This window comes from Podarcis melisellensis (assembly GCF_964234715.1).
Source record: "Podarcis melisellensis genome assembly, chromosome: 10".
Taxonomy (NCBI): Eukaryota; Metazoa; Chordata; class Lepidosauria; order Squamata; family Lacertidae; genus Podarcis; species Podarcis melisellensis.
In genome coordinates, this window is record NC_138542.1 from 74,884,455 (window position 1) to 75,022,039 (window position 137,585).

The window sequence follows — 137,585 nt, forward strand, 5'->3', positions numbered from 1 at the left end:
AATACAATAATTCATCAAATATCAATACCAGCCACCCTAGAAGCAGTGTGTGTGTGTGTGTGTGTGTGTGTGCGCGCGCGTATGTGTGTGTGTTTGAAGGAAGATGGGTGATGGCAGCATCACGGCAAAACCCAAAAACTGTGCTGGTACATTGCCCACCCAAGCGCCTTTCCTGCGCCCCCCAATTCCAGGCTGGGGTCCCCAGCCAAGGAAACCAGCTGCTCTGCCTGTCCAGACCACCACCCAATTTCTAAAGAGAAAAATGGGCATGTACATGCATAGAATTATAGAATGGCAGAGTTGGAAGGGCACCCCAGGGGTCATCTAGTCCAGCCCCCCTGCAATGCAGGAATCTCAGCTAAAGATCTATTGCAGATGGTCATCCAACCTCTGCTTAAAAACCTTCCCTGGCCCCTGGCTGACCCTAAACTCGCCGGGAGAGAAATCGCCCTCTGCCCATGTGCAGAGGCACCTCCGCTTTGCCAGAGGAACAGGAGAGGGTGCGGGGTTTGGAGGGACCTGGCTGAGCGGGGCGAGGCGGGGTCTCCAGGGGGCCCTGCCTCGGAAGGGCTCCCCAGGGGCGTCCCTCGAGGCCCCCCGGAGAGCTCCTGTGTCCACGGGAGGGCGTCCTCCGCTCCTCGGCGCGCGCGTCTGCGGGCACGGCTGCTGGCACCGAGCCTCGGCCGCTTCTGCCCGGCGGGGGTGGAGGCAGCGCGGGCAGGGCAGCGGCGGCGGCAGAGGACGGGCGCGCAGGAGCCGGGAGCGCCTTGCCGGGGAGAGCCGCCCGCAAGCGCGCCGTCGAGGGCCATCCGCTCCGGGGACGCGGCTTGGACAGTGTCCGGAGCGCCGCAGCGCGCCGTGCGCCCCGTCGAGGCTGCTCGCCATGGACGGGCAGGCGGCGCTGTGCGGCGTCGAGGCGGGCGAAGAGGCGTCGGGGGCGCCCCACTACGACTACAGCCGCATCGTGGGGCCGCTGCGCGAGCCCGCAGCTTCTGGCCAGAGGACGCGGCGCCCCGGCGGGCCGGCCAACGGCTGCGCCCCCATCTACGCGGGACACGAGACGGCGGCGCAGAGGTACAACGCTCGTCTCCTGCAGGCCGGTTACGAGCCGGAGAGGTGAGCGGCGCAGGATTCCGGGAAGCCCCCGGGTGGGGGTCGGGGTGAGAGCTAGTCTCTCCTTCCCCACGGCTGGTTTCCAAAGGGTCGCTCCCCACTAACTCCGGAACAATCGCGGTGCTTCTGAACTTCGGTTCTTGGCAAAAGGATCGTTTTAGTTTGGCAGGCGGAACTCAGACGGGCTGCGCACTTGCTTATTCTGCACCTGGGCGCCAGGTGCGCGTCCACACGCGCGCTCATCCCGGTTTTACCCCGCGAGGTGGGCTCGACTGGCGAGTGGGGGCGACTGGCTCCGGGTTGCCCTTGGAGAGCACCAGCCACCCCCCCCCCGTCGCTGCGCTTGCCGTGCCAGAAGAGACGCTCCCAGCCTGGGGCTTCTCTGCTCCTCGGAGGTTCCTGACTGTCCCCACAGCCCTTGAGTGGCAGAGGTTAGGCGGGGATCGACTGGTGGACCTCTGGGTGACCCAAAGTAGATCAGCAAGGGTTTCTGACTTCCAGTGGCTCAAAACCATTTGACTGTGCCACAGGGGGTATATTTTTAGGGGCTGCACATTGGTTTTAATTGACGTTCATACTGTAATTTTGAGTTTAGCCATCCTGGGGAAGGGAGGATAAGGAACTGAATTAATAACATCAACAATAACAACAGTAGCAACAAGCTGGCTCTTCTGCCTCCCTAGTCAACCAGCTGAAATGAATATAGTTTGGCGGTGTGTGTTGAAAGGGACCCCCTTAGGTCATCTAGTCCAACCCCCTGCAATGCAGGAGTCTCAGCTAGATCATCCATGACAGATGACCACCCAACCTCCTTAAAAACCTCCAAGGAAGGAGAGCCCACAGCCTCCCGAGGGAGACCGTTCCACTGCCAAACAGCTCTTAGCATTGGAAAGTCTGTTCCATATGTTGAGTCAGAATCGCATTTCCTGTCCTTTGAATCCACTGGTTCAGATCCTTCCATCTGAAGCAGAAGAAAACAAGCTTGCTTGTGGTGTGGTGTGTGGCGGAGTCTCCTTCTTTGGAGGTCTTTAAGCAGAGGCTTGACAACCATATGTCAGGAGTGCTCTGATGGTGTTTCCTGCTTGGCAGGGGATTGGACTCGATGGCCCTTGTGGTCTCTTCCAACTCTATGATTCTATGATCCTGCGGTCTCACCTCTACACCTTCCCTTCTCCAGGCCCAACCCCAAGTGGGAGCTCCCTTCGGTCCTGACCCTCAAAACAAATCCCTGGGCTTAGAGAGCTTTCAGTGTCTTTGGTTCAAAAAGAAACAGAGTAGATGCTGCTGCAGACCTGAAATCTGCCACTGCCTCCCAAAATGTCCCTGGAATTCACCTGGAGGTCCCAAGACCTCCAGGAGGCCTTGAAGACATTTGCAACATCCCCCCTCCACCACCCAGCCAAGTCAAGAGGTGACCTGGGGGCACCCAGAACCCTGGGCAGGATCCTGAGACACCCCCCTGCCTTGCACAGAGGCAGAGCTCAGCCCACCCAGCTCAGTATTTTTGGCATCAGCCTCTCATGGTCCCTAGATGTTGCAGGACTACAAATCCCATCACCCCAGCATGGCCTGTGGTCAGGGGTGCCAGAACATCTGGGGACCCAAAGTTGAGAAAGGCTCTTCTCCACTCGCTGTCGGCAGCAGCTGTCTAGAATTTCAGGCAGGGGCCATAACCAGCCCTGCCTGGAGACAGCAGCACTATTAGGGCTTGAACCTGGGTCCATCTCAGTGCAAAGGAAAGGGACCCCTGACCTCCAGGGCCCCTGCCCAGTATCCTTATGACGGCCCCCGGTCCCTGCTTCTCGCTTGCACAGCCAGCCCTGTAGGCTCCAGACATGCCAGCTTTTGAAGGCTGCCCCATTTCTTGTCCTGTGATTAACCTGGGATGCAACTGCAGGGGGAAGTCTTCATTGTGCAAAAGTCCCGTTGAAATGACCTGGCAAGCAGCTGACCTGTGGCCTGACCCAGCAGAGCCCTTCTTGTGGACTGGCACAAGCACACAGAGCTAGCCCTGTGAGGTAAAGGTAAAGGTGAAGGGACCCCTGACCATTAGGTCCAGTTGTGGCCAACTCTAGGGTGGTGGCACTCATCTCGCTTTATTGGCCGAGGGAGCCAGCGTACAGCTTCCGGGTCATGTGGCCAGCAGGACTGAGCCGCTTCTGGAGAACCAGAGCAACACACGGAAACGCCGTTTACCTTCCCGCCGGAGCAGTACCTATAAATCTACTTGCACTTTGACAAGCTTTCGAACTGCTAGGTTGGCAGGAGCAGGGACTGAGCAATGGGAGCTCACCCCGTCGCGGGGATTTGAGCCGCCGACCTTCTGATCGGCAAGCCCTAGGCTCTCGCATCCCTAGCGCTGCGAGGTAGGCCACTGTTATTCCCAATGGAAGGTGAGCTGCCCACAGCGCTATACAGGTGTGTGTGTGTGTATGTGTCCCCTGCTGAAACAGTAATCATCATGGAAGGGAAATCTCTGCATGTGGCGTGGAGTGTGTGCTGGTCCCTGTGAGCGCATCTGGGCAATACTAATAAAAATATTGTTTATCGATATCCTGTGTTTTCCCCAGACCAGGAACAAAGGCGGCCTGCACAAATGCTGCCTAGGACCCACATACCTACAGGACCGCCTCTCCTGGTCTGCCCCGCGGAGGACCTTAATGTCCATAAATGACAACATTTTGGAGGTCCCAAGTCACAAGGCGGTTAGATTGGTCTCAGCTAGGGCCTTTTCAGTAGTGGCCCCGACATGGTGGAACACTCTGTCCCAAGAGACCAGGGCCCTGCGGGACTTGACATCTTTCTGCAGGGCCTGCAAGACAGAGCTGTTCCGCCTGGCCTTTGGTTTGGACTCAGTCTGACCCTTATGTTTCCCTCCCCTTATGGTCTTGATTTATCGGCTACTTTAAAATGAGGCTGCATTTTAAATTGCATTCTAACCTGTATTTTAAATTGGTTCCCCCCCCCCATTATGTTTTTACTATGATTTTATTGGTGTTAGCCGCTCTGAGCCCAACTCTGGCCAGGGAGGGTGGGATTTAAATAATAATAATAATTGTTATTATTATTATTAATCAAAACAACACAGATCAAATGGGGAAGACTAAAGTCATAATTTGAAATACAGTGGTATCTCGGTTTATGAACTCAATCCGTTCTGGAAGTCCGTTCTTAAACCAAAACCGTTCTTAAATCGAGGCGTGCTTTGCCTAATGAGGCCTCTCGCTGTCGGTGCCCTTCGACCGCTCGGATTCTGTTTGTAGACCGAGGTAAAGTTCTCAGACTGGGACATTACATCCGGTTTTGTGGAGTTCGTAAACCAAATCGTTCATAAACAGGACTGTTCTTAATCCGAGGTACCACTATAGATGCAATTAAACTATAATAGGATTCAAACAATAAAAAAACAGGTTGCTGACAGGAGAGAGGCCTCGTCCCGAAGAGGTCAAGAGGGCGCTTGAGGGGTAAGGTGACCTCACAGGTAAACTGGTCCCCAGCTGGGATGATGCCAAAGAGCAAATCACTGATCCAACCTGTTTACTGAAAGACCAGCTGGTCCACCAGGAGGCTAATAATAATAATAATAATAATATTTTATTTATACCCTGCCCTCCCCAGCCAAGGCTGGGCTCAGCGTGGCTAACAAGCAATAATAAAAACAAGTTGAATGAATACAACTGACAACAACTAAAAAACAAGATTAAAATACGACATTAAAACATTAAAATACAGCCTCATCACAGGAGGAGAAAGGAAAAAAGAAAGAGGGGGAGGGAATCAATTGATTCCAAGCCAAAGGCCAGGTAGAACAATTCTGTCTTACAGGCCCTGCGGAAAGAGATCAGATCCTGCAGGGATCGTTCCACCAGGCTGGAGCCATCGCTGAAAAGGCCCTGGATCTGGTTGAGGCTAATCTGACTTCCTGAGGGCCCAGGACCACTAGGGTGTTGCTATTTATGGACCTTAAGGTCCTCCGTGGGGCATACCGGGAGAGGCGGTCCCGTAGGTACGAGGGTCCTAGGCTGTGGCTTAAGAGAGCGCTGGCATAGATAGTGTGGTGGCACCAAAGGGAGAAGGCGTAGAGGCCTGGGCTGCAGGAGGAATCTGAGCACCTTTCTAGGGGTGAGGATCCCTATAGGAGGCTGGGGGCCCAAGCTCATCAGCCAGGAACTGGGAATGACCCCAACGGAGCTGGGAGCTGCTGCTCCGGAGCTTGAGGCTCCATGGCGAATCTGAAGGCTGCCTAAGCTGGGTGGGTGACGATTATTATTTAATTTTCCCGCAAGTCTCCATCTGCTCAGCAGAGACCCTGGGTGACCCCGGGGTGGGAGCTCTTTTCGGACGGCTGCTCGGGGGCTAGTTATCTGCCTTTGGCCTAAAGTGTCTGAGCTCTTACGTAATGACTTTTAAAGGCTTAATATGAATTTGGCAGGTGCTCATCTGATCTGCGCAGCATCTGCTGGTGGTGGGGAGGGGGCAGGCGTTGGCACAGGGCCATTTCACCCGGGTCTGGATGGGTTTTGCTGGCGGCACTTGTGTGCTGAATCAGAGGGGCTGAAAACCTACGCCTTGAACTCATGGAAGGCAGGGAGCCCCCTTGGGTCAAGTCCAGCTGAGCTGCCTGAATGATGGGTGCCCAGGGGCTTTCCAGAGCTCAGGAGGACCCGAAAGGGATGCCTGAGATCCAGTCTGTCCCCGTAGTGCCACTGCTGCAGAGAGTAGGGCCAGGAGAAGAGCCTGGCAGTAGCCAGCCAGATGTCTCTACTGGGAAACCTGCAATCGGAACCTGAGCAGAAAAGCACTATTCTGCCATTTCCTGTTATTCAGGATCATTGCTGCCTCTTCACTGCGGAGGCAGAGTGTGGGCGTCATGGCAAGGAGCTACCCAGAGACCCTCTCCACCCTTGAAAGAGGGGGCCTGTCTTCCAGCTGCCCTGCCTAGCCAAACCTGCTTTGCGGGGTTCCTGAGCCCCACAAAGCACAGAGAATAGCGGGGTGGGAGCAGGAGAATGGACTCCAGCCATCTATTACACTCTGAGGTCCTCAGCTATTGTCTGTTGAAAGGTAGCTGAGGAGGAAAGCAGCTCAGCTGGGCTGGCCTTGGGCTTGGCCCATCGAGGGCAGACAAGTGGATTGGGCCCCTGTGTAGGAACACAGCTAGCGCTCCAGGGCTTCAGGCAGGGGGGGTCTGCTCCTAGCCCTGCCATGCAGAACTGAACCTGGGACCTTATGCATACCTATTATTATTATTATTATTATTATTATTATTATTATTATTATTATTATTTTCATCTAAAGATCACAGGGTGGTTCAATCCTGAGATAGCCTCTAGTATACACAGCGATCCTCAGATAGCAGCCAGTGGCAAACAGCTCTTCCTCAAGTTCTTTGCAGGACTGAACTGGGGGTTTTTTTGGAGGGAAAGGTGTGGGGGGCGCTCTCCAGCAGACCCTTCTGCCTTTGACAATGGAAAACTAGGAGGGCGGCCAGGGGATGGAGTCCACCAGCACCTGCAAGGATTATGTTATCTATTCTCCATGAGGTCTGGCAACATGCCCAGCCCCATAAGCATTCTAAGCAAGAATTTCCTTGTCCCTTTTTTGGGCACTTAAGGTGCCGAATGCACAGCGCACTTCAGTAACTTTGTAAAAAGCCCGGAATTTATTTGGAGCCGCGCAAATCGGTGAGGTCCAGTTCCTCGATGTCAGACGCTGCAATGCTAACAAGGCCTGTTTCTGGGTAGATCAACAGGAGCCTATAGCTGTGTAAAGTGGGGAGGCAGAAAGAGAATATCTACTGCCCAGCGGAAGACTGTGAGGTGCACATGGACTTGCCAATGCACACAAACTCACGATTCTTCTGGCTCTGCTTTCCACACACATTAAGAGAACCAGGGCAGGGCATTGGCTTCTACGGACCCCTCCGGAAACGCTGCCTACCTTTTTCTGGCGCACCCTTGCCCCGCAAAGCTGCTCCTGGCTATTTCTGCCGCAGGATAGAGGAGTGACGTTGGAGACCTTAATCTCCCAGGCAGCAAATGCTGCTAATTGTGGCCTGGCTGTGATGGGCTGAGCAGAGACAGCAGGGAAGAGGCATATCCAGGGCGGCCCCAGTTGCTGCTCCCCTGGGCAAAGGTGGGGTGCCTCCCTCTTCCCATGCTCCCAGACCTCTGGGCTGCTTGGAGGGCTTCCGTTTCCTGCCCATAGACTGCCTGTCTTGGGCTGACTTGGGAAAGGGATCACCAATCTTGGTTATTCCAGGACACGAGAGTCAAGGCGTTTGGTCTTGCTCCAGAAGGACGTGGCAACGTCCGATTCACTCCCTTGATCTTGTGAACAAATTTCTCTCTTTTTAAGATACTGTATTGTATTGTATTGTATTGTATTGTATTGTATTGTATTGTATTGTATTGTATTGTATTGTATAACTACATTAGTATATAAATCTTAGATTTCTAAATACAGTGGTACCTCGGGTTAAGAACTTAATTTGTTCCGGAGGTCCGTTCTTAACCTGAAACTGTTTTTAACCTGAAGCACCACTTTAGCTCATGGGGCCTCCTGCTGCCGTTGCGCCGCCAGAGCATGATTTCTGTTCTCATCCTGAAGCAAAGTTCTTAACCCAAGGTACTATTTCTGGGTTAGCGGAGTCCGTAACCTGAAGCGTATGTAACCTGAAGTGTCTGTAACCCGAGGTACCACTGTAATTTCACTATATATAGGATAAGATCTATACCAGTCAAAGAACATTTATTGTAAGATTACTTTTTCTTTTCTTTTTCCATTTTCCTTTTTACATATGCTTTTTCTGTTTGTTTTTTCCTGTATGTTATTTTGCTAATAGTAATAAAAAAAGAATGGGACGCGGGTGGCACTGTGGGTTAAACCACTGAGCTTAGGGCTTGCCGAGCAGAAGGTCGGCGGTTCGAATCCCCACAACAGGGTGAGCTCCCATTGCTTGGTCCCTGCTCCTGCCAACCCAGCAGTTTGAAAGCATGTCAAAGTGCAAGTAGATAAATAGGTACCACTCTGGTGGGAAGGTAAACGGCATTTCTGTGCGCTGCTCTGGTTCGCCAGAAGCGGCTTAGTCATGCTGGCCACATGACCCGGAAGCTGTACCCCGGCTCCCTTGGCCAATAAAGCGAGATGAGCACCGCAACCCCAGAGTTGCTCACGACTGGACCTAATGGTCAGGGGTCCCTTTACATTTACCTTATTGTATAACTACATTAGTATATAAATCTTAGATTTCTAAACAATTTCGCTATATATAAGATAAGATCTATATCAGTCCAAGAACATTTATTGTAAGATTACTTTTTCTTTTCTTTTTCTATTTTCCTTTTTACATATGCGTTTTCTGTTTATTTTTTCTTTATGTTTTTTGCTAGTAGTAATAAAAAAAGAATAGGGTGGTCCTTGGAGATCAGGGAGTGTCTCGCCTCCCTTCTCCCAATCTGGACCAGACAGCTTCCAATCCCTTCAGATCCCAAGCAATTTACCCCCCAAAGTGGTCAGGACTTGGGGCCCCACGGAGATCAGGTCAAAGGAGGGAACTAGTGGGATGACCAGCCAGGTTGCCTCCATAGTAATAGGTCACCAAGAGCTTAGCTGCGGTCCCTGAATTGCAGGGGGTTGGACTAGATGACCCCTGGGGCTCCCTCTGCGATTCTGTGAGCTGTGGTGCAAAGGTTTCCAGGTAGAACAGAAGCACCTTGAAGATTAGCCCACATTTCAGATTTCTCCGTTTTGCATCTGATACCCGTCTCAGAATTTGAACAATTTGGTCCAGCTTTCGGGGAAGGCGGGTGAGCTCAGAAACTGTCAAATGCCATCAAATGCCGCTCACTGCCTGTCAGCTGTCAGTCAAAAGCAATAATCCCAAACGCCACCTAGTGTTAAATAAGAGTGTGTCCATTGCACACACATTTGGCAAATACCATATTTTTCACTCTATAAGATGCACCAGACCATAAGACGCACCTAGTTTTTAGAGGAGGAAAACAAGGAAAAAATATATTCTGAACGAAACAGTGGATGTATGATTTTTGTGGCTCATGCTGTGGCCAAAGACATGTGATCTGATGGTGAATTTGGGATGACCCAGTGCAAAAATCCTGAGGATCCATTTGGATCCATGCTTTGTAACCACGTTTTTGTGACATTGCGGCCCCATGCAACAGCAGGTGCGTGATTTTTTGGGTGCAGGATGAAGCCATGGGCATGCTATGTGATCTGATGGTGAATTCGGGGTGACCTAGTGCAAAAATCCTGAGGATCCATGGGCTTTTACCTCCCCCCTCTCAGGCAGCCTCCACTAGAGTCCCTTATCTCCCTCCCGATCCCACCGATCAGCTGCTTCCTTTCAACACTCCCTTCCCTCTTGTTTGCCTTAGTGTCTTTTCCTTAGCTGGAGCAGTTTTTTGCTCCTCCTTTTCTTCTAATTTCTCTCCTTATTGCTTTAGTCTTCCTGTTTCCCCCCTTTGCAAGTTTGCTGTCTTTACCTCCCCCCTCCCAGGCAGCCTCCTTTATCTCTAGCGTCCCTTATCTCTCTCCCTGATGGGCAAACGATCAGCGGCTTTGTTTCAACACCCACTTCCCTCTTTTTAAAAAAAGAAAAGCACAATCTGCTTTTTGCCCCCGGGCAATTCGGCTGCAGGGCCACGCATTCACTCCATAAGACGCACAGACATTTCCCCTTACTTTTTAGGAAGAAAAAAGTGTGTCTTATGGAGTGAAAAATACGGTATTTGGCAAACGAAATCAATGGAGCATCTGAGAGAGGAGGCCTTGTGGTAATGGGCACATAGAATGGCTCCCCCAGGAGGCAGCAATGATTCCCAATTGGGACGGCTATAAAACAGGATTAGGCCCATTCACGGAGGGGAGATATATCAGTGGCTTCTGGCCAGAATGGCTCTGCTCTGACCTCTGAAGTCAGAGGCAGCGGCGCTTCTGAATGCCACTTGTGGGGAACCGCAGGAGGGGAGAGTGTGGCCCTTGTGCTCAGGTCCTGCTTTTCCACCATGGGCATCAGGCTGGCCCCTAAGTGATCCAGCAGCCTCTTCTCAAGCGGGTGCCAGGGAACGAGGGCCGGCTAGCTGGCTGGCAGGCTCACCCGCCTCTGCTGCCGCCAGAGAGGCTTCCTTCCCCGGCACGAAAACAAGGCTAGCTGCCATGGGGCTGTTTTCCTGCCTGCCTCTCCTGGGGCATAATTAACTGTGCCAGGCTGCTCTGGGCACTGGGGAACTGCCTGCCTGCAGCTGTACACAAGCCTCAGCCACGGGCGCAGGCTGGCAGGGGAGCCGGAACAGGGAAACTCTCTTTCTGCTCCTGCAGTGTGAGAGGAGGACTGAAGAAGCTGATCAGGCCAAAGGACTCTCATCTAGCCCAGCACCCTGGGAAACCTGTATGCAAGATTTGAGCATAATAATAATAATAATAATAATAATAATAATAATAATAATAATTTATTTATATCCCACCCTCCCCAGCCAAAGCTGGGCTCAGAGCGGCTAACAACAGTAAAGTAATACAGCATTCTAAAATCAAATTGTTATAAAATCAGCTCAAATCAAATCAATGGCAACCATTGGGCTGGAGCTCTATGAGGATTGCCAAAGGAGGTGCCTTGGCCAAAGGCCTGGTGGAACAGCTCTGTCTTGCAGGCTATGCGGAAAGATGTCAAGTCCCGCAGGGCCCCGGTCTCTTGTGACAGAGCGTTGCACCAGATCGGGGCCTCCGCCAAAAAAGCCCTGGCTCTGGTTGAGGCCAGCCTAACCTCCCTGTGACTTGGGATCTCCAAGATGTTTTTGTTTGAAGACTGTAAGGTCCTCCGTGGGACATACCAGGAGAGGCGGTCCCATAGGTACGAGGGTCCTTGGCCGTATAGGGCTTTAAAGGTTAAAACCAGCACCTTAAACCTGAACCTGCACTCCACCAGGAGCAAGACTCTCCTCTCCTGCCATCTCTGGCATTCAGAAGCACTGCTCAGTCTGCCTGCGGAAGCAGAGCAGAGCCAACATGTCTAGGAGCCATCAACAGCCTCTCTCCTCCCTGAATTTGTACAACCCTCCTTTGAAGCCACCCAAGTTGGTGGCAGTCCCTGCCTCCGGTGGGAGGGAGTTCCACAAGTTAACTGTACATGTGGTTTGTGACATGCACAGGTCAACCCTGAACGGCACCTCATTGGTACTTTGGGAGGAAAGGCAGCCTGGAGGTGGGGGCATAGATAAGGCGTTGGCCACCTGGTCGGTGGATCCTGGCCATCACGGCTGGGCTGGGCCTCCCCAGCAGGAGGAAGCGATGTTTCTGAATGCCAGTTGCTGGAAACGACAGGGGTGTGTGAGTTAATCTTGTGCTCGAATCCTGCTTCCTGGCTTCCCATAACAGGTGCCTGACTTGCCACTGTGGGAACAGGATGCTGGACTAGATGGGCCTGATCCGGCAGGGTTTTCCTTGTGTTCTTATGGAACCTGCAGGGCCAGGGGCAGTCTATCTTGATCCCTGGAGGTATTTGGCCACTGTGATGACTGGATGGGTTGATCAAGAAGCAAACTCTTCTCCTATGTCCCAGCCAGAGGGTGGGACCTGGCCAGGTGGGCTCACCCTCTTTCCTCTGTCCTAAAAATTGCAGCCAGGGATTTGCGCCTAATAGGAAGTGGCGCCTTATGGGAAGTGGCCCATAACCAGCTTCTGCCGCCTGCAAGCCTGCACCCAGGGCCTGAGAGGCTGCCTGCCTTTCCCCCTGGCTCTCCTGGACCTTTCAAGACCCGCCTGGCAAGAGGACAGGGATCCGGTTCCCATAATTCTGAAGATTGAAGAGGTGAAGTGGCCACATGCAGGGTGAGGCGATCTCGTAGGCAAACTGGTCCCAGGGGCTTTGTATACTAATCTTGGCCCGGTAGCAAATCAGCAGCCAGCGCAGATTTCTGAGCACAGGTGTTACAGACTGACGAGACCTCGCTGCTGTCAGCAATTGGGCTGGAACATCCCAAACTGGCTGCAATGAGGTGCAAGGGCAGCCCTACACAGAGAACAAAGGAAAGAACCTCAGGCAGAGACATCATTCAGAAGACGCAGTGCGCGTCTTCTGGTGAAGCTGGATTCTGACTCCCAGGATACATTCAACGAAGGGGAGAGATGAGAGCCCAGGAAAGTTGATGCCGCAATAAACTGCGCTGTCCCAAGAGAGACGGCTTTGTTGTTCTTCCTGCCAAAGACTCTAAGACAGGCAGCATCTCTGCAAACGGAAAAGGTGCGTTTCTGTAGGCAAAGTGCTGCCCCCTGGAGCAGAGATCCCTGCCCAGCAAGCATCTTGCCAGAGAACGGATTCAACAAAAGATCCCAGGGTCCTCAGAGGAGGCTGCCTGCTCTGTCTCTGCGTGATTCACCGTTCTGGGCTGGCCTCCCCAGCCTGTCCCCCCCAGGCTGCGCTTGACGCAGATGATTCTGCTGTTTCCCTGGAGCGGGTGAAACTGGCTCATTTGGCCGATCACTCCCCATGCAGAGGCACAGCCCAGTTATCTGAAGAAGCCACGTCCAGGTCGGTTATGCACACAGAGACACAACGGGGTAATGGTGAACTCCTCTGAGAGAGAGAGAAATTCTCAATGTAGTCTTTTTGTTGGGGTGCAAGCTGGGGGGGGTGGACACACAGCTTCACTTTAAATTGGGAAACAAAAGAAGCATAAATTCAACCCTGGCTTGAGTCATTCATTCTTTCATTCCAGGATTTACCCAATCCTGTCTTTTAAATGTGTTTCAAGGCAGCTAAGAATAAGGAATTAAAACCACCTCACAGCACGATAATAAACATAAGGGAAGTAGCAGCAAGGCAGCGCCCTGGGAGGAGGGAACTGGCAGCCATGAATACAATTCTCTAGTTTAAAAGTCGGGATGAACCTCTTTAAAAGGAAATATTAGAAAAGATTTACCATGGGGGGGAGCAGCCCCCCACCACTCTGCACGCTTAAAGTGTGGGTCACAATGGAGTCACCAGCAAGAGCTTCAATAAAGGGAGGCGCCCAGAGCAAAGCTGGAGGATATAAATGAGGAAACCATTAAAAATGGCCAGCGAAGCTTGGCAAACTCTTCCCCCATCCCACTTCCCCCCTTTAAAGGAACTTTTTAGCCCAGAAAAAACAGCAGCTTGCTCTGTGGAAATCAAACAGAGAACATTTCTCCACCTTTCCATGCCCTGCTTATTTCAGGCTGCCAGCCAAGGTAAGATGGTAAAAAACCATAAAACTGTAGAGTTGGATGGGACCCCTGAGGGTCATCTAGTCCAACCCCTCGGCAATGCCGAGATCACAACCAAAGCATTCCTGGCAGATGGCTACCCAACCTCTGCTTAAAAGCCTCCAGCATCCCCTTCTGAAACAGCAGCCCTGCAGAGACAACTCTTAATCTCAGGAACTTGGGTTTGAGCCCCACTTTGGGCAAAAGATCCCTGCATTGCAGTGCGTTGGACTAATAATAATAATAATAATAATAATAATAATAATTTACACCCCACCCTCCCTGGCCAAGGCCAGATAATCCTTGGGTCCCTTCCCGCTGTATACCTGAAGGAGCATCTCCACCCCCATCGTTCTGCCCGGACACTGAGGTCCAGCTCCGAGGGCCTTCTGGTGGTTCCCTCATTGCGAGAAGCAAAGCTACAGGGAACCAGGCAGAGGGCCTTCTCGGTGGTGGCCCCCGCCCTGTGGAACGCCCCCTCATCAGATGTCAAAGAGAAAAATAACTACCAAACTTTTAGAAGACATCTGAAGGCAGCCCTGTTTAGGGAAGCTTTTAATGTTATTGTATTTTAGTGTTTTGTTGGAAGCCGCCCAGAGTGCCTGGGGAAACACAGCCAGATGGGCGGGGTATAAATAAATTATTATTATTATTATTATTATTATTATTATTATTATTATTATTATTATTATTGCAATTGCACTGGGGAAACCGGCTGGTGTAAGTGGGCCTGAGGTTCCCCGTCTGGCCACTGGAGAGCAGCAGAGGTGTCCTCTTTCGCTTGTCCAGCTACGGACTTTGGGGTGGCCCCCCCCCGGCCTGGTTGGCATTCCTGGGGCACAGCACCCCAGGAGCTGCGAGGGGCAGCTTCTTGCCTCTTCAGGTCTTCAGATGCCCGCTGCCCACTGCAGAGGCTGAAGAGCTGCTACTGAGCCAACTCCAAGGTGTTACTTACTCCTGGTGTATGAAGACCTTAACAACTCAGGACCAGTTTAGCCCCCCAGTGACCGCTGGACCATCTGCAGAACTGGCCCTGTTACAGGGGTCACACAAAACCCTGCTCCGCATTTGTAAGAGCGCAAACCTTTTGTGTAGCCTTTGGAACTCCCTGCCTATGGAAACCAGGCAGGTACTGTCAGAAGGTTCATGTATGCTGGCTACAAACCTGCTATGTTTTTAGTTTTTTTGCTGAGGACAAAAATGAGAGAAAACCCCGAGATGAAAGCCCTCTATTTGGAGCAGGAACTGTCCTGTAAATGAGGTACAGTTCAGAGGTTGCCCATTGAATAAGGAGGGGAGACATTGGAAGGAGGAAGCTGTTAATCAACATTGCAGGAGACCCTGAGCAAACTTGTCCGGAGGGGAATGTGCTGCTGTTTTTAACTCAGTGTCTGCAGAGGGACGGCCAACCTAATCATCCTGCCAGATGCAATACTTCCAGGAAAGACACGGTACCCTCCATTCTGCCCTGGTCAGACTTCACAAAGACTCCTGTATCCAGGTCTGGGCACTATGGGGGAATGCAGGAGGTCAGTTGCCCCCCATCAAGCAAATAAATAAAAAAGTACTTAACGAATTGACCAATTGCATCACAGGTAACTCGGTTCTGCCCTTACAATAAAGCCTGCCCCCCAAAAATAAACCCCGGCTATAGGTAAAAAAGGGGATGCGGGTGGTGCTGTGGGTTAAACCACAGAGCCTAGGACTTGCCGATCAGAAGGTCGGCGGTTCTAATCCCCACAACGGAATGAGCTCCCGTTGCTCGGTCCCTGCTCCTGCTAACCTAGCAGTTCAAAAGCACGTCAAAGCGCAAGTAGATAAATAGGTAAGACTCTGTCGGAAAGGTAAACGGCGTTTCCGTGTGCTGCTCTGGTTCGCCAGAAGCGACTTAGTCATGCTGGCCACGTGACCCGGAAGCTGTACGCTGGTTCCCTCGGCCAATAAAGCGAGATGAGCGCCGCAACCCCAGTCACAACTGGACCTAATGGTCAGGGATCCCTTTACCTTTATAGGTAAAAAGGCAAAGGACCCGTGGACGGTTAAGTCCAGCCAAAGGCGACTATGGGGTTGCGGCGCTCATCTTGCTTTCAGGCCGAGGGAGCTGGCGTTTGTCCACAGACAGGACTAAACTGCTTCTGGCGCAACAGAACACTGTGGCGGAAACCAGAGTGCACGGAAACGCCGTTCACCTTCCTGCCAGAGCGGTACCTATTTATCTACTTGCACGGGCGTGCTTTTGAAATGCTATGTTGGCAGGAGCTAGGACAGAGCAACAGGAGCGCACCCCGTCACAGGGATTTAAACTGCCAACCTTCTGATTTGCAAGCCCAGGAGGCTCAGTGGTTTTAACCACAGTGGCACCCGCATCCCTAGGGAAGTCATAGTCCCACTCTATTCAGACCACACTGGGAATACTGTTTCCAGTTTGGGGCTCCCCAATTTAAGGAGGATGTTGACAAGCTGGAAGGTGTACAGAGGAGGGCGACCAAGAGGATCAAGGGTCTGGACACCAAGCCTGATGAGGAACGGTTGAAGGAGTTGAGTATGTTTAGCTCGGAAAAGAGGAGTCTGATAAGTGATATGGCGGCCTTCTTCAAATATTTGTGGGGCTGCCCCACGGAAGATGGAGCAAGCTTGTTCTCTGATGCTGTGGAAGGGAGGACCCAAGCCAACAGAGAAATGAGATTCCAACCAACCCTGAGGAAGAACTTTCTGCGGGTGAGAGCTGTTTGACAGTAGAATGGACTCCCTTCGAAGGTGGTGGACACTCCTTCCTTGGAGGTTTTTAAGCAGAGGTTGGAACCTGGAGCTGAGATTCCTGCATTGCAGGGGCCTGGACTAGGTGACCCTTGGGGTATTTCATGATTCTACGATGGCAGAAAGATTTTTCTTGGCTTGCAAACAGTATTCCTGAAGGAATGTCTCCACCCCCATTGTTCAGCCCGGACACTGAGGTCCAGGGCTGAGGGCCTTCTGGCAGTTCCCTCCCTGCGAGAAGTGAGGTTACAGGGAATCAGGCAGAGGGCCTTCTTGGTGGTGGCGCCCACCCTAGGGAACACCCTCCCATCAGATATCAAGGAAATAAACAACTATCTGACTTTTAGAAACAAATAAAAAAATTGTCTTCTTCAGATACATGCACACAAAAGCTTATACCCAGAACAAACTTAGTTGGTCTCTAAGGTGCTACCAGACAATTTTTTTAATTTATTTCAACTGTGTCAGACCAACATGGCTACCTACCTGAATCTAGAATCATGACTTTTAGAAGACATCTGAAGGCAGCCCTGTTTAGGGAAGTTTTTAATGTTTGAAATTTTATTTTGTTTTTAATGTTCTGTTGGAAGCCATCCAGAGTGGCTGGGGAAACCCAGCCAGATGAGGGTATAAATAATAATAATAATAATAATAATAATAATAATAATAATAATAATAATAATAATAATAATAATAATAATAATAATAATAATAATTTCCCCCAAGCAGAGCCAGGTGTTCAAGACAGAAGTCGAGGCAAGGCCCTGGAGCAAAAGGAGCCCAAATCGCTTTCCCTCTGTATCAATTCCACTGCCGCCCTTTGGCCAGCGACTCATGAACCCCAAAATGTAGTTGGACGCGGTTCTGCTGAACTGGCGAATGGACTCCTGGTGCCTTTGCTCTTGGGGGGACGGCAGAGCACATCAGCCTTAGGCAGGGAGGCCAAATCTCACATTCCCAGCCAACAAACCCCTGAGAAAAGAGGAGTGTCTCTAGGGATTCCCTTTGACTATCAGTTCCACTCCAAAACCGGCTTTTAGCACCAGGGCTCACCCCAAGAAGGAAAGAAAGAGAACGGCCTCTTGAGGATGCGCAGAGTGCATTGGTGTCAGTGCTGAGTACACGCAGCTACGGTGCACACATTGAAAGTGTGGCTGCATTAAGAAGCAGCGCCTCCCCTTGCAGGATCAAGCCCCTTTGACAAGGGGTGCTGAGCCCAGGAGCGGCTGGTCTGAGCACCAGGTACGCAATCTGCCCGCCTCGATTTCTCCCTCGAACTCCAGACTCTCCTCGGGGGACATAAATGAAACTCCTGTTTGCATGCCAAGAAAAACCTTGTGTTTTGGACCTGACCAGCTTTTCCTGGCTGGAAAAAAAGGAAGAAGTGTGTGATGGCAGTTTGGTCGGGAAGGTCAGGGCAGCCCAGGAAGCTTCTCCCAAAAAGAACCATCGTGGTTTGCAAGAGTTTGAAATGGAAATTAAATGCAAACCACACGGGCAGAATTTGCTGGCTGGATTGATTTCACTTCCTCTGATATTTTCATACAGATGGAAAGGAGTCAGGGGAAGAGCTGGCTTGAGTCACGAGTTCAAGATCCGAGTCCCAAGGTTTTTCTCTGTCCCCCGAGGTTTCCTCTGCTCCTTGCTTTGCAGTCAGGCTCAGGGCGGTTTCCTTGACCACAGGAGCAGAGCTGCCTTCTGCTACCAGGCCATCGTGTTGGGCTGCAGTGAGTGCAGGGTGCTGCAGCAAAAGTGCTGACAGGCAAGGCCTTGCCAGCACAGAACACCTGGGCTGCTCAGATGGGCTGCCAATTTGCTGTCCCAGATGTGCCCACACGGCTGCTAGAATCGGTGGAACTGGCATTGCTACAGGTGCCCATAATCCCCTGTCCGCATTTGTAAGAACTCAGTTGCCTCCCCTTTGGAACTCCTCGCCTATTGAGATCAAGCACCGTAAGCCTTTTGGAACCTGCTGAAAGCATTCTTGTTTAGACTAGCCCGCCCAGACGTCTAGAAACTCGATGTGTGGTTTAATCTAAAAGTAAAGGTAAAGGGACCCCTGACCATTAGGTCCAGTCGTGACTGACTCTGGAGTTGCGCCGCTCATCTTGCTTTATTGGCTGAGGGAGCCAGAGTACAGCTTCCAGGTCATGTGGCCAGCATGACTAAGCCGCTTCTGGCGAACCAGAGCAGTGCATGGAAATGCCGTTTACCTTCCCGCCGGAGCGGTACCTATTTATCTACTTGCACTTTGATGTGCTTTTGAACTGCTAGGTTGGCAGGAGCAGGGACCGAGCAACCGAGCTCACCCCGTCACAGGGATTCGAACCGCCAACCTTCTGATCGGCAAGTCCTAGGCTCTGTGGTTAACCCACAGCACCACCCGCGTCCGTGGTTTAATCTACTTTTAGCCTATTATTAGTTCCACTTTTGAAAAGTTTTAAAATAACTACTGCTAACGTTTCTTACGGATACTTTTATTACTGTTTTCGGAAGCCGCTTGCGTCCCACCCCAACCCCGGCTCCACCTTAAAGACAAGAGGTGTATGTTGTTGTTGTTGTTGTTGTTTAGTCGTTTAGTCGTGTCCGACTCTTCGTGACCCCATGGACCAGAGAACGCCAGGCACCTCTGTCCTCCACTGCCTCCCGCAGTTTGGTCAAACTCATGCTGGTAGCTTCGAGAACACTATCCAACCATCTCATCCTCTGTTGTCCCCTTCTCCTTGTGCCCTCCATCTTTCCCAACATCAGGGTCTTTTCCAGGGAGTCTTCTCTTCTCATGAGGTGGCCAAAGTACTGGAGCCTCAGCTTCAGGATCTGTCCTTCCAGTGAGCTCTCAGGGCTGATTTCCTTCTGAATGGAGAGGTTTGATCTTCTTGCAGTCCATGGGACTCTCAAGAGTCTCCTCCAGCACCAGAATTCAAAATGAGTAGTAAACGAGTAATAAATTGATCCATCCAGTTCAGTAGTGCTTACTCTGACTGGCAGTGGATTTTCCAATCAGGGATTTTTCCCGAGCCCTGCCTGGAGATCCCCTGCCGCTGGAGATTTCACCTGGGGCCCTTCTGCATGCGGGGCAGGTGTCCTCTCCCTGAGCCATGGCCCTTGCAAAGGGAGGCCCGGATCCTGCTTGTGGGTCTCCCAGAATGGGCATCTGCTTGGGGACTTTGAGAACAGGATGTTGAACAAGAGGGGCCATTGGCAGGATCCAGCCCGGGGCTCTTCTGACGTCCGTAAATGAAATTAAAGGGATTCTTGAATGGCGGCAAGTTCTGAAATCATGTGAGGAAGGAATTTAGCTGCAGAGGAAGCCAGTCTGGAATAATTCAGCACCTCGTGGTCCATTAGGCCAATTTACTGCGCGGAGATCCTGGCCTCTCCACAAGCGCATGACTTGAGCGCAGGAAAGCATTACAATAATCACAAGAACCCTCATGGAACCATGAAATTGTAGAGTCAAAGGGACCCCCAAGGGTCATCCAGCCCAATCCTGGATTTAGTGGGAATCTCCTTTCTTGTAACTTGAAGCCATGGGTTCGAGTCCTACCCTCCGCAGCAGCTCCGTCCTCCACCCGATATTAGGTGATGGCTACCGTGTCGCTTGGGACGCAGATGGCGCTGTGGGTTAAACCACAGAGCCTAGGGCTTGCCGATTAGAAGGTCGGCAGTTCGAATCCCTGCAACGGGGTGAACTCCCGTTGCTCGGTCCCTGCTCCTGCCAACCTAGCAGTTCGAAAGCACGTCAAAGTGCAAGTAGATAAATAGGTACCACTGCAGTGGGAAGGTAAACGGCGTTTCTGTGCGCTGCTCTGGTTCGCCAGAAGCAGCTTAGTCCTGCTGGCCACATGACCCAGAAGCTGTATGCCGGCTTCCTCGGCCAATAAAGCAAGATGAGCGCCGCAACCCCAGAGTCGGTCACAACTGGACCTAATGGTCAGGGGTCCCTTTACCTTTACCATGTCTCTTCTCAATAATATTAAAGAGACTCTCCCGGCAGTTGTCATGGCTTCTGGGGAATGAAGGTCAACCCTATTATCAGATTGGCGGGGGTGGGTGGGGGAAGAGCCATGCAAATCCGTTGCAGCAAAACAACAAAGAGTATTTCCAGCACCCGAAACCCTTTTATCACGGCTGAAGATGCAGCCCACTTCATCAAGCTGTCCACAAAGGGGGGGGAGGGGTGATCAATTGCCCCAAAATGCAAAATGCAGCACTGCCTAACAACAGGATGTGTGTGTTTTAAATTAAAAAAGCATTTCTATTTATTTTCTCCTTAAGATTTACATCCCACTTGTTTTTAAAAAGGCCCAACAACCTCAAAGCGCTTTTCCAAATGAATAAAGCAATAAAATTATCAGCAGAAGGGTTTTTTTTAAAAAAATATAAAACCCCAACTATTTAAAACATTCCAAAGATTAAAACAAGCAAGGCAGAGTCCTAGGATATGGTTACCAGATTTTTTTCAAGGAATCCGGGGACACTTTCTTTTTCTCTTTCCTTTCCCCCCTGAATTCCATGTTTATTGTTTTAGAAAAGGGTTGCCCAAAGTTCTTGACCTATTTTTTTTTGGGGGGGGATCCCCAAAGTTGTGGAGCACACACCTCAACACAAGGCAGGCGAAGAAGCCCATCTACAAACACACAAATGCAAATTTTAAAAAAAAGGTGGCGGGTTGTGTGTGGAGAGAGATTGAATAGAGGCGCTCGCTGGTCTTGGGAAAACACGCATTGAAACACACACACAAGGCATGTTAAGTTGTGGGTGAACATATCAGACGACACAGCGATTCTTCAAACAGCTCTTGTTTATTCACAGGCCAGAACAGAACTGAACTGAAGGGTTCAGCCAGCCTGCTTATATAGAGCTCCAGTACAATGTAACTGTAACAACTTTCTGTAACTATCCAATCACTGAACGTCACTTTCGATCCCTTATTTGCATATGTGGACCTGAACTATCTACAGTATCCCCCTGCTGGCCCAGGGTGAGAACTTCAGTACATAACAAGGCAGCCGAGTGGCTCAGAGCCTGTTGGAGCGCCACAGGCTCTTCTGCTGCGGGCGGCTCTGCGCGAGTTCGGGGTGAGCGTTGATCAAGGAAGTGAGCCAGAACGAAGCCAGCGGATTGGCTGGCTGGAACTTTGATGTGGCCGGGACCTCCACTGCTACTCACTGCCATGGCGCCCACCATGTTGCCCACCGGAAGTCCCCAGGCATAAATCCGGGGACAAATTTTGTCCGGGGACAGATTGGTGAATCTGTTAACTGTCCCCAGAAACCGGGGACGTCTGGTAACCCTATCCTAGGATTCTGTAAGATTGCTCCTGGGTTTAAGTCCCACGTTGGACAAAAGACTCCTTGGACTAGATCAGGGGTTGGCAACCTAAGGCCCGGGGCCGGATCCAGCCCAATCGCCTTCTCAATCCAGCCCGCGGATGGTCCAGGAATCAGCGTGTTTTTACATGAGTAGAATGTGTCCTTATATTTAAAATGCACGTCTGGGTTATTTGTGGGGTATAGGAATTCGTTCTCTCTTTCCCCTCAAAAAATATAGTCCGGCCCCCCACAAGGTCTGAGGGACAGTGGACCGGCCCCCTGCTGAAAAAGTCTGCTGATCCCTGGACCAGATGATCCTCACTAGATGATCCCTGGACTAGATGATCCTTTAGCTAGGATTCACTGGGGAGCTGCCTGCCCATTGATCCCAGTTAAAACCAGTGTCGCTCCGACGTTCCCACCCGGGTTCTCAGACCCCTAAGTTCTTTGCTGGTTCCCCACATTTGGATGCCAAAGAGCTTTCCTTTGCTTGTCAGCCTGTCTGCTTTTGCCCAAAGAGCGGCGCCTGCCTGGCCCAAAACCTGCGCTTCCTCTTTGGGGGAGGGGGAGCACAATTGTGGCCGGAGGATGGATGGGGGGGGGGTCCTTCTGAGGCCTCCTTGGGAACCAGGAACCCCCTGCCTTCTTCCTTCCTCTTTCCTTCCTTCCTCCTTCTGCTTCCTTCGTTTCTTCCTTCCTTCCTTTCCATCTTCCTTCCTTCTCCCCCCCTCCCTTCTTTCTCCTTCTTTACTTTTCCTCCCTCCCCATCCTCCTTACTTCTTCCTTCTCCTCCCTTCTTTTTCCTCCCCCCTTTCCTTTCCTTCCCATCCTCCTTCCATCTCCTCCTTCCTCCCTTCTTTCCTCCCTCCCTTCCTCCTTCCTTTTCCCTTTCCTTTCTCCTTCCTTCCTTCCTTCCTTTTCCATCCCTCCTTCTTCCTTTTCCTCTTTCTCTCCTTCCTTTTCCTCCCTCCCTCCCTGCCTCCCTTCCCATACTCTCCTTCCTTCTCCTTCTCCTTCCCTCCCTCCTTCGCCGGAGGGAGGAGCCGCCCTCCCGGGCTGTCCTCGCCCCGCGCTCCGCCCTCCTCCTCCTCTTCCTCTCGGGCGCCGCTTGGTGGCTCCGCTGCGCGGCGGCGGCGGCGCAGAGAGCGCGGGGCGGGCGCCGAGCGCAGCCAACGGCGGACCGAGGAAGCCGCCCGCCTGCCCGCCTGCTCGCTCGCCCGCCCGCCGGACGACGACGACGAGGAAGCGGCGGCGGAGGCGAGCCCGGCCCGGCGGCTGCGGCGGCGCCATGGGCGAAGGCGAGCCGCTCAGGTAGCCGCGCCAGGGGGAGCGCACGGCCGGGGAGGAGGCGAGGCAGGAAGCGGGCCGGGCCGGGGCGGCGGCTGCTGCTGCTGCTGGTGGCATCGGCGGCCCCTGGGCGCCCCGGGTGCCCGAGCACCCACCCAACTCCCCGGGCAGGCGCCGTGCGCCCTCGTCCGTGCGCCAGGCAGGGCCAGCCCCGCCGCCTGGCCCCGCGGCTCCTGCTCCGGCCCGCGCCCGCTTGGCTGGGCAGGCGGCCCCTGAGCATGTGCAGAGCGCTGACGGTCTCTCTCCTCTCTCCCTTGCCTCCGCAGCATGGCCGACTACCTGATCAGCGGGGGTACCGGCTACGTCCCCGAAGACGGCCTGACGGCGCAGCAGCTCTTCGCCATCGCCGACGGACTCACCTACAAGTAAGGGGGGCAAGGGGGCGGGGCCTCCCCCACGTGGCTCCCAGTTGGCACCCTGCCTGAGGCCCCCCAGCAGATGGCACCCCCAGGAAAAGGGTCCCCGGCTAGGAAGGGCGTCTCCGCGCCACCTGCCCAAGAGCCAGGGGCAGATAGAGACGGCTGGCATTGCCCCATGGCAAGGAGCCCCTTCCCTGCATGGATGGCGGGGGTCCTCCTCCTGGCTCCAAGGGGACCCTCTCCACACAGTCCGTAGCATACCCCCCCCCCAGCAGTCAACCCCAACCTAGTGCCCAACCTGAATCTCCGGATCAGAATCTCTGGCCAGGCCCTTCAAAGAGCAGATGGCGCATAGCAGAAATGTCCTTCTCATTTACCTCTTTGAAACGTGGCAGCGACCTGGGGGACCCCTTGGTTGGCTCTGCTGAACAGTTTGGCCTGTGGACCTCTGCAATTGCCAATAGGGCCTGCCTTGCTTTTCCTGCACGGGAATCTGTGAAATGGGCTGCTGGTCGGAGACCCCGCTGTTTGTTCTGATTTGGGTGCAGGGACGTTAGGCAGCGTTGTCCGTTTAATGCATTTTCATTCCAGTCCATTTGTGGGGAGGTTACTTGGTGTTGCGTCACCGCAAGCGTCATCCCTCCCTGCCTTTCCAAAGTTTTTTTTTCTTATCGCTTTCCTTTTTTGCAAAAAGAGCGAATCTTCGGGGGAAGCAGGTTTGTTGTGCAAAACCTCCTAGTCAACTCTTAATTGAGGAACCTGGTGACAGCCTTGGGAGGAGGAATTTGCTGAGCCTTTGGGGTTGGCGGGGAGGTGGGTAGAGGGCAAAAATATTCCCGAATGGGCTGCCTCCTCTTCCTGGGTCTGGCTGGGTGCATCTTCCTCCTCCATCACGGTGCGGGTTTTGGAGTGAATTTGCATGGAAAGGGTTTCTCCTATCCAAATTTTGGGTTACAATCTCCAGAGCCCGATACTGTCAGGCCTGGGCTGTCTGAACCACTGTCTTCTCCCAGGCGAACCTGCCGGGCTCACAATCCCGCTGGGTGTGGACGCAGGAGAGGGCCTTCTCGGTGGTGGCTTCTCCCAGGAAACTTTGGAACTCCCTGCCGAGGGAAGCCAGACTGGCTCCCTCCTTTCTGTCCTTCCGCTGGCCGGTGAAAATTTTCCAACAGGCCTTTGAGAACTGACTGCATTTTGTTTGGAAAGAAAAGGGTTTCTGATAGTCCTGTGCTGTTTTTGCCACCTGCGTTTAAAACAGATCTGTGGTTTTAATTCTACATTTCATTGCATTCGAAATCGTTCGCCTTCGACATTCCTTTAGCTTTTTGGGTTGTAACCTGTGCTGTTTTAAGTTGCAGTAGCTGCTTTGAGTCCTGGCCTGGGTGGGGAAAGGCAATCTATTTAATAAGGAGAATAGCAGGTTTCAGGTTTGAGTCTGCTTTTGGGGTTCAATGGTAGGGAAAGAAAGATTCCTGTGCCCTTAATACTGTATCCAGCCTGGCTTTTGGGAGCCTCGGTTTTGCTGCAATCCAGCCGCCTCCCAGGCCCCGAACGCTCCATTGCTGCCTGGCGTTTTCCGTCACTCAGATAGCAGAGGCTGCATTTCTGCCAGCGATGGGCTCACAACCAAGAATGGACTTTCCCTTTCCCCTAGGACACTCATCTCATTTTATTTTAAGAAAAGCAAGTCGTACCAGTGTTCATGACCACATCCTGTGGCTGTGAGTTCCAAGCAGGCCACTTCTGGTCCAGGGAAGTAATCCTCAAGGAGGGGGGCTCTCAGAGGCCCCCAGTCAGGACGGCTCTGCATCCCAGTTGCTGGAAATCTCAGGCCTGGAGAGATGCTCTGGCGCTGGGATCCTGCTTGCATCTGGTCAGCCACTGTGAGAACAGGATGCTGGACTCAGTGGGCCTCTGGCCTGATCCAGCAGCCTCTCCCCAAGTTCTTGTCTGAAGAGTAGGAGCTTCAGCAGGTATCTCCCAAATGTTGTGTTTATGGGGAGAAAGTAAATAATGCATACTCTGTAGATTAATAGAATTGAAGAGTTGGGAGGGACCCCGAGGGTCATTGAGTCCAGTGTTTCCTAAACTTGGGTCTTTTTCAGTAGTTGTTGGACTACAGCTCCCAGCATTCCCAGCTAACAGAACCCGGGAATTGTAGTCTAAAAGCACCTGGCGACCCAAGTTCAGGAAACCTGATCTAGCCAATGAAGATCCTTTATGTGGTCCCAGCTATACAGTGGTCCCTTGGTCCTTGAACGGCTTGGTAGTCAAACAACTTGGAACCCGAACGCTTCAAACCCGAAAGTCAGTGTTCCGGTTTGCGAACCTTTTTCGGAAGCCAAACATGCTCCGTTTTGAGTGCCACACTGAGGTCTGTCTGTTTTTGCTCTTTATTTTGCATTTTTATTTAAGCTGCTTTTTCATTTTGTTTTTGCGACTCTGTGGAACCCAGTTCAGATTGATTGTGTGACTGCAGTACATTGTTTATTGCTTTCGTTTTAGGGATCAATGGTCTCGTTGTTGTTTAGTCGTTTAGTCGTGTCCGACTCTTCGTGACCCCCTGGACCAGAGCACGCCAGGCACTCCTGTCTTCCACGGCCTCCCACAGTTTGGTCAAACTCATGCTGGTAGCTTCAAGAACACTGTCCCACCCTCCCGTCCTCTGTCGTCCCCTTCTCCTTGTGCCCTCCATCTTTCCCCAGGGTCTTCTCCAGGGAGTCTTCTCTTCTCATGAGGTGGCCAAAGTCTTGGAGCCTCAGCTTCAGGATCTGTCCTTCCAGGGAGCACTCAGGGCTGATTTCCTTAAGAATGGATCCGTTTGATCTTCTTGCAGTCCACGGGACTCTCAAGAGTCTCTTCCAGCGTCTTCTTTAGCGATCCCTCGTAGCCGAGTAAGATTGTCTTCCATAAACACGGTTTTAAAAATGAGCCTGTAAGTGACTGTGGAGGCCAATTCTGGATCCACATGTCCTTCCACGGTGGGGACATTGGTTTCCGGGCGGGAGTTGATCACAGTGTGGATTTGCCAAGTGTGCCTTCCTCTTAGCACGTTTCTCCCTTATGTCCTGAGTTCGAGTGTCTTCAAAGCCCATGACACCTTTGGTAAACGTTGTTCTCCAACTGGAGCGCTCGCAGGCCAGTTGTCAGTGTTTATACTACATTTTTTTAGATTTGCCTTGAGACAGTCTTTAAATCTCTTTTGTTGACCACCAGCATTATGCTTTCCATTTTTAAGTTCGGAATAGAACTCTGCTCTTCTACAGCACCAGAATTCAAACGCATCCATTCTTCGGCGATCAGCCTTCTTTATGGTCCAGCTCTCACTTCCATACATCACTACTGGGAAAACCATAGCTTTAACTATACAGACCTTTGTCAGCAAGGCAATGTCTCTAGGCAGTTGTCTGTTACTTGCAGCCTTTTCATTATCAGCGCCACACTCTAACCTACAGAACTATCCTAGAACCCCGTTGGTTCTCCTTTTCCTTGAGAACATAAGAAGTGCCCAATAGCTGGATGAGGTCAATAAGGGCCTACGTAGTCTAGCATCTAATAATAATAATAATAATAATAATAATAATAATAATAATAATTGTAATAATAATAGTATCCTGCCCATCTGACTGGGTTGCCCCAGCCACTCTGGGCAGTTATCAATATATATATAAACTCAATATAACATCAGCCATTAAAAACTTCCCAGTACAGGGCTGTCTTTAGATATTGAAGTTGTGTAGTTGTTCATTTCCTTGACATCTGATGGGAGGGCGTTCCACAGGGCAGGTGCCACTACTGAGAAGGCCCCCTGCCTGGTTCCCTGTAACTTCACTTCTCACAGTGAGGGAACCGCCAGAAGGCCCTCGGCGCTGGACCTCAGTGTCCGGGCAGAACGATGGGGGTGGAGACGCTCCTTCAGGTCTACAGGGCAGAAGCAGCAGCCAACCCGAATCGCCCCCTAGAAAACCCACAAGCAGGCTGTGATGGATGGTGTGACTTCTTAGTGAGCCGTTGCATAAAATCCTGCTGCCTCCATGCTTTGCTGTGCATTTTCTTGATCCTGAGGGACCAGAGAGGGAGGGCAGAGCTCAGCCTTCATGACCAGAAGCTTTTGGAATTGTCTGATCCAAGCTGGGACTGAATCGCGTGGTTTAGCTCTGCTGTGTGCACTCCTACAAATTGCATTCTTGCTCTGGCGCAGTTGAGAGATCCCCTGCTTACCCCGCCCACCAATATATAAAAGCCCAACAGTTTAAGCTTCTCCTCATATGATGGAAGATGATCCATTAATCAGATTACCACGGTCATCCTCCCCCACCCTGTGTTGCCTCCACATTTTTAATTTTTTAAATATTTTTGTTGAGGCTCGAAAGTATTCTGCTCGCTTTGTGGTCCCCTTCCCTTCCCTTCTTTTGAATTCGCAGTGAAAAGGCCACACACAGAGAATGTATGTAAGCAAAACTTGCAGCAAATATTCTCCTTGCGCAGGTTGTTAGCCAGAATCAGAGCAGGGGGCGTTTAGCAACTGTCTCCCAATATTGCTACCCTGGTATTCGGAGGTAGACTGCAGCTGACTGTGGAAGCTCTGTTTCACTTTCATGGCCAGCTGCCGTGGATAGACCTCTTCTCCAACCCTTTGAATTTCATCTTCACCCCCTTTTAAAAACAAACTATGTCCCATGGCCATTGCCGCGCTATGCGGGAAGAAATGCCTTGAGATTGCCTGTGCTCCTTCCGCCGGACGAGGTTCATGGGCCGGAGGTCAAGGAGGAAGCTTCCTGAGTCAAAAGGGAAGGCAAGGCTCTGGGTTTGTGTACTGGACCCTGGTTCCGTTCTCCCCTTATACAGAATCACGGCCGTACTTCTGAGAAATCCTGTCAGACAGCTCAGAACTGCCCGAAAAATATTCAGTTGGAATCTCCTTTCTTGCAACTTGAATCCATTGCCTTGAGTCCTACTCTCCAGAGCGGGAGAAAACAATCTTGTCCCACCTTCCATGTGACAGCCCTATAGATATTTGAAGATGGCTCTCAAATCTCCTGTTTTGCTGGCTATGCATCCCCAGCTCCTTCGACCACTCCTCATCAGGCCCTTCATCATCTTGCAGACACTGATCTCTGTTTGATGTATTGATGTATTTATCAGCTCCATCTGGTACACAGGCTGAGACCCTACCTGCCCGCGGACTGTCTCTCCAGAGTGGTGCATGCTCTGATTATCTCCTGCTTGGACTACTGCAATGCGCTCTACGTGGGGCTACCTTTAAAGGTGACCCGGAAACTGCAATTAATCCAGAACGCGGCAGCCAGACTGGTGACTGGGAGCAGCCGCAGAGACCACATAACACCGGTCTTGAAAGACCTACATGGGCTCCCAGTACATTTCCGAGCACAAGTCAAACTGTTGGTGCTGACCTTTAAAGCCCTAAATGTCCTCGGCCCAGTATACCTGAAGAAGCGTCTCCACCCCCATCGTTCTGCCCGGACACTGAGGTCCAGCTCCGAGGGCCTTCTGGTGGTTCCCTCCCCGCGAAAAACCAAGTTACACCGAACCAGGCAGAGGGCCTTCTCAGTAGGGGCACCCGCCCTGTGGAACGTCCTCCCACCAGATGTCAAAGAGAACAACTACCAAACTTTTAGAAGGCATCTGACGGCAGCCATGTTCAGGGAAGCTTTTAATGTTTAATAGGTTGTTGTATTTTAGTGTTCTGTTGGAAGCCGCCCAGAGTGGCTGGGGAAACCCAGCCAGATGGGCGGGGTATATTATTATTATTATTATTATTATTATTATTATTATTATTATTATTATTATTATTACTCGTTCAGCCAGTTTGAAGCGATCCTTCTGGAACTCCTGCATTCCCTGGTGTAAGTTTACCCACCTTACTGTTCACCCAAGATCACTTAAGGAAGTAGTTTAAAAGTGGCAGGCCCTGGAAGACCCCAGCCCTTGCTCCCCTCCGCTGCGAGAATGGGCCGAGTATCTTTGCGGTCCTGTTTTTCCTTTCCTATAGCCAGAGGCTCCCCTATATGGAGGGCCCCTCCTCATCCCCTGGGATAATTTAGAGGTTTTTGGGGAAAAAGAGGCTCTAATCCCCAGGATGCTTCCTGAGGAGTAAGCGCTGCTTAACTGGACGCAGCTTGCTTCTGAGTAAACACACTTTGGGTTGTGCTGCAAGGTCACGATCCTGTGCACACTTAGCTGGAAGCACAGCGGGACTTAATGTCCAAGTAATCGGACTCAGGAGGAGCGGCTACTTGCATACAATGTTTATACCAGATTATCTCCCATCTCTCCCTGGTTGCTGATGCTCAGGACACGGCGAAGGAAGATTTCCTGTTGCAAAAGCCATGCTGATTTTCTCTCTTTGCCCAGGCTTGTTCTTCCGTATGTTCCGTTATTCAGATTTTAACCATGCTGCCTGCAAATTTGCCAGAGAGAGGTGGTGGGCTCGTGGGTCTGTAATTCCCTCCTAATTCCTTCATTTAAAAACGGGCCGCCTTCCAGCCCCTCAAGAGGGAAATTGATTTTTAGCAACAAGCCACCCCTTTTTATTAGAAGATCAGCATTTTCACATTTCTGTTAGAACTGGACGTCCTCCATCTGGACCCGGTGACTTGTCCTTCGCTTGTCACTTGGCCCTAGACCTTCGTCTCTTGTCATTCCTGCTTGACTTAATTCTTCAGATGCCCCTCTTTAAAAAATAAAAATAAAAAATAGCCACCACGACACGCCTCAAAACTGGTTTGGGCACAGACGCCTGTCCAGAATCTTCTGCAGTGAAGACCAAGGCAAATAATTCCTTCCCCTTTTCTGCCGTCTCCCCTGCTCCCTTTGGCACCCCTTTTCACACTTCTGTTTTCAGATGTATTTAAAAATAATGTATTCATGCTGGTCTTCATTCTTCTGGTAACTCCTTCCCGCAATCCTCCTTCTTAATTTGAATTTGTTTTGCCAGAGTTTGTGTTCCTTCCTTCTCTCCTCATTTCGGGCAGGACTTCCATCGTTTCAGTCATTGGTGCCTGAACTTTTTCAGACCATTCCCCATCCGGGTTCTATACAGTGGTACCTCGGGTTACATTCGCTTCAGGTTACAGACTCCGCTAACCCAGAAATAGTACCTCAGGTTAAGAACTTTGCTTCAGGATGAGAACAGAAATCGTGTGGCCCCATTAGCTAAAGTGGTCTTCAGGTTAAGAACAGTTTCAGGTTAAGAACGGACCTATGGAACAAATTAAGTACTTAACCCGAGGTACCACTCATTTGTAGTCACTTAGAGAAGGCTCTGAAATATTTGCCCTGAGGTTTGAATTTGTTTTGTATTTGTTTTATTTGACGTCTTAATGTGTTCGTAAGCAGCTCTGAGGTTTTTTCTTTGAAAGATGAAGTGCTCTAGAAATGGAAATAATAATAATAATAGTAAAAATAGTAAATCTCACTATGGGGAAAAATGGTGCATAGATGTTCCATTGTGGCGACCGTAACCTTGGTTTAAGCTGTCATTTGGCAATTAGCTCATATATCTGAGTTTCTTTTCCCCCCTTTTCTTTTTTTGAGATTTATTTATTAACGTTCTAATATTACATCAGTAAACATTATCATATTACATCACAAGGCATATTATAATATAATTTCCAGCATATATACAAAGTTTATATACCTAAAGAAAAGAAACAAGGACAAAAAACTATTCCAAAAATCATATATCTACCAACACTTTGGACTTCCTGTCTATCCCGTTGTATATTCCTTTTTTACAAATGAATGTACTCTTCTCATTGTGTATTTCTTTACATTTTATCTAATACATTCCTATATCAATATGTACCCTTGGTCTTATTTCTCAACTCGGTCTCTCTCCAACGTCAATCGAATGCTAGCATAGATCTTGAGTTTCTCGCACTGGCAGAGAGGCGCTTTGGAGATTCCTGCCCATGGAGAGGTTTCCCAGCTTTCCGGCCCTTTATTTCTGAACAGCACCCTTTTCCCATTTTGCAGGCGCACTGTGGCTTGGAGAGAGTGTGCCTTGTTTTTAAGTTGTATTCATTCAACTTGTTTTTATTATTGGTTGTTAGCCGCCCTGAGCCTGGCCTTGGCTGGGGAAGGCGGGGTATAAATAAATTTTAGTTTTATTATTATTATTATTATTATTATTATTATTATTATTATTATTATTATATGAATTTGAATTTGACAGGGTGTCAGATTGTTCCGGGTCCTTGTAGTGGAGATCTTTCTTCCTGTCCTCAAGCTCTGAGTGCAGAGGAAGCAAAACCACAGAAATTTAAGGAGATGAGAGGAAGGGAAGGAGGAATGGGAAGATCCTTCTGGTTATCCTTGCAGAGAATAGCGCTGCCTTTTCCTTGAAGCCAAGGATAGGAGGAGGGATGCAGCCTGGGGCTTCGCAGAGAGCATCTCTCATCTCTCTTGTTTCCCCCCAAACTCTGCAAATCTGGTGGGCGTGGAACGAGGAGCAGTGAATGAGTAAGCGCGTGGTTTAAGAAAACCTTGTCATCCTTTGACGCTAATAACTGAAGAAACGGCTTTTCATCTTGGCAGATCCCCGCCGCTGCCCAAAAAAAGGATCTCTCTTGGATTTCTGCCACTGCCGTTCACGTCAGCCTTGAATTCGTGGGGTGGTCTCCCGCTCTGCACCCAGTTCAAATGCCACCCCTTGTGCCTTCCTCCATCCTCTGAGAAGATTCAGGACAGAGAAAGAAAGTCCATCATCATCCTCATCCTCTTCATCCTTATCATAAAATAATAATAATTTCTTACTTATACCTGACCCATCTGACTAGGTTTCCCCAGCCACTTTGGGCAGCTTCCAACGAAATATTAAAAACACAAGAAAACATTAGACATTTAAAACTTCACTAAAGAGGGCCGCCTTCAGATGTCTTCTAAAAGTCAGGTAGTTGTTTATTTCCTTGACATCTGATGAGGGGGTGTTCCACAGGGAGGGCGCCACTACCGAGAAGGCCCTCTGCCTGGTTCCCTGTAACTTGGCTTCTCGCAGGGAGGGAACCGCCAGAAGGCCCTCGGTGCTGGACCTCAATGTCCGGGTAGAACGATAGGGGTGGAGACACTCCTTCAGGTATACTGGGCCGAGGCCGTTTAGGGCTTTAAAGGCACCAACACTTTGAATTGTGCCAGTGTAGGTCTTTCAAGACCAGTGTTATGTGGTCTCGGCAGCTGCTCCCAGTCACCAGTCACCAGTCTAGCTGCCGCATTCTGGATTAGTTGTAGTTTCCGGGTCACCTTCCAAGGGAGCCCCAAGTAGAGCGCATTGCAGTAGTCCAAGCGGGAGATAAGGAGAGCACACACCACTCTGGCCAGACAGTCTGCAGGCAGGGAGGGTCTCATCCTGCGTACCAGATGGAGCTGGTAAACAGCCGCCCTGGACACAGAATTGACCTGCGCCTCCATGGACAGCTCTGAGTCCAAAATGACCCCAGGCTGCACTCCTGGTCCTTCAGGAGCACAGTTGCCCCATTCAGGACCAGGGAGTCCTCCGCACCTGCCCGCCCCATGTCCCCCCCAACCATCATTCCTTTAATGCTTGATGGTTCCCCACCCCCCTTCCTTCTGTATTTTTGCCGGAAGCTGCCCAGAGTGATTGGGGCATCGCAGTCAGATGGGCGGGCTATAAGAAATGCATTATTATTAATAATACAGTGGACGCTCGGGTTGCGAATGTGATCCGTGTGGGAGGCAAGTTTGCAACCCACAGTGCCGCATCTGCGAACACACGGGTTGCCATTTGGTGCCTCTGCGCATGCGCAAAGCGCAATTTAAAAGAGGAATGGACAAATTCACGGCAGAGGAGAGGCCTCTCAACGGCTCGCTCTTCCTCCACGGTCAGAGGAAGCCGTGCTTCTGAATCTTCTCTCCGCCCTCCACAAACGATTGCGCATGAAGCAGCTGTCAATCAAAGATCACCAGAGTTGAAGCAATGATTCACCAACATCTAAAAGACCTACATTGGCTCCCAGGACGTTTCCAGCACAATTCAAAGTCTTGGTGCTGACCTTGAAAGCCCTAAACGGCCTCAAAGGCCCAGTAGACCTGAAGGAGCATCTCCACCCCCATCATTCTGCCTGGACACTGAAGTCCAGCTCTGAGGTCCTTCTGGTGGTTCCCTCCCTGCGAGATGTGAGGTTACAGGGAACCAGGCAGAGGGCCTTCTCGGTAGTGGCACCCTCCCTGTGGAACGCCCTCCCTTGACCAGATGTCAAGGAAATAAACTACCATCGGACTTTCAGAAGACATCTGAAGGCAGCTCTGTTTAGGGAAGCTTTTAATATTTGATGAATCATTGTATTTTAATATTCTGCTGGAAGCTGGGGAAACCCGGCGGGATGGGTGGGGTATAAAAATAATTTATTATTATTATTATTATTATTATTATTATTATTATTATTATTATTATTACTACTACTACTACTACTACTGCTATCATCTAACACCGCAGCCCTGGTCTGGCCTTGGTTGAATTCTGTCCATCGGGGGGCAGAAAACGTTGACAGTGCTGGGGGGGGGGGCGTGGAGCTCCTGTGCTCCAGCTTTCAGCCTCCTGTTCCTCTGACCCCCCCTCCCCCAGCCAAAATAGGGCCGGCTGCCCTGGGCCTCCCTCTCTAAGCCCCATTACTCACGCCGGGTGCCCATGAATGGCTTTGCAGCGGTTGCTGTGGGGCCCCTCCAGACCCTTTTGTTTTTTGGGGGGTGGGGGCAGAGGCTGCCGGGGAACAAATCCCTGAATTAACACACAGGGTCTGGCTTTTGGGAGTCCACCCGCCTTGGGGTCTTGAGCCTAAGCACCCTCCCCCCCCCCCCCCGTTCTCTCCAGGAGCAGCCGCGCTTCTAAGTGCTCCCCTCTTGCCCCCGGGGTGTGCGATGCCCCTCCTGGGGTGCCCTTTTCCAATTCACAGCAGAGAGGGCTCTCAAAGGCTCCCAGCCACAATGGCTCATCATCATCATCATTTTTAATTTGTATACCGTCTTTACAAGCTGAAGAAGCAAAAAATACGAAAATGTGATAATAAAACATAACTTTAAAATAGGCAACCTACATCAAAAAGTAGCATTCAACAGCGGAGGGGGCTCTCGAAGGCTCTTGCACTCGGGTCCCGCTTGCGGGGTTCTCATGACTGGTTCTCATGACTGGGTCACTATGAGAAAAGGGTGCTTCCCATGTTCTTATGTCTTTTATTATTATTATTATTATTAAGTTTATTTTACAACACATAAACACAGTGTCATAAAACTAAACATAAAAGTAGCAATACATAATCAAAAACAATCAAAAAACAAATGAATACAAATAAAACATAATGACATATGGAGACAGATCAAATAGTCAACAATGTATGTGTATATAGATAGATAAATACCGGTAATTTCAATTCTTCTTTTCTGCCAATTGACTTCCTTCATCCTCAGCACGGTTCTCTTTTCGTTTTTGGTAAACTCTTTCCTTCTTAGTTCATTATTACCCCATTTTCTTTCTGTTTTTCTTTCTGTTTTTAGCTTTTATGCCATAATACAGTGGTACCTCAGGTTACGTACTTAATTCGTTTCGGAGGTCCGTTCTTAACCTGAAACTGTTCTTAACCTGAAGCACCACTTTAGCTAATGGGACCTCCTGCTGCTGCTGCGCCCCCGGAGCATGATTTCTGTCCTCATTCTGAAGCAAACCTGAAGCACTATTTCTGGGTTAGCGGAGTCTGTAACCTGAAGTGTCTGTAACCCGAGGTACCACTGCGTCCCAATTATGATGTACCATAATTGGGACGCGGGTGGTGCTGTGGGTTAAACCACAGAGCATAGGACTTGCTGATCAGAAGGTCGGCGGTTCGAATCCCCACCACGGGGTGAGTTCCCGTTGTTCGGTCCCTGCTCCTGCCAACCTAGCAGTTCGAAAGGACCTCAAAGTGCAAGTAGATCAATAGGTACCACTCCGGCGGAAGGTAAACGGCATTTCCGTGCGCTGCTCTGGTTTGCCAGAAGCGGCTTAGTCCTGCTGGCCACATGACCCGGAAGCTGTATGCCAGCTCCCTCGGCCAGTGAAGCGAGATGAGCGCCGCAACCCCAGAGTCGGCCACTACTGGACCTAATGGTCAGGGGTCCCTTTACCTTTACCTAAAACATGCCATATTACCTATTACCAGGATTGATTGGAATAGAAATAGCATTTATGGGCAGTACATTCATCTTGGATATGTATTTGGTTTGAGCAACAGTCTGGAGGCAGAATTAAAGAGAATCAGACCTTGAAGCCCAGCACGTGGGAAGCCACACAAAATTTATAATTGGCTATGTAATTGATTTGTGTTTGAATTGGTATTTCTATTTGCTATTAATATAATATGGTGCATATTGGATTTTTGTACAGTCATACCTCGGGTTACAGACGCTTCGGCTTGCGCGATTTCAGGTTGCACGCCGTGCCGAACCTGGAAGTACTGGAATGGTCACTTCCGGGTTTCTGCGCATGGACAGAAGCGCTAAATCACGCTTTGCGCATGTGCAGAAGCGCTGATCGCAACCCGCGCATGCACAGACGCACGGGTCACGGGTTCTGAGCGCTGCGGGTTGCAAACATGCCTCCCGCACAGATCACGTTCGCAACCCGAGCGTCCACTGTAATTGAAAATAAATCAAAACCATTTAGCAAAAAAAGGAAAAGATTGGGAGAGCTGGATAGGGCCCCTGGAGGTCATGGCAACCTGCCGTGATGCACAAATTGCCGCTAACCGCCGTCCGTTCCTTTCTCCTCAGCGACTTCCTGATCCTCCCTGGCTTCATCGACTTCACGGCGGACGAGGTGGTGAGTTCGAGTTCCCCACGGGCCAGCCCCGTTTGTCGGGTGGGGCTGCCTGAGGGGTCCCAGGGGGCTGAGTCTTTCAGCTGCTCCCCTCTCCCCTTAGTGGGTGCTGGGGGGGGCTTTTCCCCAGCCGGCCACCCAAGACCCCCCCCCTTTTGAGCTGCAGAGCACCACAAATATACAAGCCATTCGTTCCCCCCTCTAAAGTCCCCGGCCGTTCCTCTCCCCATGTGGGTCACGGCACCCCCTAACCTTTCCCTTCCTTCCCAAAGAAATGAGTCCCCTGGTGTAGGTGTTGGGAATTATTTTGTTGTTCACTCGTTTGCAATAGTTTTGTGATTTTACTATATGGTTTTCATGGAATCGTAGAGTTGGACAGGGCCCTCCAGGGGTCATCCAGCCCAACCCCCTCCAGTCCTCCAGCGCAGGAATCTCCACTAAAGCATCCCTGACAAAAGATGCCCATCCAAGCTCTGCTGGAAAACCTCCAAGGAAGGAGAGTCAGATGGCTCTTTTGTGATTTTTAATAAATAATAATAATAAAATAATAATAATAATAATAATAATTATTATTATTTAAACCCTGCCCATCTGGCTGGGTTTCCCCAGCCACTCTGGGCGGCTCCCAACAGAATATCAAAAACTCGATAAAAATATTAAAAAACACAATAAAAATATTAGAAACACAATAAAAATAATAAAAACATGGTATTTCTGTACATTCTGTGATACAGTGGTATATGTGGTGTGTGTGTATATATATACACAAACTTTCTTTTTCTATATATATAGAAATATATATATAGTTTGCCTATATATATAGGCAAACTTTCTTTTTCTAAAAAAAAAGCAGCAACAGGCTTCAAATACACCATAAAAGAGGGGGAGGCTTATCTGGCCCCCGCAGGGTTTGCCATGCGCTCTTGGGGACCCCGCCAGCCTCTCCCCACCTGACCTCCAGCTGTGCTGCCCAGGGCTGGGCCCTCCAAACATCTGGGAGGGGGCACCGGTTTGGGGAGCGCTGGCGTGGCGCAGCCCATGCGGGGGTGGGGAGGCTGTCGGACCTGCGGAGATAAGCTCGTCAAGGCTAATTAGGCCAAATGGAGTCGGCGCCTAATTGGCCGGCCAGGACGGTGAAGGTCAGGCAGCCGGCCAAGGCGATAAACGCTGGGGGTGGAGCCCTCTCCCTTGCGGTGCTATAGTTCCCAACGACCCCGGGAAACTAGGATTCTTTGCAAGGGACGAAATGAGAGACTTCTCCAGGTGGGAATTCTTCAAGGAATATTTCAAAAGCAGTTGCTGCAATCTCAGTACGGCAGCTGCCTTGGAATAACTTCAGTAGATACTATACGTTAAGAAAAATAGATAGGAACAGCCTTACTGAACAGTTTTTAATGTGTGACATTTTAATGTATTTTTAGTCTTTGTTGGAAAAGTGACTGAGGAAGCCCAGCCAGATAGGTGGGGTACAAATAATAAATTATTATTATTATTATTATTATTATTATTATTATTATTATTATTACTATTACTACTACTACTTTCGTAATAATAAAACAGACAAATTTAAGCAATGAGTTTATTAATATGGTGGGAAATTGGACGGGACAGGAAGTTATATGTCTATGGAGAAAATTTATCGTTTGAAAACACCCCTCTTCGGTCCTCCAGATGTTTTGAGACTACAATTCCCACTGATTCTGTTAGCTAGGGCTGATGGGATTTGTAGTCCCCAAACATCTGGAGGGCCAGGTTTGGCCATATCTGCCCATAAACTCACCCCCAGCACATGCAAAAAGCATTATTCAGAACAGCGGTTTACATGACCTACTAAGGAGAATAACCACACAATAATAAAAAATGAGTTTCCCCTTTATTCAAAGCCCAATGGAAACTATTTAGCGCAATGAATTTGACGAACTTTATCCAGGGATATCGGTTTTTCAAAGTCAGAGAGCCATCGAAAACTTCGGGGAAGTTTTTAATGTGTGACATTTTGATGCATTTTTAATCTTTGTTGGAAGCCGCCCAGAGTGGCTGGGAAAACTCAGCCAGATGGGCAGGGTACAAATAAATTATTATTATTATTATTATTATTATTATTATTATTATTATTAATTATTATTATTATTATCATTAACACGCCCAGCACCTCTCTGACACCCCCAAGCCTCTTGTCACCCCCTGCCAAGGTTCTTGCGCTGCCTTCCAGGGGGCGAGAGCCCCCACTTGGAGAACCTCTGGTGCCGAGTGTCACCTGGCCCTCTTGTGTCTCTTTGGGGTTTGGGGGTGCCCTGGGGGTTGGGCCGGATGAGCCTTGGGATGTCTTCCATCCCTCCACCCCCCTCTCCCTCCTCCGCAGGACCTGACGTCAGCCTTGACCCGCAAGATCACCCTCAAGACGCCTCTCATCTCCTCCCCGATGGACACGGTGACCGAGTCAGACATGGCCATTGCGATGGCGGTGAGTGGCCGCCCCGAGAGGGGGCAGGGCCTCCCAGGGGGTGGGGGTGGTCCCCCCCCACTCTGTTTCCACGTCTTCCCCCTGGGGAGGCAGTTTTGCCCGTGGGTCTGGGGCAGTCGGGTCCAAACTTTTTCCAAAGAGGTCCAGATTTGATGAGGGCCAAACAAAGGACTGAAATTGGTGACCTTTGAAGGATTTTACCCCACAGTTGGTTATTGAGCTTTTTTTAAGTTGGTGAGGTTTATTTTAGGATTTTATCCCAGGAAATAAACTGCCGGGGGGGGGGGCTGGATTAGACCAACCGGTGGGCTGGATTAGGCCCCCCGAAACAGACTTTGCCTGGGGGCATTCGCACAGACACACAGATTTACTGATATGACGCCCTTTCCATGGTTAAAAGGAGGCTCTGCGTGGGGAGAAAACAGCACCCGGAGCTTTGGAGTGGGGTGGGGAATCTGGGGGGCTGGGACCAGGGAGAATGCAGCCCCTGTGACTTTGTCGTCCCCCCCGTCTCCCCCCTGCAGCTCATGGGCGGCATTGGGATCATCCATCATAACTGCACCCCGGAATTCCAGGCCAACGAGGTCCGGAAAGTCAAGGTGAGCCCCCGGATTTGGGGCTGGCGAAGGGCCCCATATTGGGGTGGGGACAGAGCCGCGAGGCGGGCCCTGGGGTACCTGGGGGGAGCAGGCCCACTCCTCCCCCCTGGCTGGCCGAAAAAGCAAGGAAGGGTTTGTAAGATGATGCCTGGCAGGGAGGAAGTGGACAGCAGGGGAAAGTTTTTTCCGCGCTCTCTTTTTAAAATTAGGATTTATAATTTTATATTCAAGACAATCATCATAAACACAATTTAAAAATTCACCAACCTCCTTTTCTGATTCTTTAAATATTTGCTCCTTCTGCTTACTTTGTTTACCTTGATTTTAAAAATCTTCCAACTAAATATTCTTATATATATTCTTATATATATATATATATATTCTTATATATATTCTTACCATTTTTATACTATATCTTTCCAAATTACTTCTTACGTTTTGTTGTTTTCCCATTCATTGCTCCTTGACTTGCACACTTCCCCCCTTAATTGTAAGTGTTTACTCAAACCCCGCTAGTGAGGGTTTCTTTACAGTATTCCTCTAAACAGTTCCCAGTCTTCTAAAAAGTCTTTATTTTCCTTGCCTCTGGGTTTCCCCATAAGCTTCGCCATTTTGGCGTAGTCCACAAGTTTCGCTTGCCATTCTTTTTTCGCTGGCATCTTGCCATCCTCCCATTTCTGGCTAGTAAAATCCTAGCCACTCTCTTAAAACGCCAGAATTTGCAGGCTTCCGATGGATCTGAGTGCTGGAAGGTTCAGGGCAGGTAAAAGAAAGCCCTTTTTCGCGGAGCAGAGTTGAACTGCGGAACTCCTTGCTGAAGGATGGCTTTAAAAGAGGACTGGACACATTTATGGAGGAAGGCAGGGTGGGCTTGCAGGTGTTTCCTGGTGCCACCCCAGTTAATCCCAGGGGGGTGTCCCTGGCCTTGGATTCTGCTGGCGCAGGAATTGGCAAGGTTTACGATACGATACGATAATCTTTATTGTCATTTGTCCCATGCAGGACAACGAAATTGGAAAAGAAAAATCTACATAAGACATTCAAAACCAACAAGCCTGCTATCCCAGCTATCCCAACCTGGTTAGCTCCCTAAAAACTCTGATACCCCATTTTTAAATACAGTATACTCACATAAAGACTACCTTAAAGTAAAGGTAAAGGGACCCCTGACCATTAGGTCCAGTCGTGGCCGACTCAGGGGTTGCGGCGCTCATCTCGCTTTATTGGCCGAGGAAGCCGGCGTATAGGTTCCGGGTCATGTGGCCAGCATGACTAAGCCGCTTCTGGCGAACCAGAGCAGCGCACGGAAACGCTGTTTACCTTCCCGCCGGAGCTGTACCTATTTATCTACGTGCACTTTGATGTGCTTTCGAACTGCTAGGTTGGCAGGAGCAGGGACCGAGCAACGGGAGCTCACCCCATCGCGGGGATTCGAACTGCCGACCTTCTGATCGGCAAGCCCTAGGCTCTGTGGTTTAACCCACAGCGCCACCCACGTCTAAAGACTACCTTGCACTGTGTTTAAAACCAAAATTGCATTTGGATAAAAACTGTTTCTCGGGCGGCTAGTCCTAGTCTTTATAACCCTGGACCTTCTTCCAGAAGGCAGAATCTGAAAGAGATCATTTCCAGGGTGCGCAATATCCTGTGCTCTCTGCAGATTTCTAATGGCACCTGGAAGCATAGATTTGATCCAAGGTGGGAAGAGTGCGTCCAATTATTCTCTCCTCTCTCTGCAGAAATTTGAGCAGGGCTTCATCACGGACCCAGTGGTGCTGAGCCCTGCGCACACGGTGGGCGACGTCTTCGAGGCCAAGATCCGGCACGGCTTCTCGGGCATCCCGGTCACCGAGACGGGCAAGATGGGCAGCAAGCTGGTGGGCATCGTCACCTCCCGGGACATCGACTTCCTTTCCGAGAAGGATTATGGCATCGCGCTCAGCGAGGTAGGACCCGGGGCGCCCGCCTCCCTTGGCAGCAGCCAAGACGAAAGGGAAGGAACAGGCGTAGAGCTGGGAGGGAACCCCAGGGATCATCCAGTCCAACCCTCTGCAATGTGGGTCTGGGGGAAAGAGGGCACAGCTGCCGAAGAAAGGCTCTCTCTTGAATTTCTGCCACTGCCGTTCACGTCCGCCTTGAATTCGTGGGGTGGTCTCCCGTCTCCTGCTCGGCACCCAATTCAAATGCTACCCCTTGTGTCTTCCTCCAACCTCTGAGAAGATTCAGGACAGAGAAAGAAAGTCCTTCTTCATAATAATAATATTAGAATAATAATTTATTATTTATACCTCGCCCATCTGACTAGCCATTCTGGTCAGCTTCCCACAAAATATTAAAAACACAATAAAACATCAGACATTAAAAACCTCCCTAAAGAGGGCTGCCTTCAGATGTCTTCTAAAAGTCAGATAGCTGTTTATTTCCTTGACATCTGATGGGAGGGCGTTCCGCAGGGCAGGCACCACCACCGAGAAGGCTCTCTGCCTGGTTCCCTGTAACCTCACTTCTTGCAGGGAGGGAACTGCCAGAAGGCCCTCAGCGCTGGACCTCAGCGCCTGGGGAGAACGATGGGGGTGGAGACCATTTAGGGCTTTCAAGGTCAGCACCAACACTTTTAATTGTGCTCGGAAATGTACTGGGAGCCAATGTAGGTCTTTCAAGACTGATGTTATATGGTCTTGGCGGCTGCTCCCAGTCCCCAGTCTAGCTGCCACATTCTGGATTAGTTGTAGTTTCCGGGTCGCCTTCAAAGGTAGCCCCACATAGAGTACACTGCAGTAATCCAAGCAGGAGATAACTAGAGCATGCACCACTCTGGCGAGACAGTCTGCGGGCAGGGAGGGCCTCAGCAAGCGTACCACTCCTTAAAAATAGCATTTGTCCTAGAGTCCTAGAATGGTAGAGTGGCAAGGAACCCTGAGACCAAGCATTCCACAAGGACTGGAAGAAATTTATATTCTATTTGAAAGGCAACTGTAAGCAATTAACATCATTAGCAGGCTTATGTGAAGATCCATCAGGTGAAATTGCTACCTATTCGGATTGAGTAATGTAATTATTTTAGGTAACGACGCAACAAGGATAGGAAACGAAGCGAAAGGTGAAGATGTAAAGTTTAATATTGCAAACCATCAGACGGGAGGGAGGGAAGTCGTTCGGCTCAGCTGAGCCAAGGAGATAAAACAACAGGGGATGGTGTTACGTAATGTGATGATATGTAAAACCAATATAAATCTTCTTTTTTTAAAAAAAAAAGGGGGGAAGGGACCCCGAGGGACATCTAGTCCAACCCCCTGCAATGTCGGTTCTTCTTTGCTAAGTGATTCCTATTTGCACCCCTTCCCATCTTTTGGACTAATACTCCTGCCAGCCCCAGCTGGCACAGAGGACACCAGGTTGGGGGTCTGGATTGGCATGTGTTCTTCCCACCAGCCAGCGCAGGCTCATGGCTCCGACCCCCAGGCCCCAGTCGCAAGGGGGCGCAGGGGGGACCCCCATATTCCCATACAGCTGGCAGCTTCCAGGGTCAGGCTAGGGGTTCCTGGCAGTAAAGGTAAAGGGACCCCTGACCGTTAGGTCCAGTTGTGACCAACTCTGGGGTTGCAGCGCTCATCTCGCTTTATTGGCCAAGGGAGCCGGCGTACAGCTTCCGGGTCATGTGGCCAGCAGGACTAAGCCGCTTCTGGCGAACCAGAGCAGCGCACAGAAACACAGTTTACCTTCCCGCCGGAACGGTACCTATTTATCTACTTGCACTTTGACATGCTTCTGAACTGCTAGGTTGGCAGGAGCAGGGACCGAGCAACGGGAGCGAGGATTTGAACTGCAGACCTTCTGATTGGCAAGTCCTAGGCTCTGTGGTTTAACCCTCAGCATCACCCACGTTCGGGAGATCTAGAGGCACCCCAAAATGCCCGGTCGCAGTTTTTCAGGGATGGGCAAACGGGCTGTGTGTGTGTGTGTGTCTGTTGGGGCCAGTTCACCACGCTCCCGGCTGGAGGAGGCAGGCAGGCGAGAGGACGGGTTTCATCCCTGAAAGCATTTGATTGACGTTGGTGCCAGACTGAGTTGAGAAATAAGACTAAGAGCACATATTGATATAGGAATGTATTAGATAATACGTAAAGAAATGTAAAATAATAAGAGTATGTTCATTTGTAAAAAAGGAATATACAACAGGAAAGACAGGACTCTGACCCCCAGGCCACAGCAGCGAGGGGGTGCAGGGGGGCACCCCCATATTCCCATGCAGCCGGCAGCTTCCTGGGTCAGGCAGCGCAGGACCCCTGAGGGCTGCAGGCAATCTAGAGGCGCCCCCAAAATGCCCGGTCCCAGTTTTCCTGGGGTGGCCAAACTGGCTCTGTGTGTGTTTGTGTGTCTGGGGCCAGTTCACCCGAGTCTGCCCCCTTTCCTGCCCCCCACGCAGGTCATGACGAAGCGCAACGACTTGGTGGTGGCCCCCGCCGGAGTCACGCTGAAAGAAGCCAACGAGATCCTTCAGAGGAGCAAAAAAGGTACGCCGGGGGGGTAGGGTGGGTAACCCTTTCCCCCCATGGACCCCTAAGGCTGGTTTGCTCTGCCCTCCTCAGTCGGAGCCGGTAATCTGGGCCGATTCTGCTGCAGGAATTAGAGCAGAACCTCCACCCCCTGGGGCAGTCTACCTTTGGGTACCAGGCGGTGGGGAGCCAGAGTCAGGCCCCACTTGCATTTCTCCTCCCTGGTTGGCCGCTGCCAGAGCAGGGTGCTGGGTGGTTTTTTTATATATAATATTTTTAAATTAATTTTAACATATAAATTATAAAATATACCACAAAACTTATCACTTATACAATCTTTTTAGACTTCCATCAGCATCTCTAATGATCCACCGTTTTAACCACTTCTTATGCATTTCTTAACTTTATATTGCCTTTAGATCTCTTTAACAAATCATCCTCCCCCTTGTCTATTTTTTACAATACTTCCAATAATACTCCTCACAAAACTTCTTGCAACCCTACAAACGTCATCTGTTCTTCACAAATACTTTTCAAATAGTCCATAAATTTACTCCAGTCTTCCGTGAATTTCTGATCTTGCCGGTTTCCAATCCTTCCTTTTAGTTTATCTAGTTCTGCATAGTCCATTAACTTCATCCTCCATTCTTCAATCGACGGTAATTCTTCTTGCTTCCATTTCTGGGCCAATAATATTCTTGCTGCTGTTATTGCATATAAAAAGAGCTTACATTCCTTTCTATTTATGTCACTCCCCACAATGCCCAATAAAAATGCTTCTGGTTTCTTTATAAATGTGTATGCCAACATTATTTTCAACTCATTATATATCATCTCCCAGAAGCATTTCACCTTTTTACATTCCCACCACATGTGATAAAATGTTCCCTCTTTTTCTGGGTGCTGGGCGGTTTTGCGCCCGATTCGGCCGCCAGACTCTCAGCCGCCCTGCCTGCCTTCTTCCGCGCAGGGAAGCTGCCGATCGTGAACGACGTGGACGAGCTGGTGGCCATCATCGCCCGCACGGACCTGAAGAAGAACCGCGACTACCCTCTGGCCTCCAAAGACTCCCGGAAGCAGCTGCTGTGCGGGGCGGCCATTGGCACCCGGGAAGACGACAAGTACCGCCTGGACCTCCTCATGCAGGCGGGCGTCGACGTGGTCGTGCTGGTGGGTGCCCGCCTTGTCTGGCCGGAGGGCTGTGGCTCCGGGGGCAAGGATGGTCCTCTGTGCTGAATTCGCAGAGGCGCTTTTTCGGAAGGGCTGGCACCCCGGTTTTGCACCTGGAGAATAAAACGAGTAGAGTGGCGCCTTGGTTCTCAAATACCTTGGCACTCAAACAACTTGGAACCCAAACACTGCAAACCTGGACGTCAGAGTTCTGGTTTGCAAACTTTATTTGGAAGCCGAATGTTCTCCGTTTTGAGTGCCACACTTCCATTTTGAGTTGAAACAAAACAAAACAAAGAAAAGAAAAGAAAATAATTCCTTCCAGCAGCACCTTAGAGACTAAGTTAGTTATTGGTATGAGCTTTCGTGTGCATGCACACTTCTTCAGATAATTTTCAGATAATTTCCATTTCACGTGTTATACTGAGGTCTGTCTCTTTTTGCTATTTATTTTGCGTTTTTGCTTTTGTGGCTCTTATTTTTTGTTTTTGTGACTGTGTGGAACCCGGTTCAGCTCCTGACGGATTGATTGTGTGACTGCAATACATTGTTTATTGCTTTCATTTTATGGATCAATGGTCTAGTTAGATAGTAAAATTCATGTTCAACTGCTGTTTTGGGGGTTGTTTCTAAAAATCTGGAACGGATTAATCCATTTTGCATTGCTTCCTATGGGAAAGCACACCTTGGTTTTGGAACGCTTTGGTTTTCGAACAGACTTCCGGAACGGATTACCATATATACTCGAGTATAAGCCGACCCGAATATAAGCCAAGGCACCTAATTTTAGCACAAAAAAACTGGGGAAATAAGTCGAGGGGGGCTTTTTCAGCATAAAAAATATCCTGAAAAAGTTGGCTTATACTCGAGTATATACAGCAAGTTTGAGAACCAAGGTACTTTGCAAATTGGTGGCTGCCTATGAAATGTTAATTATATGCACCTCCCAGGAGCTTGAGGGGGTGGGCCTGATTCTGCCCTTCTCCCATTCAACCCCCACCACAACCCTGCGAGGTGGGCTGGGCGGAGGAAGGCAGCGTCTGGCCTCCGAGGCCCAGTGGGGATTCGAACCCTCGTAGAATCCTAGAACGGTAGAGTTTGGAGGTACCCCCAAAGGCCATCTAGACCAACCCCCCTGCAATGCGGGAATGTTAACAGGCTCCTCTCTACTCTTTCCTTCCCTCCCCCCCCCCACTACCAAAAAAAGGATTCATCTCAGGGAAACTCCGTCTATCAGATCGGCATGATCCACTACATCAAACACAAATACCCGGATCTCCAGGTCATTGGGGGCAATGGTGAGTATCTGGATGGCCTTGGCAGGGGGACAGGATCCCCCCAAGAACACTGTTCTTCCTCCCCCCCTTGGGGTGGTGGGGTGGGGAGTTTCAGCCGAGGTAATAAAGCCTGTTTTGTTTTGCTCGTTGGTCAAATTTCTGGAGGGGCGGGGGAAATAAAGGAGGAAATCGAAACAGAGAGGTTCAGCTGCGATCCTGTTTACTCACGAGTAAGCCCCAGGGACTTCAGTGGGGTTTGCTTCTGAAAATAATAATAATAATAATAATTTTATTTTTATTATGGTTATACATTCAGATACATATTTTTTTCCTTTTTTCCCTTTTTCCCCAAAATCAGTAAAACTTTATTCTATTTCCATTCTTCGCCGTTAACAGAAAAATTGGAGAAAGCAGTGTTTGTTTTACAAAGACAATGCATCTCCCAGAGAAGAAAATCCCTAAATTGAGAATAGAGGTAACATGGGGGGAAAGCCACAATACTGCCCTCTATTCAAAGAAAATAACTCCTGATCTTTTTGGTTACTTAGACCAATCATTATATTTTTTCATCCTTTACCATACCTTCCAAGTTATACAATATATAATATAAGCATCTCTTTTTAATTACATATTTTTATCTTATTCCTACCCCTGTGACTTCTCTCCACCTTAGCTCAGCTAAGGTGTTATAAATATTGTTAGCGTATCCCTCCTTAACCATCTTTCCATGTTTTATCCTTAACTTTACGAACTTCAGTCAACACATATTGTTACTGTGGTTTCTGAACGACGTTTCGTCATATATTCTTCCACACATTCCCATTCTTTCTTCAGTTTCTGGTTCGATTGGAATCTGATAGCCACTAGAATACCAATAGCTAAAAATGGGAAAGGGGACATTGTCCCCTCAATAGTAGAGCAGCAAAACGAACCTTGTGAATTTATAGAGTTGGCCACAAGTTTATTATTCCTACGGCCCAGCTGCTTCTGAGTAGACCTGCAAGCGTAGAGCTGGACAGGGGCACCCCAAAGGCCATCTAGCCCAACCCCCCGGCCAGCCGGCCAGGTATTTCACAGGTGCCTTTGCTTTCTCCCCTATTGGATGCACAGTGGTGACAGCAGCGCAGGCCAAGAACCTCATCGACGCTGGCGTGGACGCCCTCCGGGTGGGCATGGGCTGTGGCTCCATCTGCATCACACAGGAAGGTGAGTCCCGGCTGGGAGCGGGTTCGAAGGTTACCGAGAGAGGGAGGGAAACTCCCAAACGCTGCGCCCTTTGAAAATATATATACTGTATTTTTCGCTCTATAAGACGCACCTTTCCCCTCCTAAACAGTAAGGGGAAATGTGTGTGCGTCTTATGGAGCGAATGCAGGCTGTGCAGCTTTCTCAGAAGCCAGAACAGTGATCCCTCTTGCTGTTCTGGCTTCTGGGATTAAGAATATTTTTTTTTCTTGTTTTGTTTTCCTCCTCCAAAAACTAGGTGCGTCTTATGGTCTGGTGCGTCTTATAGAGCGAAAACTACTATCTTAGCTATTTACAATTTTGTCATCACCACAGCCATTTTAATTGTAATGTTTAATATTTAATATTAACATTTAATGCTGTACTGTTTTAACACTTGATTGGGAGCCGCCCAGAGTGGCTGGGGAAACTCAGCCAGATGGGCGGGGTATGAATAAATTATTGTTATTATTATTATTATTATTATTATTATTATTATTATTATTATTATTTTGCTTCAAAAAACAAAACAAAATAGAATATAGATCCCCAAACCACCCCCACCATGACTTCCTTTTCTGGTTTTGGGGCATATTATCTCTCCCTGCTTATTGGTTATTTAATTTCTTTAATTTCTTTAATTTATTTTTTTAAATATTATTATTCTCCTATCTTTTTAACGTGGTGTTTCTATTTCTGCATTTGTTTTGTTAATTGCAAGTGTTTAATCAAACCCCACAAGCGAGTGCATTTCTTTACGCTGATTCTGCAGATAGGACATAAACGGTTCCCAGTCTTTCTTAAACTCTCTGTTGTCTTTGTCTCAAAGCCTTTCCATTCATTTTGCCATTTCCGCGTATTATTCCATCGCTTTCCCCTGCCATTCCTCTTTGGTTGGTATTTCAGCGCTCTTCCATCTTTGCCCTGGCAAGATCCTAGCCGCAGTTGTAGCATATACCAGCTAGACTGGTGAATGGGAGCGGCCACCAAGACCATATAACACCGGTCTTGAAAGACTTACATTGGCTCCCAGTACGTTTCCAAGCACAATTCAAAGTGTTGGTGTTGACCTTTAAAGCCCTAAATGGCCTCAAGGACCCAGTAGACCTGAAGGAGCGTCTCCACTTCCATCGTTCTTCCCGGACACTGAGGTCCAGCACCGAGGGCCTTCTGGCGGTTCCCTCCCTGCGAGAAGCCAAGTTACAGGGAACCAGGCAGAGGGCCTTCTCGGTGGTGGCTCCTGCCCTGTGGAACGCCCTCCCACCAGATGTCAAAGAGAACAACTACTACCAGACTTTTAGAAGACATCTGAAGGCAGCCCTGTTCAGGGAAGCTTTTAATGTTATTGTATTTTAGTGTTTTGTTGGAAGCCGCCCAGAGTGGCTGGGGAAACTCAGCCAGATGGGCGGGGTATAAATAATTAATTATTATTATTATTATTATTATTATTATTATTATTATTATTACATGAGCAGTTTTTTCTCCAGCTGCACCCTTTCTTCATAGCTCCATCCTGTAAGCCCCAGAACCTATTTCCGTCCCCAGGGATAAGGCAATTAAAAGAGGCCACCTCTGAGCATATGCAGAGGGCAGTTCCTTCAAGGCCAAGTAACCTCCTGGGATTTGGGGAGTCTCAGATGTTTCCCTCCCTGCTTCTCCCTTCGCGATCTCTGTCGCGTAACCTGAGCTTGCTTCTTTCCTTCTCCCTCCACGCCCTGTTCCCTTTTGTGTCGTGTCTCGGAAACAATACAACTAAATCGCTATTTAAAACCCACACGCTGGCAGCTCAGAATTTTGGGGTTCTCCGGGAGGCTGGCCCCCTGGCAGTGACGGCCCCTCTTCCTTTTCTTTCTCCTGGCCAGTGATGGCGTGCGGCCGGCCCCAGGGGACAGCGGTCTATAAAGTAGCCGAGTACGCCCGCAGGTTCGGCGTACCGGTCATTGCCGACGGCGGGATCCAAACCGTGGGCCACGTGGTCAAGGCACTTTCTTTGGGAGCCTCGACAGGTGAGCTGGGAATCCTGTCGCCATCACCATCATCATTAATAACATTATTATTATTAATAATAATAATAATAAAATGCATGCTGGTGGCCTCCTCCTCTGGCTGAGCAGCTAAGCAGGGAAGGAGTTGACGCCTCGCTCTGTGTCTCAGTCGCTGATGCTTGTTGATTTTTTATTTTTAACAATTCATAATAGAAAACTTAATGTAAATGGAAAAAAGAGGCAAAAACAGCTACAGAAGAGAAAGGGAAGGAGAAGAGAAGGAAGCAGGAAAGGAAAAAGAAGTCGTTAAAAAGAGGACTTCTGATTTTCCATCTGCCGGTTGTTTAAGACATTCAGTCTATGACAACATTCATCTTCTCTGCTATCTGTTAATTGATTTTTCTTTTACGTCCAGGTGTCTCAAAGGCATTCATTTCCTTTTCTCACGGAAAATCCAAGAGGGGTTCCCAAATTAGGTTTATTCTCGACAAATGTCAGGCATGTTTTTTCTTTAATGTCCCCTTGGCCTCCAGAAATTCCTACCCCCAGGCCTCCAGATTGAGAATTCGTAAATTCTCCTGTCCGTGTTAAAGTCTCTCCATAATATTCTGTCGTTCTTTTCTTGTTCTATATCCTTGAATCTGTGCCATAGCTGTCAACGTTTTCCCCTTTTTAAAAGGGGAATTCCCTAATTCCGAATAGGGTTCCTCGCTATCTGTGCCCAGCTCAGTCTATTCCAGTTCCGGTCCCTGTTGTCTTCCCATCTTCTCTCCTTCCCTGGAGGTTTTTGAGCAGAGCTTGGAGGGCCATCTGTCATGGATGCATTAGCTGAGAGTCCTGCATCAAAGGGGGTCAGAGTGGATGACCCTTGGGGGTCCCTTCCAGCCCTAGGACAGCACTGCCCACCAGTTTGTCCAGTCCTCTTCCCCAGCCATCCGGGTTGGTGTCCCCCAGCTCCGCCCTGCGCTTGGGCTCCCCCCATGCGCTCTGGCCCTGATCCCCCTTTCTCCCTCTCCCCCAGTGATGATGGGCTCCCTGCTGGCCGCCACCACGGAGGCCCCCGGCGAATACTTCTTTTCGGACGGGGTCCGGCTGAAGAAGTACCGGGGGATGGGCTCCCTCGACGCCATGGAGAAGAACAGCAGCCAGAAACGCTACTTCAGGTACGGAGAGGGGGCACCTGGGACAAGGGGCGGGCTTGGGGGGGCGCGCTCCTGCCTTGGCTTTGCGCATGCAAAGGTGCAGCGGCTTCCAGGCAGGGGCGGAGCAAGGGGGCGTGCGGTGGAGACTGGCCGCACCAGGTGACATCCTCTTCTCTTTTGAATAATTTTGATTGCAAATTTCAACCTAACAGTTGATCAAAGGCAAATCATCCTCATTGCCTAGCAATGTCTAGGCAACACGACGACCCCGTCCATATGCAGTAAACAATCTTTTATAGAGTTCCTTCAAACCATAACAAGTCTAAAATGAAATCTTTAGTCTCAAAGTCTCTGGAAATCTTTAAATGAAGCGAGGTCCCAGGCTTTATACGATGACAGACAAGCTGTGAAGCTCTGTGTCTTCAGCAAATATGATGTCCAACGCTGAACAGGGATTCCGGATATTGACTGCTGTTTCGTAGAATTCTTCGTCAGCGTGGTGGGAGGATATAGAATTGCTTCGTAAACTGAAAATAAAATTTTACAGACGAGGGGTGTCGCAGCAGAGAAACCTTCCCCAAAGTGGGGCCCTCCAGATTATTATTTTTTACTGCAGCCCCCATAAAGCCCGACTCAGATGAGGCCCTTTTTTTCTTAACAAAACCCATTTTAAAACCTTCTTCATCTTATTACAAGTGACTTGAGAAAGTTATACTAATGTAGAGATCGATACACAAAGCTTGTTATGATTCCTTAAATTTGTATTTTTTAATTTTTGAAAAGATTCTTTACTACAAAACAATTTACTTAAAATGTAAACTAAACCAAAAGGAACACCAACAAACCATAGACACTGACTAACATCACATCATTTGACATTACATACTCTTTGAATTCCAATTCAGCTCATTGTATTTTTTATATCTTACTAATCTATACGCACTTCATTATTTATTATTCTTTTCTGTTACTTATCAAGATAATTTTTTTGCTTTTATAATTTCCTTAAACTTCAAGATTCAATCCAAATCTGTCAGGAGATTTGTGTTATCACAGTGCTCTCAAATATATTCTTTGAATATTGTCCAATCTCTACTGGCTTTCTGGTTAGAGTTTCCTCTTATTCTCCCAGTCCTCTTTGCAAGTTCTAAATATTCTATCATCTTCGCTTGCCAGTCCATTTTTGTGAGGATTAAGTCACCTTCCCAGTTTTTTTGCTATTAAAATCCTCGCCGCTGCAGGTGCAGACATAAAATGGGTTTTGTAGCTTTTTTTGTATATCAACGGGCACCATACCTAATGCAAAGGCTTCAGGTTGTTGTTTTTTGAAACGAGATCTTTTTGAGTTCATTATAAATTATGTCTCCAAATTTTTGTATAAGAATTAGTACAAAATAGGCATTCTCACAGGCCCATAGAAGATCAGCATACACAGTTGGGCCTGATGAGTATTTACTGTCCCCAACCCAAATCCTGCGGAAAGCCATCAAATTCAGATTTTAATTCTGTCCTGATTTGTTTTTAAGAGGTGATTTAATTATTGTTTGATTTTATATCAATGTTTATATTGGATGTTAGCTGCCCTGAGCCTAGTCTTGGCCGGAGAGGTCCGGATACAAATAAAAGTTGTTGTTGTTGTTATATTTGTATATACTGCCCCACGCCCGCAGGTCTCAAGGCAGCTATATTATGGCCACCAGCATGGCGTTGTGATGTGTTTGGGTTTTCCGTCCTGCGCAATGCTTGGATTTGGCTAAAACCCGTGATACAGAGAGTGGGGGGCAAGGCAAGGGTGCCCCCCCTTGAGTTTGGCCCTGGAAGGGCTGCTCAGAGATCTTAGGAGAGAATGACGGAAATAAGGATTTAATCAGAGACGTACAAACTAAGGGCGTTGTCAGCTTTGGAAAACCCACCGCGGGGAGTAGGAGTCCTTATGAATAAATTAAACGCTATAGCGGAACCTCAACTTAACGGACGTAATCCATTCCGGAGCTCTGTCCGTAAGTTGATCCGGGTCAAGGCAGAAGCACCGTTGTGCGCAGGCGCATTCGGCAGCAGCGTGCTTCTGCGTATGCACACATTGCAGCAAACCAATCGCGGCGGGTTTGCCGCAGTCGAAACTTGGATCAGGCCCAAGTAGTGGTGGTCGTAAGTAGAGGCTCTACTGTACAGTCATACCTCGGGTTACAGACGCTTCAGGTTACGGAATTTAACGTTGCGCACTGCGCCCAACCCGGAAGTACCGGAACGGGTTACTTCCGGGTTTCGGTGCATGCACAGAAGCACTAAATCGCACTTTGCACATGTGCAGAAGTGCCGAATCGCAACCCTCATAAGCACAGACACTGCGCTGCGGGTTGTGAACGTTCCTCCCACATCCACTGTACTTAGCAATTGATATGTATTTTTATTCTTTAATAGTTTTTCGGTTTCTTCTTCTTTTCTTTTCTTTGTCTCTCTCTTTTTTCTTTCTCTTTCTTTCCCTCCTCTCCTTTTCTCTCTCTCTCCATTTATTCTCTGTAATGTTACCATATTTATATTCACATTTATATAGTTAGCTTAGATCTTATGACAATTTTATTATGTACATTGTAATCATTATTCCAATCGAAGACTGTCCCATTTCAGACAAGCTCATTTTTTCCCTTTTGATTCCCGCCCCCCTTGTATGTGTGGAAACTTTGCAAAAAAAAAATTTAAAATAAAAAAGGAGTTTGGTACGTTAGCAGGTTTTCAGATTAGCCATCAGAAGGTTTGATGGATGGGAGGAGAAAATGTGGTTTGGCAGGGGTGAACTGGGGCTCCGGAGACAGGTGACAGGTGACCCACGCAGCGTCTCCTCCTTCCTTTTCAGCGAGGGAGACAAGGTCAAGGTGGCGCAAGGCGTCTCCGGCTCCATCCAGGACAAGGGTTCCATCCAGAAGTTTGTGCCCTACCTGATCGCTGGCATCCAGCACGGCTGCCAAGACATTGGCGCCAAGAGCCTCTCCATTCTGCGGTGAGTGCCTGGGGTGCTCTCTCTCTCCTCACAGGGGGTGCGGGACCAGGGCCGGATTCAGGCTGGATGCGGCCCTCAGCTCCTGAAGGTAACGGGGCCCTTTCTATGTCCAGATGTCCTTTGTCCACAGCAAATGGTCCCTGTTTTTTTGTGTCGAATAGATGCTATATGCAAAACAAAAAAAATTCCTTCCAGTAGCACCTTAAAGACCAACTAATCCAATGTCTTTGTTCAGACCAGGTCTCTCCATGGTTTTAAGTTTGGTAATAAGTTGCAATTCAGCAGCTTCTCTTTCCAGTCTATTTCTGAAATTCCTTTGTAGTAGAACAGCTACTTTGAGATCTTGTATAGAATGTCCTGGGAGATTGAAGTGTTCTCCTACTGGTTTCTCTGTCTTGTGATTCCTGATGTCAGATTTATGGCCTGCCAAACCTTACGCCAAAGAATAAACGGACATAAATTCATAAATTGCTGAATTGCAACTTATTACCAAACTTTAAACCATGGAGAGACCTGGTCTGAACAAAGACATTGGATTCTTATCTCATTATACATGACAAAGCCATTTTTCACCTTCTCACCCCTTGCTTTTTCCTGTAAGACCTATTGCAGTCGTTAAGAGTCGTCAACAGGCTCATCACAGCTATCTGCCAATCACCCATCCCCACCACCCTTCTGAGTAATACCCCTCCCCACCTTCTCACGATATAGAAGGGTCTGGTGACTTCTGTTTCAGTGTATCTGAAGAAGTGTGCATGCACACGAAAGCTCATACCAAGAACTAACTTAGTTGGTCTTTAAGGTGCTACTGGAAGGAATTTTTTTGTTTTGACTATGGCAGACCAACACGGCTACCTATCTGTAACAGATGCTATATGGTCATTGATGGACCTAACAGGTATCTGAAGCCATTTGCATATCACAAAATAGGTATTTTATCAACGTAATTGTTGAACTGAAATATAATTAAGAAGTATGTTAATAGTGAAATACAGTTAAGAAGAAGTACAGCGGTACCTCGGGTTATACAGATGCTTCAGGTTACGCGATTTCGGGTTGCGCACCGCGCTGAACCTGGAAGTACCAGAATGGGTTACTTCCGGGTTTTGGCGCATGCGCAGAAGCGCTAAGTTGTGCTTTGCACGCGTGCAGAAGCACCAAATCGCGACCCGTGCGTGCACAGACACGGCACTGCAGGTTGTGAACGCTGCAGGTCGCGAACGTGCCTCCCGCACGGATCACGTTTGCTGCCGAAGGTTACACTGTATATTAATCATGAAATGATTATTGAGCTCTAACCTAAAATGATTTTTTATTCATAACGAACTTAACAATGCATTGGCATTGGGCAATGACAAAAGTTCCTTTAGAAACACAGTTTGCAAAGACTCCTAATTAGCCTCTAGAAACTTGCTATAACATGAAATAATAATAGCAAACCAGTGATATTTTAGGGAGCAGGCAGGGCCCATGACTTACATCATAGGAGCCTACACAAGACAAAACACTGTTGCTGGATGTAGGTTTCATTTTATTAGCTTTTTTATCTTATATTTTGGAAATGTACATCCAGTTTTTTTTCCTGTAATTTTTTCGGGGGCCCCAAGAGAGTGGGGCCCTAAGCTATATCTTATTTAGCTTATTCGTAAATTCGGCACTGTGTGGGACGCAGTCTCCCCGCAGCCCCCTGCGTTGCAGTTGCCGCTCCTTCAGAAGTGAGGGGATGCGCTAGCGGCCACTGATCGCCTTCGTACCCCATAAATTAGTCCAGTCTTCTTTTAAAGCCACCCAGGTTGGTTGCCGTCACTGCCTCCTGCAGCAGGGAGTTCCACAGTCTAGCTCCGCACTGTAAGGGGGGAGATGGCCCCTCTCCCTTATTCTGGCACGGGAAACTTGGAGGAGGTTTGACCAGGAGGCTGAATGGGGCATCCCAGGCCCCTCGCTGTGGGGTGGCTGCTCAAGCGCCGTAGGGAGAGCACCTTCTGCCTGCTGGCAGGCTTCCCTTGAAATCTCACAATGTTTTTCTCAGCTGCCAACGCCAACCCAGCTGTTGCCCGTGCGACTCAGAGGAAACTACGTCAAAATATCCCTTAAGCCAGGCCTAGGCAAACTCCGGCCCTCCAGATGTTTTGAGACTACAATTCTCATCATCCCTGACCACTGGTCCTGTTAGCTAGGGATGATGGGAGTTGTAGTCCCAAAACATCTGGAGGGCCGGAGCTTGCCTATGCCGGCCTTAAGCCAACTCTGCCAAAAAGAGAACAACCATCCTGGAGACTTTAGCTGAGATTCGCGCATTGCAGGGGGTTCGACTAGATGACCCTCGGGTCCCTTTCGACTGAGATTCTATGATTCTGTTCAGAATTGCATCGGTGAGCCCCCTGGGTGCTGGAGATTTTGCTGGATCAGGCATATCTCGTCCAGCATACTGTTCCCACAGCGGCTGACCGGATGCCCCAAATGGGAAACCCGCCAGCAGGATTTGAACACAAAGCCTCTGAGGGCGCATTCGGAGAAGGGTCAGAACGCAAGAGGGGTCTTCAAAAGTCTCCAGGGCCGGGGACCAGTCTGTCACAGATGGACCAGGCTGTCTCTTTTTAGTTTTCCAAATTGTCTTGGGACCACAGTTCCCAGCATCCCTGATCACTGGTCCTAGAGATGATGGGAGCTGTAGTCCAGCAACTGCTGGAGATCCGAATTTCGGGTACCCTGGCTTGAAGGGAAAGCGAGCAAGAGGCAAGCATGACAGCTGCTTCTAAAACAATGGAGGCCTTTCTCTGCACAAAGCGTGGCGGAACTGTGGAACTCCCTGCCACTGGAGGAAAGGGCGATGGATGGCTTCTAGCCAGGCTGCCTCTGCCCTGCCTCCGTGGTTAAAGACGGGGTGGTTTAGCTGTCGGGGTTTGACCGGGTGGGTCCAGGGAGTGACTGTGGCTTCCTGTTGGTGGGGGAAGTGCCGACCAATGGTTAGAGCTGTTGGACAGTAGAAGAGGGACTGAGCTGGAGCAGTTTGGGGGGTGCGCAGCAGCCTCCTCTTCACTGGGGCTGGCCGGGGACACCGTCGTCACATCCTGAGCAGGGGTGGGGTGGACTAGATGCCCCCTGGAGTCCCCCCCCTTCCGCCTCAGACACTTAGCCGGCTGCATCTCCTTTGCAGGTCCATGATGTACTCCGGTGAACTGAAGTTTGAGAAGCGGACGATGTCGGCCCAGATCGAGGGGGGTGTCCACGGCCTGCACTCGTGAGTAACCCCCCCTTCCGCCCCCTGAAAATCCATCGCCATCTGGGCCTTCCCCCCCCCCCTTTCTGCTTTCCCCGGTGCTGCCCTCGCCTCCGTTCCTGCTCTCAAACCTCCTTCCTGCCTGAGCACAGACCCCCCCAAAGGACTCTCCCGCCCCCACCCCCCCTTTTCAAGGGCTTGTCCAGGGAGAGAAGGGGGCCACCCCACTGCCTGCCCCTGGCTTCCTGGAGGGCGGCCTCGGAGAGAGAGGCAGCTGCTCCCCGAGCTTCTTGGAAGGTGGGTGTTCCTTTTTTAAGGGGGGGTTCATTTCCTCCCTCCAACCTCTTCCTGCGTTGCAGCGGGTTGGACTAGATGCCCTTCAGGTGTCCAGGGCCAAAGCCGTCTAGGGCTTTCAAGGTAGGCCCCCCCCCTTTGAATCGTGCTTGAAAACATACTGGGAGCCGATGAAAATCCATTATGTGGTCCCAACTATATAGCGGTCCCTTGGTTCTCAAACAGCTTGGTAGTCAAACTTGGAACCCGAACGCTGCAAACCCAGAAGTCAGTGTTCCGATTTGCGAACCTTTTTTGGAAGCTGAACGTGCTCCGTTCTGAGTCCCACGCAGAGGTCTGTCTGTTTTTGCTCTTTATTTTGCGTTTTTGTTTCAGCGGCTTTTTCGTTTTGTTTTTGCGACTGCGTGGAACCCAGTTCAGGTACTGACTGCAGTGCATTGTTTATTGCTTTCATTTTAATAATAATAATAATAATAATAATAATAATAATAATAATAATAATTTATACCCCGCCCTCCCCAGCCAAGACTGGACTCAGGGCGGCTAACACCAAATATAAAAACAATTGATTGAACCACAGCTTAAAAAACAAGATTAAAATACAACATTAAAACATTAAAATGCAGCCTCATTTCAGTGCAAAAATCAAGGTTACAACCAGTGGCGTAGCATGGGTTGTCAGCACCCAGGGCAAGGCAAGTAATTTGCGCCCCCTAACCCGTGGATTTGTGCCCCCTAACCCTAACCCCCAGATGTTGCACCCGGTGCGGCCGGGCCCCCCCTGCACCCCCCCCCCCCACGCTACACCACTGGTTACAACCATGGATTTGAGCGGGAGAGCTCTAACGAGGCTGCTACTCCCGTCGCCATCTTGGAAGGGAAGTCAGTGGATCAATGGTCTTGTTAGATAGTAAAATTCATGTTAAATTGCTGTTTTGGGGGTTGATTTATTTAAAAGTCTGGGACGGATTAATCCGTTTTGCATTGCTTTCTATGGGAAAGCGCGCCTCACTTTTGGATCGCTTTGCTTTTGGAACTGACTTCGGGAACGGATCAAGTTTGAGAACCAAGGGACCACTGTATTCTAGAGCTGGAATGGATCCCAAGGGTCTTCTGGTCCAAGAAGCGCAGGGGGCCATCCTGCGGCCGTTTGAGCCAGGCTCCACCACCCATCTAGGCCCCCTTTTCTCCCTGGGCAAGCAGGATCCGAGCCCAAGAGCCCTTTCCCCCTTCGGTTTCCAGCAACTGGGACATAGGAGCAGGGCTGCCTCTCATCCGTATATGGATTTGTCCAATAGTTTAATGCCATCGCGGTCTCCTGTGGCAGGGAGTTCCGCAGGTCGGCTCTGCAGTGTGCGAAGGGTTTTCTATGATCTGCCTTGAACCTTCCTACAAGATCAGAGACAGGTTGGTTCCTTGGAGGTGTGGGGGTCCCCCAGGATCAAACTCTGCCACAGCTGTCAACTCTTCCCTTTTCTTGCGAGGAATCCTATTCAGAATAAGGGAATTTCCCTTTAAAAAAGGGGAAAGTTGACAGCTATGAACTCTGCCTTGCTCCAGATCAGGACAGCTGATCTGGAGCAAATCTGGGGCCAAGGCCACCCCATCTTCCAACCCCCCCCCCCACTCCCACTGCAGCGATGAGGACAGAAGGCATCTTTTTTGGGGGGGGGGTCTCAGGCTAGGAAAGTGAGGCACCCGCTTGCTTCATGGGGTTTAGCGTAAGGGTGGCGGTTCCTCATAGACCCCCAAAGTAGCCTTTTTCCTGGCGATTCCTGGATCCAGCTGCATAGCTGGGTCCCTCAATCGCGGAAGGACCCCCCCCTGACCCCCCAAAAAAGACCTGTTCTGTGTCTTTTTCTCTGCAAGAGTTCTCTTGCTGCTGTGCTATTCGCCCCGCAAACCCAAGAAGGCTGGGCCAGTTTAATATGGGCGGTGACTGAGCTGGGAATTTGGGGGGGGGGGCACGTCCCAAGTCTGGTTCTTTAAATGGGGTGAAATTCGCAGAGCCCTGGACACATTGGCTTTCTGGTTTGGGGTTTCTCAGGTTTCTAGTCCTGGTGAGAAATTTTGGGGCCAACCGAGGCCAGAATCATGGGGGAAGTGGTGGCCGACCTTCCCCCTGACCCTTGGACACACCCCCCCCCCAGTTCCCCAGCCCCCCATCCCTCTCCTCTTCCAGTCCCACGGACCTTGCCAGCAACCCTTTGGGAAAGCACAGAACAAAAAGAGTCGTGCAACTTCATGGAATCATCCCCAAAAACAAGTCGGCTTTTTCATGAGTTCGGCGGGCAGACCCCTATTTTTTTCGAGGGTGGGCTGGGGGTCATTTTGCTGGGCCCTTCCGTTGGTGGCCCCCTCGCCAGAGAGAGGCAAAGGTCCGAGCCCGACTTAGAGTGGGGCAGCCTCACGGGTACCAGCCCCACTCCTGGCGCATCCCGGGCCGGGCACCCCACGCTCCATGCTCTCTAAAGTGCGGCACGGCCACATCTTATGTGAGAAGTTCAGTTTCTAGGGTTCCATGTGTACCCCAAAATTGCAGGGTGGGGGGAGAGAGAGAGAAACCCCCGCCCTCCCAGAGCCCACACGCCAAGGGGTCTTTGCCAGGCAAGCAGGGCGGGTACCCCAAGTCAGAAAGAGCTTTTGCACGCTCTGCCATGCTTCGGGGGCAAGACCCACCGGGCAGCCAGCTCTGGGAGGCCAGGGGCGTTCGTGCGAGTCTCTGCAGGGATTTCTGTGGCTCTGGGTTCGAGTTCCCACAAGCGCCCCAGAGCTGGCGCGTTGAGCAGGCCGTGCCCTCACCCCCCAAACAAGGCAGAGAGCTTAAAAGCTCTTTAGGTGCTGGGGAAACCCCGAGTGAACCTAGTGCCCCCCCCAAAAAGAGCTTTTTTCCTCTCTGCTACGCTTGGATTTCACATGCGCAATTTCAGCCTGCCAGCCTTGAACCGTGCGTGGATGAAGCAGTGCGTGTTAAATGCACATTGGATGGGAGAGCTTTGGCGCCTTTTCCCCTGCAGGGTTTGGGGGGGCATGTGGGGGGGTCAGGAAAAGGGGGCGATGTCCAGCACTTCAACCTTTGCAGCAGATTCCTGTCACCTGGATGGTTTGGACTCCCCGACTCAGAAGATCAGAAGAGCCCGCGGGATCATGGCCGTGGCCCCTTTACTCTTGCAAAATTGGGTGCCTGCATGGGCAGGGGGGCCCTGGGGACGTAGCAAAACGTTAGAAACCCCCAGGCTTCCCTCGCCTTCCCTTCCATCTCAACACACACCCCCCCCAAAAAATTTGGCTTTCCATTTTGATCTGAAATCAAAGGCTTCTGAAAGACGAGGCTGGATCAGGCCCCAGGGGGCCCATCTAGTCCAGCCTCCTAACCAGGTGCCCCTTTTGGGTAGCAAGCAAGCAGGATTTGAACACAAGAGCCATGGTCTCCCCTCCTGTTTCCCAGAGCAGCCGGCATTCAGGAACATCGCTGCCTCCGACACGGGGGACAAGAGCCTGGCCGGGGGCCATTGATTCTGTCTCACCCTCTTTTTAAGCCGTCGTGGCTTGTTGCCACTGTCCTGTGGCAGTGAGTTCCGCAGTTCACCTTCGCACTGTTCCAGCTTTGGAATTCTGGGATTCCAGCCAAGACCACGTCTCCCTCTTAGGGGGTGTTGGCTGGCAGGGGGTGGCCTCCTGGGCCCCTGCCCCCCTGTTCTCGGCCGCGTCCCCTTTGCGTGTGGGTCGGAAGGCGAGGGTCCGAAGCTTTGCTAGGGCCATAGAGGGGCCTGGGAGCTCTTGCCTAGTGCTAGCTTGGGAGCGGGACGCCCCGGCAGATGAGGGCGGTGAGGGGCAGCTGTGGGGCTTCAGGCTTGGTGGCGGCAGCTCTGCTGGTGTTTTTGGGGAGGGGGCTGTGCGGAGGCTGTGTGTGTCCTGGGCAGGAACACGTTGACCTTGTGACCTTCTCTCTCTCTCCTGCCCACGCCCATGGCCGCCTTCCTGTAGTTTTACGTTTCTGCCATGTAAGTAACTGGGGCGGGGAGTTCCGCAGGTCCGTCCCCACCCCGCCTGTCTTGGATGTGGGTCAGCTGCTGCATTCTCCCCCTCCGCTCTCCCCCGGGCACTTCTGGGGGGATACTTACAGCCGTGGGCCGGAAGGGGGGGACGACACGCATCCCCCTCTCAACACCCCCACCTCCCCCAACACTTTTGCAAGCTTCCCCCCTGCTCTCCCCACAACAACCCTCCCCCCCCCAAAATGGTGGATCTGCAATGAGCATTGTCAGGCTGCTCTCCCCAGACCCAGAAAAGCTTCCTTCTTTCTCGGAGCCCCTCACCCCCCCCCCCGACCTCTCTGGGCTGCGGGGGCCCGGGGCCCTTGGACAGAGTCCGTGGGGCAGGAAGGAGGATTCCTTTCTGCTTCTCTCCACTGGGGCAGTTGCCCTGACCCGAGTCCCACCTTTGGCCAACAACGTGGTCCGAGGATCCTGCCCTGGCCAGACCCCCACGGTCAAGCTCAGGCAATCCTGAGGGGTTAAACTAGATGGCCTCTGGGGGTCCCTGCCAGCCCTGCAATGCTACATCGCTGTGGCGATAACGACTAAATTCCCCACTTTGCAGGGAGCGTGAATGTGTAAAGCAAGAGCTGGGAGCGGGGTCTGCTTTTAGGGCAAGGGGGACCAGGATGGGCACCCTCTGCCCGCCAGCCTTGCCCTCTGCCCCAGAGGTGCTTTGACGACCCACAGGAAGGTGCACTGCTGCACCTCCTGGCTCCCCAAAGGTCTGTGGGGTTGCGCAGGTGCTGTCCTGGTCACATGCGCCGCGCGGAGGCCTCGGCTGCCCCCTGGCGCCACTTGGTGGCAAAGAGGGGCACAGCTGAGCCCATGGGGGAGGGAGATCAGGGTGGGGAAAGGGGGGAGTTCTTCAGCTGGGGGTTCCTTTCCGCACTCCCCACAGCTGGGTGACCCTTGGGTCCCTTCCAGCTCTGTTGCCCCGAGGCATCTGGGGCTTTGAGGTTTCCGGCCCCCTTGCCTGCCTGGCTCCCAAGCTTCCCCCCCCCACGCCCCCCACCCCTCACCGCATGGTCTGGCTTCCTCCTCCCTCCTCCTCTCCCACACCTTCCATGCCTTGCTGCCTCCTCAGAGTCTATGAGTGGTCCTCCGTTTGGCCGATTGGGGGGGGGGTCCACTTCCAGTGGGGTGGAGGGGCTTTTGGGGGAGGGAGGGGGTCTTCAGGAGAACAAGCAGACTCTGCCGGTCTCCATGTTCCCTCTGGGGGTCCTTCTACCCTGCCCCACCTCGAGGGGAGAGCAACCCTGGCGTGGGATGTGGGGCGACTCTGGCTCAGAAGCCATGCTCTCCAAGCGCCCCCTGGTTTGGGGTCGGGCAGAATCTGGATGCCCGAGCGCTGTCGCCCTGTCCTGCAGGGGGCGTCAGAGAGAACGGGGCCTGCCTCGCAGCGGGTTGGGATAGATGACCGCAGGGCCCCCTTCCGACGCTACTGATTCCTCCTTTCCCCTCCCTCCCTCCGCAGTTACGAGAAGCGGCTGTACTGAGGACGGATTTCGGAGCAGCGGCGCCCAGCGAGCGGCCCCCACCATCCCGGCCCCCGTCGCCCGCTGCCGGCGCACCTGAAGGGGTGGGCTCACCCGGCCTCCCCCCCCCCCCGGCCTCTCGGGCCGCGCTGACAGGCAAAGACTTGCACTACGAACCACCTGGCTGGCGCCAGAGCCGTGGGCCACCCTCCTCCTCTCTCTCTGTCTCGTTCTGTCCATCTCTCTCTCTCTTTCTGCCCCAGCGCTGGAGAGGGGGGTACTGAATCTCCCCCCCACGGGCAGGACCTGCTGGCAGCCTTACGGATCTCTGCCAGAAGTCTCGAGGGGGGGGACGGCACACCCCTCCATGCCCGCTCCCCCCCACTCAGTTGAGGGGAGGAGGGGACTAGTGGTCAGGCCCCCTGCTGTGGGAGCCAGGATCCTGGGACCAGGCGCCTCCCCCAAACCCCACCCCAAATGGGGCTCCCCAAATTCCCACAGGCTGTTGGGGCTGAGGGGGTGCTGCAGCCCCCACCCCAGCCAGGCTTGCTGGGGCACCCGCTTTCCCTACTGATGTTAATTGGGGGGGGCAGAAATGGGGAGAGCCAGGGAAACGTCCCCAGGGGACTCTGCACCCCATCTCATCTCAGGACCCTCGGGAGGTTTGTGCAGTCGGGGGCAGCTGCACTTGGGGGGGGGCACTGAGGCAGTTGGTTTGGGGGTCACAGCCTCCCCCTTAAAGCCAATGGGGCCGCATCCTGCCCCATTTGGGTCTCATTCCTGCCAAGCAACAGGGGCAGCAGACCCTCGCCCTCCTCTTAGCCGCTGGGGGTGGGGGGGGCAGCTGCTGCTGCTGGCCAGAGCCCGGCTGGGTCTTGGGGGCTCCTTCAGAGTTGCCCCCTCCCTCCCCCCCACCTCAAGGCTGTAACTCTTGCGCATGCTCAAGGTCTCCTCTTGTGTCACTGTGTATTATTAAAGAATATTAAAGCTACGGAGCCTCGTTTAATGGTCTGGCATGAGGAACGCAAGGAAAACCTCGCTGGATCAGCCCCGGGGGGGGGGGGAGCCCACCAGCGGATCCAAGCACAAGAGCAACGCCCCCTTCCCATAATTCCCAGCATTCAGAAGCCATCCAGGTTGGCAGCCGTCCTAGCTTCCTGCAGCGGCAAGTTCCGCAGATCCTTCTCCGTGGATCGGTACAAGCCCCCTTTTCAGAAGCCATCCAGGGTGGGGGTCCCTCGGTCTAACCGGTGTGTGCGGTGTGCCCTCTGCTTGCCCCTCTCAATGACTCAAGATGCAGGGCAGATTTATTTGGGTGGGTGGGGGGAGAGACTTTCCGTTGCCTACTTCCCCCCATTGCAATCCTGGCTTCTCTGACATGTTTAGAAGACCCCACAACTGTAGCAGGGCGGGGGGAACAGCCTTGCTGCTTGCGCTCCTTCTGCTGGTGGGAATTCAGCTCCATGCCACCCATCCATGGCACCTATTTCCTGGGCACTTCCATTGCAACAAGCTGCAGTGCTCAAAGTGAAGGGTTTTTTTGGGTGGGGAGGGTTGCTCCATTGGGACCCCCAAGTCCAGCCACCCTCCCGGTTTCAGCCTCCTGGAGCAGTGCCCGCCGCAGGGATGGCAGCGGCGATGTCTTCCTCCTCTGCTGAGCGTGCATTTCTGGTTCCCTCTCGCTCGCTAAAGTTTCGCCTGGAGTCCGGAGGCGGGCAGGAGGCCCAGCTGCTGCAGGAAAGCGCCCAGCGCCCGGGTGTATTCCTGGGGGTAGAGGCGCAGGTGTTGTGCGTGGCGAGAGACTGGCCACTCCTGCACCTGGACGCGAAGGCCCAGCGCCCGCCAGGCGCCCAGCAGCTGCTGCATGGTGTGGGCGTCACTCAGCGGGTCATTGTGGCAGAAGAAGACCAGCACGGGGCAGCGGAGGGGCGGGCGGTGGAAGGCACCCAGGGCAGCCTCGTAGTGTGCCACGGTGCACGGCCGGAAGAGGCGGAAGTACAGCAGGGCGCCTCCGCGGAGGAGAGGCCGGACGGCCGCAGAGGAGCTGGTCATCCTGGCCACGCCTGGGGAGGGGAGAGAAAGAAGGCTGCTCAAGTACCCCAGAGACAGAGATGCGGGAAGGAATAATAATAATACCCCACCCATCTGACTGAGTCTCCCCGGCCACTCTGGGCGACTTCCAGGTAAAGGTAAAGGGACCCCTGACCATTAGGTCCAGTCGTGACTGACTCTGGGGTTGCGGCGCTCATCTCGCTTTACTGGCCGAGGGAGCCAGCGTACAGCTTCCGGGTCATGTGGCCAGCGTGACTAAGCCGCTTCTGGCAAACCAGAGCAGCGCACAGAAACGCCGATTATCTCCCCGCCAGAGCGGGACCTATTTATCGACTTGCACTTTGACATGCTTTCGAACTGCTAGGTTGGCAGGAGCACCCCATTGCGGGGATTCGAACCACCGACCTTCTGATCGGCAAGTCCTAGGCTCTGTGGTTTAACCCACAGCACCACCCGCATCCCTTGTTGGGCGGCTTCCAACCAAATATCAAAAACAATACAGCGTCCTCGACATTAAAAACTTCCCTAAACAGGGCCACCTTCAGGTGTCTTTTAAAAGTGAAATAGTTGTTTATTGCCTTGTCATCTGAAGGGAAGGTGTTCCACAGGGTGGGCGCCACCACCAAGAAGGCCCTCTGCCTGGTTCCCTGTAACCTCACTTCTCGCAGGGAGGGAACCGCCAGAAGGCCCTCGGAGCTGGACCTCAGCGTCCGGGCAGAACGATGGGGGGTGGAGAACGGACCTCCGGAACAGATTAAGTTTGAGGACCCAGGTGCTACTGTATTCTGAATTCTGCGCTTTGATGTTTTGAATGCCAGCAGTGAGCTGCTTTGGGCACGGCCCGTGGTGAGCAAACTGGTCCCGCCAGCCCCTTCCTCCCCACCCCAGGAGGCCAATTGCTCACCCTGAGCCATATTCTCCAGGCTCCCTGCGACCAGGCTGTCGTAGACACAGCCGCAAATGCGCTCTCCGATGCCGGCGTGCCGCTCGGGGTGTCTGGCAAGGTGCACCATCATCTGGGCAAAGGTGTACCCTCCGATGGAGAAGGCGTGGATGAGGAGGGGTTGGGTGCCCAGGGCCTTGCCCTCCCCCAGGAGCCCCAGGAGCTGCTCCGCGTACGCCAGGCCCCACCGCGGCCACAGGAAGTGTCCCAGGCTGCTCTCGGCCACCAGCACAGCCCAGCCGCGGCCCAGGTAGAGGGAGAGGTACTTGGCCAGGGCACCGGGCCGGGCGCCAAACCAGGGCAGCAGCAGGACAAGGGGCTGCGAGTCGGCAAAGGTGCCCGCAGGCCGGTATAGGCAGACGGTGCGCGAGATGGGCGTCACGGCCGTGCCAGGCGGCAGGGAGGCATGGCTCGCTTCCGGGCTGCCCGCGGGTGGGTCCTCCACCAAGGCGCCTTCGGGTCTGATGGCAGGAGGGGCCTCAGTTTCGGTGGGAGGCATCACAGGCGCCGCTCCTGCAAGGTCTGCCACCTGCACTTCACCTGGGAGGCCAGGCAGCCCTGGAAAATGTCAAAGGACCAGAAGGAACATTTTATCATATGTGGTGGGAATGTAAAAAAGTAAAGAACTTCTGGGAAATGATATATAATGAGATGAAAAAGATGTTGAAATACACATTTTTTAAAAAACCAGAAGCATTTTTACTTGGTATTATAGGTCAGGACGTTAATAGGTAAGATGTTAAATTGTTTTTATGTGCAACAACTGCGGCAAGAGTACAGTGGTGCCTCGCAAGACGGAAAACCCGCAAGACGAAAGGGTTTTCCGTTTGCAAGTTGCTTCGCAAGACGAATTTCCCTATGGGCTTGCTTCGCAAGAAGAAAGCCCATAGGGAAATCTCCGGGGACCTCTTTTAAATGCTGGCGGTGGGGAGCAAAGCCTTCCCCCCCCCCTCCGGCCTTCAGAAGAGGTCCAGGAAGGCCGGCGGGGGCCGAAAGGCTTTGCTCCCCACTGCCAGCATTTTAAAAGCAGTCCGGGATAGCAGGGAAGCGCTTCCCGCTATCCCGGATGGCTTTTGAAGGCAGGCGGGGTGGAGCAAAGACTTTCGCCCCCCCCCCCCCCGCTGGCCTTCAGAAGAGGTCCTGGACCTCTTCTGAAGGCCGGCGGGGGGCGAAAGTCTTTGCTCCCCCCTGCCTGCCTTCCCGGGAGAGCGGAGAAACGCAGCGTGTTTCTCCGCTATCCCGGACGGCTTTTGAAGGCAGGCGAGGGGGAGCAAAGACTTTCGCCCACCACTGGCCTTCAGAAAAGGTCCAGGACCTCTTCTGAAGGCTGGCGGGGGGCAAAAGTCTTTGTCCCCTCCTGCCTGCCTTCCCGGGGACTTCTCCGCTGTCCGGGGCGATTTAAAAGCCCCCGGGAAGGCAGGCAGGGGGGGACAAAGACTTTCGCCCCCCGCCGGCCTTCAGAAGAGGTCCCGGGGTTTTTTAAAATGCTGGCGGGCGGCAGCGAAGGCTTCGCTGCTGCCCGCCAGCATTTTAAGATTGCCCCAGACAGCGGAGAAGTCCTCAGCTGTCCCGGGGTTTTTTAAAATGCTGGGGGTGGGAAGAAAAGCCCTTGTCCCCCCCCCCAGCCTTCAGAAGAGGTCAGGGGACAGACTGTCCCCGGACCTGGTCTGAAGGCGGTTTCCATAGGAACGCATTGATTGATTTTCAATGCATTCCTATGGGAAACCGTGCTTCGCAAGACGAAAAACTCGCAAGAAGAAAAAACTTGTGGAACGAATTAATTTCGTCTTGCGAGGCACCACTGTATTGTTAGCCCAGAAATGGAAATGAGAAGAAATTTCGATGAAAGAAGAATGGCAGACAAAATTAATGGACTATGCAGAATTGGACAAAATGACAGAAAGGATTTGAAACCTGCGGGACCAGAGATTCACAGAAGATTGGAAGAAGTATATGAATTATTTGAAGAGCAACTGTAATCAACAAATTACGCTAGTAGGACTACAAGAGGTTTTGTAAGGAGAAATATACAAAGTGTTACAAAGTAGAAAAAGATAGAGATATTGGTTATGAGTTTGAAATGTAATAGGGAAGATAAGAAATGCATACTGAGAGATTAGACTGGGAATTTTTCAGACAGGATTGATGGAAGTCAAAAATTTGAATAAGATGTAAAAGTATGTTTAATTATTGCTATTATTTATGTATGCGACGACAGCAGCGCGGATACTACTGGCCCAGAGATGGAAAGAAGATAAAGTCCCGACCAGAAACAATCACAAACATGATGGACTATGCCAAAATGGCGAAAATGACCGGGAAAATAAGAAACCAGGAAGAAAGGAACTTTGGCAGGATTTGAGTGATGCTTGAAATGTACTAAAAACTAAGGTAAAAATGGATTATTTAAGACAAATAGAGAAAATATGTGAGGCAGTTGAAAAAGATTGAAAATGGAAACCAGAGAATCCTAAATGCTGATGATGATGTCTAATGTTTGAATTTAAACGTGCAGTGTAAAACTGAATTAAAAAGATTTTTTTATTTAAAAAAGGAAAATGTCAAAGGAGCACATGAGAAGATTTTTGGACAATGTTTATATCATCGTTGTCTGCCACTAGGGGCAACATCTTGGACCCGCCCCCATGTTTTTATTGTAATTATCTGTAAGAATAGAAGAGCCTAAGGAGAGCCTGTGCTGGATCAGGCCCTTGTCCCACCTAGTCCAGCTTCCCCTTCTCATAGGCGCTGAATGGTTGCCTGTGGGAAACCTGCAATCAGGATTCGAACTCAAGATACCTCTCCCTCCAGGGGTCTCCTGCTGCCTCCAATGGTGGAGGCAGAGCACGGATCCTGGCTCAAAGTCATCCACGGTCCTCACCTCCTCCATGAACTGGTCTAAACCTCTTTTAAAGCCATCCAAGTTGATGGCCATCACTGCCTACTGTGGCAGGGAGTTCCACGGTTTAACCAGGTCCTTCATTTGATCTGTCCTGCATCTTCCAACCTTCAGCTTCATCCGATGTCTCCAAGTGCCAGGCTAGGACCTGGGAGAGACCAGGGTTCAAATGCCCACTCAGGCACAAAGCCAGTCCCTGCCTCTCAGCCTGGCCTGCCACACAGGGGGGTTGTGGAGATTAAATGAGGAGGTTGCAGAGTCATGGATATAAATGCAATGCAATAATATATGATCCTGTCTGTATTTGACCAGATAGATAGATAGATAGATAGATAGATAGAGATAGTGGTAGTGATCGTGATCGTGATAGATAAATAGATGATAGATAGATGATAGATAGATAGATAGATATAGATAGATAGAGAGGGGGCTTCGCCCTGCCAGACTTAAGACTTTATTATGAATCAGCAGCTTTTTGCTGGTTGAAGCAATGGCTACTTCTTGAAGACACAGACATTCTTGATCTGGAAGGATATGACAATAGTTTTGGTTGGCATGCATATCTGTGGTATGACAAGGTAAAGGTCTACAAAAGTTTTAAAAACCATATTGTCAGGAAAGCACTGTATAATGTGTGGAATAGATATAAGGATTTATTGGAAAGTAAAACCCCTAGGTGGTTGTCACCAATGGAAGCGAAAGCAGTGAAAAAAATCAACATGGACTCTAATTGGCCTAAGTATTGTGAAATTTTAGAATATGAAGGTGAAAAATTGAAGCTACAAAATTTTGAGAAGCTAAAGCATAAAGTTCGAGATTGGTTACACTACCGTCAGATAAATGAGATGTTTAAGCAAGACAGGAAACTTGGTTTTCAGAAGGAGAGGTCAAAGTTAGAAACAGAATTGTTAGAATCCAACACCAAGAATTTATCTAAAATGTATAATTTGCTGCTGAAATGGAATACACAGGATGAAACGGTGAAATCAGCTATGATTAAATGGGCACAGGATATCGGTCATGATATTATGTTTGATGACTGGGAACAGTTATGGACCACCGGTGTTAAATTTACGGCATGTAATGCCTTGAAAGAGAACATAATGAAAATGATTTATAGGTGGTACATGACCCCAGTCAAACTTGCAAAGATCTACCATCTGCCCAATAACAAATGTTGGAAATGTAAGGAGGCTGAAGGTACTTTTTATCATCTTTGGTGGACTTGCCCAAAGCCTACTGGGAAATGATCTATAATGAAATTAAGAAAGTCTTTAAGTGGACATTTGTAAAGAAACCGGAGGCTTTTCTCTTGGGCATGGTCGGCCAATTGGTACCAAAGAAGGATAAGACATTTTTTATGTATGCAACCACAGCAGCAAGAATCCTGTTGGCAAAGTATTGGAAGATGCAAGAATTACCTACTCTGGAAGAATGGCAATCGAAGGTGATGGAATATATGGGACTGGCAGAGATGACTGGCAGAATCCGTGACCAGAGGAAAGAGACAGTGGAAGAGGACTGGGGGAAATTTAAAACATACCTAAAAAACTACTGTAAAATTGTGGAATGATAAGATGTTAAGGGGTAGGAAACAAAGAATTACAGCTGTAAATCTTAAACTTTAAGAAAACTCAAAAGGGACTTGATTAAAGACTGATTGATGAGTTGCTCGAAAAAATGGTAAAACAAGGATGTGGCGAAGGGAAGGCATGGGGAAGTCAATTTTTGTTGTCTGTTTTTAATGTTTGTGTTTGTTTTGTTTGTTCTTATTATGTGTAAAAACCAATAAAAAATATTATATAAAAAAAGATATAGATAGATAGATGATAGATAGATATAGATAGATATAGATAGATAGATAGATAGATAGATGATATGATAGTGATAGATATAGATGATAGATAGATAGATAGATAGATAGATAGATAGATGATAGATTAGATAGATAGATAGATAGATAGATAGATAGATAGATAGATAGATAGATGATAGATAGATAGAGATAGATGATAGATAGATAGATGATGATGATAGATAGATAGATGATAGATAGATAGATAGATAGATAGATAGATAGATAGATAGATAGATGATAGATAGATGAATAGATAGATAGATAGATAGATGATAGAGAGATAGATAGATAGATAGATAGATAGATAGATAGATAGATGATAGATAGATAGATAGATAGATAGATAGATAGATAGATGATAGAGATGATATAGATAGATGGATAGATAGATAGATAGATAGATAGATAGATGATAGATAGATAGATAGATAGATAGATAGATAGATAGATAGATGATAGATAGATAGATAGATAGATAGATAGATAGATAGATGATAGATAGATAGATATAGATTAGAGAGAGAGAGAGGATAGAGATATAGATAGATAGATGATAATGATAGATGCTAGACAGACAGACAGACAGATAGATGAGAGAGAGAGAGAGAGAGAGAGAGAGAGAGAGAGAGAGAGAGAGAGAGAGAGAGAGAGAGAGAGAGAGAGAGAGAGAGAGATATGCTTCAGGCTGTTTTCTGAGGAACACAATTCCGAAAGGCAACAAACAAGAAATCCATTCCTAGAAGAAGCAAGAGAGCTAGCGAAGGAAACTCCAGAGGCAAGAAGAGGATTGCGAAAGGGCTCAGCTCAAAGATCATCTGGGTAACTCTGGAACTGCAGGAAGTGCGCAATTGCAGGGGGAGGGATGGGGAAGAGAGGCCCCCTAGGAGAACTTCCTGGGGGGGACAGGACACTCCGCCCCCCCACCTGATCCGCTGCGTTTCCATGGAAACAGGGACCGGGACTAACCCCCCTCCCTGCCCCCTGCCTGACCTTAATGCTCTAAATCTCTCCAGAAAGGAAGAGGTGGCAAAGTGCCAAGAGGAGCAGAGAGGCAGAGAATAGCCCCCCTCCCCTGTCTCCGTGGGCCCCATGAGCCCCCCACCTGCATCTTTCTCTCCCCCCCCCCCTGCATCATGGGGCACCCCAAATTCTGCTTACCCCCATGCACACACAGGAGAGGGGGCGGGCGGGGAGCTTTAATCTGCAACCAAAGTTTGGTTGATTAATTAGACTAATTAACCAATTGATTGAAGCATGCAGCCCTAAATAGAAACGTTGTGCTTTTTCCTCCCCTACCGGCATTCGCAAGCTCTAATTGCTCACTCCTCCTTGAAGGGCTGCCCTCTTTATCGCTCCCTAGGAAAGGATCTCGCCGCCCCATTTGGGTGGAAGCGCATTCCGGAGGAGATCACTTCGTATGTCCGGTTGTCCTTGCACATTTCTCCAAAAAAATAAGGCAGCGTGAACTGGAAAAAGGAGAAATACACGGATCATCCAGGCAAGGCACTCATAGAATTGTAGAGTTGAAGGGAACCCCAGGGGCCATCTAGTCTGCCCCCTGCAATGCAGGGATCTCAACTGAATAAGCACTGGTAGATCTGGCCTCTGCTGAAAAAGCTCTGAGGAAGGAGAGTTGGCCACCTTCTCAGGGAGCCTGTTCCACTCAGAATGTTCTTCCTGATAATAATAATAATGATAATAATAATAATTTTATTTATATCCCAGCCGAAGCCGGGCTCAGAGCGGCTAACAACAATAAAAGTAACACAGCATTCTGAAATCAATTCATTTTAAAATCAATTCAGAATCAAATTAATGGCAACCATCGGGTTAGAGTTCTGTAAGGATTACCAGAGGAGGGAGTCGGGCTGCTCCCTGACCAAAGGCCTGGCGGAACAGCTCCGTCTTGCAGGCCCTGCGGAAAGATGTCAAGTCCCGCAGGGCCCTAGTCTCTTGTGACACAGCGTTCCACCAGATCGGGGCCACAGCCGAAAAAGCCCTGGCTCTGGTTGAGGCCAGCCTAACTTCTCTGTGGCCTGGGACCTCCAAGATGTTTTTGTTTGAAGACCATAAGGTCCTCCATGGGACATACCAGGAGAAGGGGTCCCATAGGTACGAGGGTCCTAGGCCGTATAGGGTTTCTATAAACATCAGGAAGAACATTATGAGTCATGACAATCTGATTGACATGCTAAGAAGCAGCCAGTTTCAAATTGGGTTAAGCACCTGTGGGACGCGTTTATCTCTCTGGGCGCAAAGTCCACGGCAAGAATGAGGAAGGGAAGATCTGAGGGGCGGCCGCTGTATACACCAAAGAGGAGAGTCCAGAGAGTCCAACGAGCCAGAAATCCCCAGGAGGAGGGCAGAGCAGCCTTCCGGATCAGGCCAAATCTAGCCCAGAATCCTGTTCTTACAACGGCTGACCTGTGCAAAACCAGCTAGCAGGATCGGAACACAAGACCCCTCTCCTCTCCTGCGACTGCTGCCTCCAACCGGGAAGCCGTCGTGGCTGGTAGCCCTCCATAGCCCCCTCCTCCTCCGTGAATGTGTCTGATCATCTTTCAAAGCCATCCAAGTTGGTGGCCACCCCTGCCCCCCCCCGCCTACCTCACATGGTTGTCACAAGGGCACTCCATCACAACAGAGCACTTTGTACACCAAGAAGCAGCCGCAGCCGCTCCGCGGGCTGGCAAGAGCGAAGCAGACTGGATCAAGGCACGCGGAGTCTGGGTCACAGAGGAGTCTCCCGGTCACTATGGAGACCCCTTGGCACTGTGCCTCCTCCCTCTCCAGCCCTGGAGGTGCCAGGAACTGGCGCCTGTCTGAGCCAAAGACCTGCTCAGGGGGGAAAGGAAGCGAGAATGGGGGGGGGAGCTATTGGCCACAGATGAGCCCAGGATCACCCAGGCCTGGCATCAGTTGGCACCCTTTCACACTTTCCATTTCTTCTCCTTTCATGAGATTTATACATCACTGGATTGTGTAAGAACCTCTAGGCAGGATGCAAAAAGATAACGAGGAGAAAAGCACATGGTTAAACTACTTACACAGCTTAAAATTGGTATCGCCTTTTAAGTTCCTGGGTCAGGCCTGCCGAAACAGGAACGTTTTTAGCAGGTGCTTAAAAGAATACAGGGGTACTCTGGTTTATGAACTTAATCCATTCCGGAAATCCATTCTTAAACCAAAATCGTTCTTCAACCGAGGCGTGCTTTCCCTTTGAGGCCTCCCGCCGCCAGTGCCCTTCCACTGTTCGGATTCCAAGGTAAAGTACTCAAACCAAGACACTATATCCGGTTTTGCGGAGTTTGTAAACCGAATCATTCTTAAACCGTACTGTTCTTAAACCGAGGTACCACTGTACAGTGAAAGATCCTGCCTGATATCAATAGGCAGGGAGTTCCAAAGGAACGGGTCTCATTTGGCCCCTGCAGTAGTGCCAATTCCTCCAATCGGAGCAGCCAAGTGGGCACAGCTGGGGCAAGGTGATCTCGTAAGTAAACCCCGCTCCAGATCTCTGAGCGCCTGTGCTTGAGACTCTGACTTTCGTGAGTTCAATCCCCACGTTGGGCAAAAGATTCCTGCTCTGCAGGGTTGGCCTAGATCAGGCTTCCTCAGCCTCGGGCCTCCAGATGTTTTGGGCCTACAACTCCCATGATCCCTAGCTAGCAGGACCGGTGGTCAGGGATGCTGGGAACTGTAGTCTCAAAACATCTGGAGGGCTGAGGTTGAGGAAGCCTGGTCCCTTCCAACTCTACAAGTCCATTATTCTACGCTGACAAGGTCTTGCTCTTGTCAGCAATCGCGCTGCAGCATTCTGCGAGGACTGCAGCTTTCAGATCGAGAACCTTGCCGTTTTGACTGCCGCCTGTCCTTCTAAGAAGGGGGTTTGCTGCGGATTTGCTGGTGGAATGTGTGCTACAAAGGCCTTCAGATAACCCGTATTTTTTCTCCCCTAAATGAACCTCCTGAAGCTATCAGGACAGCCTACAGACCTTTCCCCTGTTTATCGATTCCGGAGGAACAGAGCCGTTCTCCTCCTCCTCTCTCCAATGTCTACACGCTTCGTATCAGCAGCGCATAAGCCCAGCTCAGGTCCCAAAGGTGACCTCTGCTATTTTTAAGCAGGATAGTTCCTGCAGATGCTTTGCTCTGAGACCGTCCTTCAGTTCTTCAAATTACAGTACAAGAAAGGAGATTCTGCCTCAAGAATCTCCTGATGGCGAGAGCTGCTCGCCAGTGGCGCAGTCTCTCCCTCCGAAGGTGGTGGGCTCTCCCTGGAGGTTTTTAAGCAAAGGTCAGGTGGCCACCTGTCCAGGATCCTTTAGCTGTGCTTCCTGCGCTGCATAGGGTTGGACTGACTCTTGAGGTTCCCTTCCAACTGCAGTTCTGTGGTCCCCAGATAGCGCATGCCAGGCCAACACCCCCCCTCCCCAATTAAGTACAACCAATTTGCACCGCTAGGTAAGCACAGCCAGTCCCACTTCCTCCACCCCAACACACACCTGAGATCCGCAGGTAGGGCTCCTCCTCTAGGGGAGAGGGGGCTTGAGCTCTGAGCTTCCTCTCTGCAAAAAGAGTGGGGGAGCGGGAGGCGGCAGACTGTTGCAGTGACACGGAGCCAGCCCCCTGCCCCCATTGCGCCCCTCTCCAGACAGCTGGGCCTTCCTTTCCCTCTCTCTGGGCCGCTGAAGCATTCCTCCAGGAGCCTCTGCACCTTGTCCCCCCCCAAAAAAAAATCTCCCTTAAGCTCCCCTGATGGGATGCTATGAGTCTTGCACATGACTGTGGCCTGATGGGAAGTTTTGCTCCTAAGCTTCGCTTCTGTACATAATGCTGCACAAACCATTCTAATACTAAGGCATTCACTCACCACCTTAGAATGTTCAGTTCACATTGAGTTCAGGAAAACATTGTACCTGACCCGTTCTTAATGACCACATCTACGGATGAATGTTATATCAATCACTAGTACAAGTTTAAGAAGGAGGTTTTCACGCCTGTCCAATTCTGTGTTCCCTTTCCCACCCTTTAATCTATTGGTGATTAATGACTATATGCAACCTTTGCTTTGTATTTGTGTTAACCAATCAGCAATAAGCACATACGTGGCAATGCTGTAATATTCAATAAAAGAGACTCCTCGAGACTTGCTCGAGAGATGCCTCCCAGATGACGCTCTCTACCTGTCTGTCGTTATTTCAACCCAACACTCCCCCCTCCGAGCAGCTCTAGGGAAACTGGGTGCACCCAAGAGGTGGCTATGGGTCAGTGAATTCAGTCTGGGGGTACTGGGGAGAGGAGGGTATTTGAGGTCCCCCAAGTGGGGCCGTCTTCCCCCCAGGTAGAAGCAGCCCTGGGTGGAAGGAGCCGCGCTCGCCTGCTTTTACGCAAGGCGCGCCCTGGCGGAGAGCGGCCGGCCACCTCCGCGGAGCCACCTGAGCATCGGTGACCCACTTTCCGCGTGGCCCTGCAGCGCTGGCCGGGCTCCTGCCCCCCACCCCGCCCCAAGTACGAGCCCCTCCGCCCCTGCCGGGGATGGCGCTGCAACCGGCCGAGCGCATCTGTTCTCTGGCTCCAGGAGGGGAACTCGGAGCAGAGCTTGCGGGGCTTCTCTGCCAGGGATGCCTGAGCTGCCATCGCAGCGGGTTGGACTAAACGACCCCTGGGACCCCGTCCAACTCGACAATTCTTACCACCTCACATCCGCATGCCTCCCGGGGGTGCGGCTGTCCCGCTGGTCCTGCCTGCGAAGGGTTGAACGAGGTGCCCGGCTCAGCGCCGTCTCCTCGGCGCGCACCTTCCTTCGCCCGGCTCCAGAGCGCCCCTGAGCGCGTGCAGAGTGCCTTGCAAGGAGCAGCGGGTCTCGAGCCAACGGGGAGCGAGACTCGGAAGAGGGAAGACAACCTCCCTGCCCCTGGGGAAGGAGGGAATCTTCGGACGGGCCGCGCGTCTTTGGAGAGGGGGCGCAATGCGCGGAGAGGAGAAGCGGAGCGCCGCGCAGGGATTCCGCCGCCGACCCCTCGCCTTCCCCGGCCGCCTGGACTCACCGCCGCCTCCGGCCCGGAGCTCCGCTCGCCTCGCCCTGCAGAGCGGCCGCCTCCTCGCCTCGGTCCGGCTGGGCTCCGTGCGCCTCCGAAATAGGCTCGGGCAGCAGCCTGGGCAGCTTCCGCCTCCCCGCGGGGCGGCCCCCCCTCCGACCTCGGTTCGGGCACAGACCGAAATTCAACCGGTGCAGCGGCCGCCGCCTCTTCCCCCTTTGCTTGGCGCGGGAGCTGCTAGCGGGCAGGCAGCCAGCTGAGCCAGCTTAGGTCAGGAATTCGGGCAGGAATGTTCCTTTTGTTCTTATTTTTTACTATGTATTTTGTTTTTAAATATATTGCAATGTTATGCAATGAACCGCCCTGAGATGTACGGGTGAAGGGCTGTATACAAATTTAATAAACAAACAGACAAAAGCAAACACTGCCCTAGGGTAGCCTACCATGAAGCAATGTGAGTGCCACAGGCGGCAGGATCCACTGGGGCAGCAAATCCGGGTGCAGATCTTTTCCCCTTCGCCCCTCATGTGGATCTTCCTAAAGATCGAGGAGCTGGAGGAGGCAAGAATTTATGTATAGGTTGGGGGGGTTGCCCCTCCAGCAGATCTCATGCAGATGCAGCCCACTACCAAAACCAGCACAATCATTTTTGTGATTTGTCCCCACAAAACACTTGGTCACAGTTTCTTCCTCTCTATTCAAAGGGCCTCGGCTGCACTATACCAAATGTAAGAATTCCCTGATAAATGTATCTCTGTACTGGCTCACCGGGAAAACTCCAGAAATTCATATAGACATGTGAGCTCAGCTACTCAGCAGCCCCTCTGCCTGACTGATAATCCCTGGCATCCTGATACCTGAGTGCCATACAGGTAGCCATGCCAGAAATAACAAACCCAGATGAAGACAAAAGGGTGTGATTAACTTGGCTGGGAAATGGGGAAATGTAAAGATCTTTTTTGTTACACTTGATAGATGTTTGGTGGAGGGCAAGGAGAACCATGGGGCAGGGTCCAGGATGCTCAGATTACTGCCACCAGACCTCCCCTTTCAAGATGTAACCATGATGTATGAGTGATGTAGTTTTTTTGGGGGGTTAAAGGTAAAGGGACCCCTGACCATTATGTCCTGTCGTGGCCGACTCTGGGGTTGCGGCGCTCATCTCGCTTTACTGGCCGAGGGAGCCGGCATACAGCTTCCAGGTCATGTGGCCAGCATGACTAAGCCGCTTCTGGCAAGCCAGAGCAGCGCACGAAAACGCCGTTTACCTTCCCGCTGGAGCGGAACCTATTTATCTACTTGCACTTTGATGTGCTTTCGAACTGCTAGGTTGGCAGGAGCAGGGACTGAGCAACGGGAGCTCACCCCGTCATGGGGATTTGAACCCCCGACCTTCTGATTGGCAAGTCCTAGGCTCTGTGGTTTAACCCACAGCACCACCCGAGTCCCAATAACATGGGGATTAGCAGCTAATTAAAGTTGGGGTCTTCTTTTGTTGGGGGCTTCCATCTTGTTCCACCTGGTGGCAGGTGGGAGTCCTGTGGCGACAGTCTTCAATCAAGACCAAGCCGACTGGCTGCTCTTTTGCTCTGCTCTTCCTGGCTGGTCTCCTTGTTTTTTGTCCAAGGGAGCCCTCAGATTTCTCCGTTAGTGTGGCAGTAGCGTGGAAACAATAAGAACCCCAAAAGAGCCTGCAGGATCATGCCCATGGCCCGTCCTGTCCAGCCTCCTGTTCTCACAGGGGCCAAGCAGATGCCAGCTAAGGGAAACCTGCAAGCAGGATCTGAGCACGATAGCATTTCTCCTCCTCCTGCAGGGTCCAGCTGCTGGCATTCAGAAGCATCACTGCCTCTGACTGTGGAGGGCAGAGCCGAGCCAGTGTGGTGCAGTGGTTAAGAGCAGTGGACTCGTAATCTGGTGAACCGGGTTCACGTCTCCGCTCCTTAAGAAAGTCTTTAAACCTTGTTTGTTGACCACCAGCATTACGCTTTCCATTTTTAAATCCAGAATAGAGTGGTTGCTTTGGCAGACGATCATCAGGCATCCGCACAAAATGGCCACAACATGAAGGCTCCAAGGCAGGATGATGAAGAAGAGGAGTTTGGATTTGATATCCCACTTTATCACTACCTGAAGGAGTCTCAAAGCGGTTGACATTCTCCTTTCCCTTCCTGCCCCACAACAAACACTCTGTGAGGTGAGTGGGGCTGAGAGACTTCAGAGAAGTGTGACTGGCCGAAGGTCACCCAGCAGCTGCAGGTGGAGGAATCATAGATTGGAAGAGACCATAAGGGCCATCAAGTCCAACCCCCTGCCAAGCAGGAAACACCATCAGAGCACTCCTGACATATGGTTGTCAAGCCTCTGCTTAAAGACCATCTGCATGAGTTTGACCAAACTGTGGGAGGCAGTGGAAGACGGGAGTGCCTGGCGTGCTCTGGTCCAGGGGGTCACGAAGAGGCGGACACGACTAAACAACTAGACAACAACAAAGGCAGCTTCCGTTCTTCTTGCAAAAGGCCCTCTGCACATGCTCCCTCCCTTCTTCAGCAGGAGCTCAGCTCTGCACTGAGCTTATCCAACCATCCAGGCACAGGGTCAGGGTGCGGCCACAGGGCTCGGCCACAATTTCACTCGCCATGCGATGCAGGCAGGCGGAGCAACCCAGTTCTCTGCAGCCTGGAGAAAAGAGGCCTTTCCTGCGCCTGAGTGACCCAGAGTGGAAAAGCCGGGTGAGCAGCGTGAGATCGATGGGCGCCAGTCACACCAGTTGGAGCCTTGTGTGTGCCCTGGAGTGTGCCGAAATGGCAAGGCTGGCTGCGAAACGGAGAGATCAGAATTTGGGATGAAGACTACTGTGAAAAGGCTTGGAAGAATTAATACAAAAATTATGTTGCGAAAAGGGAGAGAGAGAGAAAAGCTGGGTGTGCAGAGAGAGATCGATGGGTGTCAGTCATACTGTCTGGAACAGTGTGTGCCCTGGAGGGAGGAGAGGCAGGCAAGGGGGAGTGAAGGGGGGTCTGTTTGCAGGGAGCAGGGCAGGGACCCCCAGCAGGGTTTGGCACAGCTGAACTGCAGGAAGGGGCAGGCAGGCTGGGAAGCCACAGCTCGGAGAGGACCACTTTCCTTAGAATCAGAGAGCAGCAGCCTTGGAAGGGACCTGGGGGGTCATCTAGACCCTCCCTCTGCAATGCCTCCAGGTTCCACACAGAGGAGGCAGCGGTGGCAGAGAGATGGCATCAGAGAGGCTGCGTTCTGTGCTAAATGTCGTGGGTTCAATTCTCGTTGGCTCCTGGCAGAGGCATAACTAGGGGTCGATCAGGTTGTCCCCTGCTAATAATAATAATAATAATAATAATAATAATAATATATTATTTATACCCCACCCACCTGGCTGGGTTTCCCCAGCCACTCTGGGTAGCTTCTAACAAAACACTAAAATACAATAACCTATTAAACATTAAAAGTTTCCCTAAACAGGGCTGCCTTCAGATGTCTTTTAAAAGTCTGGTAGTTGTTTTTCTCTTTGACATCTGGTGGGAGGGCGTTCCACAGGGCGGGCTCCACCTCTGCCTGGTTACCTGTAACCTCACTTCTCGCAGGGAGGGAACCGCCAGAAGGCCCTCGGATCTGAACCTCAGTGTCCGGGCAGAATGATGTGGGTGGAGACGCTCCTTCAGACGCTACTGGACCAAGGCCGTTTAGGGCTTCCCAGGTCAGCACCAACACTTTGAATTGTGTTGGCCCAGAAACGTACTGGGAGCCAATGTAGGTCTTTCAAAACCGGTGTTATATGGTCTCGGCGGCCGCTCCCAGTCACCTTTCTAGCTGCCACATTCTGCATTAATTGCAGCTTCTGGGTCACCTTCAAAGGCAGCCCCACATAGAGCGCATTGCAGTAGTCCAAGCAAGAGATAACTAGAGCATGCACCACTCTGGCGAGACTGTCTGCGGGCAGGTAGGGTCTCATCCTGCGTACCAGGTGGAGTTGGTAGACAGCTGCCCTGGACAAACAATTGACCTGCGCCTCCATCGACAGCTCCAGGGTGCATGTGCGAAATCAGCACCTCTCTAGTCAGGCTCGTGGTGGCCGTACCCTTCAACTGTTCCGCTTCAAGCGGCACATCCCAGAATTACAGAAGCCATTCCGGCTTCCGGCTGAATCCCAGGATGCTCCCACAAGAGCACGACACCAAAAGATGGCAGTTTTTTGGCGGGGGGAGTGTGCTCTTACACGAGTCACCTGGCTCCTGTGATAAGAGTGTGGCCCCTATCCGGGGGACCGCCCTCTTGTGCAAGTCATGTGACTCACACGGGAGTGTATCCCTGAAAGATGCACATCCTACTTTCCTCTGTGGCATATTTTGTGGTGGGGCTAGGAGCCTGACCGCCTATCTGTGTGCTCCTTGGACAGCTCCTCTGCTGTCCTGGGCAGCCGGGAGAGGTGTGCAGGATCCTCTGGGCACCTCTGAGGAGTAATCCAGTCACTGCTGTGGGCCGTCACAACAGCCTTGCAGGGCCCCCTCCCCAGTGGTGCTCAGTAGGGGCCTAAATAACCTCAGTCCTGTATACCTGAAGAAGCGTCTCCACCCCCATCGTTCTACCGGACACTGAGGTCCAGCTCCGAGGGCCTTCTGGCGGTTCCCTCACTGTGAGAAGCCAAGTTACAGGGAACCAGGCAGAGGGCCTTCTCGGTGGTGGCACCTTCCCTGTGGAACGCCCTCCCACCAGATGTCAACGAGAAAAACAACTACCAGACTTTTAGAAGACATCTGAAGGCAGCCCTGTTTTTAATGTGTGACATTTTAATGTATTTTTAGTCTTTGTTGGAAGCCGCCCAGAGTGGCTGCAGAAACCCAGCCAGATGGAGGGGGGGGGGAATAAATTATTATTATTATTATTGGAAGAAAAATGGAGAGGTTGTTGGGAGGGGAGGGACTTGCAAGAGGAGGGAACAGGAAGGGAGACAGAACGGAAAGCGGCTGGCAGAGCGAGGGACCAGAGGAGGAAGAAGAAGAAGAGAAGGAGCAGAAACCCATCTTGATGTCCCTGGCATTCTTTAAGAAACAGATAAAAGTTCCTGGAAGCTTTGAAGAGGGTTCCAGAGTTTTCTTTAGTGTGTAGTAGTGGCACTTGAGATTTGATTGGTGTCGACCGGAGGTGCAAATAAAGGAAGTTGCAGGCTGCAATTTCCACAAGAGGAAAGCACACACAGACACACACACACACACACACAGTCAGCACACACGCTGACAAGAAGGTTGGAAGTAAGACGTGTGCTGCTGAGACTGTGAGTTTTGTCAGGATTGTTAATTACGGGACTGAGAGTATACCGTGCTGGAGAGATAGAGAAGGAATGTAAATAGCTTGTATATAATAGGAAGAGAAATGCTTGTGTAACCAGTCAAGCAATGAAGAAGCTCTTGACTGTGAATTTAAGTATGACTCCTGTTCTTGTCCTCTGCCTCTGGGGAAAACTCTGCTACAAACAGTAAGAAGTGGTTTTGTCGAGGTGCCACCACACAAACAGGAAAGCGCGGCGGAAGTGTGTGGGCGGTCATAACAAAGGGGACGGAAAGCAAACTCTTTTGGGTTTCTGGTCCATGGTCTCTCCTGCCTCTGGAGGTGCTGACACAGCTGCTTCCCAAGGGTGCAAGGGAGCCTAGGTACGACTCTGGCTCCCGGCAGGGCTGGAGCGAAACCCTGGGGAGCCTCTGCCCGCCAGTGCGGGAAGAACCAAGCTAGATAGGCCCATGGGTCTGGCTCAGCAGAAGGCAGCTCCCTCTGTTTGCTATAAGAGGGGTAGCAGTGGGGGACCAGGCGGCACAGAACCACAGGCCCATCGGATGGGGCCCATGGGGTCATCCATCCCACCCCTTTGCAATGCAGAACTCGCAGGTGAATCTCCGTTGCGCTTCCCAAAGAGGAAATCCAGACACGTGTCTCCATAAAACTCTTTTATTGATAAATAAAGGTTAAAACTCTCTTTCTGGCTTTCCCTGCTCCCTCCCCCAGCCCTGGTGAGGAGGGGGGGGTCCTCACCTGCTTCCTTTTCTTCTTAGTCGGACGACATCACGGAACAAGGCAAGACATCCTCTTTCATCGCTACTAAAGGGAACAAACTCTTGCTGGAGGGCAGCCCCCACCCTTAGGGGATGGGAAAGCAAGTCCGGAGAGGGGGGGATGTGGGGCAGGCTCTTTTCTAACCCTGAGGCCTCAGCAGACCAGAGGAGGACAAGGGTTTGGGGCAGGGGGGGGCATTGCATATGGCTGTGCCCCAGGAGGGATGTCTGTTTGTCTTTCCTTCCCCTTGGGGGTGGGGGGAGCAGAGCAGACAAGAGCAGCCCCCCCCCATGCTCAGCCGCACCACGATTCCTGACCCATGCAAATTTGGGCTGAGAATTGCACGTGCCTTTTTTGGGGGGGTCAAAGGTCAGCCCCCCTCCCTCCGCCCAGCATGCCTACAAGTCTATGGTGTCGCTGCTGACGCTGAGGGCATCGATTTGGCGGCACACGTCCATGAACTCCTCCTGCAGGAGGGCTGCGTGTGGCCCCCGGGGCCCCGAAGACGACGACACCAGGGATTCTTGGGAGACGGGAGCCTGGGGCCAGCTCTGGCGGCCCGGAGGCGGGGGGCTCCCGCAGGCCGGCGAGACCCGCGGGGGGCTTTTCCCGGGGCTGGAGCTGAGCACGAGAGAGGTGTCGTCCGTGGAGTGTCTGTAGGGGCAGGTGGAACAGGTGCTGCTGCCGCCCTCCCCGCCCCCCCAAGGCTCCGGGGATGAGGAGGCGGCGGTGGTGGCTCCGCTGGCCCCCTCCCCGCCGGCCCCCCAGGACCGGGCAGGCACCAGCTCCAGGCAGGAGGCCGTGCGGTAGAGCTCGCTCTCTGCAGACCGCTCCCGGGCCAGGCTGAGCGACAGGGTGCTGGAGGGGGCGTAAGGAGAGCCCCCGTCCTGGAGGAAGAGCCCCTCGCTGCACAGAGCTTCGTCGATGCTGCGCCGGAGGTCGATGGGCGAGGGGGGCTGGAAATCGGCCGTGGGGTCGCCAGCCTCCACGGCCACACTCAGCACAGAGACGGCTTTGGCGTCGTCGGCCTCCCCGGCAGGCAGGGCGTAGAGCGGGAGGTAGTCGGACTCGCTGCGGGCGATGGTGTCGCAGACCACCAGCTTCTCATGCTGAGACAATGCCCACTGGAAGTTGTTGGGCAGGAGCTGGGCCTTGGCAGCAGCGGGGTCCGCAGAGAGGCAGCAGCAGCGGGCGCAGCAGGGCGGCCCACCGGCCGGAGAGGAGCAGAAGGTGGCGTACAGCCCCAGGAAAGCCAAGGGCAGCCCCATGCCCGCCTCGCAGATGCGGCAGGCCAGCTGCAGCCCCCACCAGGGCCAGGGCCCAAAGAGCTGGGGGCGCAGGCCGTAGCCCAGGGCATGCAGGATGGCATAGGTGTGCAGGCTGGCGCTCAGCAGCCCAAAGAAGGCGGCCGGGAGGGCGGTGTGGGCAGCCTGCCTCCACTGGCGGGTGTCGACAAAGGGGCAGCGGCAGGCTGGCTGCGTGGCGCTCTTGAGGTCGTAGATCTGTGCAGCCTCGGCTCGCGCCCTGCAGTGGAAGATGAGGAAGGAGACGGAGAGCAGGGCAGCCAGGAGGGCGAAGGCGCCCCGCGAAGCCAGGAGCAGGAAGGGCAGCTGGTGGAGGAGGTCAGTGGCCAGAACGGCCCCCGTGGCCACTGAGAAGTGCAGCAGGACCAGGGCAGCCAGCAGGCAAGGGTGGCGCAGGCCGGAGGGCGAGGAGTGCTCCAGGCGGGCACGGCGCGAAAGCAGCAGCAGGGTGGCGGCCAGGGCCGAGGTCAGGCAGGGCAGTGCCAGGTCGTGGAGCAGCCGCAGGGCAAAGGCGGGCAGCAGCTCAAGGTGCCCACAGGCGTCGCCCAGGAGGAGGGTGGCTCGCCCGCCGCCCGCCCCCAGCAGCAGGAGCTGCAGCAGCGCCAGGGTCTTGCAGCCGGCAGGACAGCGGCAAGGGAGGCCCAGCAGGCCCAGCAGGGAGAGGAGGGCCAGGAGGGCAAAGAGGGAGCCTGCCCCATAGACATGAGCCTCCCAGGCCAGGCCCCACTCTGCCAGGGCCACATCCCAGTCGGCGTGCAGTGGCACGAAGAGGGGCAGGGCCGGCGAGAGCAGCGAGGAGGCCGGGGGTGAGCCGGGGTCGGGCAGCGGTGAACCGCAGTCGTTCAGGAGGTCAGGTGGGCAGCCTGGCAGAGCCACGAAAGCCCCTTCGCTGCCGGGAGATGCGGAGAGGCTGCTGGATTCAGAACCTATGGGGGGAGAAGGAGAAAAGGGGGCGGACTGAGAGGTTGGTTTGTTCGCCGGGAGCGAGTCCCTGAAAGCCCCATCTTTGATCCCACCCAAAGGATGGGAGGAAGCTGCCAGACCTGCAAATGTATTATGAGACAGCCTGTTTGTGTTAGTTAAAAGAGTGGATTATATTGGATAATGCAGAAATCCTGGACTTAGAAGGTCAATGATTTTAAAAACCGGACATCTCCAGTTCCCCTTCAGCAGTGGCAGCAGTGGCAGCGGCAGTCAGCAGCCCAGAGCCAGCCTGGTAGCACAGTTGGCTCTGGCTGGCTTCAAGAGCTGCTTGCTGCTCACAGCCGTGGCGCCCGCCATTTTTCCTTGCCAGAAGTCCCCATAGGATGTATTGCACACAAGACACATCATATGGGGACTTTCGTGTGATGGTTCAGAATTTATCTGGTTAAATTCCCCTGGTGTGTGTCACCTGCTAACGTCAGCTTACAGAAGCTGGGCGGAGACAGAAGCTTTTAGAAGCTAAGAAGGAGGAGTTTTTCCCTGTACTTTCACTTCTTCCCTCTGTGTATCTGTGAGGGAGACATGGCTGAAAGAAGCCCTGGACTTTGTTTGCTGTAATGTTTTAATAAAGAGCTGTAAATAGACGGAGCTGTCTATGTGTGCTTACAAGAAGCAAGACTGCTTTACACGCTGTGTTCAACTCTGCTAAAAAAAGCCGTGACTGAAAGGAGAGACAGCAGGAGTTATTGCGCAGCCAGAGAGGAAGCCTGCCGGACCGCTGTAGGTGATTGATGCGGATCGTAAAGCTGTCTGACGTCGCGGCTCTATCGATAAGGCAAGATCGATAGATATCTCCAGAGGTTATGGAGTGTCAGAAAACGCTCGTAAAGCAGTCGGTGTGAGCTCCAGGAACGCTTTGAAGTCAGCGTGGGTGCTGGAGAGCAAGAATGATTAATTGCCTGCTTCCGGGAGGCAGTGAGAGCTTCTGATACACAGAGAGCTGGAGCTGAAAAAGCAGCTAAAAGCTGAAGGCTGAGACGCAGCTGAAATATCGTTTCTCCACGGAAGGGAAGGCCAGAGGAAGCTGGTACGGAGTAAGTACAGCTTGGGGCACCTTGGGAGAACGGGAGAAGATGGCTGAAAGCCAGATTATACCGCTGGAAAAGCTCACTCTAAAGAGTTGGGCAACGTGGTCCAGACAAATAAGGGGATGGTTCTTGGTTGAAGGGCTCTGGGCAGCAAACCAATGGGAGCCAAAATCACCCCTTAGCCGGCCAGCAGCTGGAGCAGGTGAAGCAAGCTGTGGGGCTGCGTGGGCTGAAAATAGCCAGAGGCTGCTGCAAGAGCTAGAGATGCTCAGAGCATGCGTTGATGCATCGCTGAGACCTCATTTGGAGGGTGTTGAGACAGCGTGGGCTGCCTGGAATTTGCTGAAGGGCTTGTGTGAGGCGTCAGCGAAAGGCCAGAGCCCTGGAGGAAGCCCTGGGGGGGCAGAAGGATGCCCAGAAAGCCCAATGGGGGCTGAGACAGTGTTGGGGAGCTGTTGTAATGCTTCTACACGTCTGTGTGATGGACTGAGTCCTGGAGAGGCTGGACTGGCAGGCCCTGTTCCCGATGTCTTAGCCTCTAGGAGCGCTAGTGAGCAGATCGGGGGGGCGAAGAGTTCCAAAGGCAAGTTTAAACAACTTTCCCTTTGTGCTGAAGCAGAGAGGAGCTTCAGGGGGGGCCAGACTGGTGGAAGGCACCGTTCCAGAAGGAGGAAGGCCAGGCCAGCTGGGAGGAGCCCCGGGCAGTGTTTTTCCACTGGAGTTCAACGTCGGCGTGGCAGTTGCCCCCACCGGAGCAGAGAGCCGATGCAGGATGTTTTCAAAGACTTTTCCCATGGGAATCAGGGAGGTTTCCATGGCAACAGGCCTGGGAAGACAGGCAGGCGTGGAGCTGAGCCAGGTGGTCGTGGTAAACAACAGGAAGAGTCTTATCAAGTCTCAGCGAGTATGGCAGTGTTTGAAGACGGCGGAGTGGAAAATTTCCAGCTCAGCCTTGTAATTGACTCTGCAGCTAACCGCAACATGGTTCCAGAGATCCCTGCAGTCGAGAGGTGGAATTGCACAGCAGTTCCGAAGGGGCAAACTATTAAGTTCGCGAATGGACAGAAAACTAGAGTTCGCAAATGCACTAATGTCTTTCTTTCTATTTTACAGGAGACGGTGGATTTTTGTGTTGTTCCGGAAATTCATCACTGTTTGTTATCTGTGCCTTATTTGTTGAATAAGGGGTTCAAAGTTTGTTTTGAAAATGATGTCTGCACAATCTCCAAAGGGGGGAGGTTACTAGCCAAAGTGCGGAAGGGACAGAATGACCTTTTCATTCTTAAAACGTCTCTTGGAGGTGAGGGGAAGGTTGAGAAAGCACAAGTGTTGCGTGCTACAGTTCCCAACCAACGTGCTACAATTCCCGCTCATAATGTTACATGTGCATGCGTATGGCATCAGAGAACAATTCATGGGTCGGTAGAGGACTTGCAGACTCTGCCCGAGGTCGCCACGGGGTGTAGGATTCAAAATTGTGGAAGTGCCATTGATTGTGACACTTGCAAGCAAGCAAAGGTGAGAGGGTGCAGTTACCCAAAGGTGGAACGGGTAGCCACTAAACCTTTTGAGTTGGTACACATAGATTTGGCCGGTCCTGTCAAAGGAACCAAGTCTAGGGGGGGCCAGGTTTCTCCTAACTTTTTTGGATAATTTCTCGCAGAGTTCCTGGGCTCACGGTCTCAAATCCAGGGAGGATGCAGCACAGCTGATCAAGAGCTGGATTGAGGGGGTGGAACAGAGGTTCTCCACCAGGGTTCAAGCGATCATCAGTGACAGAAATGCTGAGTACACTGGTTCTGCGTTGCAGAAGTTCTTGCAGAAGAGAGGGATACGCCACACAGTTAATTCACCCCAGCAAGGGGGGGGGCAGAGCTGAGGAGTGAGGCTCTGGTTAAGGCTGCACAGGTGATGCTGAAAGAAGCCAGGTTGCCTCCTGAGTTTTGGTTGGAGGCTACTAGGGCTGTGTCATTCACCTGGAATCGGGTCTACAACTCACTGGTAGGTGACACACCGTTCTCTTTGTTAAATGGCCGCAAACCCCAGGTTCACTTTCTGCGGACTTTTGGGACTCCTGCGCTTGTCGCTTTGCCTAAGGCTTTGCAAGGGCCAGATGGAGCCAAAGTCCAGAAAATGATCTTCTGTGGGTATGAGCCAGATGCCCGTGCATGGCGTTTTGCTTACCCATCAGGTGATCAGAGTAAGGTGCTGATCAGTAAACACGCTGAGTTCTTAGAGGAGGAGGTAATGTCAAAGACTCCTGTCAGGCGTGATGTTCTCTCAGATTGTCTCTCTGACCCAGAAGACAGTTCTGATGAGGCAGAGGAAGAAGAGGCTGAGGCTGCTGATGAGGACCAGGTCACTGACCAGGGTCAGAAGCAGGATAGGGCATCTCCACAAGCTGTTATGAGACTGCCCAAGAGTGCGCCTAGTTCTCCTGTGAGTGTAATGGAGAGGATTCGAAGACGCTTTAAGTCAGAGGGTGAGTTCCATGATGCAGAGGATACACCTGCTGATCAAAGTGAGTCAGAGGAAACACCTGAGTTTGTGCCTAGGAGGTCCAGTCGCACAACGAAAGGTATCCCACCAGAGAGGTATCAGGCCACAGGTGCGTGGGTAAGTTTCGCACAGTGCGATTCTGAGAGCTGTGAGGTGGTTCCACAAATGCCAAACAGGTTTGCCAAGGGAGGGCACAAGGCATTGGGGAAGGGATCGATCTCACAAGGTGTTACTGAAGATGTTGCGCAGGTATCACGCAGGGACACAAGGGGGGGGGGGTGATGGTTCAGAATTTATCTGGTTAAATTCCCCTGGTGTGTGTCACCTGCTAACGTCAGCTTACAGAAGCTGGGCGGAGACAGAAGCTTTTAGAAGCTAAGAAGGAGGAGTTTTTCCCTGTACTTTCACTTCTTCCCTCTGTGTATCTGTGAGGGAGACATGGCTGAAAGAAGCCCTGGACTTTGTTTGCTGTAATGTTTTAATAAAGAGCTGTAAATAGACGGAGCTGTCTATGTGTGCTTACAAGAAGCAAGACTGCTTTACACGCTGTGTTCAACTCTGCTAAAAAAAGCCGTGACTGAAAGGAGAGACAGCAGGAGTTATTGCGCAGCCAGAGAGGAAGCCTGCCGGACCGCTGTAGGTGATTGATGCGGATCGTAAAGCTGTCTGACGTCGCGGCTCTATCGATAAGGCAAGATCGATAGATATCTCCAGATTTCGGTGAGGAAAAATGGTGGGCGCTATGGCAGCGAGCAGCTCCTGGAGCCAGCCAGAGCCAGGCTGGCTCCAGGTTTCTGAGGATGCCGCTGCCATGTTTCCCGGGGACAGATTTGCAAATCTGGGGACATTCTGGGGACGGAATTTGTCCAGGGACAGATTTGCAAATCCGGGGATTGTCCCCGGGAACTGGGAATGTCTGGTAACCCTATCTTAACAGTGAATCCGTAGGTGACTATGGGGGCCAGTTCTGGGTCCACACATCCTTCCACAGTGGGGACATTGGTTTCTGGGCGGGAGTTGATCCTGGTGAGGGTTTGCCAAGCATGCCTTCCTCTTAGCACCTTTCTCCCTTGCGTCCTGAGTTTGAATGTCTTCAAAGCCCATGACACCTTTGCTAAAGGCTGCTCTCCAATTGGAGCGCTCACAGGCCAGTCAGTATTTATACATTTTTTTAAAAGATTTGCCTTGAGAGAGTCTTTAAACCTCTTTTGTTGACCACCAGCATTGTGCTTTCCATTTTTAAGTTCGGAATAGAGTAGTTGCTTTGGCAAATGATCATCAGCCAGTCCAATGAAGTTGATGTTGAAGAATCATCCCTTCCACAGGGGTGATCTTTGCTTCTTCCATACTGATGGCTCGTTTTGAAGATTTGCATTTGAAGAGACCCTTTAAGGGCTCAAAGGGAAGGATTATTGGGAAGGAATTCAGACAGCAAAAAAGGATTCCCATTTAGCTTGAAACATGGGGGTGGGGAGCATGGGGGGGGGGGAAGCTATTGCAGGTGGGCAAGGACAACTGGAGAATCAGCCCCTCTGTGGACTGAGTAAATCCATCCCAACCGATCTGGCAGAAGGGGACGGGGTTGACCCCCTGAATCAATGGTCCTGGGATACTTGTGATATTTGCACAAAGTCTCCTGCAATGCAGCCCTTTTCAAGGGAGCTGAGATGGGAGGTCAGCCAGGAGGTGGGATGCCTTGTCTGGAGCAACAGAGGCCCCACCGGGTGCTGTTTGCAGAGGCCGTGGGCCTCTCCTGAGCATACAGGAAGCCAGAGCAAACACCCCATTCTCAGTTCTGCTCAATGAGCTCCAGGCTCCTGCTCTTCCTGGACCAACAACAAATATCATCTCTTTAAAATATCTCCCTCCCCATAATAATAATAATAATAATAATAATAATAATAATAATACTTTTTTTATATATCCAGCCCTCCCCAGCTGAAGCCGGGCTCAGAGCAGCTAACAACAATAAAAGTAGCACAGTTCACATAAAATCACAATCAATTAATTGAAATGCATTCTAAAATCAATTCATTCTAAAATCAATTCATATCAAATGAATGGCAACCATTGGGCTAGAGTTCTGTGAGGATTGCCAAAGGAGGGGGTCAGACTGTGCCTTGGCCAAAGGCCTGGCGGAACAGCTCTGTCTTGCAGGACCTGCGGAAAGATGTCAAGTCCCGCAGGGCCCTAGTCTCTTGTGACAGAGCGTTCCACCAGATCGGGGCCACGGCCGAAAAAGCCCTGGCTCTGGTTAAGGCCAGCCTAACCTCCCTGTGGCCCGGGACCTCCAAGGTGTTTTTGTTTGAAGACTGTAAGGTCCTCCGTGGGACATACCAGGAGAGGCGGTCCCGTAGGTACGAGGGTCCTAGGCCGTATAGGGCTTTAAAGGTCAAAACCAGCACCTTGAACCTGATCCTGTACTCCACCGGGAGCCAGTGCAGCTGGTATAGTACTGGATGAATATGATCTCGCAGCGAAGACCCTGTAAGGAGTCTCGCCGCAGCATTTTGCACCCGCTGGAGTTTCTGGGTCAGTCTCAAGGGCAGCCCCACGTAGAGCGAGTTACAATAATCCAGTCTGGAGGTGACCGTCGCGTGGATCACAGTGGCTAGGTCAGTGCGAGAAAGGCAAGGAGCCAACTGCTTAGCTGCTTGGCGGAGATGAAAAAATGCCGCCTTTGTTATAGCTTTGTTATATTCCAAGAATCATGGGAACTGTAGTCCATCCCTTGCAGGATTTCCAATTCCCAGCAGCCTTAGCAAACTACAGCTCCCGGGTTTCTTATTTTTTTTAGAAGTCCTTCACACAGGTGTTCCACCGATGGCTATATGAAAAGACACCCTGAGCCAGCAGAGATAGAGAAAGTTGAGAAAGAAAGGGGGACTGTGTAAAATTTGGAGTGAATTTAGTGAGGAAAGATGTCAAGCCTCTGGAGCTTTTATTGGAAACAGAATGGGAAAAGCATTAAAGGAAGAGCCTTTTTTCCAAAATCAAGATGGAAAACCGTGGCAAATACAACAGGAAATGGAACTGCAGAGCGTCTTGTGCGGACAAAGATGGAAAGATTTATTACTGTTTAATATGGAGGAATGGTTGTTGACGTTACTGGAGAGAAAAACTACAGTGGACGCTCGGGTTGCGAACATGATCCATGCGGGATGCACGTCCGCAACCTGCAGTGTCCACAACTGCAGTGGCGCATCTGCACATGCGCAAGTTGCGATTCAGCGCTTCTGCGCATGCGCAAAGCGCAATTTAGTGCTTCTGCGCATGTGTGAGTGCCGAAACCTGGAAGTAACCTGTTCCGGTACTTCCGGGTTTCAGCGCGTCCGTATCCCGAAAACGCGCAACCTGAAGCATCTGTAACCTGAGGTATGAGTGTATTGCTGACATTTAACAACAACAACAACAACAACAGAACCCCTGTTGGACTTTTTGTGTAAAAAGGGAAATGAATCAATCCATTTGGGTAAATATTGCCTACTAGAAAGTAGATCAGTTGGGTGCCATTCTAGAGTGAATATCTTGAACAATTTCTGTTATGTAACTGACAGACGAAAAATCATTTTTATTTTTCTTCTCCTCTTCTGCTATTTTGGGGTTTTCCCTTTGGTATTTTCTCTTTCTCTCCTTGCTTTTGTTTTTACTTAGAGGAATTTCTCTTACTGTATTATGAAAGGGCTTTAAAAAAATATTTTTAATGAAAACAACTCACGGAATATCAGCAAATAAAAACTAAACAGGCATCCATGCTCAGCAAGTACGATAAATTTCTACTCTGTTGTTGTTTAGTCGTGTCCGCCTCTTCGTGACCCCCTGGACCAGAGCACGCCAGGCCCTCCTGTCTTCCACTGCCTCCCGCAGTTTGGTCAAACTCATGCTGGTAGCTTTGAGAACACTGTCCCACCATCTCGTCCTCTGTCGTCCCCTTCTCCTTGTGCCCTCCATCTCTCCCAACATCAGGGTCTTTTCCAGGGAGTCTTCTCTTCTCATGAGGTGCCAAAGTCTTGGAGCCTCAGCTTCAGGATCTGTCCTTCCAGTGAGCACTCAGGGCTGATTTCCTTCAGAATGGAGAGGTTTGATCTTCTTGCAGTCCATGGGACTCTCCAGAGTCTCCTCCAGCACCAGAATTCAAAAGCATCTATTCTTCGGCAATCAGTCTTCTTTATGGTCCAGCTCTCACTTCCATACATCACTACTGGGAAAAACATAGCTTTAATTGCTACTCAGTCCTAATCAATAAAAACAGCGGCCAGGCTGCGCTCAGGATGGCTCTGCGATCCGAGGGCTGCGCGTCATTCCGTGTTCCGCTCTTATGGATGGTGATGTCACCAGTCGCTGCTGGGCGACCTCGGAACACAACACCTGTTTGAGAACCTGGCTTTCTGCTCCAGTGGCGCCAGCAGGCAGAGATGGACGTCACGACCAAGCCCCACCAAGTCCCTCCGGCGATGGCCGTCTACGCTGAGAAACACAACATCTTCCAGCTCATGCAGAGCCTGATGGAGGACCTCCTGGTGTATCAGCCCGAGGACCCCATCGACTTCATGATTGCCCACCTGAAGAGGGACAACGACGAGGTGCCCAAGATCTTTGTCGTGGGGCCTCCGGCCTCTGGGAAGACGACCATCTCCCGCTGGATCTGCAAGCACCTGAGCGCCACGTACCTCTGTCCCCAGGACCTCATGCGCAGCAAGCTTCTCAAGAGATCCAGCGAGGCCATGGCCTTGCGGGATCAGAAGAAGCAGATCCCCAACGATCTGTGGGCCGCCCTCCTGGAGGAGCGCTTGAACGACGTGGACTGCATCAAGCTGGGCTGGGTGCTGGATGGCTTCCCCGAGACGAGGAGCCAGGCCCTGGTGCTGCAGTCCACGGGCATCGCCCCCCGGCACGTGGTGGTCCTCTCCGCTCCGGACACCGTCCTGATGGAGAGGAACCTGGGCAAGCTGCTGGACCCGCTCACCCAGGAGGTCTACCACACCACCTTCGACTGGCCGGTCGACTTCGCCGTCCAGAAGCGCCTGGTGAGGCCGGAGGGCGTTTCGGCACCAGCCACGGCCAGGCGCCTCCTGGAGAGCCACCGCAACCTGCCCGGCATCATCCAGGCGTACGAGGGGTGCCACAAGGCCATCAACGCCGACCAGCCCTGCGTGGACGTCTTTGCCCAGGTCCTGAATTTTGTGCAGAGCCGCCCGCACTCGGACGCCCCCTTCAGCCCCCGAGTGCTGCTCCTAGGTCCACCCGGCTGCGGCAAGAGCCTGCAGGCTGCTCTGCTGGCCCAGAAGTACGGGCTGGTCAACATCTTCTTTGGCGACTTGCTGCGGGAAAAGGTGGCGGCCAAGACGGCGGTGGGCGAGCTCATCAAGCCCTTCTTTGAGAGCGGCTACCCCGTCAGAGACAGCATCGCTCTGAGCGTCCTCAAGGACCGGCTGTCGGAGCAGGACTGCCTGACCAACGGCTGGGTGCTGCACGGCTTCCCCCGCGACGTGGACCAGGCGGACCTCTTCAAGCACACGGGGTTCGAGCCCAACCGGGTCTTCTTCCTCAACCTGCCCACCGAGGTGGCCTTGCAGCGCATCTGCCAGCGGGCCACCGACCCCGTCTCGGGGGAGAGGTACCACACCATCTTCAAGCCTCCGGCCGACGAGGACGTCCACCAGCGGCTGCGGCGGAACCCCAGGGATGCTCCCAGCCTGGTGGAGAAGAAGGCCGACATCTACAACCGGCAGGTGACCGAGCTGGAGGACTACTACGAGGAAGCCATCTTCCTGAACGCGGACCAGGACCCCTACACCATTTTCGAGCACATTGAGAGCTTCCTGGTCAAGCCACTGCCCGTCCAGAGGAGGTGAGCGATGCCAGAGGCCGGCGGGTCTTGCACCATGGGAGAGAGCAGCCGGGGAGGCTCAGTGGGGCAGAGGAGAGATTGATATTTGTAGAGTTAAGAGAATAAAAGTATTTTGGCTTCGAGTTGGACCTTGTTTCTGTTTCATTTAAACATGCGTCTGTGGCTTCCTGGGCTCCAGGGTGTTCTCCCTTCTCCCTTCTCCTTCTCCAGGAATCCCTCGTAGCTGAGTAAGATTGACTTCCATAAACACGGTCTTAACAGTGAGTCCGTAAGTGACTGTGGAGGCCAATTCTGGATCCACACATCCTTCCACAGTGGGGCCAGTGGCGAAGTTGCATGCTCCAGCACCGGGGGCGGAGAGCAGATGGGAGCATGGCTGGTGCACATCACGGGGGTATGGCATGCATCCTGAGGCTGTGGCGCCTGGCGCATCGGGGGCGTGGTGCGTGTCTGGGGGGGGGGGTGTCAACCGCATTGGTACCCCCATCCCTGATGGTGCCGGGGTGGTTCGCTCCCCTTGCCCCCTTCCTCCACCACTGAGTGGGGCACAAGTTTCCGGGCGGGAGTTAATCCTGGTGCGGGTTTGCCAAGCGTGCCTTCCTCTTAACATGTTTCTCCCTTGCGTCCTGAGTTCGAGTGTCTTCAAAGCACATGACACCTTTGATAAAGGCTGTTCGCCAACTGGAGCACTCACAGGCCAGTGTTTCCCAGTTGTCAGTGTTTATACTACATTTTTTTAGATTTGCCTTGAGACAGTCTTTAAACCTCTTTTGTTGACCACCAGGATTACACTTTCCATTTTTAAGTTTGGAATAGAGTAGTTGCTTTGGAAGACGATCATCAGGCATCCGCCCAACATGACCAGTCCAATGAAGTTGATGCTGAAGAATCATTGCTTCAACACTGGTGATCTTTGCGCCTTCCACTACACTGGCATTAGTTCGCCTATCCTCCCAAGTGATGAGTAAATTTTTTCGGAGACACGTCTTGTAGTGATCTGCTTTAAAAGTTCACATTTGTTAAACTATGGAACTCCCTCCAGCAGGAGGCAGCGATGGCCACCAAACTGGATGGCTTGAAAAGGGGATTAGAAAGATTCTGGCTGTGAGTCAGATTTTGGCTCTGCTCTGCTCTCCACAGCCGGAGGGGGCAGTGCTTCTGAAAACCATTTCAGGAGGGGAGAGTTGCTCTCGTGCTCAGATCCTGCTGGTGGGTTTCCCACAGTCAACAATTCATCCACTGCGGGGAGAGGATGCTGGACTAGGTGGGCCATTGGCCTCATCCAGCAGGCTCTTAACCCCTGGGCCAGCCCCCGTCCTGCAGCAATCCTGGCCACGGATCGCCAAGCTCCTGTGAGCCTCTCCATCCTTTGGAGCCTGGAGCTCAGGTGAGCACCTTGGGACCAACTGTCCCTCCCTCCCATCTTCCCTCGGCTGCCTCTCTGACACTCTCACCTTGCTCTGGGGTTGGGTAGGAGCCCCCAGGTTGCTCCCCGGCGCTGCCTGTGACGTTCCACTCGGGAGGCTCAGGTGGCAGCGTGGATCCAAATAGGCCTGAGGAGAGAAGTGGAGAATTGAGAGGGGTTCGGGGGCACTGCTCCCCTCTCTCTGTCCCGCCACGAGGCCATCAGGCACCTAGACCAATGCCAGACCCTCCCAGGCAGATTAGAACTGAAATAAAAAAATTAAGGCCTTATATATAAAAGATAAATGTTCACCACTGCATATATAAACCGCATGTCTGAAACCCCACAGAAAAAGTCCTGGAACCATTTTGTCCCTCCCAAATTGACCTCAAATATTTCTCTGCAAGGTCGAAGGAAAATGGAAAAGCCTCCCCATTTCCTTCACAGATCCTGTCTTAAGGGTATGTCTGTGTATGAATAGAGTGAGCCTGTGACCTGGATCAGGAACTAAGTATTTGTCATTACAAAAGACTGGCCAGGCTCCCCAGGGTATCCAATCAAGTGAGCGTTAACAGGTATCCTGCCAGACAGGAGGTAAACAATGCACTTAGATTCCTGTTGTAGACCACCTTTTCTGTGATGTAGGTATGATGTTCCTGGGGGTGGTCTTGGATCCAGGGTGGGCAATTTAAAATGTCTATATAAGGGGGGGGGGACACCTTTGTTCTGGATCCTCCTCCTTTTCTGCGCGTGAGGGGAGCACCCTGTTGCAACAGATTAATAAAGATCAGGCTTACTAGCTGCTTTGCTTCTCAGTATTCTCTGGTTGGCCTCTGTTCTTTTCTCCGACCGATGGAGAACCTACAAAGGACTCTATTCCCCATAAGGGAATAAGGCCAGATTTTTGTTTAATACAGAATTGTGGTGTTGGAAGGGACCCCCAGACTCAACTAGTAAACCCCCTACAATGCAGGAATCAGGGCTGAAGAATCCCTAAGGGATCCCCTTTGTCCGGCCACGGAGGAGATGCTTCTCTACTCTGCCTGGCTCCATTGCGAGAGAGGTCTTGCTTCTTGCCCGCTGCACCACAGCAGGCCTGGGCAAAGATAGCTGTGCCACACAGCCGAGCTGGAGAGGGAGCAGCGGCTTCAGATAGAGCCTGGCATGGCCAACAGCTGTTGAGGGCTCCTAGCCAGGATGGCCAAGCTGTGCCCTCCTCAGTTGGAGGCTGCAATGACCAGCTGCTGCAAACCACTGGAAGGTGCCAGTCGATATCTGCCCTGCTTTTTTCCCCCTGGGATCTTCCAGGGTTCAGCGTCATTCTGTGCCAACTCAATGGAGGCTGCTCCGTTAGAGTAACCGGGGAGCCATCCTGCCAACCTCCCTCTTGGAACCCAGCCAGCCCCCACCTGCCCTGTCCCCTTTGCAGCCAGTCCAGAGGGTGGCACGGCCTGAGGAGGAGGAAGATATAATGGCTTGGCTCTGCTCTGCTGCCCCCTACTGTTGGCCTCCCAGCCTCCCGCCCCTCCCCTCCCCAGGTGTAACAAAGGAAATCCCCTGTGTTGCAAAAATAGACAAACTCTAAAGAATCACAGGGAAAATGGGGCTAATAAGAATATTAGAAACAAGTATATTTCACAATTTTTAAACGGAAAATTCAATTGAAAGGCTTGTTTGCTTCTGTGATATTATTTGACTACTTGTTTTGATTTGGTGCATGCAATTTTGATTGAATTGTACTATTTGTGACTCCATCATAGTTTAGAGGTCCCGGGCCCTAAGGAAGTCAGATTTTCCTCCACCAGAGCCAGGGCCTTTTCAGTTATGGCTCCGACCTGGTGGAATGCTCTGTCCCATGAGACCAGGGCCCTGCAGGATTTAACCTCCTTCCGCAGGGCCTGTAAGACAGAGCTATTCCGCCAGGCTTTCAATTTGAAGTTAGCCTGATCTTTTATTCCCCTTCCTTCCCTCCCTCTCCCTTTTTATGAAGATTACCCTCTCTGAGACCCCACAGCTAATTCTCCCCTGGTCTCCTTGCTGGCCCAGATAGGACTAACTTAGCCAGCTAGCCCTGGGGATCATCTAATGTTTATTGGATGGATTTCCCCCCTAAATTGATTTTTGAATTCTGAATTTATTGTTATTCATGTTTTATACTGTATCTTATGCTGTTTTTTGTTGCATCAATTGTTTTAAATTTGTTGTTAGCCGCCCTGAGCCCAGTTTTCTGAACCGGGAAGGGAGGGGTATAAATAAAAATTTATTATTATTATTATTAATCATAGATTTCCTGTTTAAAAATTGTGAAATATACTTGTTACTAATATTCCCTCCCAAGGGGCACCAGCCACCCATAAGAAGAGCATGCAGGATCAGGCCAAGGGCCCATCTAGTCCAGAGACCTGCTCTCCCAGTGGCTGGCCAGATTTCCCAATGGGGAATCTGCAAATGGGATCCGAGCGGAGCAGCAACTCTCTCCAGCTCTGAGCGACCGAGAGGCAGAGCAGAGCTATTGCAAGCCTCTTTTGCCCTATGAATTTCTCCAACCCTCTTTTTAAAGCCTTCCAAATGGGTTGGATGTCACTGCAGCGGGGAGTTCCACAGTTCAACTCTGGAGGAACTCAGCGGGGAGGCAGAAGATGGGGCAAAGCTAGGAGGAGGCACCTCTTCCTAGTCATGGGCTCCAGCGCCCCCTAATGTTGGCCTCCCTCCCTCCCCTTGCAACAGATACTCACCCGGTCCCCCCAGTTTGCTGGCAATCTCCGAGATCCCCACCCGGAGCCCAGGGAGCAGCGGGTACCGCCTGGCAGTGCCACCACTGCTGCTGTTGGGCGCCAGGCCGCCCTCCTTGCCCAGCCCGGCCGTCAGGTCAATGTCGATCTTGAATTCCAGCTCCTTGCTGTCTTCGCCCACGGGGGCAGCCAAGGCCTTCTCCGTCAGCCTGGGCCAGAGCGTCAGCGGGTGCTGAGGGGTGGGTCCGGGGCCCGGGAGGTTGGGGTCAGCGGGTGCCGGGGGGCCACCCCAGGCCCACCCCCCCGGCCCAGGGGGGAGCTCCTCAGCAGGGATGCTAGCCTGCCACCCGGAGCCCCCCAGGGCCTCTGCCCAGAAGCGACTGCCGCCCGGCGCCTGGGTGTGGGTGGGGGCAGCTGGCTGGCCGGGGGGCTTTGTGCTGGCCGGCCCCTCGCCCACCCGGCCCTTGCCTCGCACCTTGATCTTGAAGTTGAGCCCCAGGTTCAGGGACAGACCCGGGGCTTCGCTGTGGGTGGGCAGCAGGGTGGGGGTCACCGGTGGGGGGGTGGGGGACGTGCCGGGGGCCTGGAGCCCATGGCTGGAGTTGTTGTCGCTGAGCCCTGCCAACTGGCGGGGGCCGGGGGGCGTCCCGGAGCCCAGAGGGGGCAGGCAGAGGAGGAGCAGGAACCTCCACATTGGCCTCCGTGGTCGCAGGCTCTGTCTGCCGGCCTCTTGCAGGTGGAACCTGGAGAACAGAGAGGAGAGAAAGAGGGTCAGCAGGACGGGGAGAGGGAGGGAAGACGTCGAAAGAGGGGGCTGGATCTGGCCGATGGGCCAATGAGGCTGGCATCACAGTGGGCAGCCACAGACGGGGTGCGGTTTGCCCTGGGTGTCACCTCTGAGGTGTGTGAAGAAATGCTGTGTGGCATTTAACGTCTGGGAGAGACACTGTGGCTTTGGTGTGCGCAAAAGGCTTCGGCTGCCAAAAGGTCCCCCTCAGTTGTAGGGTGGCCGGCAGACTCCTCGTCGCAAGGTGCAAAAAAACCTCAACAACTCTGGTTCCCCTCCAAAAAATATGAAATAAAATCAAACCATTTTTGCAGGCAAAAATCAAACAAAAATTTCAATGTGTATGGGGGAGACAAGAAATTTTCCACACCGGGTACCACCTGACCTTGCTACGCCACTGGCCACAGAGGTGGGGTTACGGGACAGCGACTGTTTTGCCCACTCTAGGCACCAAGTTAAGAGAGTGAAGCAATGATTGTGGGAGGCATTGTGCAGCGTGCTGCCGAAATCTGAAACCCCAAAGTCCACACCGGCAACCAGTTCCTTGGCCCCGGGTGCCAAGGCTAGCGGGGGACGGGGGGGGGTAAGGTGCTGCAGAGCTCCACGATGATGATTGATTAATTAATTAACTTTGCATACTACCCTCCATCCATAGGCTCCAGGGTGGTTTGCAACATAAAATCATTTATTATTATTATTAGTAGTAGTAGTAGTATTTATACCCCGCCCACCTGGCTGGGTTTCCCCAGCCACTCCGGGTAGCTCCCAACAGAATACAGTAGTACCTCGGGTTAAGTACTTAATTTGTTCTGGAAGTCCGTTCTTAACCTGAAACTGTTCTTAACCTGAAGCACCACTTTAGCTAATGGGGCCTCCCGCTGCTGCTGCACCGCTGCCGCACGATTTCTGTTCTCATCCTGAAGCAAAGTTCTTAACCTGAAGTACTATTTCTGGGTTAGTGAAGTCTGTAACCTGAAGCGTATGTAACCCAAGGTACCACTCTACATTGGTACCTGGGTTTATGAACTCAATCCATTCCAGAAGTCCGTTCTTAAACCAAAACTGTTCTTAAACTGAGGTGCACTTTCCCTAATGAGGCCTCCCGCCACCAGTGCCCTTCCACCATTCAGATTCTGTTCTTAGACCGAGGTAAAGTTCTCAAACTGGGACACTACTTCCAGTTTTGCGGAGCTCATAAACAGAATTGTTCATAAACAGGACTGTTCTTAAACCAAGGAACCACTGTATTAAAAGCACGATAAAATGTCAAACATTAAAAACTTCCCTAAACTGCAAAATTCATAATAGAAATAAAAACAAAAGCAAACCGAGAGTCCCCCATACACACCCAGCACATTTAAAAGGGCATCAGACGTCCATCAGCCAGCAGCCTGGTTGGAGATGAAGGCTTTCACCAGGTGCCTAAAGGTGTTTGAGGAAGGCGCCAGGTGATCCTTCCTGGGGAGAGTCGGGAGGGGGAATCTCTCTAGAGCAGGGGTAGGCAAACTAAGGCCCGAGGGCCGGATCCTGCCCAATCGCCTTCTCAATCCGGCCTGTGGACGGTCCAGGAATCTGCGTGTTTTAACATGAGTAGAATGTGTCCTTTTATTTAAATGCATCTCTGTGTTATTTGTGGGGCATAGGAATTCGTTCTACTTTTTTCAAAATATAATCCAGCCCACCACAGGGTCTGAGGGACAGTGGACTGGCTCACGGCTGAAAAAGTTTTCTGACCCCTGCTCTAGAGCACCACAGCTCCCTCTCCCTGACCCTGGAGTCTGGTCTGATCCTTATCACCTCCCCACATGTACCTGCACTCTCTTTGGCTGTTTCTGTGGGATGGTTTGGGGGTTTCCCATGCCCACGCCTGGCCAGCTCCCCCATTTGCCCTCCCGGCCACCCTGGGAGGCCACAGGCAGAGAGAAAAGCAAACCCCCGCCTCCGTCCCCCTTCGCCACCAGTCCTTGGGCCAGATAATCCCTCGCAAGCAAAGCGAGTCCAGCCGAATCTGGAAGGAGGTCAGACTTGGCTTGCCTGCAATTAAGAGGAGGGCTGTGGGGAGATAAGAGCAAGCAATAAACAAACAGGGTCATTAGGTGCCCCCAGCTATTGCAGAAAAGGACTCCTTGACCCTCAGTAAACTTATGGAAAATTTTGGGCAGAATTCCCTATGGCTGCCCTTTTGGGAACTGCAGCTCTGCCATCACTTGTCACAGATATGCACATGAGGGCAGGAGTAAAAAACCCCCAGTTTATGGGCTTTTCTCCCAGATCCGTGTTTCTGAAACGTGGGACTCCAGATGCTTTTGGACTGCAATTCCCATCACCCCGGCGCCTGGTCCTGCTGTTACAGGAAAATCCGAGGGCTCCCTTGGACAAAACAAAGACACCAACCAGGATAACTTGGAGCAAAACAGCAGCCTGTAGGCTTGGTCTTTATTGAACTGTTGCAACAGGGTGTTCCCCTCACGTGCAGGAGAGAGGAAAGACCCAGAACAATAGTGTGCAAGGTCTTATAAAAACTTTTGAAATTCCCCTCCTCTAGGTCTAGCCCACCCCCAGAAAGGAGGGGCTGAGGGAGGCATACATTACAGAAAGGAGGGGCTGAGGGAGGCATACATTACAGAAAGGAGGGGCTGAGGGAGGAGTTGGTGGTAACTTGAGTGTCTTGTCACCTGGCTGGTTCCTCCTTTCCCCCTCCCCTTCCAGGAACTTCTAGGAGACAAAGGGGATTTTGCAGTTTCCTGCCCCCTGAGGGAAGATCTGATCAGTGTCCTTTGTTTGAATCCACTCCCATATGCAGGTTCTTTGTGATCTTGATTGTCTTCTGTCTGGGATCATCAGGGTTGGCATGGGCAGGGCTCCTGTGTATGTGCTGAGACAGTGAAAGGATTATGGCTGGTGACCAGGACTAAGTCACCCCCCTTTGTTAGTTCTTGTCATATGGAGTAAAAATAAAAATGGAACATTGCAAATCCAATGTATGGTTGATTTTCTATGAGTTTATAACAGAAATGTGGCGTATGTAGTGTGTGAGTGTGAAGTTTATACAAACAGAATGATTGGGGTGGGGGGTTCCTGCTACAGTTCCCCCCTTCGGAGATAAGATTGCAAAGGTGGTTACTTTGCAATCCTTTTCTCCGCACAATTTAAAGTGGTAAATATTAACCTGCTATTCTCCGTCCCAGATGCGTGTGTCCATGTGAACTTGAAAGGGACTTGGATGTCATGCTTCTTAAGGATATTTGTATAGAAATATAACAGTGTAACAGTGCACATAGTTAGACATAGGATATCACGTAAAATTAATATTTTGTTGCTCAGTTACTTGTGGTATTTTAGCACCTTGGAATAAATATTTTCTCAATAGTGGCGTATGCTTTACATTTAGCAAGAAGGTCCACTAATGACTGAAAAATGCAGTTTGCTTTGCCCCCCACCATTTTGTGTTCTCAGGTGTCAAAGTAGTTCTTCTGTGGTCTCACAGTAGTGGCAATCCCTGGTGAATCTACTTAGGGCTTTCATATTAACCATGTTGCCTGGCACTCACCACAGCTGCCACAGGTTTGGACACGTCCTGAGGGAAATATCCTTGCCTTGGCTTCCTATGGGGGTTTTATTATTGGTCTTGCAGTCATGGGAGGTTGCGCACTTGCACTTTAAGGACCAAAAAGCTACTTGCAGCCTGGATACACTTGCCCAATTCAAACTGAGTCCAATTTGAATTTTATCTTGCCCCATGGTTCTCAACTCTTCAAACCAATCTGTTAAAAGAAAACCATTCTTAAAAGGGCACTTGTCCAAATAATTCAATTTAACTCTATAAGGGATCATTCCTGCTAAACCAAAGCATATCCACCTTCATGTATCTTAGAAGCTTCTCCTTGGTAAAGTGAGTTTTTTTAGCACATTTTTTAAAATGGGTAGGGAAGTTGGCAGAGTGCCAGGTGAAACAACTAAATGTGGTTATAAATTTATCTAATTCTAAACATTGGACTACATAATAGCCTGATCTGTAAAAAAAGCATAAAATGTATGAGAATCCTCCACTGGGGTGTAAGGAATAAGACATTAAACATAAAACCAATTACACACAAAAATAGCCCCCCTATTTGTGGAAATAACACACTGTCAGACACATTTCAACATTCCTACATAATAACACATAATACAAAACAAACTAATTAAATATCAGTTGCATATCTTGAGACAATTGTGATATTTTTACGCATGTATCTTGAGGTTCAAAAGTCAGAAAATGTCCTTGCAATTCAACTCCACCCCCCTTTGTCAGCCCCACTCCCCCGGCAGTCTATATCCTTTGAAACAGATAGCTGTGGCCACATTGAAAACTTTGATGTCTTCTGTTGTGGTGGCGAAGGTTTTCATTGGATCTGTAGTAACACACTTGTAGAAGTGATATCCTGTAAGGGCAGGGTGGACTTAAAAGACACAGTTAAAATAATAATAAAACACACACATACAATGACCTATGAGGAACCAAAAATAAATAAATGCTAAGACACACAATTTTTAAGAACCCTGAAGTAACCTGTTTTGGCATTCTAATGTCCCAAATGAGAATAAAAGAGTGTTTCTTGATGTGACAACATCAGTCAGAATGTTAATAGCAAAATACTGGGAAATGACTTAATACCAAGAAAATGAATGGCAATTTAAAGTTGTGCAAGTACCTTGAACTAGCCAAAATGAAAGAATTAATAAGAAATGATCAGGCAAAGGGTAAACAAATACCATTCCACAAACAATGTTAGGTTGTGCTTCGCTTAATTTCTTAGACATCATGGAAAAACTGATTAAATAAATGAAAAGAGATTATTTGTAACTTAAAGCGTCAAAGGCACGAAGAGATGGAAGTCACAAATACAGCAGGGATTCAGACATGTTTCACAGAACAGGAAAGAAAGTTGCTGTGGGAGAAAAGAAGGGACAAAAACCTTTGTTATTGGGGTTCACATATCCTGTTAAAAGGGAAAAATTATTTCATGTGAGAAGCCTGACAGGAAATGCTGTTCCTAAAATGCACACAAAGTCTGTGATTTAAATCCCTTGGGGGGGGAGTGCTTTGAAATTTACCTATGAAAAGAATTTGGCATGTTAATCGTGTTAAGATTTGAAACTTGGCACACCTTTTGTCTTGCGAAGCCCCTGGAGCAAAGGACACATTAAGGGTGATTTCCCTCAGTGGCTCCAAGTTTTACATAAGGAAATTAGGATAAATTTCCCCCTTCAGCCCAAGCTCCTCTCACTCCCTACAGTTCCCCCTCCTTCCTCTCTCTATCTCTCTCCCCCCTTTGTTGCTGCTTTTAGCCTCTGTGCATGTGCAGAGTTCATATCTCAGCAAACCTTTTATACTATTGAAAATCTTGAAACCTTTGGCTAAATTACCATTTGAATAAAGGAAATGAAGGGTAAGGAGTAGATTTTAAAAAATACTGTTAGATTTTTTTAAAAAAAAAACATAAAAAAGAGAAACTGAGCAATTAAAGTATTCAATAAAGTTAGCAATTGTAGCCCAAGCAAAAGGACTGCTTCCTTTATGTACAGGAAAGGGCTATCATTTTGTGTGATTTCCCTCTGGTCATTCACGGAACAATGCCACGCCCTTATATATGGGGAAAAAATGGCCAGAGAGTCAGAATTTATAGGATTTTTTTTTAACATTCTCAGTCATTTCAGCCTTACCATTTGCAGACAAATTTTTTCTGCCCTTTATTTACAGGATAAATGGTCAAGACTCATATGATGTGCTTAAACTTTGAATTGACTTTGAAGTTTGATTTTTTTTTTAATAGTAGAGAAAATGATAAACACTGTAATCACTCAAATGCTTGAAATTACCAGTTTTGCTTCAAAACATCACGGATTTTACCTCTCACCTTTTTTAAGAAAAACAAAGAGCAAAGTTGGGCTGAATTTCAACTCATCACATGCTTGCAGACACATGGCCCTCCACACAGCCACAAATTGGGAGAGCTAAAAGGGACCCTTGGGTCATCTAGTCGAACCCTAAATACAGTGTTCATAGCAAGATTTCAAAGCAAATTTGCACTACCAAAAGGACATATACATTTAAATACAGATTTTCAACTGGGAAAGGAAACATCTATGCTCCTATCATGTACTAAGGAAGAGGAAAATAAAAGTACCCAACTTTACACAGAACCCTTTTAGCAGATCTTGAGATAGTTTGAGTTTGCTTCCTTCAAGTTCCTAGAGAAATTATCTTTAAAGGAAGATTGAAGTGAACATTTTTCCTAAGAGGGAGAGGATCTCTTATAAAACATAGTTAAAACAGCCATAGATTTGATTTAAAAGGAATACAAAATTGACAGTTTTTTTCATGAACTTGCAGAGGAATAGTAAGGCTAATCTATGCCCCCCCCTTTGCAGTTTCCTTTAAAGGAAGCTTACTTGGGAGTAAATTTACCTGGCACAGAAGTAAGAAGGAGAAGGAAAAAAAACCCCTGAAAGAGACAGAATGAAACAAGGGGGCATTTTCTAAGAAAAGAGGCCAGGAAGTCTTATAGAGACTGATATCAGGACTGGACTCAGACAATTTTGCTGGCTATGGAAGCCTCTACATTTAATACCAATTTTAATACCAATTTTCTTAGAAAGAACACATTTTCATAGGCAGATGCTTAATGAAATACATACACTGCATTTTAGCTTGAGAGAGCAGTTGGCTCTACTAGGCTTTTGCAGCAGAAACATTAGTTTCTTCACAGCACATTTCAAAATACTGGAAAAAATACTGGAACACGGATATAAACTCATAAACTCAAATGTTGCAACATAACATTATCTACCATCAACTTAAAATCATACTTCTCACTCAAGCTACTCGGAGGAAGACTCCTTTGAGCCTCTCTCAAAGAACAAACATTTGCACAATTCATTCTAATGATTTTTTTTTCCAAAGAAAAAATATTTATATTTTGGTCCTGTTTAAGATTGATGAGGCCCAACATGGCTTCCTTAGATTTAAAATTTTGAAGCATGCTTGCAATTTAAAAACTATGTGATGTGCATTTAAGAACAGTCTGTGGATGCCAGAGTCAATGTAAACACAAACACTTTAAATATTCCCAAATCTTTGAGTACATCTCTTATCCTTTTTTTTTTTTCTTCAAGAGAAACTAAGATCTCTAATGTGTGGGCTCTCAGGCTGGGCTGTTATTATATCTACTGCCTTCTGAGCACCATTAAATTTACGGTTTCATGTTCTAGCTTTAGGTTATAGTTCAGCTCTCCCTAAGGGTTCAAACCCTGATTTTGTTGAAGGATTCCTGGGGTGGCCACTGTGCCCTGGGTTCCAGGTGGTGGGCCTAATCCACCCACTAAAAATTACAATGGTCTCGTACTTTGTACTTGGAAAGACCATTTTGCCCCTTTATTTTATTTTTATTTTTTTTTCAATTGGAGATGACAAGCTGGAGGGGCATATTAGAATCCTCTCTGGGGCAAAAAGGCTTCATGGAAGCCTTGTTGCCAGGAGGAGTCCAGCTAGGGTGTTTAGTGAGCTCCCATTCTCTCATGTTATTATTAGGCTTTTTTTTCTTTTCTTTTCATTAACGAAGTACACTAAAGACAGAAAGAGTGGACGCACACACACAAGGGAGGAGGGGCAATGGGAAAGAAAGGGGGGACAGAAAAAGGATCCTTTCAGTACTCAAAGTACCCTTGACTAACACAATTCCTACTTATCTATAAACCACGAATTAATTTCTGGAAATCTCAAACCTGAACCTGAAACAAAACCACGGGTCTCTGCCCGGAACCTCAAACCACGGGTCTCTCTCTGCCCGGAACCTCAAACCACGGGTCTCTCTACCCGGAATTCCTTTACCTCAGCGCTGCTTACAAGACTAATCCTAGTGTGGGGCCCCAATTCCCCCCTCTACCCTCCACAACAGCCTCCTGCCTAGCCTTTGAGACTAAGTTCGGAACCCCTACTGGACGCTTGCGCAGTGCAATGCCAGATTAAGGCCCGAGAAAATGAAGGTTTGGAAAGGAAACAAACAACCTTGCGTTCTGACGTACCCGGGTCATCCCTAACAAAGGTCGCCAGGCAGCAGGGGCAGCTTTGTTTGCATAATAGACAAGAAAAGAGAGAGAGAGAGAGAGAGAGAGAGAGAGAGAGAGAGAGAGAGAGAGAGAGAGAGAGAGAGAAGGCTTGGATGGACCCCCCTGGACGACTCCGAAAGAGGGACGTCAGAGAAAACAGTAAAGAGCCACGCTTTCCCAGACTCAATTCTAAGACGGAAAACGGGGGAGAAAAGGGATAGAGAGATTAAGGCGTCCCTGGACGATCCCGAGAGGGAACGCCGGAAAACAGTAAAAGTACCACAATTTCCCCGGACACGTTCCGTGTAAGAAGTTGGGGGGAGAGAAAGGGAAAGGTTTTGATGTTCCTAGACGACTCCGAAAGGCAACATCATACAGTAAAGTTCCGCGACCTCCCTGGCCACCCTCCGAAAGGGGAGAATCGGGGGAGAAAAGGGGAGAGTTTAAGACGTTCCTGGACGACCCCGGGAGGGAACGTCAGAAATGAAAGAAGGAAAGTCTGGCTGTCGTGGGGACGCTGCTTCTCCACCCCCCTCTCAATGTATTTACTTCAAACCATACTCACGTTCGAAGATGTCCCCCGCGGATCCCGGGATCCTTTTCTTTTTTAGCCGGCTTGACCTCGCCTTTGCTCCCCTGGTTGGGCTTTTGGTGACGATTGATTACCGCCCGCAAAGAGGAGGCAGGGAGAGGAAGAAGGATCCCTGGGCTAAGGTTGCCCAGTGGCGCCCGATCCCCTCTATCTCCCCTCTCACCTCTGCAGGAGAACCAAGTGTCCCTTCGTGGTCGCCAACTGTTACAGGAAAATCCGAGGGCTCCCTTGGACAAAACAAAGACACCAACCAGGATAACTTGGAGCAAAACAGCAGCCTGTAGGCTTGGTCTTTATTGAACTGTTGCAACAGGGTGTTCCCCTCACGTGCAGGAGAGAGGAAAGACCCAGAACAATAGTGTGCAAGGTCTTATAAAAACTTTTGAAATTCCCCTCCTCTAGGTCTAGCCCACCCCCAGAAAGGAGGGGCTGAGGGAGGCATACATTACAGAAAGGAGGGGCTGAGGGAGGCATACATTACAGAAAGGAGGGGCTGAGGGAGGAGTTGGTGGTAACTTGAGTGTCTTGTCACCTGGCTGGTTCCTCCTTTCCCCCTCCCCTTCCAGGAACTTCTAGGAGACAAAGGGGATTTTGCAGTTTCCTGCCCCCTGAGGGAAGATCTGATCAGTGTCCTTTGTTTGAATCCACTCCCATATGCAGGTTCTTTGTGATCTTGATTGTCTTCTGTCTGGGATCATCAGGGTTGGCATGGGCAGGGCTCCTGTGTATGTGCTGAGACAGTGAAAGGATTATGGCTGGTGACCAGGACTAAGTCACCCCCCTTTGTTAGTTCTTGTCATATGGAGTAAAAATAAAAATGGAACATTGCAAATCCAATGTATGGTTGATTTTCTATGAGTTTATAACAGAAATGTGGCGTATGTAGTGTGTGAGTGTGAAGTTTATACAAACAGAATGATTGGGGTGGGGGGTTCCTGCTACACTGCTAGCTAGAGATGGTGGGAGTTGTAGTCCGAAAAACAGCAGGAGGCTTGGGTTTGGCAAAGCCTGTCCTAGAGGGACACACAGTATCAGACCCCCCCCTCCCCCGTGCATTCATTCCTCACGGGCCATAGAATCATGGAAGGGACCTCTGGGTGTCATCTAGTCAAACCCCCCTGTGATGCTGAGATCACAGCTCACAAATCCCAGATGGAGAGTCAAGAGGTCATCTCCTTTTCAAAAGACCTACACTGGCTCCCAGTACGTTTCCTAGCACAATTCAAAGTGTTGGTGCTGACCTTGAAAGGCCTAAATGGCCTCGGTCCAGTATATCTGAAGGAGCATCTCCACCCCCATCATTCAGCCCGGACACCGAGGTCCAGCTCCGAGGGCCTTCTGGTGGTTCCCTCCCTGTGAGAAACAAGGTTACAGGGAACCAGGTAGAGGGCCTTCTCGGTAGAGGCACCCGCCCTGTGGAACACCCTCTCACCAGATGTCAAAGAGAACAACAACTACCAGACTTTTAGGAGACATTTGAAGGCAGCCCTGTTTAGGGAAGCTTTTAATGTTTGATGCATTGTTGTTGTTTAGTTGTTTAGCTGTGTCCGATTCTTCGTGATGGCCTGGACCAGAGCACGCCAGGCACTTCTGTCTTCCACTGCCTCCCGCAGTTTGGTCAAACTCATGCTGGTAGCTTCAAGAACACTGTCCCACCATCTCGTCCTCCATTGTCCCCTTCTCCTTGGGCCCTCCATCTCCATCTTTCCCAACATCAGGGTCTTTTCCAGGGAGTCTTCTCTTCTCATGAGGTGGCCAAGGTCTTGGAGCCTCAGCTTTGATGCATTACTGTATTTTAATATTTTGTTGGAAGCCGCCCAGAATGGCTGGGGAAGCCCAGCCAGATGGGCAGGGTATAAATAATAAATAATTGTTGTTGTTGTTGTTGTTGTTGTGATGCGCCCCAGAGAGTTGGCCCTGAAACATCTCACCCTAATTCAATGGGCAAAGTGGTTGGAACTTCTTGGATAGCTCGGTTGGTTGCAGTGTGATGCCAATAACAAGCAAGGTTGCAGTTCATGTGACGCTCTCTTTATGAAGCCGGGTGGTCCTCAACACCCACCTACCCACCCCCACCCCTTGCCAACCCCTCCCGGGGAACCCCATCTCTTTGGGAACCCCTGACCTAGGGAATGGTGAGCTCCATTAGTCTAACTCAGAGTAAGGCAGCTTTCTGTTTCTAACAAGCCAGAGTTGTGTCATTTGCTTCTGGGGCAGGTCGCACGGCACCCCCACCCCCCCATCACCACACAGCCTGGTGACCAAGTTAGAAAGTGGATCCCGCCGGGCGCCCCGCTCCCTCCGAGCTCAGTTGGGGAGAAGCGTCCCGTGCAATTGATGTGACAAGAGGACAAGGAGGTGACGGTTTCCGCTCCAGTGTCCCAGTTGGAACAGGGACGTGAGGAGCGGTTCCTCCAGCGAGACGGTATCATGCACGAGCGCACAGCACACGCAGCCAAGAAGAAACTACCCTCCTGCCACTCTCCGGCAAGAGCGGGAGTGTGGCGGGTCGTCACTGTCACCCAGGCTGAGCTGAGCTGGCGGTTGGAGTGCGCTGGGAGCGAAGCGGGAAGACAAGGCAAAGTCACCAAGTCTCGCCCCGTCTTGCACAGGCTGCTCCTCTGAGGCTGGCCAAACTGCCTCGCTTCTCTCCGGAAAACCCAGACCAGTGGTCCATCTAGTTCAGTATTGCCTGCTCAGACTGGCAGCGACTCTCCTGGGTTTCAGGCAAGCACACAACCCCCGCCTTAACTGGAGGAGGAAGAGTGAGCCGCCTGCGTCCAAAGAGGGGCTCTTCCTATTCCCCAGGGGAACCTGGTGTTTAAAAATCCTGAAAGCCTGAGCAATGGTCCTGAACGCTCCTCAACTATGGACTTATCCCCACTTACCTTCCTTCTGCACAGCCAGAGCTTTAAAACGCTGTGCTCTTTCTTTTCTCTGGAGCCTTCCCTGCAGAAACCTGCTCTTTAAAGCAGAATCGGAACAAATGGCAATCCATGGGCAAACCAAATTGCCATTTATTTATTTTTGTGCTTCTGCTTTAAAGAGCTGGGTTTATGCCAAAAAAGAAAGAGCAAGTGGATACAGAGTTTTAAACCTCTCATTGAAGAAGCCATGCCTTTGGAGGAAACTAGGGAACTTGCTCCCAAAGGTGGCAAGAGGAGGGGGAGGAGGAGAGGGCGATCGATGGCTCCTAGGCACCATGGATCTGCTCTGCCTCCGTGGCCAGAGGCAGTGAGGCTTCTGAGTTCCAGTTGCTGGAAGCCACAAAGAGGTGGACTTAAGGGAGAGCAACCAGTTTGAAACCCCAAGGTCTGCCACTGCCACAGGAGGGGACAGAGTTCTTGGGCTGGAATCCTGTTTGCGGATTTCCAACAAGAACAACAGCAGCAGCAACAACAACAACAACACCCCGCCCATCTGGCTGGGTTTCCCTAGCCACCCTGGGTGGCTTACAACATATATCTAAACATAATAAAACATCAAACATTAAAAACTTCCCGACACAGGGCTGCCTTCAGATGTCTTCTAAAAGTTATATACAGTGGTACCTCTACTTATCGGGACGTGGGTGGCACTGTGGGTTAAACCACTGAGCCTAGGACTTGGCGATCAGAAGGTCGGCGGTTCGAATCCCTGCCACGGGGTGAGCTCCCGTTGCTCAGTCCCTGCTCCTGCCAACCTAGCAGTTCAAAAGCACGTCAAAGTGCAAGTAGATAAATAGGTACCACTCCGGCGGGAAGGTAAACGGCGTTTCCGTGCGCTGCTCTGGTTCGCCAGAAGCGGCTTAGTCCTACTGGCCACATGACCCAGAAGCTGTACGCCCGCAACCCCAGAGCTGTGCCGCAACCCCAGAGTCGGTCATGACTGGACCCAATGGTCAGGGGTCCCTTTACCTTTACCTCTACCTATGGACATGATCTGTTCCGGGGTGCCATTTGCACCCTGAAAAGTCCGTAAATTGAGTGCCGCTTCTGCACATGACACAACAGAGCGCTCCTGCGCATGCGCTAAGTGCACAGAACGCTTCTGTACATGTGCGTGTGGCGAAACCCAGAAATATACACTTCGGGGTTTGCTGTGTTCGCAACCCAAAAATCCGCAACGGGAACCTAACGCAGCTAGAGGTATGACTGTAAGTTTTTTTATCTCCGTGGCATCTGAAGGGAGGGCGTTCCACAGGGTGAGTGCCACCACCGAGAAGGCCCTCTGCCTGGTTCCCTGTAACTTGGCTTCTCACAGGGAGGGAACCTCCAGAAGGCCCTCGGAGCTGGACCTCAGTGTCCGGACTGAACGACAGGGATGGAGACACTCCTTCAGGAGTTTCTTTTTGGCCGTCGTGAGAACAGAATGCTGGACTGGATGGGCCAATGGCCTGATCCAGCAGGCTCTTCTGAGGCTCTTTGGGGTATTCTGCTGCCAGCTGACCTGCCCATCCTTGCCTCTTTGAAGAAGCACGGCAGAGTTCAGCCCTGGGCACTTGTGCCCTGACAAACTCTCTTTCCGCAGTGTCGCATCAGCGCAGCCCCGACGCCCTTCCTGAAACCGGCTCGGCAGGGATGTGAAGAGACAGGGTCGAATGCAGGCTGGCACCTCGGCGGCATCCTTCCCCGAGGGGGCCGGTCGGCCGACAGGTGTAGAAGCAGGAAGTCAATCGGGCTGACAGTCCTCTGCCGAGCGCAGCAGTTCCTTGCGGAGCGGGTGGAGGCCTCACGCGGACGGCAGTCTGGACGTGCCGGTGGTGGGGGCTGGGGAGGAGGGGGACACACACGGCTGCTGTGGTGCTGGGTCTGGCAAGCACTGCAAGGACCCACCCTTCCCAATCGACGGCACCCATTCTGCAGCCCCTGTTTGATGCGCCATCAGCTGGCACCCAGATAGTAACCCAACGCTTTTTGCTCGGGGGCCTGAATGACCCAAAGCTATGGGTATGGGGGCACACATGGGTGCAAAAGTGGGCAAAGAATGATCAGGGGCCAGTGCTGGATTTGTTGTTCTTTTTTAGTCGTTTAGTCGTGTCCGCCTCTTCGTGACCCCCTGGACCAGAGCACGTCAGGCACTCCTGTCTTCCACTGCCTCCCGCAGTTTGCTCAAACTCATGCTGGTAGCTTCAAGAACATTGTCCAACCATCTCGTCCTCCATCGTCCCCTTCTCCTTGTGCCCTCCATCTTTCCCAGCATCAGGGTCTTCTCCAGGGAGTCTTCTCTCCTCATGAGGTGGCCAAAGGAGCCATGAGGAGCCTCAGCTTCAGGATCTGTCCTTCCAGTGAGCACTCAGGGTTGATTTCCTTCAGAATGGATCAGTTTGATCTTCTTGCAGTCCATGGGACTCTCAAGAGTCTCCTCCAGCACCAGAATTCAAAAGCATCCATTCTTCGGCGATCAGCCTTCTTGATGGTCCAGCTCTCACTTTCATACATCACTACTGGGAAAACCACAGCTTTAACTATACGGACCTTTGTTGGCAAGGTGATGTCTCTGCTTTTTAAGATGCTGATTTAATTGCTAGATTTACGTATAAGCTAAACAAGCTCTAGCTTAGGGCCCCACTCTCTTGGGGACCCCCAAAAAATTTAAAGGGAAAAAACTGGATGTATATTTCCAAAATATAAGATAAAAATAAATTAAAAGAAAAGCTAGATACAGCAACCGTGTTTTGTGTTGTGTTGGCTCCTCGGATGTAAGTCATGGGCCCCGCCTGCTAGCCTGCTCCCTAAAGTATCACCGGTTTGCTCCTTTCTATATATTGGGTGCCTAGATTCTAAATGGACTGGTTGCATGACAACATATGCAAATGGCTTGAGATATGTACAGTGGTATCTTGGGTTACAGACGCTTCAGGTTACAGACACTTCAGGTTACAGACTCCACTAACCCAGAAATAGTACCTCGGGTTAAGAACTTTGCTTCAGGATGGGAACAGAAATCGTGCGGTGGCAGCGCGGCGGCAGCAGGAGGCCCCATTACCTAAAGTGGTGCTTCAGGTTAAGAACAGTTTCAGGTTAAGAACAGACCTCCAGAACGATTTAAGTTCTTAACCCGAGGTACCACTGTATTAGGTCCATCAATGACCATATAGCATCTATTCAACACAAAAACCAGTGACAATTTGTTGCGGACAAAGGACAGCTGGACATATCAAGGGCCCCATTACCGTCAGTAGCTGAGGGCCACATCAAATCCGGCCCTGATCACGGGCCATGGGCCTGATCCAGGAGACTTGTCTCATGTTCTTACAGCTGAAAGTGAGCAGGTATTACGCATTGCACCCCATCTGTGGATGGGTAGTTGGGTCCCCAAATGGATGACAGGCAGGTCATAAAGTGTTTTAAACAATGAAGAAATGATCCAATAGCCCTCTAAAGGCTCACTAAACATTTGCACATTTCTTCTCCATGCTTAGAAAACTCATATTGCGGGGGGGGGGGGTGGACTAGATGGCATTTGGGTTTCCTCCCAGCTCGAGGATTCTCTGCTTCTAGGATTGACACATCAACAGGGCCCATTAGAAGCTGGGAGGCGCTGAGAGGCAAAGAGCCCCCCCTCGGGGGGAGCCAACGCCCCTTTCAGATCTTTGTAGATCTTTGCAGGTCTCCTCTTATCTCTGGCATGCAGAGAAGCCGGGAAGTCAGGATTCTTTGCCTGAGCCCATGACCTATGGCTGACCCGGGGGGAGGGCAGAAAGGCTTCTCCCTGGAGCACCCCAAGTCCCCCGCCAGCCACACCTTTGAGGCACAGAGGGCTGCCAGAATGGGACGGCTGCTGCTGCTGCTGCTTCTTCTTCTTCTTCTTCTTCTTCTTCTTCTTCTTCTTCTTCTTCTTCTTCTTCTTCTTCTTCTTCTTCTTTGGCGATCCCTCGTAGTCGAGTAAGATTGTCTTCCATAAACACGGTTTTAACAGTGAGTCCGTAAGTGACTGTGGAGGCCAATTCTGGATCCCCATGTCCTTCCACAGTGGGGACATTGGTTTCTGGGTGGGAGTTGATCCCGGTGTGGATTTGCCAAGCGTGCCTTCCTCCTAGCACGTTTCTCCCTTGTGTCCTGAGTTCGAGTGTCTCCAAAGCCCAGGACACCTTTGGGAAAGGCTGTTCTCCAACTGGAGCGCTCACAGGCCAGTGTTTCCCAGTTGTCGGTGCTTATACTCCCTTTTTAAAGATTTGCCTTGAGAGAGTCTTTAAACCTCTTTTGTTGACCACCCCACCAGTATTACGCTTTCCATTTTTAAGTTCAGAATAGAGTAGTTGCTTCAGCAGACGATCATCAGGCATCTGCACAACATGACCAGTCCAACGAAGTTGATGTTGAAGAATCATTGCTTCAACACTGGTGATCTTTGCTTCTTCCAGTACACTGGCATTAGTTCGTCTGTCTTCCCACAAGGGCCCTGAGCTCTGTGAGTACGGCTTTCTCCCGAATGAAGTGCAGCGTGTTTGAGGACCTGGACATTCACAGGGAAACCAAAATGCTTCTTTACAAAACTATTGTAGAAGAGGACAGCAGGTTTGCCTCCAGTGCAATGCATCACCAGGTTGGCATTGCAGTGGCCCAGCGGCCAGGGCAGGAAAGCCCCCTCCTTCCTGGCTCCTGCTCTCCAAAGGCTCAGGAACCAGCTGGGGAGCTGAAGGTCGGGCTGGCTGGGACACCCTGCGAGCATCTAGCAGGATGCAGCGTCCCATGGGAGCCTAGCCCACGACAGTGGTTTTGCTGGGCTGGGACAGCTCCACACTCCGTGAGATTCAGGCCAGCTATACCTGCCCAGGGATGGTCGCAGCTATACAGAAATCAAAAGACGTCAGGAACCAGACAGCCAGGGCTTATCATCACATACCTTTTTGCCCCACTCTTTCCAGGCACATGTCTGCACTTAAAGGCATTTTTGTCTTTGCTCCAGAGCTTTTCCCACACACCCCTCCACTCTTTAGTGCTCAACAGGAGCAAACAGCAATTCAGGGTTTCCACGGACTGATGTTTGCTCCGACTGAGCGCTAAAGAGTGTGTTTTCACGGGGAAAGCTCTGCAGCAAAAAAAGAGGGGATGCTCGGACACAGAGCTTTAAAGTGCAGACCATGCCTGGAAAGAGTGGAGGAAAGGGAAGTGTGGCGTAATGGTTAGAGTGTCAGACTAGGACCTGGGAGAGGCCAGGATTCCCCACTCAGCCACAAAGCTTGCTGGGGGGCCTTGGGGGGCCAGTCACTGCCTCTTCCAACCCAGCCTACCTCACAGGGCTGTTGTGATGATAAAACAGGGAGGCCTAGGCAAGCCGCGTTGAGCTCTTTAGAGGCAAAAAAATCAGGGAATGAAAATGCATTCGGTCCATCCATATGCGAACTAGGCTTAGAAAGGCCTCTAGCTGGTGGCTGCTTCTGAACAGCTTTGAGCACAGATGCCTTTCTGTGAAATGCGATATATAAATAAATAGGCTGCGACTTGTACGTTTTGCACCCAGTCGGGGCCCGTCTGCTGCCTCGAGTACAAACTCCACGTGCCTGGCAGCATCGATGGGGAAGGGTGCCAGCGTGAATGAGGGAACGTCCCCCACTCTGTTAAATAAGCAAAGGTGAGAACAGGGCCGGATTGAGGTTTGATGAGGCCCTCAGCTCCTGAAGGTCATGGGGCCCTTGATATGTCCAGCTGTCCTTTGTCCACAGCAAATTGTCACAGGCTTTTTTTGCTATAGGTAACTAAAGCCATTTGCACATAACAAAATACGTATTTTATCAAAGTAATTGTTGAAAAGTCCATGCAGAATGTCAGCACCCTCTATATAGAAAGGAGCAAACCAGTGATATTTTAGGGAGCAGGCTAGCAGGCTGGGCCCATGACTTATATCCTAGGAGCCCACACAACACAAAACACTGTTGCTGCATGTAGGTTTTATTTTATTTGTTTTTTTATTTTCTATTTTGGAAATGTACATCCTGTTTGTTTTTCCTTTAATTTTTTTTTGCGGGCCCCCAAGAGAGTGGGGCCCTAAGCTATAGCTTCTTTAGCTTATACGTAAATCTGGCACCAGGTGCGAGGCATCTTCCTCCACCTGTTTTGCCAGGAAAACTGGCTATTTCCACCCAGATGGGCTGCATGCAAGCTGCTCACAAAGGAGACGAGGGAATCCCAACCTGGAGTGAGGCTTGGAATGTGGGAAGCTGGTCTGCTCTGAGTCCCTCCAGCCGTACGCGGAGATGTCAGGAACTGAACCCGGGGCATTCTGCATGCAAGGCAGATGTCCTGCCACTGAGCAGCAGCCCTTCCCTGGCTGGAGGAGTCCTGGGAGAGGGGGTGCTGAGCCCTGGGACAGAATCACAGACCGGTAGGGCCCCCCTGATTTGTCTGCAGAAGAACCCCAGTTCACTCCCTATCAAAACCAGGCAGGGCTGAGGGAAGCCCCCTGTCTGAGAGCCCCCATCAGGAGCTGATGGAAGTGTCACCCAGAGCTCAATGGACCAGTTTGGGAGGTGAGGGCATTGGTTTGTTCTGGTTTTCATTAGGTACGTTGCAGTTTCGTTCTGTGAACCTGCCCTGGGTTCTTCGGACGAAAGGTAGAATACAAATTAAATAAAGGTGGTCTGACTCTGTCTGAGGCAGCTGCTTCCTCCAGTTCCATTTCATTGAACCGACCTGGGGCTTGGGAGAGAGGAATTCCTCACTGCTCTGCAATGTACACTCAGCATGGGACACGGGTGGCGCTGTGGCCTAAACCACTGAGCCTCTTGGGCTTGCCAATCAGTTTGAATCCACACGACGGGGTGAGCTCCCGTTGCTCTGTCCCAGCTCCTGCCAACCTAGCACTTTGAAAGCATGCCAGCACAAGTAGATAAATAGGTACCACTCCGGCGGGAAGGTAAACGGCATTTCCATGCGCTCTGGTTTCTGCCACAGTGTTCAGTTACACCAGAAGCGGTTTAGTCCTGCTGGCCACATGACCCAGAAAGCTGTCTGTGGACAAACACCAGCTCCCTCAGCCTGAAAGCAAGATGAGTGCCACAACCCCATAGTTGCCTTTGACTGGACTTAACTGTCCAGGGGTCCTTTACCTTTTTTACCTTTTACCCAGGATGGGCCACCCAGAAGGCAGTCAAATGCCAGCACCCGAAGCCCCTCTCTTGCTCGACTAGATGCAGCCGGATCCAGGAGACTCTCCTAATGTTCTTATGACATGCATGCCCTCTGCCGGGTGCATATGTGTGCATGTGGAACGGAGAGTACATGTGGGCTTCCCCCACTCCCCACTGTGCTTGTCGGGGGGGGGGGGACAGGACCCTCTGCTTCTTCGGAGGGGCCAGGCAAGAGGTGAGGGGTTGCAGAGAGAGAGGGCGGGAATATGAGAGACAGGAGCAGACCTGCCGAGGCATCTGGCTCTCGGAGCCGGCCTTGGCCCCAGGGACAGCAAGGCTCCTAAATCCCAGGGTAAGCACAGAGACACCCCCCCTCTCCCCACCCCCCAAGCAGCTCGCAGCAAAACAGCCCCAGCCAAACACTCAACAACAAGCCGTCTGAGTCACGGGGCTGGGTGGGTGGCAAACAACACAGCCCCGACAAGAGGCGCATGGACAGCTCTGCACACCCACAACCCACAACAGTCACCATGGCAGAAAGTGAGCAGGAGGAGGAGGAGGAGGAGGAGGGTGGTTTTCAAAGAGGATTGAGCAAATTCATGGAGCAGGAGAGAGCTCTGGGTAGCTGCTAGCTGTTGTGCTCACCTATAGCCACCTATAGCTAGGGACGCAGGTGGCGCTGTGGGTTAACCCACAGAGCCTAGGGCTTGCCGATCAGAAGGTCGGCGGTTCGAATCCCCGCGACGGGATGAGCTCCTGTTGCTCGGTCCCTGCTCCTGCCAACCTAGCAGTTCAAAAGCACATCAAAGTGCAAGTAGATAAATAGGTACCGCTCCGGTGGGGAGGTAAACGGCATTTCTGTGCGCTGCTCTGGTTCGCCAGAAGCGGCTTAGTCCTGCTGGCCACATGACCTGGAAGCTGTAAGCTGGCTCCCTCGGCCAGTAAAGCAAGATGTACACTGCAACCCCAGAGTCGTCTGCGACTGGACCTAATGGTCAGGGGTCCCTTTACCTTCATAGCCAGTGGCGTAACAGGGTCAGGTGGTACCCGGTGCAGAAAATTTCTCGGCACCCACCCCCCACATTGAAATCTTTTCACTGAGCTTTTTTGGGGGGATTCCCGGGTTTGCCAAAGTTGTTCAGCTTTTTGGCCCAGAGTTCCCTCCCCCCCCCCCGCTTGTTTGCTCGCCTGCCTCCTTCGCATCCTCTCCCTGCATGCCTCCTCCACCAGCCCGGGAGCGCGGGGCTGTATAAATGGAGGTGGAGGGGGGACGACGCCGCAGCTCCCGCCCTTCCCCAGATGGATCGGGGTAGGCGGGAGTCGGGGGCGGGTGATGCGCTGAATGTCAGCCCCCTCGATGACACCTGGGGCAGTCCGCCCCCTACCGCCCCCACCTTGCTCCGCCCCTGCCCATAGCTCAGCTGCTAGGGCATGAAGCTCTTCAGGGTTGTGAGTTCAAGTTCCACATTGGACAAAAGAGTCCTGCTTTGCAGGGGGGTTGGACCAGATGACCCTCGCGATCCCTTCCCATTCTACAATTCTGGGATGGCTATGCTTTGCTCTCCACAGTCAGAGGCAGCCGTGCTTCTGAACCCCAGTAGCTGAAAACCGTAGGAGGGGAGAGCAGCTCTTGTGTTTGCTGGTTTCCCACAGACACCTGTGAGAACAGAATGCTGGACTGGGTGAGCCACTGGCCTGATCCAGCAGGATTATTGTTAAGATCTTACGTGGCAAGGCAGGAGCTGGCTCTCACCAAACACACCAGGCAGGGCGTGTGAGGATGGGGGGGGGACAGGGGCCCACCTGAGCCCAGAAGCACCTTCCTTTCAGCTCCAGGGTCCCGAAGGTATGAAAAGCTGTCCACCTTTCAGGTTTGGTTTTGGGTAAATGGCGGTGAAACTCTTCTCCTGAGTAGGGCCAGGAGAAGTCAGAGCACCAAGAGCACTTTGGGGCATGCGCAGAATGCCTTCTGTCCTCAGAGCCTGCCTGGGGGGCCATGCTTGGTGATCCCAGCACCCTCTCCCCCATGGCATCCGGGCAGGGCAAGCAGATGCTCTCCCTGTCCTGGGTGCCCATGGGGAGGGCAGGCAGTGGGCAGGGCTGGTTACCAGTCCCCCTGAAACAGACCCCAGCCAGCACCCAATGCAAACTATGGCACTTTGTTTTCCTGCCTTCTTTTAGTACCATATGTTATTATCTGCTCACGTGCCCTTTCCCTTCAACCAGTTTAAATTGCAAAGGGGAAATTCACCACCTTCCAGTATGAAGCAGCAGGAGAAAAGCTGCATTTGCAGGACTGGGAAGCCTGGGGAAATGAGGGGAAAGATTCCTAAGCAATGAGAGTGTTGCAAAGTCACGGTGCCACCACCGAGAAGGCCCTTCTTCATCCCTCCAGCCACCCCTTAGAGGGTAGGAGCGCCAGAGACAGGATCCTGGTGCAATGTGGACAAGCACATGACATGGACCCCAGGGACCCTTTGGGGGTCCCTCAGGTCTCCCCCTCCTCAGCTGGGGTGGGATTTCAAGGTCAACAAGGAGCAGCGGTCCGAGTTGAGCCTGGAAAGAAACTGGGAGCCGCCACACACAAAGAGACCCAGGCCCCAGGTCTGTGCAAATACTGTGGGTTGCACCTGCCCCCAAGCCCTACTCAGAGTATACCCATTGAAATCAAGGGGCATGACTAAGTCCATCCATGTTAATGGCTCTGACTGTATTCAGGGCTAGCTGCAGATTCCAAATTGCCTGCAAGAGCTTTGAACACCCAGGCAGAAAGGTGGCAGGTGTCTCAAGTAAGAAGGAAACCAGCCCCCAAGTCCCTCTGCCCCAGAGATGGGAGGGAGCTGTCTTCCTTACCTGCAGGCTGAATGGAGAGACCTCCCTGCCATGGGGCTGTCAGATGCGTTTTTTGGCCCCAGTGAATCTTTGCGCGTTTTAAATGCCCCTCTCTGGGCTGCTCTGCTACAGCCTCTCCCTCTGCCCTATGTGATCTTGTGGGTGTGCAAATTGCCCCATGGAAAAGGCTGTCCTGCTCTTCCCAGAGGACAGCTGGTGCCCCCCGTCCCCTACGGCCGATCTGAAGCCCACTCCGTTCCTCTCCTTCTTCTCTGTCACAGCGTGGGAAGAGAAGGAGAACGTGGGAAGAACTTGCCCGGTCCGGCCAAGGGCTCATCTCCTCAAGCCTGCCTGTGGGGAAACCAGCAAGCAGGATCGGAGCCCAAGAGGAGCGAATCTCCCCTCCTGCGGTTTCCAGCCACTGGTATTCAGAAGCGTTGCTGCCTCCGACTGGCGAGGCAGAGTCCGGCCATCCTTAACGCCTCGCAGTAACTCTTAAGACCCAGGCGAGGTGAGAAGGAGACCTCAGAGCCTGAAAGCAACCCACATGCCGGGAAAGCGGGGGGGGGGGGGCTGAGGGCGTCCACACGTGCCCCAAAGAAGGCCAGGCCACTGGGCAAGGCGCCTGCGGAACCTCGGTGAGCCAGAGGGCTCTAGTCAGCCAGCCAAGCTGCATGCAAGAGAAGAGCAGCGCCCGCTTCTCAGAACGCAACCAGAGTCATTAGAGGGGAGGGTAAGGCTACTCTGGCCGCCTCGAATCCAGTCAGAATCCAAACTGCCCTTGCACCGTCTCGTCTGAACGTTCGGCACTGCCAGATGAAGGTACGGGAGGGGGAAAGAGCGAGAGGGCCTCTTGGAAAAATTGCCCCCCCCAGCACAACACCGCGCGCATCTTCCGCGGAGCGCCGCTGACCCAGAGAGAGAGAGAGCGGGCGCGTAAAAGCCGCGCGCACATCAGCCCCGGCCAGTCCGCCCCGTCGGCTACCTTGCCCCGCGGACGGTCCCGGGCAGGCGAGCAGGGGCGCGGGCGACGGAGAGCCCTGTCCCCAACCCAGGGCCCCGATCCTGGAGGGCTCCTGCCCTTCAGCAGGAGGAGGGATGGAGGTGCCCCCCGCTCCCCTCCCTCGAGGGCGCCTGCGGGCAACTCAGCGCCCCCCCCCCTTCTAGCCTGCATTTCAGCAGCAGAGCCGGCCTTTCTCTCCTCCCCCCCGCGCCCGCCCCCGGCACAGCCTGCACCCAACTCTGTCCCCCTCCCGCCCCACGGAAGGCGCCTCTGGCTCGCCGCGCAGCCCCGCCGCGGCCGCCCGTCGGGGGGCTTTCCGGCCCCGGCCGCTCCTCGCCCCGCGCCGGAGCCGCTCACCTGGACGCGCTCTTGCCGCAGCCGCCTGGCTCGGGCTGGGCTCCTCGGCTGGCGCCGCGCACGACGAGGCGGAGGCGACGAGCAGCAGCAGCGCCGGCCGCGGCTCCTCCTCTCTGCCGCCCGTCGGAGGGACGCGCGCAGCAGCAGCAGCGCGCCGAGGAGGCAGGCGAGCGCCCGGGCCGCCCCCTCCCTGGCGGAGCCACTCCGGATTCCGTGAGCATCCACTGGCGCGCGCGCCGACGCTCATCCCCGCCCTCGCCGCAGCCGCAGGCTCGCTGGGGGTCCGAGGACCGGGGAGAGGGCTTCGGACTCAAGGAGAAAGGGTGCCCGAGCATGTACAGAGGACCACCAGCCCATGGCAGCAGAGACCCACCAACCTTTGCTACCGCAGAAGACAGAGTGAGGATTCAAGAGGATATGATTGAACCAAAACTCACAAAATGGATTTCAGTAGGAAGAAATCCAAGGTTCAACATGAGGTTTTTAAGCAGAGGTTGGGTGGCCGTCTGCCAGGGATGTTTTAGTTGAGATTCCTGCATTGCAGGGGGTTGGGCTGGAGGACCTTCAGGGTCCCTCCCAGCTCTAGGGTTCTTGTTGCCGTTCATCTGTCTCGGGTGTGAAGTCAAACCGCTGTGTTAGCAGCACTGAAGTGACCTCCCTGGGGCGTAAGCCTGGGCAAATCTATGATTCTAGGAAAAATTAGATTAGGATGGGGGACACCTGGATTACTAGCAGTACGTGTGAAAAGGATCTATGGGTTTTGGTGGAGCACAAGGTGAACGTGAGCCCGCATTGAGATGCAGCAGCGAAAAAAGCTAAGCCTATTCTAGGCTTCATCAACAGAAGTCTGGTGTCCATATCAAGGGAAGTCATAGTCCCGCCCTATTCTGCCTGGGTCAGACCACACCAGGGATACTGTGTCCAGTTCTGGGCACCACAATTTAAGAAGGATTTTGACAAGCTGGAAGGTGTGCAGAGGAGGGCAGCCAAGATGATCAAGCGTCCAAAAACCAAGCCTGATGAGGAGTGGTTGAAGGAGCTGGCTATGTACAAGTGACAATAAAGTACAGTGGTACCTTGGGTTACATACGCTTCAGGTTACATACGCTTCAGGTTACAGACTCCGCTAACCCAGAAATAGTGCTTCAGGTTAAGAACTTTGCTTCAGGATGAGAACAGAAATCGTGCTCTGGCGGCGTGGCAGCAGCAGGAGGCCCCATTAGCTAAAGTGGTGCTTCAGGTTAAGAAAAGTTTCAGGTTAAGAACGGACCTCCGGAGCGAATTAAGTACGTAACCCGAGGTACCACTGTATTTCAATTATGTGTAGCCTGGGGAAGAGGAGACTGAGATGTGCTATGAGAGCTCTGAGGGGCTGTCGCCATCTTTTATTCTGCTGCTCCAGAGGGTAGGACTAGATGACCCTTGGGAGTCCCTTCTAACTGTACAGCTCTACGAATGGGCAAGGCAGCATCCACACTGGAGCATGTGCAAAGCACTTGGGGGGGGCATTTGGTCTGCCTCTGACCAGGGAGGCCTGCCCAGCCATTGTGGCTTTGGAGATGAACCTGTGAACTGGGTGATGCTCCGCCCCTGAATTATGCCCCCCCCCAAAAAAAAACACACACCACAGGCAGCCACCTTCCACTCAGCCGGACCTTTGGTCCATCTCGCTCAATATTGCCTACACTGACTGGCAGCTTCTCCCTGGGGGGCAAGGGAGTCTTTCCATTGCCCTACCTGGAGATGCTGTGGATTGGGACCTTGCCAGGCTGCCACGCTCTGAACTCTCAAGATCCAGCTCTGCCGCCTCCTTTTCTTGGGAGGAATCTGTCCCTGGATAAACTTGTTTGCCCCCCCAGGGAAGCTGGCATCGCCCATGGCTGGCATGCAGCAGCACCTGCTGTGGTGGGGAGGGCAGCTGCCAGGGTGAGCAAGAGCCCCTTGGCGCCAGGGAATCTCCCAGCCAGGCTGCCGTCCTGGAATGAGCAGCCAAATGTCACCAGAGCCCAGAAGGCGCTGGGGAGTCTCTTGCCACCCCGTGGGCATCCGGGCTTTTGCCTTGCCTCCTGTGGCTGGGGGGGGGTCTTCACTGCACCCACCTCACCCTGAGGTCTCCCCAGTCCCATTGGGCAAAGGAAGCCAAATGCTAGAAGATTCAGGACAGATCCTCCGTCAGTCTACAGCTCAGTCTGCAGAGCTAATCTCAGGGTTGTGAGTTAGAATCATAGAATCCTAGAGTTGGAAGAGACCACAAGGGCCATCGAGTCCAACCCCCTGCCAAGCAGGAAACACCATCAGAGACTCCTGACATATGGTTGTCAAGCCTCTGCTTAAAGACCTCCAAAGAAGGAGACTCCACCACACTCCTTGGCAGCAAATGCCACTGTCAAACAGCTCTTACTGTCAGGAAGTTCTTCCTCATGTTTAGGTGGAATCTTCTTTCTTGTAGTTTGGATCCATTGCTCCGTGTCCGCTTCTCTGGAGCAGCAGAAAACAACCTTTCTCCCTCCTCTATGTGACATCCTTTTATATATTTGAACATGGCTATCATATCACCCCTGGAGTTGGAGCCCCGTGTCTTTGGGCAAAAGGTCCCTGCATTGCAGGGGGTTCGACATGATGGTGATGATGATTTTATACCTCACCCATCTAGCTGACCCTCATGATCAGTGCCGGATTTGCGTATAAGCTAAACAAGCGATAGCTTAGGGCCCCACTCTCTTGGGGACACCCAACCAAATTTAAAGAGAAAAACCCCCTGGATGTACACTTCCAAAATATAGGATAAAAAAAATATACAGTGGTACCTGGGGTTACAGACGCTTCAGGTTACAGACTCCGCCAACCCAGAAATAGTACCTCAGGTTAAGAACTTTGCTTCAGGATGAGAACAGAAATTGTGCGGCGGCAGTGGGAGGCCCCATTAGCTAAAGTGGTACCTCAGGTTAAGAACAGTTTCAGGTTAAGAATGGATCTCCAGAACAAATTAAGTTCTTAACCTGAGGTACCACTGTAAAATAAAACCTACAAACAGCAACCGTGTTCTGTGTTGTGTAGGCTCCTGTGATGTAAGTAACAGGTCCCGTCTGCTAGCCTACTCCCTAAAAAATCACTGGTTTGCTCATTTCTATATATAGAGTACATTCTGCATGGACTGGTTGCAAATGGCTTTAGATACCCATTAGATCCATAATTCACCATCTAGCATGGTACCTCAGGTTAAGTACTTAATTCGTTTCAGAGGTCCGTACTTAACCTGAAACTGTTCTTAACCTGAAGACCACTTTAGCTAATGGGGCCTCCCGCTGCTGCCATGCCACCGGAACATGATTTCTTAACCTGAAGCACTATTTCTGGGTTAGTGGAGTATGTAACCTGAAGTGTATGTAACCTGAAGCGTATGTAACCTGAGGTACCACTGTATTCAACACAAAAAAGCGACCATTTGTTGTTGACAAAGGACAGCTGGACATATCAAGGGCCCCATTATCTTCAGGAGCTTAGGGTGTTATCAGACCTAAATCTGGCCCTGCTCACGATCCCTTCCAACTTTACTATTAATTCTGTGATTCAATTATTCACAGCACAGAGTTAACCTATGGAACTCCCTTCCCCATGACTCAGTGACGGAGACCCACCCAGATGGCTTTAAAAGAGGGATAGACTCATGGAGGAGGAAGGCAGGGCTATCATGGCTCCTGACTCCACAATTTGAGGCAGCAATGCTTCTGAACACCAGTTGCTGCTTTGGGGCTTCCCAGTGGGGCATCTGATCTGTCACTGTGAGAACAGGACGGGGGCCAGGATGGGGCCCCTTGGCCTGATCCATTGGCCTCTTCCCATATTCTTTTGCTCTTATTCCATCTCAACACAATCCCACGTTCCGTGCAGAGGAGTAGCAGCAGCTGCTGCACCCGCTGCCGAGATTTTTCAGGGCTGCCTCTCCCGCCACCTTGGGAACAGGATGCTGGCTTGTATGGGCCACTGGCCTGATCCTGCCAGCTCGAGTTCTTAAAAGGCAGCTGCTCAATGGTCTCTTTGCAGGCATCTCTTCTTGGCCTCTTGCGGAGGAGCAGCAGCAGCAGCAGCCAATGAGCCGGGAGGGAGGCAGGAGAACCAGGAGGAAGGTGATGTAATTGTTGCCAGGCGCTTTTCCCTGCCAAGCGTTGCCAGGGAGACGCGTGCGGAGCGGGGCCTGGGGCAGGGGCAGAGGCTTGTACCCCAGAACGTACCAGCCAGCCCTGAGCAATCTGAGGGGGGAGGAAAATTCAGAGGTCCTGTGTTTGCGCAGGGCTTACTCTGAGCCAGGGCTTCAGGCTACAGGCGGTTCTCTCTCTGCTTTGGGTCTGGCTGCCTGATCTCTGGGTACCAGGCAGGTGGGGGGAAATATGGGGAGGTGCTGCACAGCCATCCTTTGGGAGCTGGATGCGTTGTGCCTCAGACATTCATTTTATTTTATTTTTATTCATTGCCTTTATATAATGCCTTTTTCTCCAGAGAGCTCAAGGTGGCGTACATCGTTCTCTTTTAACCCCCACAACAAGTGGGGCTGCATGAAGAGCTCTTTTGGCAAGCCTGGAAAAGCCTCCAGAGAGTCCAGGTGGGAGGAGTTCTCTTCCAGGGACTCGGCCACTGCCTGTGCACTCTGCTCATGCTCGGAGGCACTGTCTTCCTATATCCAGTGGCTGAGTCCTAGCATTCAGTAGAGGCCCTGCGCCTGGTTCAAACTAAGACCTTCTACGTCACTGGATGTTCCTGACTTCTCGTGTTGTGAGAGAGGGAGGAAAACCTTTCCTCCACCCACTTTCCCCCTTGCCATTAATAATTTTATAAATGTCTATCACACCAACTCTTGCTTGCCTTTTCTCAAAACTAAAACGTCCCAAATTCTGCAACCTTTCTTCATTGCAGCGTCGCTCCTTCCCCTTGATCATTCTGGGGTCTGGAAACCCTGGATGTCGAAACTAAACAGGGCAGAAGATCCCCCGGTGGTGGTCCGCACCCCAGCCTACTCAGTGGAGCTGCCTCCCTGCCACGGGGTCCTGGGACCCACTCTGGGGGAGCTGCCGGCCACGGAACAGGAGGCCATCCCCGTCGTCCCCCTGGAGCCCAGCAGGGAGCTCCCCATTTGGGGAAAGTGCCTGATCTACAACTGGCAGGAGGACAGAGCCACCAATGACCTGGACCGCGTGCCCTGTCCCGAGTGGGGCACAGAGGCCTCCTTCTACCGGCACGGGCACCGGGGGCTGCTCACCCAGCACTTTCTGGCTGGCCTGAGCAGCACCACCACCATGAAGGACGCCTACTGCTCCCCATAAGAGGGCAGGGTGAGGCCATGCTGGAGTGGCTCCTGTACCAGAAGCACAGCAAGGAGCTAAAGGAGGAGGAGGACGACGGCCCCCCATGTGGGCCCATGGATACCATCTCCACGACGCACGGCCACTATCGCAAGGAGGGCTTCGTGTCGGTGGCCCCTGCCCCCACCAAGCCCCACGACTACCACCTGGAGCAGCCGCAGACCTTCTGGTTGGAGCACTGCCGACAGGTGCCGGGCGTCTCCAATGTCTGGACCGGTGACACCCCCTTCAAGAAGTGTGCGGCGTTCACGACCCCCACCACTGAATACCTCGACCAGCCGCTGCCCTACGGCCCAGAGAACTACCCCAAGCTCTAAGAAAATAAAGTGGGGCAGCTATTGGTAGATTGGGGGGGGGGGAGAAACTAAACAGGGCAGAGTCTGGTGTTTGCCAGGAGGGAGACCACCTGGGACCCCCCCCCCATAATGCATGATAACACATTGAGAAAAAAGAGAAGAGAGGGAATGAATTAAAAACAACCACTGTTATGGCTACTGTCAGATCCTGCAGCAGGGAATTCCGCACGTCCCCTTGCACCCTCTGACATTCTCAGGTTGCAGGGGGGGGGAGGCCTCCCTGTGGCTACTGGAGCAGAGTCCATTGCTGGGCATTCATTCGTGGCTCCCTCCTGGGAGGGTGAGGGCTGCCAAGCAAGCGGCCGGCCTGCATTCTGTTTCAGGAAACAAAGGCACCCCCAGGGCAGCCTGGGGGGTGGGCAGCCTGCAAATCCCAGGCCCTGAAATCACTTCCTGCTCGGCAGACAGGCTGGAGGCAGCAGGACAATGGAGGCTTGGGCATGAAAGGGCTGCTTAGCCAAGCTGCAGATGAGCGGAGAAGCACCCCGTGAGCTCAGCCCAAGAGAGCGGCTGGGGAGAGAGCGGGGAGCGTGCAGCCTGGCAGGGCTGCCAAGGGGAATTAGCGGAGCCGGCAAATGAGGCCGGGGCAGGAGTTGCCTTTGGCTGTGCAGAGGGGGGAGCAGCTGGCAGAGGGCTGCCACAAGAGCCCATGTGGAGGTCCCCTCTGCCACCCCAGAGTGCCCTCCTGCTGCATCTTCTGTGCTCAGTTGAACTATGGAACTCCCTGCCACAGGAGGTGAAATATACTCAGAGTCGAGAGTGTATTTCATGCTCTTTATTCAGCTCATAGTGGTGAGGAGGAATGAATGTTTTCCCAAAGTATCTGCTTTATATACATTATTTACACAGTGGGCTGCACGTGATTCCGGAATTCTCCTGTAGACCAATCAGGTTGTGGATTCACTTCTATCTGGAGCTGGATTGGGTGGCTCCTGCAGACCAGTCATACTGCTGCATTGTTCTAGGACCAATCCGACTGCTGCAATTTGGATCCTAATCAACTCAGTACATAACAGGAGGCAGGGATAGAAGCAGAACTTGGTTGGCTTTCAAGGGGATCCAACCAATTCACAGCTGGACCACCGTGGTCAGGTTGATCCTGTCAAGGAACAACCAAAGGTGGAGAACCAGATGAAACCGATAGGAGGCAGCCCTGGCCACAGAGTCAGGCCGCCCTGCCCATTAGCCTCGCTGACGCACTCTCCTCAGGCGTTGACAGGGGGGTGCATGTGCCATTTGGGGGGTTTATTTTGATTCACTTTTGTTATGTACAAAGCTTGGATCCTAGAACAATAGGCAAGTAGGATCCTAGAATGCAACAACTGATTGGCTTGCAGGAAAAGACCAATCAGGCTCCAGGAGGGAAGCAGAATCAGTCAGTCAGACGGGACTCACTGTGTAAATAATGTACCGTATTTTTCGCTCTATAAGACGCACCAGACCACAAGATGCACCTAGTTTTTGGAGGAGGAAAACAAGAAAAAAAATATTCTGAATCTCAGAAGCCAGAACAGCAAGAGGGATCACTGCGCAGTGAAAGCAGCCATCCCTCTTGCTGTTCTGGCTTCTGGGATAGCTGCGCAGCCTGCATTCGCTCCATAAGACGCAGACACATTTCCCCTTACTTTTGGGGAGGGAAAAAGTGAGCCTTATAGAGCAAAAAATACAGTATATAAAAGCCTGGGGTTTGGGGGGCCATTCAATCACTGTTTTACAAGCTGCAATAAAGAGCATGAAATCACTGTATATTTCAACTTTCAAGAATTGTTTCTAGCTACAGAATCACAAAAGCATCTTCGGCAGCAGAGATGTCATTTTGGGTCCAGGGCAGTTAGTTGTTTGAAAGGCTGATGAATGCAGCACACCCAGAAGAAGGAAAAATAGGACAAGTAACTGTTTACTCCTTCCCTCAAGACTCCCACACACAAAACATTGTTATTATTTTTTTGTTAACAGTCCACAGGCAGCGCAAAACTCTTTATCGCAAGTGGGAGGCAAAGATGGTAAACAAGGCCAGGAAAAACTGTTTGCAATACGCAATATAGACGGATGAGATCGTCACCAGAGAGCACACCAAAACAGAAATACTGGTGTGAATTTTTTTGTTTTCTGGTTTGCCTCAGGTGGCAACTTGCTCCTTTGGGGGGGGGGCAACTCCCTTCAGGGGTGGGAGAGATGTCTGCCCCTCGCGTCTCCCCCCCTTTCTTCCCCCTCTGCACCACAAATCTCCAGATAAACAGCTTCTCATCCTTGCTGCTTCTCCCCCCCCCCCCCAATAATCTTTATTAGTTTTCCGGTTACATACTCCACATACACATAATGTGTTGCATTTTACATTTATACTTGCTCCTAGGCGCTGACTTCCCTCCTTCCTTCTTCTGGTTTTTTTATATCACATATAATTTTATCACATTATTTTCATCCATTTTGTATATTGTTATTCATTTTCCATATTTGTCTATAGTATATCCATAAAGAAATAAATCCTCCTGTTTATACAATTCTTGTTGTCTGTATTCATTTAATCTCCTCATACATTTTGCTTCTTATTATCTTCATTATCCATCACTTTTCTTAATCTTTCCCATTATGAGGTTTATTTCCAATTCTACTGGTTTCACTATTTCGTCTTATCTTTCCTATATACGACATAAATGTTTCCCATTTTTTTGGAAATGTTTCCTTGCCCTGCTGTTTTATTTTCCTTGTTAATTTTGTTATTTCTGCATATTCCATTACCTTCTGTCGCCATTCTTCTACTGCTGGTATTTGCTGTTGTTTCCAGACCAGACAAGGAAACAACTGGAATCTTATCCTTTCTTTTTGTGAATAGAACATCTCATGCCAGCCTGGGTTGGGTCTTCATGCGTTTGTCTTCTAAGGTTCTTTTTTTCCTTGTTTGGGTTCATATGGATAAAATTGAATTGAGAGACTTAAAAAGTAGGTGAGAGACCTCAGAATCAGGTGTGCTGGTCCAGGGGGGAGGTTACCGTGGGGTGAGGTCCAGGACCTGAGTTGAGGGTCAGCAGACAGTCCTCCTCGGGCGAAGCGGGGTCCACAGCGAGAAGCGGGGCAAGGACAGGAACTCTGGGGGAACAGGACTGGGTGCTGGCCGAAACAGCTCTTCGCCGACATTGCTCCCGCAACCTGGGACCGGGCTGACTGGCCTTTATCTTCTCTGAGGCCAGGGGCGGTCCCGGCCCCCAGGAGACCCGCCTCTCCTGGCCTTAAGGCGAGCACTCCTCCTGGGAGAAACCAGTTCCCTTCGCCTCTCTGCCCTGAGCCGCTGCAGTTCAGGAGAGGCTGAAGGGCTACTGGGCCCAGGGGGAGACTCACCTGTAGGCACTGAGTCCTCAACCACCTCTGGAGCCCGAGTGGATTCACCTGGTGCCTGCTCCTGAGGATCCGGCACAGGTGCAGGTGCTTCTGAATCAAGGCCCTGCCCCATCTCAGCCGGCCCTGGAGGCGGGGACTCCTGTGCAGGCTGGGATTCCTCCGGTTCAGCCTCTGAATCGGATTCCCAGGCCATCACACAGGGCACAATGCTGGCTCTAGCAGCTGCCTGGGTGGCTGGCTCTTGTGGCGCAGCAAAAAAACAAAACAAAAACCACAAGAGCTCAGCAGGGCTGCTGCTGTCACCATCCATCACTTTCTGGGCTGCAATAAACTTCTGCCTGCTAATTGAGACAGCTTGATGAGTCCCTGATTCCTTCAGCCGCCCCAGCAGGGAGGGAAGGAGCCAGCAGAGGAGATGATGGCGGATTCTGGGACGAGTTGCCAAGGCCTGCTGCTTTAATTAAATTTGGGCCCCCAGAGCAGAGGGCGAAGGCCTGCTCACCCCTCCTCTCCTTTCCTCTCCTCCCCCCTGCCCTGCCTTCCTTTCATTCCTAGCAGAGATGTAGCTGGAACCTAAGGGAGAGCCTGCAGGATCAGGCCAAGGCCCCATCCAGTCCAGTCTCCTGTTCCCACAGTGGCCAGGCAGGCGTCCCAGTGGCGGGAACCCACAAGCACATGCCCTCCAGCATTCCTCAGATGGAAATAGGGACGTTCTCTTCTCTATCAGTATCATGGCTTGAGCATTTTCTCCAGGTCAAGTGCCAAATTATTAGAGGAAACACAGAGAACTGCAGAGGTATTTTTGAACTTGTGTCTTCTTCTTCTTTGGTGATCACTCAAAGTCAAGTAAGATTGTCTTCCACAAACACGGTTTAACAGTGAGTCCGTAAGTGACTGTGGAGGCCAATTCTGGACCCACACGTCCTTCCACAGTGGGGACAATGGTTTCTGAGTGGGAGTGGATCCCGGTGTGGATTTGCCAAGCGCGCCTTCCTCTTAGCACGTTTCTCCCTTGCGTCCTGAGTTCGAGTGTCTTCAAAACCCATGACACCTTTGGTCAAGGCTGTTCTCCAACTGGAGCGCTCGCAGGCCAGTGCTTCCCAGTTGTTGGTGTTTATACTACATTTTTTAGATTTGTCTTGAGAGAGTCTTTGAACCTCTTTTGTTGACCACCAGCCTTACGCTTTCCATTTTTAAGTTCAGAATAGAGTAGTTGCTTTGGAAGACGATCATCAGGCATCCGCCCAACATGGCCAGTCTGTTATGTACTGAGTTGAATAGGATCCAAAAGGCAGCAGTCTGCTTGGTCCTAGAACAATAGGATCCAGAGTGCAGCAGTCTGATTGGTTCACAGGAGCCACCCAATCCAGCTCCAGGTGGAAGTGAATCCGCAACCTGATTGGCCTACAGGTGAATCCTGGAATTAGCCAATCACGTGGGGCCCATTGTGTAAATAATGTATATAAAGCAGACATTCTGGTGGAACTTCCATTCCTCACTACTATGAGCTGAATAAAGAGCAGGAAATCCACACTCAACTCCGAGTATATTTCACAGTCCAGTGAAGTTGATGTTATTGCAATTAGGGACGCCCGAGGGGAAAAGCAAAGCCCAAATCAATAAATGCAACTAATTAGAGGGATACTGATGTAGAGCAGAATGTCCCTATTTCCATCCGAGGAATGCTGGAGGGAATGTAGTCAGGATCCGAGCACAAGAGCAACTCTTCCCTCGTGTGGTTTCCAGCAGCTGCCATTCAGGATCATTGCACGGCAGAGCTATTGTGGGTAGTAGCCACACTGGGGGGGGGGAATGAAGAAGGGGGGAAAGAGGGCAGGGAGGGTTCTCTCTTTCTCTCCCACCTCTTCTCTCTCCCACACTTCTGTAAGAAACACAATGGGTGCCCCATATCCAGTTCCAGCCCCCCCAGCCCCTTTCTATGCACCCCTCCCCAAGATTTCTACCCTGCCACAGCTCCAGGTATTGTGTGAACATGAATTAATTGTTTCCGAGCACAATTCAACGTGTTGGTGCTGACCTTGAAAGCCCTAAACGGCCTCAGTCCTGTATACCTGAAGGAGCGTCTCCACTCCCATCGTTCTGCCCGGATACTGAGGTCCAGTGCTGAGGGCCTTCTGGCGGTTCCCTCCCTGCGAGAAGCCAAGTTATAGGGAACGAGACAGAGGGCCTTCTCGGTGGTGGCGCCTGCCCTGTGGAATGTCCTCTCATCAGATGTCAAAGGAATATACAACTATATGACGTTTAGAAGACATCTGAAGGCAGCCCTGTTTAATAATAATAATAATAATAATAATAATAATAATAATAATAATTTTTTATTTATACCCCACCCTTTCCAGTTCAAAAACCAGGCTCAGGGTGGCTCACAACAAATTAAAAACACTTAATTGTAAAAGCAGCATAAAATACAGTATAAAAACATGAATAACAATAAAATTCGAGGTTCAGAAATATAAACATTTAGGGAAGTTTTTAGTGTTTGAAGTTTTATTCTGTTTTTAATGTTCTATTGAAAGCTGCCCGGAGTGGCTGGGGAAACCCAGCCAAATGGGCAGGGTATAAATAAATTATTATTATTATTATTATTATTATTATTATTATTATTCACATTCCATTTCCTCCAGGAAGCTTAAAGCAATTGCCTGTCTCTGTTTTGCCCTCTGCGAGGTAGGCTAGGCTGAGAGGTCGCAACTGGCACAGGGAGCTTAACGAGTGAAGGATCTGAACCTGGGTCCCCCTAATATTATGGCCTGGAAACACACACACACCCCAAACCCAAAAGCGTAAAAGAACTTTAGGCTGTATGAGAAAAACGTAACTGTTTCACCAGGTCATAGATTTACTTCGGACACTGCAGTGGATGGAAAGGCCCTTGGATGCTCTGTGTTCACACTCACCTGGGCACCCAACTGAGAGAGAGAGTGTTGCTTAGCAACTGGTCCATGAGGTGTTGCTGCCCTCTTCTGGAAGCAGAGGCTAATGGCAAGAGGGACTCGGAAGGTCTGGGCATTTAGAAACAGAGTTGGATATTAATTATTGTTCTTGTTAGTTTTAGATTTAATTTGGGGGGGCAGACGGGACTCCCTCAGGAGGTGGTGGATTCCTTCATGGGACGTTTTAAATCAGAGGTTGGATGGTTCATCATTTTACTTGTTTGCTGCTTTCCCATAGCTAAAACCATGCTCCAGGCAGCCCGCAACATGAAAAGACTGACATAATTACAAACATAACAAAGTACTCATAAACAATTTTAAAAACACATAAAAAGTACAGCGGGGAGGGGGGTTATTGTTTGGTTTTGGTTTTGTCTTTATTATGTATTTTGTGTTTTTATCTTATGAACAGTTGCCCTAAGATCTATGGATGAAGGTATACAAATTTAACTTATATGCAGAATTCATCCTGCGAAAGGCTGGGCTGGATGAATCCCAAGCCGGAATTAAGATTTCCAGAAGAAATATCAACAAGTTCAGATATGCAGATGACACAACCTTGATGGCAGAAAGTGAGGAGGAATTAAAGAACCTTTTAATGAGGGTGAAAGAGGAGAGCGCAAAATATGGTCTGAAGCTCAGCATCAAAAAAATGAAGATAATGGCCACTGGTCCCATCACCTCCTGGCAAATAGAAGGGGAAGAAATGGAGGCAGTGAGAGATTTTACTTTCCTGGGCTCCATGATCACTGCAGATGGTGACAGCAGTCACGAAATTAAAAGATGCCTGCTTCTTGGGAGAAAAGCAATGACAAACCTAGACAGTGTCTTAAAAAGCAGGGACATCACCTTGCCAACAAAGGTCCATATAGTTAAAACTATGGTTTTCCCAGTAGTGATGTATGGAAGTGAAAGCTGGACCATAAAGAAGGCTGATTGCCGAAAAATGGATGCTTTTGAATTCTGGTGCTGGAGGAGACTCTTGAGAGTCCCATGGACTGCAAGAAGATCAAACCTCTCCATTCTGAAGGAAATCAGCCCTGAGTGCTCACTGGAAGGACAGATCCTGAAGCTGAGGCTCCAAGACTTTGGCCACCTCATGAGAAGAGAAGACTCCCTGGAAAAGACCCTGATGCTGGGAAAGATGGAGGGCACAAGGAGAAGGGGATGACAGAGGACGAGATGGTGGGACAGTGTTCTCGAAGCGACCAGCATGAATTTGACCAAACTGCAGGAGGCAGTGGAAGACAGAAGTGCCTGGCGTGCTCTGGTCCAGGGGGTCAAGAAGAAACGGACACCACTAAACAACTAAACAACAACAAATGGTGAGATGAGAGGTCTCTGTATTTCTGGGCAAAGAGGGTGGAGGAAAGGCCATTAGCCAGGAGGCCCGCAGCTCTTAACTGTCGCTCCTGCAACCTGGCTCATTCTTTGGGTCTGGTGATGGGGACATTTCTGTGGCCAGCTGAGGTCCTTGTCTGAAGAAGAAACTTGCCCGACCACTTCAGCCACCTCATCCTTTAGATCCTGACCTTCACAGCATACAGGACCCCAAGAATTGGGAAGGACTCAGGGCTTCACCCAGACCCAAGCAGTGCACTGGCACGATTAACGAGTAAAAAAAGAAGGAAAAATGAAAACCAGTAAAAAAAGATTTGCCAAAAAAAGATGGTGAAATATACTTGGAATCCAGAGTGGATTTCATGCTCTTTATTCAGCTCATAGTGGTGGGGAGGAATGGAAGTTTCCCCAGAATGTCTGCTTTATATACATTATTTACACAATGGGCCCCACGTGATTGGCTAATTCCAGGATTCTCCTGTAGGCCAATCAGGTTGCGGATTCACTTCCACCTGGAGCTGGATTGGGTGGCTCCTGTGGCCCAATCAGACTGCTGCACTCTGAATCCTATTGTTCTAGGACCAATCAGACTGCTGCCTTTTGGATCCTAGTCAACTCAGTACATAACAGAAGGGGAAATTCCTCAGGGCTGCAAGGGGATGACCTGTGGGGAGGGGGGTCTGTGTACAGCTGTCTTGTTTCATTCAACGCAGAGGTGGCCCCCAGGCCTCCATTTCACTGACTAAGCACCCCTGAGCAGCTGCAGGATCAGTCCCAGGAGGCCGGCGATGAGGTTAAACCGGCTGACCATGAAGATTCCTGCTTTGCCCTTTTGATCAGCAGGGACCAGTCTTGGTCGGGGGGGTGGGGTGGGGGGAGAGAGACTTAGAATCATAGAATCATAGAATCCTAGAGTTGGAAGAGACCCCAAGGGCCATCGAGTCCAGCCCCCTGCCAAGCAGGAAACACCATCAGAGCACTCCTGACATATGGTTGTCAAGCCTCTGCTTAAAGACCTCCAAAGAAGGAGACTCCACCACACTCCTTGGCAGCAAATTCCACTGTCAAACAGCTCTTACTGTCAGGAAGTTCTTCCTAATGTTTAGGTGGAATCTTCTTTCTTGTAGTTAGGATCCATTGCTCCGTGTCCGCTTCTCTGGAGCAGCAGAAAACAACCTTTCTCCCTCCTCTATGTGACATCCTTTTATATATTTGAACATGGCTATCATATCACCCCTTAACCTCCTCTTCTCCAGGCTAAACATGCCCAGCTCCCTTAGCCGTTCCTCATCAGGCATCGTTTCCAGGCCTTTGACCATTTTGGTTGCCCTCCTCTGGACACGTTCCAGTTTGTCAGTGTCCTTCTTGAACTGTGGTGCCCAGAACTGGACACAGTACTCCAGGTGAGGTCTGACCAGAGCAGAATACAGTGGCACTATTACTTCCCTTGATCTAGATGCTATACTCCTATTGATGCAGCCCAGAATTGCATTGGCTTTTTTAGCTGCCGCGTCACACTGTTGGCTCATGTCAAGTCTGTGGTCAACCAAGACTCCTAGATCCTTTTCACATGTACTGCTCTCAAGCCAGGTGTCACCTGTTCCTTGAAGAAGAGGGATCCTTTGCACCTGGCTCATCAATTCCTTTGCGACCTCAAGGATTGACAGCTGCTGTGTGCTTGACATGGGAAGACAGGCTATCTGGAGCTCCCGGCCACAGCGGCTACGCTCCCCTCCCACCAGAGGCTGCAATAGAAGGCTCATTCCTCACCATTAGCGGCCGCTGCCCCCTTAACCCCCAAATGTCTCCCTTCAGCTCATCAGAGTCTGGCCTGTATTTATTTCACATAATCAATCAATGAAAAACACACTAAGCAGTCTGCATAAAGCAATATAAAACAAATGGTGTTTTTCGTTATTTGCAATATATCTCAGCCATAAACAGTGATTCATACACTAATAATAATAATAATAATAATAATAATAATAATAATAATAATTTATTATTTATACCCCACCCATCTGGATGAGTTTCCCCATCCACTCTGGGCGGCTTCCAACAAAACATTAAAATACAATAATTCACAACAAAACATTAAAATACAGTGGTATCTCGGTTTAAGAACTTAATTCATTCTGAAGGTCTGTTCTTAACCTGAAACTGTTCTTAACCTGAAGAACCACTTTCCTCTGGTCCTTTGGGATCTGGGTACCGATAATTCCTAAAAGGCTGAAGGAAGCAAGAAGAAAAAAGGGAGGAAATAAAGGCACATTTCAGGTCTGTCTCAGCCTAACTCACCTCACAGGGTTGTTGTGGGCCCCCCCAAAAGGGGGGGACGATGTACATTCCCAAAATATAAGATAAAAAACAAATAAAATAAAACCTACATGCAGCAACTGCGTTTTGTGTTGTGTAGGCTCCTATGATGCAAGTCATGGGTCCCACCTGCTAGCCTGCTCCCTAAAATATCACTGCTTTACTCCTTTCTATATATAGGGTGCCTGCATTCTGCATGGACTTTTCAACAA

At 51.1% G+C, this 137,585-nt stretch overlaps 4 protein-coding genes across 8 annotated transcripts; 2 read left to right on the forward strand and 2 right to left on the reverse strand.

The window, feature by feature from the left end:
• The first annotated feature begins 1,009 nt into the window (after positions 1-1,009).
• On the forward strand, positions 1,010-63,332 carry IMPDH1 (inosine monophosphate dehydrogenase 1). Of its 2 annotated transcripts, none has more exons than XM_081927547.1 (15): positions 1,010-1,116; positions 23,039-23,137; positions 35,912-35,960; positions 38,320-38,421; positions 38,946-39,020; positions 40,760-40,966; positions 43,447-43,534; positions 44,487-44,686; positions 45,894-45,984; positions 47,074-47,169; positions 49,050-49,193; positions 50,194-50,335; positions 53,169-53,312; positions 56,470-56,553; positions 62,341-63,332. In XM_081927547.1, exons 2-15 carry the CDS (start codon positions 23,040-23,042, stop codon positions 62,360-62,362), a joined length of 1,542 nt encoding a protein of 513 aa, XP_081783673.1. In that variant the 5' UTR covers positions 1,010-1,116; position 23,039; the 3' UTR covers positions 62,363-63,332. The 2 variants fall into 2 exon arrangements, with proteins under 2 accessions (XP_081783673.1, XP_081783674.1); XM_081927548.1 differs by lacking the exon at positions 1,010-1,116 and adding an exon at positions 22,632-22,736.
• Positions 63,333-63,959: 627 nt separating this feature from the next.
• On the reverse strand, positions 63,960-76,196 carry LOC309378730 (transmembrane protein 53-A-like). 4 transcript variants are annotated; one of them, XM_081927348.1, is made up of 4 exons: positions 75,790-76,196; positions 71,390-71,559; positions 65,298-65,894; positions 63,960-64,404 (listed from the first exon to the last, which is right to left on the reverse strand). In XM_081927348.1, exons 2-4 carry the CDS (start codon positions 71,472-71,474, stop codon positions 64,028-64,030), a joined length of 1,059 nt encoding a protein of 352 aa, XP_081783474.1. In that variant the 5' UTR covers positions 71,475-71,559; positions 75,790-76,196; the 3' UTR covers positions 63,960-64,027. The 4 variants fall into 4 exon arrangements, with proteins under 4 accessions (XP_081783474.1, XP_081783477.1, XP_081783475.1 ...); XM_081927351.1 differs by having other exon boundaries at positions 71,417-71,559; positions 75,790-76,195; XM_081927349.1 differs by lacking the exon at positions 75,790-76,196 and adding an exon at positions 72,701-72,859.
• Positions 76,197-82,534: 6,338 nt separating this feature from the next.
• On the reverse strand, positions 82,535-98,698 carry PRRT4 (proline rich transmembrane protein 4). The gene is made up of 3 exons (XM_081926901.1): positions 98,004-98,698; positions 95,318-95,416; positions 82,535-84,427 (listed from the first exon to the last, which is right to left on the reverse strand). Exons 1-3 carry the CDS (start codon positions 98,692-98,694, stop codon positions 82,596-82,598), a joined length of 2,622 nt encoding a protein of 873 aa, XP_081783027.1. The 5' UTR covers positions 98,695-98,698; the 3' UTR covers positions 82,535-82,595.
• LOC309378668 (adenylate kinase 8-like) lies at positions 92,373-93,985 on the forward strand. Its single transcript, XM_081927178.1, has one exon. The coding sequence runs from the start codon at positions 92,428-92,430 to the stop codon at positions 93,865-93,867; it is 1,440 nt and encodes a 479-aa protein (XP_081783304.1). The 5' UTR covers positions 92,373-92,427; the 3' UTR covers positions 93,868-93,985.
• Positions 98,699-137,585: the final 38,887 nt, after the last annotated feature.

Coding starts and splice junctions, on each gene's coding strand:
- LOC309378730 (XM_081927348.1), bottom strand. CDS start 71,474: ATGGGGCGGCGAGATCCTTTCCTAGGGAGCGATAAAGAGGGCAGCCCT. Junction 65,895..71,389: donor ATTAGAGCTTGCGAATGCCG/GTAGGGGAGGAA, acceptor GACATTTTCCAG/GGCTGCCTGGCCTCCCAGGT. Junction 64,405..65,297: donor CCTGGAGAATATGGCTCAGG/GTGAGCAATTGG, acceptor TCCCCTCCCCAG/GCGTGGCCAGGATGACCAGC.
- PRRT4 (XM_081926901.1), bottom strand. CDS start 98,694: ATGTGGAGGTTCCTGCTCCTCCTCTGCCTGCCCCCTCTGGGCTCCGGG. Junction 95,417..98,003: donor CAGCAAACTGGGGGGACCGG/GTGAGTATCTGT, acceptor TTCTCTCCTCAG/GCCTATTTGGATCCACGCTG. Junction 84,428..95,317: donor CTACCCAACCCCAGAGCAAG/GTGAGAGTGTCA, acceptor CTCCCCCCATAG/GTTCTGAATCCAGCAGCCTC.
- LOC309378668 (XM_081927178.1), top strand. CDS start 92,428: ATGGACGTCACGACCAAGCCCCACCAAGTCCCTCCGGCGATGGCCGTC.
- IMPDH1 (XM_081927548.1), top strand. CDS start 22,714: ATGGGCGAAGGCGAGCCGCTCAG. Junction 23,138..35,911: donor GCCGACGGACTCACCTACAA/GTAAGGGGGGCA, acceptor CTTTCTCCTCAG/CGACTTCCTGATCCTCCCTG. Junction 45,985..47,073: donor CCAGGTCATTGGGGGCAATG/GTGAGTATCTGG, acceptor TTGGATGCACAG/TGGTGACAGCAGCGCAGGCC.